The sequence below is a fragment of the Notechis scutatus genome, chromosome 5 (genome assembly GCF_049901735.1).
Source record: "Notechis scutatus isolate UNSWTSFEM ecotype Mainland chromosome 5, rNotScu1.2, whole genome shotgun sequence".
In the NCBI taxonomy this organism is placed as follows: domain Eukaryota; kingdom Metazoa; phylum Chordata; class Lepidosauria; order Squamata; family Elapidae; genus Notechis; species Notechis scutatus.
The window spans coordinates 57,942,159-58,086,337 of NC_142013.1; the positions used below are offsets into that span (position 1 = coordinate 57,942,159).

A 144,179-nucleotide genomic window follows, 5' to 3' on the forward strand; every position below is an offset into this window, starting at 1 on the left:
AGAGCCTTGGGCAGAAGATAAATGCCCAGCTTTGCCTAGCCTTCCCCAACAGGCCACCAGGCTGAACTTACCTCCTCCTTGAGGCTGCTGCTGCTCTTTTGACCCCTCCTCCCTGCTGTTGCCTCTGCGCCTGACAGGCCTCTGTGTGGCTCTCAGTTCAACTCTCCCAGATGGGGGTGTGCCACCTGCCACTCGTGTGCTGCATCCCCCCACAATCCCGGCGATCACCTATCACCCTTTGCACCTGGCAGGCAGAAGCCCCATGGCCTAAAGGTCCATTCTGTTTCCTTCCCATCTTCCTTCCTCTGCACTTAGGAAGGGATGAGGGGAGGGGGAGAGATTGGCAGCATGGCTTTCCCACACAGGGGCATGGCGGTCACAGTGAAAGGCCCACAGGCCTTGAATTTGACACCCCTGCTCTATTGGATGCAACGTAAGGAAGAATCCTGATAATATTCATAGTGCCATGATGCATTCAGTATCTTCATCTGCCATAATACTCACAGACATTAGAAATCCAGCTACAGACAAGATAGAGAAAATGCTTTTATTTTACATAGAAAGAAGCAAGAAAGAAAACATATTTGAGTTATTTACTGCCAAAGAAGGAGGTTATAGAAATGTATGATAATATTTGTCAATGTATTTGGATTGCAGAATTTAACACCACAGCCCACAACTGCCTTTTTCATATTATGTATACAAGGTTTTATACAAGGGTTTGAGGGAATGTAATCCTAGCATGAAGCAAGCAAAGTTCTTTTTGCAGCATTTACTTTTTTAAACAGCATCACATGAAATTTAGCAGGCCCGTCACAGAATATGAAGATAGTTTAATAAGCTACAGAGCACCTACCCATTCCCCACCCTTACCTCTAGTGCCTGAAGGATGTGCTGGCTGCATTTCTCCCTTAAAGTCCAACAGCAAAGAACACAGTTCAACACAACCAGAGGGTATAGACTGGGGGAAGGAAGGAGTTCGAGTAAAGCTCAGCAGTCACTTTGTTCATAAAATTTTGAAAACATAAAGACAAGTGGAAGTTTTCCAATGATTATGACAAGCCTGCTTTCTTCTCATTACAGTATATATTACACAGAAATATATGATGAGGAGTCACCAACTTTTAAGCAGGAAGTCACTGGGGAAAGAAAAGAGGCCTCCCTTTGTATTTTAAAGGAAGATGAATTAAATTGGCTGGGATGTGTTAACCCAATTGTTCCAAACGGCATGAAAGATGGCTTCCTTTTTTCAGCAACAACATTCATAGCATGAAGGAAATACATGGAAAATTTTGGGTCAGATACATTATCGGGAAAGAAGCCCCTTCTTGTAGGCAAAGAATCCAGTTGTAGCCAATGAGGTGATGAAAGTAGACCATCCAAGAAAGAATAGCAGCCCATGAACAGATGGCAAATTTCTCTCCCAAAATGTAGTGGTAATTGGAAGTGCTGGAACCTCCTAGGATGAAACATATCACAGTAATTGTTAGAGCATGGCCATCTGAGTAGCCTGAAGCTTCAGCATAGTGCAGTTTTATCAGGAAGCTACACTACCTCTATTCAGTGGTATTTAATTTATGAAAACGCATACTTAGATATTCTTCTTTTTTCAGAAAGTGCATAAATGCAGTTGAGCATCTATTGTCCATTTTTGAACTGATGCTCCCTAAAATAGTTGGTTCTCAATTCCTATTGCTTTATTAATGCAAAACACTGATAAAATTAAAATGAACATTTCACTGAATCATATTTATAAGTATGGCAAATAGCTTGGATCATCATTAAAAAAAAACCAAAAAACTATTGAGCTTTGGAATCCTACAGATAAATATAAATATGTACATTTTCTATTAATTGGGTTTATTGCCGCCACAGCTCGTCTATTGGCTACCTCATTTAGCAACTGTTTGCAAATATGATAATACATGGCAATAATAAAATCATTTTCCAAACAATGTGTGCACTTACAACCAAATTTTGTGTGCCTCACAACACACACCAAAGTGAGAGTCATACTGGCAGAGTTGAAAGAAAATAAGAGAACTTTATTTAAATTAGATGGTCTTCACAATGTCTCTCTCTTTCTGTGTGTCTCTTTCTTAATCACATATTCACTTAGTTACCATTATTATTACAAGCATCAGGAATATTGACCTAATAATCACCTTGGTATGTACAAATGTCATTCTGTAAAGTAATACTTCATATGGATGATTAAAATGCTTATATTTTTCGTTGAGCTATTGCTTCACAATCTACATGGCTGCCCTTGAAGAGTATATGAAAGCTTCAGCTAGTGCAGAGTTCAATGACACAGCAAGTTATGTTTGTTCCTAGAACAATGTGTGCTACATCTCTGCTCCACACACTGCACTGATTGCCAGTTTGCTTCTGGGTCCAATTCAAGGTACTGGTTTTACACTTTAAAGCTCTTCATGACATGGGGCCATGCTTTCTGAGGGACTATCTTTCCCCAGTTATTTCAACTGCCCAATACAATCAGCCAGGGATCCACAGGAGATGTGCTTTCTCTGCCATGGTACCCACCTTATGAAACACAAGTCCTCCCAAAATTAGAATAGTTCCATCCCTTTTGACATCTCAGAAGGCTCTCAAGATCTGGTTATGTTATGAGGCCTGGAACTCCCAGGGAACCAGAACTATGCTTATATAGCTCCATTGTTGAGGTGGCCGTTTTTATTCTATCTTTACCAAGGGGTTTATACATTTGGTTTTTTAATACTAATTATTTCCTATTGTAGATAATATTTTTTTTGTTTCTGTTGTCTTTATATCTGTGGTTTTTATCTGATTGTTATATGCTACCAACTGTAGCTTTTGATGAGCTGAACAGCTTTATAAATTTGGTTAACACATAAAAGATATCGCATTTATGTGATTTCGGTTTCCATCCCCCCTCCCCTTTTCTTGTTTGAACACTTTTTAGTTTTTATTTTGTTTCTTCAATTTTAAAACAAAGACAATGAAAGAGACAAAAAGGAGCATGACCAGGGAGAACATAAAATAACTTAGAAGCAAGAATATATATAGTGAAATATATATAGTGGGAATACAGGTACAGATGGGCACTATGAAAAGCAGTGCAGAAAAAAGACAAAGTAGTCCTGCCTTGAACTTAGATATCCATGTGTACAAATATAGTCAGAGGAAGGAAGGGGAAAACAGATTTTGTTATTTTAAACAAACTAACTTATAAATTTCTTTAGTAGAACTGTCTCCATCTATTAAAAGCACATGTGAGGAAGCTTCGTATTAGTAGCAGCAATGGATCTAAAATCTAGGATGAAAAACCAATTCAGTTTCTATGGTATATCTACTCTCCATTTTACCATTATAAAGCATGTGCACTAAGTTGCAACACTTAGAGTTACTTCAAGCTATATGAATTATAATTTTCTATGTATGTGTGAGATGGTAGAAGAAGTAAAATGCTACAAGAAATATCAAATATTTTTCAACTGTGCGTATCCCTGCTGATAAGAAATGCATTTGTTAAACATATTCTCAACAAACTGGGCTAATCATTTTGTTCTTAAGTCCATAGTAAATTTTTATTAGTCAATTTCATCTTCCACTAGGCTTAAAACAGGAGAGTGATACAGTCCACTACATAGGCAATATATATAGACAAGTATCCAGAGTTCTTAGGAGATCAAATATGAGGACACTTGCCTTTGATTCTGGTTCTGTTACCCAAATTTCATTCTTTGAAATTTTTCCCATGCTGTACAATATCTGGAAGAAAAAAATTATATTCCAGTAATCCTTTTTATATCATACACATCATGCAGTTGGAATGGAAAAGATTAAAATAACCTACCGAGAGACCATTTGTCTATGGAATGTACAATTTGATACTGTTTTGTTAATACTGAGGGCTACTCCTTTTCTTTTATGCAAGAAGGTTATGCATAAAAGATCTGATACCCCTTTGATGAGAAGTGACTGATTCCAGACCATTTCAGTTTCAGTTTTCAGAATGTCAGCACTCAGTCTTGGCAGTTTTGCTGTGATAACTTCAAGTTTGCCTTATTCATGAAATACATGAATTTATCCATTTATTAATGCTATACATATTTTTGTAGAAAATTAGTGATATAGAACATTGCAAAGCTTTAAATTAAATACCCACTTCATATTATTCTGTTTATTCAGGCTTACTAATGAAAAATTCAGGCTTACTGACTGAAAAATTAAGGTAGACCTGAAAAATGCTTTGTCCTAGGAATTTTAGTCATGTATCCAAAAAAAAAAAAAAAAAAAAGTATCACAGTATCATGGTATATGTTTCATTGTTCTTTGGTCATTCTAATTTGAAGTGTCTTTTTCTTTGGTGCAGCAATATTGAAAATGCCAAGTTCCCAGATCACCATTCAAAACCTAGTTTATTTGGGTCTTTAATTAAGGTGGCTAATAGTAGTTCTGTTTACCTCTCTAGCAGCTCTCTCTCCAGCCTGCACAGCTCCTTCCATATAGCCACACCATTGGGTTGCTGTCTCAGTACCAGCAAAGTAGATTCTACCAGCTGGTTCACGTATTACTCTTTAAAGAAAACAACAAATAGAGAGATAATTCTGCTTGTAGCTAATGCAAATAAAATAGAGAGATAGTAATTCTGCTTGTAGCTAATATATTTATATGAACAAAAAGAGGTATGAGTGCTATCTTACATTTTCCATGAATTTTGTAAAATTTTGTTTTTGCAAACATTTTGCAACATCCTTTTTTGTGTGCTTCATTTTTTGAGGTGCTTTTCACTCGCTAAACTAAACTGTACATCCAATATGGTAGTGTTTCAAGGGAAATCTTTGCTACCTATCATTGCTACTTACACAACTTATTCCACAACTTGAATCTGTTATGAATAATCTTTTAATCCCAGCTACATCTGGGATGGTGGCAGGCCTGAATTAAGAAGACAGGTATATTTCCTCAAACTTCAAGATCTATTTCATTCAAAGGCTGTCTTTTTCACAATTTAGTGAAAATAAAATGAATGCATGGAGTAAAGCATCTGTTTATTTTGCATTCCTTCCCACTTTATTTTCCCAGAACAGCAAATATAATACACTATGGTAAGACATTACCATCTGAACAACTTCCACATAATTCCAAGACCATATCTGAAAATAATAATCTATAGTTAAGTCCTAATTTTGCATTTCATTCTTCTATTCAACGGCACTAGCTGCAACTTTATTATTGCTAAATATATAGTATTTTTAGAAACCTTTCTTTCAAATATGAGATTATCTCATTGTTCTGGTACTTTGTCAAATATCTAAACACTGTGGGGAACAATGCCAGGAAAAGAGAACTTTATTATTTTGTTTTACCTTCCATATTGGGACATAATGCCTGGTGGAAAATATGCTGCATAACAGCCTCCAGAATATTGTTCTGTACACCAGTTCTTTTCTTCATAATGCACTGGCTGTAAGAATAAAGAAAGATGAGAAATAAAACAAACTTTCAAAACAATGTTGGCAGGATTAAAATTGGGATTACTAAATATTGATTACATAGAAGCAGATTCATATCAAAGTACTAGGTTAAACTTCATAGGCTGCTTGCTGATAGAATCTATCTGAACAATTTGGCTCAGTTAGCTGTCATGTTTCCTGGCTACTGAATAAACAAAGGGTTTATTTGGCCTTCTCCCCTCAAGAATTGGAACATAATGTTTATTGTTTTGACTTTTTAAGAAAAGAATCTGTAATTTTCAGAACTCACACTCTTTTCACGTATTATAGTCCCATGATGAGTAATCAGAAGTTATATTCAATAAATTCCAGCAAGAGTTATTTTACTCATTAAGGTATTTTGATTTTGAAAACAGATCATCAACCTACAATTTCATCTGTTGTAATCTGAAACCCTATTTATTTTAAAAGTAAGCTAGTCTTGTTCACTGAGTTCAAAAAGAGTAGATAATTCTAGTGAGTTCTCATAAATGTGAGGAATTGTGGAGGGGGGAGGGGTAAGTTACAAAAGAGAAAGCAGACATGAACAAGAAGACACATTTATTGACAGCTGATCTTGTAAATACCAATATAACCATATTGGGAAAGAACTATTTCAAATAACTCAAAAAGATTCCATCATAATGAAATCACTGTAAATGATTGTAAACTGTACATTCTTGCAATTTGCAAGATTTGATATTTGTCCTAAGACTGCCAATATAATTTCACCAAAGACTGTTTAATTCTAATATCCTTGTACTTGCTCAGCTCTGAGCTGCTTTACGCCAACAAATGGCTTTAGTATTTTAGAAAAAATGTTATTTTTCTACTGCAAAATACAGAATCTCAAAGAAAGCGGACAGAGATTTATGGAGCAGTGAGGACCCTGCTATGGACAGAATATAATTTTGGTACAATTCATAGCTTTGAAAATGGCATGAATATTACATTTATTCAACAATATAATGTTGTCTCATATTCTTAAAAAAATTAAGTATTTTAAAATCCAGGAATGCTGCTGTAGGATTTAGTTTTCTTTGGATAAGTAGGCAAACTATATTTGATTTGTTCATCATAGAATATGATGATTCACCCAGATTAACAATCATTTTTTGCATAGAACTATGAATCCAGACAATATCAGGGACAATCAAGAAGCAGTTTTAACCCAAACTGTATCAGAGCATTTTTGACTCAGACTACTAGTCTCTAGGCAGTACCTCATGTGAGATGCAGTCAACTAATGAAGTTGACAACTTAGCAAATCAAACTTCCAGGAAATGAGATGGAGGTGTATAATGGTGGAAAACATAAGGCATTACATTACAAAATGTATTGCTGAAGCCCAGTAACAAAGATAATACCTCCTAAACACCTCAGCCAAATTTTTTAACAACCAGTTTTGTGGGCGTGGCTAGGTAGGCGTGGCCATGTGACTGAGTGGGCATGGCTTTTTTTTTGCAGCAAACCCTCCCCCCCATTTTTTGCAGCACCTCCGGGAAGCCTTTTTTTGGGGGGGGGCATGTTTGCTCCCAGAAGGCTTCCCTAGGGCCCAGGAAGGCAAAAAACAAATCCTGGAGGGTGCAGAACCCCTCCACGCTTCGTTTTTGGGCCTCCTGGGCCTCAGGGAAGCCTCCTGGGGGATGTTTTTGCTCCCAGGAAGCTTCCCTGGGGCCCAGGAAGGCAAAAAATGGAGCCTTGGGGCGGCATACAGCTGATCACTGGGAGGGGAAAAAAAGAAATACCTTAAGGAGTGACTGGGTGGAGGAAAATGCAATCAGCGATGTCGGGCATGCACAATAAGGACAGACTGGGCAGGGAGGGGAGGGTGGAGGGGCGAGGCCGGCCAGGGGCACGATTTGCTGGTTCTCTGAACTGCGCAGAATCATAACAACCAGTTCTATATAATCGGTCTGAACTGGTAGAATCCCACCCCTGACCTTGGGACTATGTTGTGCAATGGGGAAGGAGCAATTTATATAACCAAGTTTGGCACAAGACTTCATAACACATTGGGTAGGATTGGAGGAAGTGAACAGAGCTATTTTCCAAAATTACAGCCCTTGACATAGTTTGCATGATTATATACTGTTAGGTCTAGGGACAGAGCTATGAAAAAACTAGTGACTGACTTATGTAAAAAGACAATAGCAAAATAATCAGATAGCTCTCTGAGCCCAAATGCTATCTCCAAAGGCTACATCTCATTTTCAGCAGCCTAGCCAAAGCTCACAATTTTTTTGTCAAACTCCTGACATTCTAGGCACCATACTACTTTGGTTAAGCCCTGACTTTTTGTTCTAAATAGGCTTATTCAATTATCAAAATGGTTAACCTCATAATAAAAAGCTATTCTTTCTGGCTGTCCCCAAAAAACAGTACTTCAATTTTTTTTGTCTGCATCATGAACTTCAAATCCTTCCCCCACTTCTCTATCAGCCCACATCTTCTATTGTGTATCTGCTGCTTGAGAAAAACATTGCTGCATTACTAGTTCAGGATTTTATTCAAAAGGCTGTATTAAATATATTATGTGCATGCATCCTACAAATTCATATGGCCTGACCATAATATTGTAACAATCAATACTCCACCAATTTGAGATGTTTTTCTTCCTTACATGTAAAGCTTCTTCTGATCCTAGCACTTTAGCGTACAATTCACAGATTTTTCTCTTTCTGCATGAAGAATTAAAATGTTTAAAACAAATTTAAATTCAAAATTATCTTTTAAACTAACATCACAAGGCATTCAATTTGGTAGAATAGAAATGAGTTGAATAACAAATAATATAGTTAAGCCACAATAGAATACAGTATATAATTCCAGAAATATTTATTCTAAACTACAGCAAAATTCACACATAAAAGTAGCAGGCTTTCTATCATCTTGAATTGGAGTACTTTTGGGGAGGAATATATTAGAAACAATTTCATTTTGTCCTCTATCTCTTTACTATAACCCTATGGTTATGAAGTAAAATGCAGGATTAGGGTTAGGATTAGGGTTAGAATTAAGGTTCTCCAAAATTTTACAAAATTTCCCACCATTTTACCTCTCTTGATCTATTTTGATCCTTAGGAATTAGGTTTTGGGTTTTGGAAACCTGGATTAATAGTTTATTATGAAAAGTTATTCTCTTGCAACAAACGTAGAAAACAATACTTTAATGGTAGATTAACACAAAATTAATTACTCTCAGAGAATGAAAAACAAATATTTAAATTAGAAAAATGTTGAGGTATAAGATTTAATAACTGCCAGCTGCTGTAAGTCTGATGCAATGTAGGACTGATGCAATACAAGGCTGATGCAATAAGGATGAATCAGCATAGCATGAGTATTGCCCTTTTAAGACGAAGAATGGGTTCACAGAAGTCTTTACCCTCTTAAGAGGTGCTTATATAAGGCTGACATTATAGAGGGCATATTCTCTCTCCTTGTGTCCTGCCTTCATTGCAGAATTCTCCGTGTAGAGTTAAGAAGATCGATTGCTTGTAAGGTATTTGCCTACCATCTATATTTCTGTATATGTCTTGTATATAAACCACTGTTAAATGTCTAACAGTGTGCTGTGTTTTGCTCCTGGGTTGTCTCATAATAGTAGTCACACTGCAAACGCTCTGACAAAAAACTTCCAAAATCTGTGGTTCTTACCTCTCTTCTTTGCCAATGTTTGCTAGTCTAAAGGCTTTTCTTGCAAGAATAAATCTAAATATAAAAAGAATTTTCCATTAGTGATACATAAATGAATATATATACCCATGCAACACACATGAACAATATTACTGCTTGAAGAAAAAATACTGTATCTTGAAAATATCATCAGTCTAGTTTTTGCCTGGCACTTATTCAACTATCTATATAGCAGAAAGTTATATGCTAACCATTATAGCTGGAGTTCTCAAACTGCATAGTGAGACTCTCCGTTTTTCCAGGATAATAGGTAAAATGATTTATTTGTGTTTGAACACATCAGGTCAAAATAGGTAAGAAGAGAAGAATCAATTCAATCCACAGTAGAAGGCATCCTTCAGTTGCACCATCCCACTTATGCCAAGCAGCTGCAGAAAGATAATGGGCTGTGCACATCCCATGCCTTCACCACCATCTGCAGGTAGAACCTCTTGCCTCACAATGGAGCAGTCTGGTGCAATGCTTCTTAATTGAACTTCTACCTCATGTTCCCATTCTGGGATCAAGACCAGTGGAGAACCTCCAGCAGCTTGACTGTGCTGAATCACTGGAGGCAAGTCAGCAAGACTCTGCAAATCACTCCCCACTCCCACCACAATCACCTCTGAGTCATGCAATCACAATCAGCAAAGGAGTGGCAATTTAGCCAGCAATGGAGGAAAAGACTTGATGCTTGGCCAGACTCAGCTGACTTTCTTCTTGAATAGAATAGAGTAGAATAGAATTCTTTATTGGTCAAGTGTGATTGGACACACAAGGAATTTGTCTTGGTGCAAATGCTCTCAGTGTACATAAAAGAAAAGATAAGGTGCAACACTAAATAATAGTCATAGGGTACAATAAGCAATCAAATCATACTAGGAAACAGTCAATATAAATCATAAGGATACAAGCGACAAAGTTACAATCATACAGTCACAAGTGGGAGGGAATGGGTGATAAGGAGTGATGAGAAGATTAATAGTAATAGTAGTGCAGACTTTGTAAATAGTTGGACAGTGTTGAGGGAATTATTTGTTTAGCAGAGTGATGGTGTTTGGGAAAAAAACTGTTCTTGTGTCTAGTTGTTCTGGTGTGTAGTGCTCTATAGCATCATTTTGAGGATAGGAGTTGAAACAGTTTATGTCTGGGATGTGAGGGGTCTGTAAATATTTTCACAGCCCTCTTTATGACTTGTGCAGTATACAAGTCCTCGATTGAAGGCAGGTTGGTAGTAATTGTTTTTTCTGCAGTCCTAATTATCCTCTGAAGTCTGTGTCTGTCCTGTTGGGTTGCAGAACCAAACCAGACAGTTATAGAGGTGCAGATTACAGACTCAATAATTCCTCTGTAGAACTGCTCCTTGGGCAGTTTGAGCTTTCTGAGTTGGTGCAGAAAGAACATTCCTTGTTGTGCTTTTTTGGTGATGTTTTTGATGTTAGGTGTCTATTTTAGGTCTTGTGATATGATAGAACGTAGACATTTGAAGGTCTCTACTGTTGATACTGTGTTGTCTAGTATTGTAAGAGATGGTAGTATGGGAGGGTTTCTTCTAAAGTCTACCACCATTTCTATGGTTTTGAGTGTGTTCAGTTTCAGATTGTTCCAGTTACACCATGAGGTAAGTTGTACAACCTCCTGTCTGTATGCAGATTCATCATTGTCTTGAATGAGATCAATCACTGTTGTACCATCTGCAAACTTCAGTATTTTAACAGATGGATCGTTTGAGATGCAGTCATTGGTATATAGGGAGAAGAGAAGTGGAGAAAGTACACAGCCTTGGGGGAGGGCTGTGCTTAGTGTACAGGTATCAGATGTGATTCTGCCTAGCTTCACCTGCTGCTTCCTGTCTGTTAGAAAGCTTATGATCCACTTACAAGTGTGTTCAGGTACCGCTAGTTGGTTTAGTTTAGTTAGAGAATGTCCGGAATGATGGTATTGAATGTTGAACTGAAGTCTATAAAGAGGACCTTTGCGTAGGTATTTGGAGATTCAAGGTGTTGTAGGATGTAGTGCAGAGCCATATTAACAGCATCATCTGTCGATCTATTTGCTCGGTATGCAAACTATGCATGGGATCTAACAGCAGATCCGTGATGGTTTTCAGGTGGGACAGCTCTAGCCTTTCAAAGGTTTTCATAACTACAGATGTTCGAGCAACTGGTCTGTAGTCGTTCAGTTCCCTGGTTGAGGGCTTCTTTGGCACTGGGGTGAAAGTAGAGCGTTTGAAGCAAGAAGGAACATAGCACATCTTTAGTGATTTATTAAAGATTCAGATGAAGATGGGGGCCAATTGGTCAGCACAGACTTTTAAGCAAGAAGGAGTTATTTCGTGGCCCTGGTGCTTTTCCTGGCTTTTATCTGTGAAATAGATCTTGCACTTCTTTTTCTGTGATTACCAGAGGTTGTGAATCCAATGGGTTGGAGTCAGTTGTAGGAGGCTTGGCTGTTGTTGGTGTGTTTGAGATGGGGGTTGTGGAGATAGGTGGCTGTAGTTTCCTTTCAAACATGTAGTAAAATACATTCAGGTCATCTGCTAGTTGTTGATTTCCTTCTGCCTGGGAAGGAGGTTTGCTGTAGCTAGTGATGTTTTTAAGAGCTTTCCCAATGTTTGCTAGTTCATTTGTTGAAAACTGATTCCTTAACTTTTCAGGAAGCTCCTTTTTGCTGCTCTGATCTCTTGTTAATACGTTTCTGTCCTGGTTGTATAGCATTCTGTCACCTTTTCTGTAGGCTTCCTCTTTCAAACAATGTAGCTGCTTAAGTTTAGCTGTGAACCAAGGTTCATTGTTACTATATATTAGCAGTTTCCTTGTTGATATCTGGTCTATGGGAGGCCTGTTCTGCATAGCAGTTTTCATGGAGTACTGACCTTGTGTTGCAAAGCAGGGTCATCTCTTTGTGCATGTGTGGGTATGGGATGCATATGAAAGAGAAAGGAAAGAAAGTGGGAGAATCTACAGGGAATCTACAGTACATACAAGAAGCAGCTCAGTATCTGGAGACAATGGTGTGTTTGATTTATAAAAAGACTTCAGAAGAAGACCTTCTTGAGGGACCATGATCTTAGCAGCAGAGAGCTGTAAGGTGCTACTATTTGGCATGGGGTTTAAAATGACAGTGTTCATTCTGAAAGGACTGTAACATTAGCATATGTATTTTTCTTCACTTCATTGATACAAAGACAGGCATTTGGAAGCTACAATATCTATTTCAGTTAAATATACCCTATCGGCCTCAAAATCCAATGTACAGTAGCTTAATTACAGTTTGGAACAAGGAAATTTAAACCACCCAGTCACATGACCACCTAGCTATGCCTACCCAGCTGGTCATTAGGGCAGAGAACTGGTTGTTAAATTATTTGAATCCCACCACTGAGATTAACCACATCTTTAAAATTCCTAATCAAGGATAGAAGGAAAGCAAATTATTAATTTTTCCATAGGGAAAAACTAGTAGATACCACAATAATGACACAAGATCATTTTGTAGCATGTTAGGAATGGAACTAGAAAACTTTCTTGGAGGCAGCAAAATAGCTGTTACATGTTTTATTCAAAAAGTCCAGCAAGTTCAATAAGTCCAGCAAGAAGTGGTAAAAGCTAATATTACTGAAGAAAAAAGGCAGAACTGAGAACATGCATGTGGGAACTGATATGACAGTGGTGGCTAACCTTTTTGAGCTCCTTTGACAAAAATATGTAGCACCCAGAAGGCAATGCGTGTGTCCCCCCATGCCCCTGTGCATGTGTGCTAGACCCCCACTGCGCCGCACATCTCTGTGCATGCATGTGAGTCTCCCGTGCCCCCCGCCCCCACGCATGCTCACCAAATACCCAACAATCAGCTGTCAGGCAGGCTGTGCATGCGCAGTGGGGCTCTTCCGGGCAATCTCTCGTGTGCCGGCAGAAGTGGCTCTGTGTGCCATAGATTCACCATCAAGGTGATACGACATGTCTGGTTTCTTTTTTTTTTTAATCAAGATTCTTTCAAGTTTTTTAGGACTCACACATATAAGCAAATATTCGATACAACTTTATTCATATTTGGTAGCCAAACACATAAATGCTGGATTACCCCATAAGAGCAGGTATGGATCCATCTGGTTTAGTATCATCTAATGTTACTGAAATGGGAGCATCATCATCCAGAATAATTGTGCAGCCACAGAAACCTTCACAGAAAAATAAAAGGAGGATGACCAACCCAAAAATTCAATGCAGAATGTAATTTCCTGGCAAGCATTTTCAATGGTCCTTTGCAAAGTTTTACTTTCCTTCTTAGCAAATAAACATTTAAAGCCATACTACCAAATAACCTTCCAAGGGATTTGTGAAAGCAAATGAGGGACATTAATCTGATGAAATATAACTAAATCTTACACTGAAATTCACTACATCTTATGTAGGGAAAGTGTATATTTGTAACTCATCGATAAACCAGGTCAGCCCTATATAAAATAATCTCAGTTTATTAGGCATTACATCTTGTCAGATGTTTGCTGATTAATCCCTTCTACCTTTTTTGTAACAAAATCCTTTTTTTATTCATATTATGTGGAGTTTGATCGGAAGGTATTAGAACATTCTTAACTGTCATAAAACAGATTCCATACATACCCAATTTCCTCCAGAAGGCTTCTTTGTAGTACATCATGCATTTAATGACAGAACCCATTGGGAGGCGCTGGATTAATTGGTTTCTTATTGTTGGCAGTTCCGGAGTAAAATGAATCTTTTCAGTCAATATTGGTGGAATGGCACTAATTACATACTTGCCCTGTTAAATACAACATAGACAAACCTTTGACAAATGTTGAAAATCATTTCTATATTTCAATTTATTTTGAGCCTTTTTAAAGTCTATGGTATTTGTAAAAGACTTTAAAACATCAAAAATAAAATAAATTCAAAGTAAATGAGCTCCTCCTTCTTTTTCTCCTCCTCCTCTCCCTCCACAGCCCACACTCATTCTGGATTTAAAAAAAAGATAATCCTAACCACTTTCCTGTTAAAATAAAAAAATCCTGTATCAGGCAATGATCTCATATACCCTTGCCTTTCTCAGTCTAGCTTTCCTAAAACAAAGCTTCAAGTTCCAACCAAATTTATTTATCCCATGAAGTAAATTTATAAAGCTGCAACTCACTTTCAGTGGCTTCAGGAGGCTTATAAGGATAAAAACCCAATATAAAAAACAACAGCAGCAACAACCCACTACCTCCCTAGTAACAACAGTTAATCAAATAAACCATTTGATGGATTCCATCCCATTTTCGGTTCCCCAGGCTTATTAGCAAAACCAGATCTCACTTGTTAATATGAGGAGCAATCTTATCTCCACAGGGATATAACAGAATAACAGAGTTGGAAGGGACCTTGTAGGTCATCTAGTCCAACACCCCAAGCAGGAGACCTTACACCATTTATTTATTTATTTATTTGAATTTGTCAAACAAAAAAGGAGAACAAGAATAAGATAATAAAAATACAATGACAGGCACATTAGTGCACTTATGCATGCCCCCTCTATGACCAGTTAAGTATGAAAAACGGTCCACGGAAGCCCATTTGTGACTGGAACTGTGAAAATATGTAGCTGAGACAACTGAATCAAGTAAGGCATTCCAGACTTTGACAAGTCTATTACAGAAATCAAATTTTTACAGGCAAGTTTAAAGCAATTTACACTGAATTTCAAGCAGTTGTTTGCACGTGTAATATTGCGATTAAAACAGAAAAAGTCATTTACAGATAAAACATTACTATGTATAATTTTGTATGCAATACCTAGGTCTGACCACAAGCGACCCAGTTCTAAGTTATCAAAAACCAAGAATTTTGAGCCTAGTAGCATAAGGAATTTTATTGTGTACAGAAGAATCCAAGACTTTTCTTGTGAAGTACTTCTCAACCAGCTCGATTGTACTGATGTCAGATATAGGGTGGGGATTCCAAACAATTGAACAATATTCTAAAATTGGTCTAGCATAAGTTTTATAAGCCCTAATTAGCAATACAATGTTTCCAGAAAAATAGCTGTGCAAAATTAAGTTTACAACTCTTAATGCTTTTTTAGCAATACTGTTACAGTGAGCTTTGGAGCATAAATTGTCAGAGATAAGTAGACCTAGATCCTTAACAAAGTGACGGCCATCTGCTAGATCAATGCCACCTAGCTTATACTTGATATTCTGATTACATTTACCAATATGTAAGACAGAGCATTTATTAATCAAAATTTGAAGTTGCCAAATAGATGACCATTCAGACACATAGTCGAGATCACTTTGCAAAACAACAGAATTATCTGTAGTATTGAATAATTTTTCGTCATTGACAAAAAGGACACAATTGCTTTTAAGTTGATCACATAAATCATTGATATAGAGCAAAAAAGTGTGGGACCTAAAACGCTGCCTTGCGGAACACCGCTGTTAACTGATGCAGGATTGGACAGCGAGTTCCCTATTTTGACTTTCTGTAATCTATTAGACAGGAAAGCAGCAATCCACTTGTGCAAAGGTCCAGAAATGCCGTAAGAGTTTAATTTCAACAGCAGTTTATCATGTACTACTGTATCAAAAGCCTTACAAAAATCTATGCAAATTGCATCTACTGCTTTACCTTGATCAAGACATGTAGTCCAGATGTTTTACAGTGCAAAAGTTGCAAATTACAAGATGAGTTTTTCCTAAAGCCAAACTGTTTGTCGGATAGCAAATTATTTGTCTCTAAATAGTGAACAATGGATTGGTTTATAATAGATTCCATAACTTTGCATGTAATACAACACAAAGAAATTGGTCTATAATTTTTGACTGAACTAAGGTCACCCTTTTTAACAATTGGTATAACTATAGCTAATGACCAAAGATCAGGCAGGAAACTAGTTCTAAACGATACTTCAAAAATTGTACACAAAGGTTCAGTTAGGATGATAGCAAGCTTTTTCAGGAAAAAAGCACATAATCCATCTGGTCCTGTGGATAGCAATGGTTTAAAGATTACATAATGCTAATTCAACATTATCTACTGTAAATTTAATATTCAACAATTTGCTACAACTATTTGTGGTTTGACTTGCGAATGAGGGACTGCAATCATTGCTATCCACAAAAACTGAAGTAAAAAAATGTATTGAAAGGATTGGCCTGACCAACATTGTCATTACAATCAACCCCATTTTGCCCTTTTAAGGATGGAATCACTTCAGCCCCTCAAGTATTGGAACACTGCTATCATGTCTCCCCTGGTCCTTCTCTTCACCAGACTAGCCATGCCCAGTTCCTGTAGCTATTCTTCATGTTTTAGCCTCCAGTCCCCTAATCATCTTTGTTGCTCTTGTTCCATAGGGACAGAGCCATCACAGAGAAGGCCTTTCTTCTTGGTCCCCTAGCTGTACTTCCTTAGTATAGGGGACCCAGAGAATTTTCTATTTCCCCTCTCTAAAGGGTTGGATAGATGTGACTGGGAAAAGACAATCCTTCAAATAACCTGGTTCTAAACCATGTAGGGCTTTAAAGGTGACAAGCAGAATCTTGAATTGGACCCAGAAGCAAATTGGTAGGCAATGCAACTCCTGCAGGAGAGATGACATATGTGCAAAACCACACAGATTGCTGCATTTTGAACCAATTAAAGCTTCTGGATACTTTTCAAGAGCAGCCCCATGTAAAGCATGTTTCAATAGTCCAGGTGACTACACCATGAATGACTGTGAGTAGGGATTGTAACTCAATGAATACCCTAGTATTGATCCTCAACCACATTACTAGCACTATCATATTGGCTCCTTCCACTAACAATAATCGCCAGCCAACACATAATATCCTCAGAATCTCCACAACTCATATGTCTCTCTCAGGATATATTTTACAAAAGATTACCAGAAGTCAAAGACTAGCATTTCTTGCTGTATGTTAACTATTATGACATAAGTACTTCATTCAAATTAGATATGTTGATGTCTATATAGCATATTTGTAGCTCAGGGTTGAAATGAAATGTTCTTGGTGCTCTCTGAGCTTGTTTTTTCTTGCAGATGTTTCATTACCCAAACTAGGCAACATCATCAGTGCTAGTAAGAAGTGGGATTTGCTCTCAGTTTATAACCTAGTGGCTTGCCCTGTCAGTGTTGGTGGGAGTGGTCTTAGAGATTTTCTTTGGTTGGGCTGTTTATTGTTAACTTGTTTGGCAGTTTCTTGATTGGGGTATTATTTATTTGATTGTTGGTCTGATGTTAATCTTGGAGTTAACCTATGCTCACCTGGGTGCTAATTGATGGTAGAGAGGTTCTTGGGACTTTTTGTTCCCTTCTTGGCTAGCTGATTGTCTTTTCTGCATAGGTTTTTTTTTTTTTTTGCATAAAATGGCTAATTTGTCAGAGTGCCAGGCTTCTAGAAACACTCTGACAAATTAGCCATCAATAGATACATAGACATAAACAATATCTATAGATGATGCAAAAGTGACAATCAACTAGCCAAAAAGGGAATAACCAAGCTCAGAGAGTACCAAGCATCCCCCATATTACAGCTTTCTGGATATATTTATTAAAGCTTTCATTAATGCAATATTTATACTGGTATAGAATGAAAGCTACAATACTGTACTGATAGTCCAGTGATGTAATCAAGACAAAAAAACAAGACTCGTGGAAGATGGTAAAATGTCAGAAGCCAATTACAATATCACAAAATATCTCTCTCTCTCTCTTTCTCTCTCTCTCTCTCTCTCTCTCTCACACACACACACACACACACAAATATATCAATAAAAGCAACTTTAAAAGTATCTTGAATAATGTGAAATGCAGAGCAACATACAATAATGGGGCCAATTACATTGGGCTAAAAGCTGCATCAAGAATGTTCTTGTTTAACTGCATATGATGCATTTATGCTATTCAATTACCTTATATATCTCGTGGTTCAGTGTTTCCACAATGATGTCATCACCTGACTGGTCAATATGGACTACAGGACTCTTGAGTTTAACTTTATCTCTGAGTAGTTCCATTATCTTTTCTGTAATTTGTCCAGAACCTCCAATAAATTTTCTCTCCTACGGACAACAAAGATTACAGCAAAATAAGAAGACAGTGTTGAGGCATATATCTGGTACAATGTAGCTGAGTGTAGGATATCCATTAAATAAGATTTTCAAATAATCATAGCAAATCAATATGCCAAAATATTTTAAGGGACTGGACTGCAAAATATAATTCTCTAGCCTATACCAGAGGAATTACAATAAAGAAATCCCAGCTGGCTGTTGGCACTTATCTTGTATTTTATCTTTGCTTTTATTTGGATATGATTGTTTTTGATATTTTTGATGCCATTTAGAGTCCTTTGGTAGAGTAGAGAGAAGTATGGTTGTCAAATAAATAAATAAATATGGAATGGGATATGGGATGAAAAGATATCTGTTTAAACCTATAAGGATGAAGAGCTATTAACTTTCTTTATACTTGTGATGAAGATTGGAGGTCACTTCGTATATATTATTTCTCCCCTCCCTCGCATTTTCTATTCTTTCTTTCCATTCTATTTTCTACCACCACATTTAGTTTGCATTAGTTTTTACTGCTATAATTAAAATTGCTAACAAAAATATTTTATATGGGATTTTTGAATGTATGGACACTGGTAGTAACCATGGAAACTAAACAATATAATTACTATACTGCCACAGCCATATTGTACTGAATAGACTAAGGGTGAATTGAATAAGATTTATAATATTAATCTAATTTCAGTGGAAATCTAAGAATGCTGCCAATAATTAAAAAATAATTAATTATTCCAGATTGAGATAGCTACCTAAGACTGTGCAGGAGCGAAGAAACAGTGAATGGTATGGGAACTGGGTAAGAATACCTTTAAATTGCTAAACATAACACAACATATCAGAAAAGAGGATCCATAAGGATTTTTGGAACTGGCAGTGACCTAATACTGGAAAATAATTTGTAAAATACTAAAAAACTTAATTTTAAAAACTGAGATGTCTGCAGGAGGAAGCCAATGAAACTCAAGATAGCAGTCACCACTGACTTTTTTCACCTTCCATAATGGGCACCCATTTCCACAACTGGAAAACTACTTTAACTTTTGGGAAAGCATTCTTTGTTATGCTTTAAAACTCTCCCTATTACACATGTGCAGGATCACATTCATTCATTTTTGAACTCTCAAAAGGAAGGACAAATGAATCACTTGCTTTACCTGCCCTCCGTTGGTTATAGTAAAAATCCTGGTGGTTCCCCCACATAGTTTCACATACCACAGGAACCAGAGAGCAGAGACTTCGTGTGTCTCCGAAGTGACATTAATGTTGACAAAGCTTGTAACGAAGTCCCTGGCAGCTCTGTATACAATCCAAAGTCAGGCACAACATATTAATTTTATCTTGTTAAGAAATGAAATAAAATGGAAAATCATAAAGAGCACATTTCCTTAGTTTGACAAGGCGAGTTTCCCTTACACATAACTTGTGCACTGTGTAACTATGTAATGGGTGTTTCACAGTATATTGCTGTTACTATATCCCAAGATGCTCCCATTTTGCTAAATGTAGAAGGATTTATGATTCAATGCTTGGGGATACTTAAATTGCAGCAGCACAAGACATCATGCAGGAGTAGGTAGCATCCCAAACTCATTCTCCTCTGAACATTCTCCTCTGCTTTTTGTAGTAGCAAAAACCCAGAAACAATGGATTCTACATATACTGTATATTCAATAGCTGTAATATGCAATGCTATTTGCTTTGGGGAACATGGTTTTATATCATTACCAAATAATCATTCTTCTTTTTTCAAATGGAGCCTTATTAAGTTTATCATGAATATCATTAATAGGCAGGTGTGGGCTTCAAAAATTTCAGCAACTGGTTCTCTGCCCAGTTGCTGGGTGGCCATTGTGGGCATGGTTAGTCAGCCTCTTGCACCACGGGGGGGGGGGTTTGCCCTCCCCGAGTTCCAGAAGCTTTCTTCGAGCCTCTGGGAGGGTGAAAACTGGGAGGGGAGGGATGGAGTGGGTGGGGCCAGCCAGGGGTGGGATTTACTGGTTTGCCAAACCGGTAATTAAAAATGATAAAATTAGCTACCATTTCACCCGAACCGTGACGAACCAGTAGCAGCCCACCCGTTAATAGGTGAAAAAAATAATTGGCTTCTTCTTTAATGGGTAAAAGAACACCACTAAGATATCTACTATCGTCCTTGCTGAGAGTACCTCTATTAGAATGGTATGATATTTATTCTAGAACCACCCCCTTCTTGGCCTTAATGACTTTTTGAACATGGCATGCTACAGTGGCTCAAGTACAGTTTACACCTCCACTGAAAGTTTCATAACTTGATTTAGAACAATCCTCCAAATTTGATTATGATTATAATTTTCCATTTCCATTCTATTTTGCTCCATGTTTAATCAGGTTGCAAACTGAAAAAGTGATAGCAGCTAATGGTTCTTGACTTTCTAATAAAATGTGTGAATACATTCAGATATTATGGGAAATGAAGCTTTTTATTTCTATTTTGAGTCAGTTTCAAAGTCCTCAAGACAATAAATCTGGAGATGCCTTCAATTTTTGCAATTGTTCTTTCTTCACATCAATCACAAGTTGAAAACTTTTGGCAAAACAAAATACAAAAATCATGGAAGGAAATGAAAAACCGTATGTGACTATCAGGGGAAAGCACCCTTAAACAGAGCATGCCTTCTCTACGTTTTAAACATGAAGTATTTCAGAATAAACCATTTAATCCTATTATTATTACAAAGGACACAAAGTGGCTATGTTCAGAATGTGCAGAATACCAGCAAACCTTAAGGATCTATTATTTATTTACTTATTGAATTTATATTGCTGCCTATTCACCCATGGCAATAGTAATGACAATATTAAGTAATATTGTTATTTCTGATCAAAGTTTGGCATTAATGACAACAGTCTGAAACTCAGTAGTTAGATAGATATATAGAAAATCCAAACTATTTTATTGAATAAAGCTATATTATACATTATTAAGGGCTGTTTCATTAATCAGGAGTTTTCTTTCTTCAGTGAAAAACCATACAGTTCCATTGTTATCATCAGTGCTTTTTCATTTTTTAGTATTTCTATAACCACACAAGTCCCATTTATATATTCAACTCAAGATGCACGGGCTTCATTTAACCTAGAAGTAGAACTGACAAGTGTGAGAACTCATCTGATATTCCCCAGCTTCCTTTTAAATCTGTTCTAACATTCTAACATATGATTGGAGATACAATTGTAATACAATTGGTTATCTTCCACTTGAGAAAAAAGAGAATATAGATTAACCAATGAAGCATGTAGTATACATAGTAAAATCATTAAAAATAAGGATGGATCACTTACTTTGTCCAGCAATGTTTGTCAATGAACTGTTTCATTGAAATTTTGTCCAACTCTTTCGCATGAGGTGCATCCCATGGTGTTTCAGCAGGAATCTAAAAACAAACCAAGTGTTTCAAATCTGCACAGTTTATTTGCTGATTGGGATGGGAATTGATTTACTTTTCATGTATCAATAGCCTCAATCTATTGTCCTTGTAATATGGTCATAAAAGAAAACAAGCACAATCATGTTGTAAAATTAAATTAGCTTTCTTTAAAAAATGGAAAGAGAGTGAGTCAAAAAAATTCATATGAAATGAAGTAAATTTTAGCACAACTGTTTTAAAAAAAAGGCACAATCATATTTTCTAGTGTAATCCACCCTTGTAAGCAACTTGTTCATGAAATGCAAGTGACATCAGGACCTATTAATTGGGTTCACATATAATATTGAATAAAAAGTTTTTAGCAAACGGAAAGCATGGGAAATCCATTGTCATTGTCCAGTCATCAATATCCATATAATAGATACATAGTGCAATAAGATTCAGACATTCAAAAATATGAAAACTTATCTCAAAGGCATATATGCAATTACTTCTTCTAGATCAGGGGTGTCAAACTTGATTTCATTGAGGGCCACATCAGGGTTGTGTTTGACCTCGGGGACTGTGGTGGGTGTGGCCAGGGTGGGCATGGCCAACTCAATGTTACTCATGTCTGGGGTGCCTGTGGTGGGCTGAGTGCTCTGCCAGCGAAAATGGGCTCCCGAGTCAGTTTTCGGCTGTGACGGCCTCCTGCAGCCCTCTGCCAGCGAAAATGGAGCTCGTGAGGGCTGCGTGTTCATGAATTGCAATAAAAAGGTTTTAGCAAAAAGAAAGCATGGACAATCTATTTTTATTGTCCATCAATATCCCTATAATAGATATGTACTGCAATAAGATTTGTAGATTCAAAAATATTAAAACTTGTATCTGAAAAAATATTAAAACATTGTATCTGAAATATAATGCTTTATTGATTAAGCTGTAATCTAAGATGTACTGAAGATACAGTGATGCTAAAACAGTTTCCATAGTTTAGATAAAACAGTGACATCTAATTTTTTTTATTCCACTCAGTTTTTAAAGTGTGTAGATCAGACTGAATTAACAATAACAGTTATTTAGAAAGACACTTTTTTTTGTCTTGGAATATTTAGTGATCATGCTCTCTGAAGCTAAAAATCCACTTAATTGGTAAATTTATACCCAGCCAAGGATCTTGCTGTGATCAATACAAATAATTGATAAGTTCAATGAAGATAAATGTTATGGGACATATTACAAGGCTACACATTCAGGAGAACAGCATCTATATTTAATACAAAATATATTTTAGTGTCGATTACAAAAATCAATTATAGCTGATGGTCCTTGCTTACTTGGTCAGCCTTAGTCAGTGACCATTAGAAGTTGAATGGTATTGAAAAAATAACTTCACATGCCCATATCTATGAAGCAGCATCTCTCAGCCATGTGATTACCATCATAGTCAGTTTTTCTGTGCCTTGCCTGTTTTTCTCCTCCCTCCCTCTCTTGCAGGGTGCAGGAGGGGATTACAAGAGAGTCAGCAGACACACAATGGGAAACATACATTGAAAGCAATTACTCCAGGCTGTTTACATCCTGTGCTTATGGCTGTTGGCCCCAGAACATTGCTTTCAATGCCTGCTTATTCTCTTGAAATCCCTCCCTTTACAAAATAATAGAGTTGGAAGGGACCTTGTAAGTCATCTTCTAGTTCAATCCCCTGCTCAACAGGAGACCCTATACTAGTGTTGGCAAACCTTTTTGGCACCAAGTGCTGAAACGGGAGCGTGGGTGCGAGGGAGCGCCAGAAACTGGAAGAGCATTCCCTAGCACACGTGCGTGGGAGTGCCAGAAACTGGAAGAGCAAGTCCCTGGCATGCACCTGGTTTTCTAGTTTCTGGTGCGCATGCATGCACGAAGACCAGCTGGCCAGTGTGCAAACGCATGCCGGAAACTGGAGGTTTAACTTCATGGTGTGCACATGTGTGCCGGGGAGCTGCTCTTCCAGTTTCTGGTGCTCCTGCGTGTGCGAAGATCAGCTGGCCGGCATGTATACATGCGCCGGAACCGAAAAGAGCAATGGGCAATGGCTGGCATGCCCGGAGAGATGGCTCTGCGTGCCACTTCCAGCATGCATGCCATTGGTTCGGCATCACAGCCCTATATCATTTCTGACAAGTGGCAGTCCAGTCTCTTCTTGAAAGCTTCCAGTAATGAAGTACCCACAATTTCTGAAAGGAATTTGTTCCGTTGGTTGATTGTTGTCACTGTCAGTAAATTTCTCCTTATTTCTAGGTTGAATCTGTTCTTGATCAGTTTCCATCCATTGTTCCTTGTCTGGCCTTTGGGTGCTTTGGAAAATAGGTTGACACCCCGCCTCCTCTCTGTAACAGTCCCTCAAATAATGGAACATTGCTATCATATCACCCCTGGTCCTTCACTAAACTACCCATGCCCAGTTCTTGCAACCATTCTTCATATGTTTTAGCCTTCAATCCCCTAATCATCTTTGTTGCTCTTCTCTGCACTCTTTCTAGAGTCTCAATATCTCTTTTATAGTGTGGTGTCCAAAACTGTAACTGGATGCAGTATTCTAGGTGTGGTCTTACTAAGGCTTTATACGGTGGTGGGATTCAAATAATTTAACAACCAATTCTCTGCTCTAATGACCAGCTGTAGCAAGTAGTTTTCAAATAAAAAGAATGCTCGCCTTATGCAAATAAATAACAAATATCTTGCAAAATATTATTGCTCATTCTAGTCTCCTTTCCTACTAACAGGTCCATCTCAGATTGTAATTTTCTACAACCTCTCTTGTCTTTTGCATCATTTTATGGGAGATTATTCTGAAATGTTATCTGTGATGTTTGCAACTTTACAAGTTTGTTTCATCCAATCCTGTTTTTGCATGCAATTCCTACAAGTTATTTTGATATTCCTTCCCCCTTTTTAAACAAAGTAGTGATTAAGGTGCTGGCCTAGAAACCAAGAGACTCTGAGTTCTAGTACCATTTTAGGCTTGAAAAAATGGCTGAGTAACCAAGTCACTCTTTCCCAGCCCAAACCATTTCTTAGATTGTGGATGTGGAGGAAAGAATATTAGATAGGTTCTCCAGCTTTATAAAGTAATAAAGACAGAATAAACATCTAACAAAATAACTAATCATTTGTGAAATTGTCCTTCTAAAGGAAAAGGGGTGCTGACTGCCTTACATTTATTTCATTTGTATCCACTTTATTTTTCTCTACTTTTTGGTTTATTCTTCAATGATGGAATAGCCTGTTAAATTCTTACCTGTCTCACATGCCAGGGTTATGTGGGAAAACATCAGGTAAACACATCCATGTGACTGACAGGCAAAGGAAGCAGAAATCACTAAGCAGCTACATTAAGACAGAAAGGTGGAGGCACCAGGGTGCAAAAAGCAGAGGATCTCAGGGGGAAGAGAGCTGAGACATCCACCTTTCATCAAACTGGTACAACCTAGTCAACTACAAAAAGATAGCAATGTCATCCATGACTCTTTTATGTGCTCTTTCCATTGGAAATTTAGAGATTGTTTCAAACTGACAGTGCAAAAATTGCCCCAGCTCTACAATACTGGTAGATACTTTTTAATGATCTTTCACTCTTTATCCAGAGAAGTGCTAACAGGATTTAAAAAGCAAATTCAAGCATGTCCTTTTTTCCATTTAATCAATTTTGCCAAACATCTCCCCGACTCACAATAAAATAACACAATAAAATAGCACTGTTCTAATATTTGAGGGGCTCCTACAAAAATGAGGAGGTCCATCTATTTTCCAAAACACTATAAGGCATGACAAGAAACAATGGATGGAAACTAATCACAGAGAGAAGCAATCTAGGACTAAGGTGAAATTTCTTAAGGGTGGGACCAATCAACCAATGGAATAGCTTGCCTTCTGAAGTTGTGGGTGTTTCATCACTAGAGGCTTTCAAAAAAGTGAGGGAAGTACACCCCAAAAGGACAGTGCCAGGAAACACTAAAACAATGCAGAAAACTTAAAACAGCCACCACCCCCTTTTTTTTAAAAAAAGTCAAAACACCCAAAGCAAAAGCACTAGCTGACAGGAAAACTAAGAGCAACAGTTCAGGCTAATTGAAAGCTTGGGTGTGCTGCCAAAAGCCATTAACCCTTCCAACTCTATTATTCTATGTTCTCTATGTTCTAAATTGGGTGCTTCACAGCAGAACCAATACAGCTGGCTGGACAACACATGCATTGAATTCAGAGCCTGTATGATCAAGCTGCATCATTGTCCCCTCCTGTATCTTTTCCCCCCAGAAAGAAACAAGAAGTAGCCAACACTGCAGCATCAATAAAAGGTTTTTGGGGAAGTCCAGAGAGTATCAGCTGATCACAGAAGTGTTATTTAATACCCTTTATAATGAAAACGTTTGTAATATTGTCCTTCTTCTTGAAGGGAATAGGTTAATACTGTTAGGGATAACATTGTTTACCCTAACTGGTTTGGGTAAAAATAATAAATATGGTATCATGGTTTGTTAGTTAAAGTGTGTGTAACTTTAACTGCAAGAATGTAATTAAGGGTGTGGTTGTAAAAGCACTATATAAGAAGCGAGGCCATTTCAGCTCTCTCTCTCTGACCTACTGATCCCTAATTACTTGATGGATTGATGACTGCGTTCTTGCCGAAGAAGGAGTGTTTATTTTCTCAACGGAGAGAAGATAAAGATTGGATTTATTGTAAGTGAACTGACATTGGCTATTCGACACGGACTTTGCAAATAGAGTATCCCCGACAAGACTTGACTGAAATTGATATATGACTAATGGACCGTTTATTTGACTATGCTATAATTCTTAAATGGAATAAACTATATTTTTGATAGCACAAGCGTATCTGTATTTTTTACTGCGTGTTAACTAGAAAACTTATCTCACACATTTACCTGTCTTCCTATCTGACTTCGCTGCACGTTCTGTTTAGTTTGTTTTCCTTAACACCCGTTGGGGAATCCAGGCTTAACACTGGTTATGGGCCCAGAGAGACTGCAAAGTCAGTTTAACTAGGATAAAAACAGGTTTATGTAAAAAGTGAGATTTTGTGTTGTTACACGTTACAGTAAACAGACAGCTGTGTTTTATCAATTATAGTTTTATATCCATATAGTGAAATATGGCACAAGACAGTCTACAAAGTTTGTCCCTTATATCCAAACTGGATGGAACAAACTATGTTTCATGGTCTATGAAATGTAGTCTACTTCTACGAAGAGAAGGTCTATGGAACATAATTGAAAACCCACCAAACGTAGAAGAATGGGATTCTGAAGATGAGGAAGATAGTAAAAAGATAGAAGAATTTAAACAGAAAAATGAACAAGCACTTTGCATCATAGGACTGTCATTAACTGATCAGCAACTTGTTCATATACGTGGAGAGCAAACAGCAGTTGGGTGTTGGCAAAAACTGAGGAGGATTTATGTTCGAGATAACGTTGGTGCTCACATAAATCTAACACGGAAGCTTTTCCGCATGTATCTCCAAAAGAATGGTGATATGCTGAGTCATTTGAATACTCTGAAAAGCATTTTTCAAGAACTTCATGAGAAGGAGTTAATTTTCTCTGAGCTACACCAGGTCTACATAATTCTATCTTCATTAGACGAAAGTTTTGATGACTACTTAACTTCCCTTGAAATACTGCCTAAAGAAAGCCTAAATTTAACTGATATCACTGGCAGATTGATTGAAGAGGCCAGAAGAAGGCTTGAAAGAGATCAGTTAAGGAGGGAGCAACCTCAAAAGGAAAATAATGAATCTCCTACTGCATTCGCAATTAAAAAGTGTTTTAATTGTGGAGGGAGAGGACATTTTGCAAGATTTTGTAAGAAACCAAAGCACCAGAAAGCAAGCCAGAATGCTGTAAGCCAACAAAGAAGAAATAAGAATTATGAGTTAGCAATGTATAGTAATGAAGTTGTAAAAAATAATTTATGGGTGGTTGACAGTGGTGCATCCCACTGTATTACAAATGATAACAAAAAATTTGTAAAAATGTCCATGAGTTCACAGCATATCTCATTGGCAAACGGCTGGAAAATTAAAGCAAAAGGTGAAGGTATTGCTCATTGTTCTTGTATAAATGAGAACATAAAAATGTTATATGTACCTCAACTTAAATTTAATTTGCTTTCAGTTAGAATGTTGGTTAGATTAGGATACATAATTACCTTTAAGGGAGATACTTGTTTAATTGAAAAAGAAAGTAAGAAAATTACTGCATCTTTAAGAGGTGACTTATATGTGTTAAATGATAATGGTTTAGAGGTGGCTAACAGTTTATGAAAATAAGAAACCTCATAATGAATGTATTCACTTGTTACACCGAAGGTTAGGTCATTTAAATTTTAAAATGATTAAGAGAACTGTTCAACTATCTAAAGGAATAAGTTTGAAACCTTGTAATAAGTATTTGCAATGTTCTGCTTGTAATCAAAACAAAAGCAAAGTTATACCGGCAAATAGAGTTGATGGATTTACTACCAAAGAGCCTTTAGAGGTAGTATTTGCCGATATAATAGGTCCTAAAAAGCCAAGTGTTGGTGGTGCTAGATACATTTTAAGCATAATGGACCACTATTCTAGGTATGGTTTCTGTTTTCTAATGAAGAGAAAAACTGAAACGTATACAAATTTCTTTAATTGGTTAAAATTTGCAGAGAGGAAAACTAAAAAGAAATTAGTAACTCTTATAACAGATAATGGTGCGGAATTTACAAATAATAAATTCCAGAGTAGACTTAGAATGGCAGGTATTCAACATAAAAAGTCTGCACCATATAGGCCTCAACATAATGCATTTATAGAGAGAAGAGGCCAAACACTGCAATCAATGGGAAGAACAATGTTATCTGATTCTGGATTACCTGACAATTTGTGGGGAGAAGCTATAATGTGTGGTAATCACATATTAAACAATGTTGTTAATTCAACAGGTGAATTACCATTCACTCTGTGGCATGGTAGGAAACCTGATTTGAGTTATATTCACACATTTGGTGCACCAGCATGGGTGCATATCCCTACACAACTCAGGCACAAAGGCCAACATAGAGCTAAAAGATTAATTTTTGTTGGATATCAAGCAAACCATAGATCTTATAGATTCTGGGAACCAGGTACATCTAGAGTATACTGCAGTGCTAGTGCACAATTCCTAGAACATATAGGATGGAATAGATTAGAGAAAGATTCAGATAATGATGTTATTATAGAACCCTATAAGAGGCAGAAAGAAAAGACTAGTTATAAGAAAAGTCCAATTAAAGAAGAAGTCCATGAAGAGCAAATAGAATCAGATCAAGAGGAAATAATTGATCAAGAAGAGATAGATAGTCAAGAACAGGAAATAAAGGAAAGTCCACCCGTAAGTCCTGTTATACCTAGACGCACAACGCGTATAACCAGACCTCCTGATAGATATCAGGCGAGTATTGTTTGCCAAGTAAATAAAGTTCCTACTAGCATAGATGAACTTAAGATGTATCCTGCTAAGGATCAGGAGAATTGGCTAAAAGCAATGGAAAAAGAGTTAAATTCATTAAAGGAAATGAAGGTTTATGAAGAAACCAAATTACCTCCAGGAGAAAAATCCATTGGGTGCAAATGGATATTTAAAGTAAAGACTGGAAATAATGGGAAAGTAACTTATAAGGCTAGATGAGTAGCACAAGGATTTAACCAAAATGTATATGATTATGATGAGGTATTTGCACCAAATCTTAAGGCTACAACTTTAAGAGCAGCTTTAGTGTGGGCAGCTAAGAAGAATTATATAGTTAACCATTTAGACGTAGAAACTGCATATCTACATGCACCATTGCAGCATACAATATATTTGAAAAAACCGGTTGGTATAAATGATAATAAAGTAAATAGCAATGATTGTTGGAAACTCAAGAAGAGTTTATATGGATTGAAACAATCTGGCTATGAATGGAACCAATATATTGTGAAAGAATTAAACAATATAGGGTTTAAATCTGGTTTAGCAGATCCATGTATGTTTAAAAGAGAAAATAATGAAACGGTGTCATTATTGTTATTATTTACAGATGATATTGCTTTGATTACTAAGACCAATAATGAAGCTACTGAGATTATTTCATTATTAGCCAAAAGGATAAAATTAAAGCATTTAGGTGAAATTAAAAAGTATCTAGGATTGACAATTAATAAAACCACAAAAGGATTTAAGATATCTCAAGAGGATAAAATTTGCCAATTAATTAAATTGTATAAAATGGAACTTTGTAAGCCTGCAAAGACTCCAATGAGTCAGGAAATTTGCAAAATGGATGCTCAAAGTCCCAAATTTGATAAGACCATATATCAATCTTTGATTGGTAGCTTATCATATATAAGCAATTGGTCAAGGCCAGATATAGCTTATAGTATTAATCAGCTGGCACGATATAATAATGATCCACATCAATGTCATTGGCAAGCATTAAAGAGAATTTTAAGATATCTTAAAGGAACAATGCACCATGCATTGTATCTAGAGCCAAAAGGTGATTTGAATCTTAGTGCCTATGCAGATGCAAGTTTTGCAACTGACATAAACACTAGAAAATCAACATCTGGGATGGCTATATTATTTGGTAAGACACTAATAGGGTGGAGGTCAATCAGACAACAGCATATTAGCTTGTCAACGATGGAAGCAGAATTTTCGTGTCTGTCATTACTATGCACTGACTTAATTCTGTACAAACAGTTATTATTAGACATGGGTATAACTGTTAAAGATTCCATTATTGTGTACGAGGACAACCAGGCAGCTATACAGTTAACTACTAATATTGCTGTAAAGACTAGATCAAAGCATACTGATTTAAGATACTTAAATGTTAGAGAATCTGTTAAAAATGGTCTAATTAAACTAGAGTACTGCATGACGGAAGAAAACATTGCAGACCAGTTTACAAAAGCACAAGGTGTTGTAAAATTTAAAGAGAGTTGTGACAATTATGATTTAAAGGTGTAAATGGTTATATTATTGTAATATTATTATTATTACCCAAAAGGGGAGAATGTTAGGGATAACATTGTTTACCCTAACTGGTTTGGGTAAAAATAATAAATATGGTATCATGGTTTGTTAGTTAAAGTGTGTGTAACTTTAACTGCAAGAATGTAATTAAGGGTGTGGTTGTAAAAGCACTATATAAGAAGCGAGGCCATTTCAGCTCTCTCTCTCTGACCTACTGATCCCTAATTACTTGATGGATTGATGACTGTGTTCTTGCCAAAGAAGGAGTGTTTATTTTCTCAACGGAGAGAAGATAAAGATTGGATTTATTGTAAGTGAACTGACATTGGCTATTCAACACGGACTTTGCAAATAGAGTATCCCTGACAAGACTTGACTGAAATTGATATATGACTAATGGACCGTTTATTTGACTATGCTATAATTCTTAAATGGAATAAACTATATTTTTGATAGCACAAGCGTATCTGTATTTTTACTGCGTGTTAACTAGAAAACTTATCTCACACATTTACCTGTCTTCCTATCTGACTTCGCTGCACGTTCTGTTTAGTTTGTTTTCCTTAACACCCGTTGGGGAATCCAGGCTTAACAAATACCATCCCTAGATCGGCGATTGATGAGTTTCCTGAGTGTTTCCCTGCCCTAATCCTGTCAGTTTCTGTTGTTTATTGACTTTATTCAAGGTATGTGTTGGCTGCATGCCAGCTGCAGCTAAATAGCTTGTTAAGTGGTTCTTGGCTAACCTACCTGGAGCTATTAACTGAAGGGAGAGATAAGAAAAAAAAAACCACTCTGACTTTATTTTCAGCCAGTTTTCTGAACTGCACAAGCAGTTAACTAATGGTTCAGGTGAACTGGCTGAATCCCACCACTGGCTTTATAATACCTCACATGATCTTAATCAATGCCCCTGTTAATGCAATTTGAGATTGCATTGGCTTTTTTGGCTGTTGCCGCACACTGCTAGCTCATATTTCATTGATTGTCCACTAAAGTTCTAAGATCCCTCTCACAGTTACTGATATTAAGCCTGGTTTCACCTAATCTGCATGTGTACTTTTTGGTTTTTCTTGCCTAAGTATAAGACTTTATCTTCTCTATGAGGAATTTCATTTTGTTAGATAGCATCCAGTGTTCAAGTCACCAAGATCCATGTGGATCTTGAGCCTATCATCTAGGGTAGGGGTCTGCAACCTTAAAAACTCAAAGAGCCATTTGGACCTGTTTCCCATAGAAAAGAAAACACCAGGAGCCACAAAACCTGGGTAGGCATGGCTAACTCAATGTAACTCATTCCCACCCAGTCACATGACCTCCCCCAGACACACCTACCCAGGTTTTGGGGCTCCCTGTATTTTCTTTTCTCTGGGAAACAGGTCTCTCTCTCTCTCTCTCTCATCTCTCTATCTCTTTCTCTCCTCTCTCTCTCTCTCCTCTCTCTCCCTCTCCTCTCTCTCTTTCTCCCTCTCTTTCTCTCTCATCTCTCATCTCTTTCTCTCTCTCTTTCTCCCTCTCTGTCTCTCTCCTCTCTGTCTCTCTCTTTCTTTTTTCTTTCTTCGTCTCTCTCATATCTGTCTCTCTCTCTGTCTTTCTCTCTCTCTTTCTCTCGTGTGTGTGTGTGTGTGTGTGTGTGTGTGTGTGTGTGTGTATTCCCTCTTGAACCATTTCCAAAGACAGGCGAGGGTTGTTGTTTTTTTTAACTGATATTCTTTCTTCTTCTTTGATTGATTTTTACCATATGATTTAAATCAAGAGTCATTTCAGGTTCCCAGATAAATGAAGCTCTTTCATCCCCCTGCTGTGGCTCCCTGTTGGCTGAACCCACCACTGGCTGGTCCCACCTCTTGCCCTCCCTTCCCAGTCACTCCTCGCCTGGCCTGAGAAGGTAATGGCAATGGCGGTGGATGGAGACTCACTCTATATTCCAGAATGGGAGCGAAGCACCCCTGTACTTGCCTCTTCTTCTGACCCTTGTTGGTGCTGCACATACCTCGGTCACTCTGAGAGATGCACAACTTTCTTTCCGCCCAGAGACACTTGCCCGGCCCAGCTGCAGCTGATGCTCCACATTGTAATGGGCTCCAGGAGGAGGAGAGGACACCGTCTCCCCCATTGTGAAGTGCGCTAAATTTAAGCGTGCTGCACAAGCTGCTGCAAAAGCAGCGAGCAGGCCATGGAGGCGGTGGTGGGCCACTATCTCAGGGCAGAGTGCCAGTTGCTTGTCTCCCCAAGTGACTGAAGTACACGCAGTACTAACAAGGGCCAGAAGAGGAGGCAAATACAGGGGCACTGCACTCCTGCTCAGAGGGCAAATACAGGGGCAATTCGCTCCTGCTCAGAGCTATATGGAGCAAGTCTCCACTCTGGAGCCACAGGTTGCCAACACCCAATCTAGAGTGTTGGCTGTTCCTGCCAGCTCAGTACCATCTGCAAATTTGATGAGTTCTACTCCCTCATTTAAGCCATTTATGCAGATATTGAAGAGTACTGGGCCTAAGATGGAGCTTTGTGGTACCCCACTGTTTACTTCCCTCCATGTAGACATATACCATTAAGGACTACTCGTTGAGTATGGTTTGTCAGCCAGTTGCTAATCCATCTGGTGATGATGCTATCTATTCCACATTTTTCTAGCTTATCAAGAAGTAAGTTGTGGTCCACTTTGTTGAAAGCATATTATATCTACAGCATTTCGTTGGTCTATTAATTTAGTCACTTTGTCAAAGAATGAAATAAGATTAGTTTGGTATGATCTGTTTTTAACAAACTTGTGCTGACTTCTAGTTAATACTTTACCTCCAATCCAATGATTGTAAATACAAACATTAACTCCATTCTTGTTAATTATCCCAGTTCCAGGATGAGCATTCCAAAGGGTGGGGGAATGGTGAGGAGCCAAACTGGAAGGTATGAAACTGATTAGTCTTGTCAGTTTTGAGCTAGCTACCCCAGTTCCAGAGTTGAGCATTTCAAAGGGACAGGGGATGGGGTAAAGGGAAGCATAATCAGGATCATGTAATTTCCCACTTAGTAACCAATTTGCTTAGTGATGGAGTTGCTGGTCCCAATTGTGGTTACTGAATGATGACCACCTGTATAATAATCTAATAATCTTCCTATTTAAAAAATACAGGGAAGGAAGGACTAATGTGAGTCTCCAATATGTTTTCCTCGATAAAACTGCATGGGACATTGTAATGTTAAACAAAACCCTTTCACTATAAAATTGGAGATTTCAATATTTGCATTAAAGGCAGGTAAAAATATTTCTGCTTCTTGAATACTTTTTGTCAGTGATATAAAAAATTTCCTTGTGTGGGAGGGCGGAGCTGGCATCACGATGATATGGCGTGCGCTGCCGATATTTTTGCTTATGGACGATCCAAACAGATCTAAAACGTCCCGAAGAGACTATGAATGTAAAGAGCGCATTCTGTCAATCCCAGGGATACTGCAAAGTCCTTGGTAGATCCAGGAGAAGCTCTTTTTTGCCAGCAGCAAAGAGGCAGCCATTAAAGCTGCTGAAGTTGGGACAGCTCCGAAACAGAAGAGAATGTAAAGAGCAAGTGTGCTGGTTTGGTGAGAGTTTTCCTTTATTTTAAGATTTGAAAAAACACCCTAAGGAAAAGAAAGAATTTGTAAAATCTAAGACAGGAGTGATTAAGCAGTGATTTTAAACAGGAAGTCAAAATTAATATTTCTTTTTTTATTGCTAGACTCTTAATGTATGATTTTTTACTTGGAAACTGGACTGGTTTTCTTTTTTACCTTACTTTTTCTTTTTTGTATTTTTTCTTTTTTTGTCTTTATAATATTCTAAGCTAGAGATTCCCTTTTAGCCTTTTTTTCTTCTAAGTCTTTTCTTCATTTTTAATTAATTTTTTATTACATTTTGTTTGGAAAAGGTGGGGGAAAGTGAAAGTAGAGGAAAATTTGTAACACTGACATCTAGAGGCTTAGAAATATTGTTTCCTTTTTCTTCCTTTTCGACCAGACAAGGCTGAGAAAGAACTGAGGCTTTTTTTTCAAGGACTTTGAGCCTGTTTGATAAGATAGAGGGAAGAGCACGGGAGAGTGTTATTGCAGGTGCTTCTCTGGGTTTCTATCAGTGGCTGGAGTCTGGTGTTGAAACTTACTGAAAGAAGATGATAAGACTCTAGAGAAGAGAGCTATAAAATTGTTTGGAACTTAACAAAAAGCCTTGGATAATTAAATAGGTGCAGTTTGTTTCTTCTCCCTTTTTTTAAGTTGGGCTATTCTCTACTTTAACAAACCCCCTTCCTTATTAGTCTACTATTTTTGATACATATTTGGACCTTTGGCCTTTTGGAATTTGTTTTTGTTTTTTGCTTTTGGAGTCTATTTTTTATCTTTGCATCTTATTTTAAAGGCAAAATCTTAGTATTAATCTTTTCTTTTTCTTTTTAAGGGAGTAGTTTCTTTTCTTTTCTTTTTTTTCTCCCTTCCCATTTCTTTATTCACCTCCTATATTGGTTTTTTCTGTGGCTCCTTTTTTTTCCCTTTTTGTACCTGAGACTTTTTAATTGGATTAAGGTGTTGAAGAACCTGAAGAACTTTATTTTTATTTTTGCCACCCACAATACTTAACAATTTTTCCTTTTTCTGTTTATGTTTTTCTTCTTCTTTTGGGGTTCCCCCCCCCCGCTATTTAACCAATTGATTGGATTAAGGTGTACAAGAACCTGAAGAAAGTTTTCTTTGCTTCCTTTTTTACTTCACTATTTTTACTTGGAATTACAACTGGTTATTACACGAGCGGATTAAGGTCTAGAAGAACCTGAAGATATTGAATTGTTTGAAATGAGCAGGAAACTAGCAGCGTGTCAGCCTTCAAGATTTTTCTCCCTTTGCTTTGCATCTTTCGGCTGTCATAAGTAACGGGGGGGGGGAGGAGGGGGAATAGTTATGGGATGTGAGCTGGAGGTGTTACAAACCAGAACTGTATAAGCTGGGGGGGTACATTCTTGCTTAGGTTTCTATCCTATGCTATGCGCAGCTGCAACCCTTTATCAAACTATGTCAAGGTCAACGGACAGAAGCCTAATCACCACCTGGAGATGCCCACATGATGATATACACAACTTTTAATTGGATGAGCCAATTGAACTATTGGGGGTGGGAACGTTGCCATTACTTTGTATATGTGATTTACGCGCCCATTTTCTCAGATTCAGAATTCTTTTGTTGCTACCACTTGATTTCCAGTAAAAGATATCTTTTCTCTGATTAAAAGAGTCTAAGTATTTCTTTCTTGGATTTTGAATGGAGCACCAGCTGACATTATTCTGAATCTCCACATTACCAGCCCACCCGAAGAAATAATAAATTTTCTTCCAAGGGGATCTGAACACAATGTCAAATCCAGCCAGCGACCAAGAAGACCTGGGAGCAACTGGAGGACAAGATTCTCTGCTGCTGGAGGAAGCAGGGGAACCGACTTGTTAGCAGAACTAAATCTTGGGGAAAAACCAGCTGTAAAACCCAAATGGTCCCTGAGACTCGGTTGGAAGGATCCTGAGGAAAAGCCTCCTCCAGGAGTGACCACTACCCGTCGGCATGGAAGAGAAGGAAAGAAAGAATTTTTTACTAACTCAAGCCATGCATCTTCTAAATGAAGCTATCAGAGAACCTAAAACTGATCAAAGGTATGAGGAAGAGGAGGGGGAGGCAGCCCCAGCCAGAAGAATCAGAGCAGCCACCCCCATAAATCAACCTGGGCTAGCGCAACAGGCAGCAGCAGCCCAGGGGCCCCCAGCGGGAGGAGTAATTGCCAGAAGACGTAAAACTCCAAAGGTGGCTCCGTTGGAAGTAAAATATGGGGGGGATCCCAAGGAGTTAGGATTCTTCCTGGCACAAGTCTGGAGCCATATGGAGGAATACGGAGGGGATTTTTCCTCAGAAGCAGCCAAAGTTAGATGTGTTACTAGGGCTCTGGAGGGAACAGCTGCAAAGTGGATGGTGACTTTGCATAATGATAATGCCCCTGAGCTGATGAATTATGACCTGTTCATGACTGTGCTGTGGGCCAGGTTTGAAGACCCACTTGCTGGACGTAAGGTCAGAATTAGGATGAAGACCATAAATCAGGGGCGGAGATCAGTGGCTGACTACACCCAGGAATTTAGAAAGCTGGCGTGTCATATTCGAGGCTGGTCCCAGGGAGCCCTGATAGAAGCTTTTAAAGATGGGTTGAATGAAGATGTACATCAAAGCTGTATCGCCAGAAGAGACCCCAGCGAGCTGCAGCTGTGGTACGTGCTGGCAGCAGAGGTGGAAATTGATCTGACCCAAAACAGACGTGGGGGGGGCGTTGGTTGGAGCAAGTCCTCCCCCACCCAGCCCTTGAGAAACCTTAAAAACTCAAAAGGGAGGAATGGCGGCAAAACCCAAGACCACTGCTTGCTTCCAATGTGGAAAGGAAGGTCACCAGGCTGCAGATTGCCATGCCAAGCTAGAACCAAAGGGGGTGCCAGGAGGAGGAAGAAAACCTGAAAAAAACCCAGCAAAGCCTCGCGAAGCGGCGTTTAAAGCAGAGGAGGTTGTAGAGATCGCCCCTCCGAAAGGAGAGGAGCTGGGAACTTCAACCTCTTCTGAAGAGAATTAATCCGAATCGGAAGATGACTCACTGGTAAGTCCAAACAAGGGCCCTATGACCATTCCAGTAAGATTAAGGGTACCCACGTCAGGAGCCAAAGAGGAAATGCTGGCCTTGTTAGACTCAGTGCACAAGGTGTGTAATCAGCTCGAAGGTAGTGGAGAAAATGTGCTAAAACATGGTAATGAAATATGTAGATTTTTAGAATATAAAGAATATATAAAGATGTATTATTTTTATCATAATCACAATATAATTATACAATAGATTTGGGATGATAATATGAATTGTCATAAAATAAACCAATTAAAATATGGATTATCTTGCAAAATATGAATGAATAATGGTATAGTCAAATGTTTGATTAATAATGATATCAATGTATTTAGGAATATTTGATAGATAATATGAGAACATATACAAGTAATTGTAAGTGATGACTATGAAGTGGATGCACAAAACAATTTGTAAACCAACCGACACACTGTATGTACATATGTGGAAGATGGCTTGATGTTTTTATGTTGTGTTTGTTTATGTTTGTCTAAAAAATAAAAAATAAAACTTTTTCAAAAAAAATTCCTTGTAAGCTTTGATGAAACAATGCAAATTTTTATTTATTGCATACATATTCATTATTCCCAGCATACCTCTTTTCCAAGTTTATCTATTGTTCTCCAGATATTGATGTAATCCAAATATATGAAAGGGTTCCACGTGGAAGGAAATATATCATACATAGAATAGGAATATCCCTAAAACAGAAAAAATTAACAAGATATAACCAAATTGTTGATTCTTTCTTCTCATATTAGTCTTAAGTTTCCATATGTAATAATTTTGTAATTATAGTGATTGCAGTCAAATGTCTATTAGAAATATATTCAGTAGCATTGTACATGCAAATCTAGAAATGAATCTAACATATAGATACTAAAAAATGAAATGCAGATCTTGACTTCTTCATTACCTTTCTTTTCCAGATTGAGAAATACAAATATAAGCTAAAGCGCAAAGTAAAATTTCAACATTAGCTTCACATTTTTCTTTTACTGCTGTTCTTGTAATTCATTTAATTATAATTTACTTTTATCTGTATTGGAGAGAAATACATACATTGAAAAAGGAGCATTGAACCCTCATGCAGTTGTTATAGGAATTAAAATAAGTGTGTGGCTCTTTGAATGTTACTATTACTTCAGAAAAATCAGGGCATTAATTTTGTTGGATGTATATGATCAGACATATATTTACATTATAGATGGTGCAGTTCATCACCTCTACCATACAATTACTAGGGAATTGGAGGGCAAAGCCTTCCTACACTTGCTGTTGAATAGAAAAGAGCAAAGGAGTAAACAAATATACAAATGGCTTGAGACAGAATTGCTGAAAAGCAAAACAGAGTTCTTGTTGAGGGTTAGCCAGTTGGATAAGACAAGGTGCTTTTCTGATGTAGATTTTGTAAATTTTGTAAAACCTAAGCAGTATTTTTCTTTCTATTTTTTCTTTCTATACGTTCCAGTTAATTCTCTTTATCTCCATCTATTTTTCCTCTATTCTTCCTCTTTTCTCTTCTATTTCCTTTTTGGATCCTTCCTTCCTTCCTTCCTTCCTTCCTTCCTTCCTTCCTTCCTTCCTTCCTTCCTTCCTTCCTTCCTTCCTTCCTTCCTTCCTTCCTTCCTTCCTTCTTCTTTGAAACAAAGGCAGTGTTGGGAGCTGCTTCTCTCATGTGTTTAAAACCCTTTAAAGAGTGGTCTGTACCACACTGGAAAACATTATGACAGCCATTCCAGCATCCTTTTGACATAAAAGTTCACCCAGCAGAGAAACGTATATGCTAACCAGGGAAGTCAACAAATATTACATAAACAAGCAACAAAAATCCATTTCCCTTTGCTATATGTCTTCAGATTTTTTATAGTGTTAAAAAACTGAATATCTAACATTTTATAGATTCTCATTCAATTCATGTTGTTCATATATGAACACTTTCCTTCTGAGTCAACTGCATGCAGGAACCTTTTTATTGGTAGAACCTTTCATTTAAAGAAGCTTGGTCACTTTAAGATGTTCATCCACTAAAATAAGCAGAAACCAATACTATTATGATAAACAAGTCTGCTGATTATATTTTTTAGATCATAATCAATTTAAACAATTGTGTTATCTATCATGTTGCAGTAAGTAGGTCTACTGTATCTGGCCTGCAAACACCTGGAAGAATTTTCTGTATCTCTCCAATGCCATCAAATGGTCTTCTGGATTTTTACAACCTGGATACAAGAGCTGCAATTTAGTCCTTCTTTCTTTTTTTTTATTTCACAAATAAATCTATGAGTCCCAATCCATAGTGGGATGATGTACACAGGATGTCTTAAACTCTGATTATGGTTGCTGTGGAGGGACATTAACCATTCAACAGAAATCCAAAACCACAACTATTAAAATATAAAGTTTTATAAGAAATGTATATATTTTAACATAGTTTCTTTTGTTAAAACATCAGTGCAACCCTTCCACATGGTTTATTATCATTCTGCATCACACAAAGCTAAATATAGTGTGCAATTGGAATAAATAAAGTCTAGCCTAGGATCTAAATCCCCCACAACATAATCTAATCAATTATATATTGTATGTTTCCAGAAGTAATCAGAGCAAATGGGATTCTCACCTTTGTATGTAGGAGGGTAGCCTCACGTACATTCACTTTATAAGTTTCTATGCCAAGTTCTTTAGCCAGTCGCAGAATCCGATTCTGTGTAGGTCCCACATAGGATCCACCAACATCGACATACTTCACTTGCTGGTTCTGTCAAAACAAGAAAAATCATCAGCAATAATAATAGAGGTTCCAATCACAGGAACAAAAATATTCACATTCATTATAAAAAGATAGCTGAAATCTTAAAGACATTGGAGTCTTTAAGATGTGGCCTATGTTCTATATCAGAGGTGTCAAACTCAAGGCCCGCAGGCTGGATTCGGCCCACAGGGTGTTTAGATCTGGCCTGTGAGGCTGTCCTGGAAATAACAAAGGACCAGCCCACAATACCTCTGCTAGCCAAAACAGGGCACAGGGGGCCTTGTGCAGCCTTCCGTGCCATGTTTTGGCTGGCAGTGGTGCAGGAGGCCGTCCAGGCCGGAAAAAGGGTGCGGGAGGATTGCACCAGCCCCCATCCCACACAGTTTTGCCTGGCAGAGTGCTACAGGAGATTGTCCAGGCCAAAAATGGGGCATGGGGGGGGGCATGTGAGCCCCCTCATGCTGTGTTTTGGCTGGCAGAGTGATTTCTTCTTCACTTTATCAGCATCTGCCAACTAGAACTAGGTACCCTCCAAGATCTGGATGGCCTTTCACCCAGGTCTTTAATGAGAGTAAGCGAGTCCCCTCCTATCACTGAGGTTGTCATCTTTTATCTTAATCTTTTACCTGTGATTGATTTAATTGTATTTTTTATTGTTTTGAGCCACCCAAGATCATTGGGAATTGGGTGGTATATAAATATTGTAAATTATTACTCATATTAAATCCTCCTCTGGGGCTGTGTCAGAGGTAGCAACAAAGATTGATAGACTGTTGGAGAAACAGTTTTTAGAGACATCTGGAGAAATTGTCAGTTCATTTATGTTCTGCTCCTATAGAAAAGAGTCAAGCCTCATAGCAGCTGGGGATTCTACATGTCTTTAATCTCTATATTATGGAATTGAGACTATTTGTCTGGAATAGCTGTTTTGAATGCAAAGGGAAAAAGTGCATCTTGAGCCTGTGTCAAATACCTACCATAGCCAAGGCCCCCTACCACACATCTCCACACACACACACAGCCCTCTGATGTGGCCCTCAATGAAATCAAATTTGACACCCCTGTTCTATATTATTAAAGTAACTTAAACATACGGTTAAATGCCCCTCAGTTCTGCTGTACCACTTCACTGTGATGGGCATGCTCCTTGGAAGGAGTAGTGAAGACAATTGACAATATATTCCAAGTAGGGTCACCCAAGGCATGAAGGACACTCCGCCTGCCTACCGAAAGTAAGTAGGGACCTATATAAGGCAGCAGCAATATAGGAAGATGCTGGAGGCAGTCAATTATGTTAGTGACAGTGGCACCAAATCATACTGTATGGAATAAGATAATGGTAAAACACTCCCATATTTTTCCTGAGGAAAACTGTCAGAGTATATTCATGAACTGGAATAGAGCATGGTAACAAGGTCAACCAATGAATAGGCATAGCAACTAAGTCAGCCAATGTCTTGCTTGCCTGCTGAACTAAAATGAAACTGATGTCTGTTTCTCTGCTGAAGTTGAGTTGCTGTTCTGCTCTGAACCTGTAACATGTCTGCTTCTGTTTGAATTTGCTCCATGTTGGAGAAATCTACAACTGGTATTGTAAAATTTTCTTTATATGTTTATAAAGAAGTTAAATGAAGCTTCAGTCATCTCTGTTTATTTTTCTGGTGCCGAATTTACGCTGCAATACTCTGAACAGGCCCAGCCAGCACAGAAGCACAGAAAAAGACTGAATTGTAATTAAAGCTGAGAGACTACCTGTTTTAAAAATAAGAAACAAGGCAAGAGGCTTTGCAGGATGGCTGAAAAAATTAAAGAGAGCTCTCTACCCCTTTTGGGTCAGAAGAACTATATTGTTTGGGCTGCAAAAATGGAATGTTTCCTAAAAGCTAAAGAGCTTTGGAATATTGTTGAAAATCCACCCCAGGCACCATTGAATGCTGTAGATCAGAAGCTGCATGATAGAGCATCATCATGCATCATGCATCATCTTAAATTTAGAAGACAATCAGTTTATCAATGTAGCTGATTTAAAGACTGCAAAGAAAGTCTGGGATAAATTGAGGACTGTTCATGTGAGTATATCTGCATGCAACATCATACAATTATCAAGAAAGTTATACAGAGCTCGTTTGCAGCCAGGAGATTCAGTGGAACAGCATTTTGTTCATATGCAAACTTAGTTTGTGGCGTTAGAATAGCGTGGGTCGAGGATTCCTGAATCTCAGAAAATGCTGCTAGTTTTGAACAGCCTAGATGAAACTTGGGACATTGTTTCTGCAGTGTTTAAATGCAAACCGGAGCAGGAGCTGCATTTAGAAGCCCTTAAAGATCGTTTAATTAGCCATGAGGAGAAATCCCTGAGGAGGAGGCCCAAGGAGCAGAATGGAAAATTCCATAGATTGGCTGTCTCCAGAGAAGAGAGGAGCAGCAGGGGATATCAGGTTACAACCCAGCAACAGAAGAGGTGCTTCATTTGTGGACAAATGACTCATTTAAAGAAAGATTGATTGCAAAGGGGGTGTTTGCAAGGAAGAAACATTTTGCAAGACAGAATAAGTTTGCAAGAAAGACAATTAGCTGATGGACAGGCTGCTGTTGCAAAAGTCAACTATTGCAGGAGAGATCAATGGCTAATTGATAGTGGGGCTAGCCAAACGATTGTTAATAATTCTTTTTTAAAAAATAAAGTTTATTTAAGTTTCATATATTTAAAACATTTAAAATGAAACAAACAAACATATAAACAAATATACATACGTAAGTAATTATATGTAAGATACTACACAGGCATCACATCAAGACTGCCTTCAAAACAGACAGAAAAATTGCAGCCATCCTAAGAAACCCCAAAGATAAAATTGACCTGGAAAACCAAGGCATATATGAAGTCCCCTGTGCATCATGCCCTGCCACATACATTGGACAGAACAATAGAAGAATAAGTACCCACCTAGATGAACACAAAAATGCAGTAAAAAAGCTGGAACACACTTCCTCACTAGTCCAACTCATGAAAGCCACAGGTCATAGCATCGACTTCAATGGCACCAAAACCCTAGCCACTATAGAAAACCCCAGCCACAGAATTATCAGAGAAGCCATAGAGATTGAAAAAAGACCTGAAAGCATGAATAGAAGAGATGACTCCACCAGACTGTCAATTCTCTGGAAGCCTGCACTCTCAAACAAAAAAAACTCCACACCACAAGCCAACCAAACACCTGGACACAAACAGACTCCCCCGATACTTCCAGCTCAAACAAACCCCAACCAGGCACCCAGATGAAACCTAGCTTCCTAATAAATGATAGCCATCTGTTTACTCGGAGCCAAGCCGCACTAAAAGCCTCCAATACAGAAACACAATGTTGCCAGCCAATCAAGATACAAAAAGCTACAAAACAGACAGAAGATATTAGAAACACCAATCAAGCAGAACACAGCAAACTCCAAGACCAATAAACACAGACCAAGACTCCCAACCAATCAGGATGAAGAAAAAACCATTCTGGCACAGTGTAGGCTAGCACCAAATTTAAAACTGAAAGTCTGACTCACAGACGAACACTATAAAGAAGCCTGATGATGGCAGATGAGATTCTACCGAAACGTTGCTACAACTTTAAAAGCACAACTATAATGACGTGGGAAAATACCTGAACAAAGCTGAATACCATATATATATACAAATATACATTTTGCAGCAGGTATTGAGCATTGGTTACATTTTTTTCTTTTTTTCTTTTACCCCATACCATTGATGTGATCTACCTTTTTACAATACCTTCCTCATTCTTTTAATGTTTTAATTTCACAGAATACTTTATAATTAAACGCAAGTCCTTCAAATTTCATAACTTATTCAGTTATCAAATGTTGCTTTTTCTTTAACCATTTGTACCAACAGTTCCAAACTTTGTAGTATTCACTATCTTTGTTGTTTTTTAGTAATTTGGTTAGGCCGTCCATCTCTGCACACTCGTGAATTTTTTTAATGACCATCTCCTCTGAAGGGACAGTAGAGAGTTTCCAATTTTGAGCATAACTTATCCTGGCTGCTGTTATAATGTGCAAGATTAAATATTGATTTTTTCCCTATTTTTGAGTCCATCATACCCAGCAAAAAGGTTTTGGGTTCAAGTTTTACTTCTTGTTTAGTTATATTTAGAATCCAATTTTTGATATTTTTTCCAAAACTTCTGGGCATATGGACATGTCCACCATATATGAAAGTATGTTCCCTGGATGCAGTTACACTTCCAACAATTTGGGGGGAGGTTTGGGAACATCTTAGCCAGTCTCACGGGTGGCAAGTGCCAACGATACACCATTTTATAGAGATTCTCTTTGTACGAGGCTGACATAGTTAGTTTGTAATTTATTTCCCAAATATGTTCCCACTTGTCTAATTCAATACCGTGGCCCAATTTTTTTGCCCAAATTATCATACACTCCTTACTGTTTCTTCTTTTAATTTATAATCCAATAGATATTTATATATTTTACTAATCAGTTTCCTTTCCTCTCCATGCCAAATTTTATCTAATTCTTGGTAGGTCATGTTAAAACCAAATTGTTCTTTATCTTTTTTGTAATGTGTTTGTATCTGCGCATAGGGCCACCATGGTATCTCTTTTCCTTGAATTTGTATTTGATTCCTACCCTTTAACTCTCCGGTTTGATGTAATAGATCTTTATATCTTACAATATTGTCAAAATCTAAAACGTTTGGATGTGTAACTGCCTCCATTGTAGATAACCACAGTGGGACCTTACAGTAATGTACTTTTTTTTTATCTTTTCCCAAATATTTAGTAACACATTCCTTATATAATGCCTTTGAAAGTACAAGTGGTGTTTACTCTTTCCATCCCACATAAATGCGTGCTATCCAAGTTGGAGATCAAAGCCCTCTTATGTTAAGATCCTTTTATTTATCAAATTAACCCAGTCTTTAAGCCAGGTTGCTAATGCAGCATAGTAGTATGTTTCAAAATCTGGAAGACCAAAGCCTCCTTTCTTTCTATCATCCTGTAATAATTTATATTTTATTCTGGGTTTTTTCCCTTGCCATATAAATTTGGATATATGTTTATTTAGTTCTTCAAAAAAGCTTTTTTTCCAACTTGATTGGCACCATCTGAAATAGGAACAAAAATTTTGGCAAAATATTCATTTTTACTATTGCAATACGGCCTTATAGAGATATTTGTTATTTAACCCAAATATCTAAATCTTTAAATATTTGGATTGTTAGTTTATCATAATTATCTTTTTTAATTGATGAGCACCTAGCTGTCAGCCATATCCCCAGATATTTTACTTTATTTACCACCTATATCCCTAATCTCTTTGTTAGTTCTTCCTTTTGTTCATTTGTACAGTTTTTTGTTATCACTTTTGTTTTTTCTTTATTAATTTTTAACCCTGCCACCTTTCCATATTGTTCTATTTCTTTCATCAAGATAGGTGTCGTTTCCAGGGGATCTTCCACTATAAAGGCCATATTGTCAGCAAATGCTTGAAGTTTGTACTCCTCTTTTTTAACTTTTAACCCCCTGATCTCTTGATTTTGTCGGATTTGTACCAGTAGTGTCTCTTCTGCTAATATATAAAGTAGGGGAGCCAAGGGGCATCCTTGTCTTACACCCTTATTTATCCTTATATAATATTTTTTTATAATATTTTAGTGTTTTCCCCATTTATTAATATTTTTGCACTTTGGGTATTATATATTATTTTAATGAATCCTAAAAAAATTTCACCAAATTTCATGCCTGTCAGTTGTTTCATAAGAAAATTCCAATTCAAATTGTCAAATGCCTTCTGAGCGTCTAAAAACATCAGTGCCATTGTTTTAGTTGTGTATACTTCATAGAATTCTAAAACATCCATAATTATTCTTGTATTTGTCTTCATTTGTCTATATGGCAGAAACCCATTCTGGTCAGTATGAATAATCCTACGTAATATTTTCTTTAATCTTTCCGCCAATTTTGTGGCCAAAACCTTGTAATCTATGTTTAAAAGTGATATTGGCCTATAATTTTGAAATTTTTGTGGGTCTGATTGCTCTTTGTGAATAAGGGTTATATATGCTTTGGTCCACGACTTTGGTATATTAGCACTATCCAAGGCTTCATTATATAGGTCTATCATTAATTCCTCCAATAACTCTTGAAACTCCTAATAGAATTCAGACGGAATTCCATCCGGGCCCAGGGTTTTATTTAGTTTTTGGGCTCCAATTACCTTTCTAATTTCTTCCGTGGATATTTTATTATTTAAAATACATTTCTCTTCATCCATAATTTCCGGTAAATTTTTTTCCTTCAAATATTGATTAATAAGTTCTTCTGGTACTTCTTCTTGATTGTATAGATTTGTAAAAAAGTCCTTGGTAATATCTTTCTTTTCCTTAGCCTGAGTACATACTATCCCTTAGCCTGAGTACATACTATCCCTTCTTGGAGAGCAACAATCGTTCTTTTTCCTTGTTTTTATTTTATTTTATGGGCTAACCATCTCCCTAGCTTATTTGCATTTTCAAAATAATTTTGTTTTACTGATTTAACTTTTCGGGCCAGGTCTTCCTGCGTACTTAAATTTATCTTATGTTTTACCAAATCTATTTCTTTACTAGTGTTTTGATTATTTGGATCAGTTTGTCTACTTACTTCTAAATCTTTAAGTTTCTCTCTCCACATATTTTGTTGTTGCATTTTTTCTTTATTATTTTTAATACTATAGCCAATAGTTAAACCTCTCACGTAAGCTTTTGTTGTATCCCAGAGATTTTGAAGGGACATATGCTCTCTCTTGTTTATTTCAAGAAATATTTTCAATTCTTTTTTCACCATTTCAATATATTCGTTATCTTTTAATATACTATTATTAGTCCATCTTCCAATCATTCTTTCCTATCCACTTAATTTGAATAGGGTTATGATCAGCCCATACATTTGGCAAAATCTCTATATTTTCAATGTTTTCCATTAAGTCTGGGTCCATCCAAATCTGATCTATTCTAGATCAAGAGTGATGGGGATTGGAAAAGAAAGTATATTGCTTTTTAGTTGGATATAGTTCTCTCCACACATCCTCCAAATTTAATTCCCTCACCATGTTATTAAAAGAAGATGGGAATAGTCTATTATTATTATTATTATTATTATTATTATTATTATTATTATTATTATTATTATTGTTGTTGTTGTTGTTGTTGTTGTTATTGTTGTTGTTATTGTTGTTGTTGAACTTTTATAGCCTTTGTCCTTGTCTGAAACAGCATTTAAATCTCCTACAATACATACATTTGTATATTCAGTTTCTGCTATCTTATGATGGAGTTTATTATAAAATTCTTTTTGATTTACATTTGGGGCATATACTGTAACTAACAAAGTCTTTTTCTGGTTTAATATTATTTCTATAAATAACATTCTTCCATCATCATCCTTATATACTTGTTTGTGTTGCAGCCAATCTTTTATATATACTACGATACCCCTTTTTCTTTGATTTGAAAGAGCCCAATACATTTTTCCCAAATTAGTATCCTTTAGGAGGTCTGCCTGTTTGTCTATGATGTGTACTTCTTGTATACAAGTTATGTCTGCATTTTGTTTTTTAAGTTTTTCAAATGACTGTTTTCTTTTTAATGTTGGGTTTAAACCATTGATATTAACTGAGAATAAGGTGATTTCTCTGTTCGTGTTACTGTCTGTGTAGAGCGTTTTTTGTTTCTTTCCTTGTTCTGGGTTCTCTTGTACTTGGTCTGTTGTCCTCATCTTCTCTAAGTTTCTGAGATTCTGACTGTGGTGCAAGTTCTTTCTCTTCAGAGAGTTGTTCTTCCTGACTTCTTGAATTTAAATCTTCTCCCCTTTCACGTTCTTCCTCAGGTCCCAGATATTGTTCGCGAAATTGATGTGCTTTCTCTATTGTATCAATTTTATATTTTTTATCCTGCCATGCTACTAGGAGCCCTTCTGGAGTGAGCCATCTGAACGATATACCATTCTTAATTAACTGAGATGACAAAAACTGCTAGCCCCTTCTTTGATCCCTAACTCTCCTAGGTATTTGCTTCAATGTTGCCACTTCATGATCTTTATATATCAGTGTCTCGCCTCTGGTCTTGCCGTATAACATATTTCGTATCGTCTTTCTCGCGAATCTGATGTGGATTTCTCGTCCGTGTCTCCGGGTGTAATGGGTATATACTCTGTAGACCTCATCGATGTAATTCTCAATTTCTTGTTTGTCTTTCTGTAGAGCTGTTGCTATCATATTTGCCATTATTTCATGTAAATCTTCCTTTTTATCTTCAACAACATTCTGAAATCTCAAATAAAATGATGCTTTTTCTAATTCTATATGCACCATGGAATCCCAAAGTTCACAATATAAGACTTTCCAATTTTGTTCCAATTCCTCTAATCTCTTTTCCACCACCTCAGTTCTTGCCTCTACTGTGCTTAATTTTTGTTCATTTTTTGTCATTGTCTCCTGCATGTTTCCGATTTTGCTATCCAAATTTTGTATCTCATTCTTCATTCCTCCTATTTCCGTTCTCATTTCTAATTTCATGTCTTCGTGATTCCTTGCTATCAGTTCAAGAGTTTTTACCATCATTTCCTGCATCATGGCAAGTGTTGACTGTACTGCCTGCAAACTTTGGCCGGAACTTGTCTTTTCCGCCAATAACATTACGTCAATCGATCTCTGTCCCAGAGGTGAAGATGTCACTGTTGTAGGTTTCTTCCCTGATTTTACATTTGTAGTTATTGTTGCCATTTTAACTATTTGTAAAAGCTCTCTCCAATCCACCATCAACTATTCTAGTAGAGTTATATTGTCTTCTCCTTTAAATACAGTATACGTATTTATACATATATTGTTAAATAAGAGTTTTCTATTATAGATAGTCCCAGACAGATCTTATTTCTATTTCTTAACTGGTCAAATATTCTAAGATTTAGAGAGTTAAATATTAATCCAATATATATTTAGTTAATCCACTATAAATACAAGTAAATAGATACCAGTATGCTTAACCAGAAAACACCAAACCTATATAATCACGTAATGTAAATAGTTAAAGCACCCAGCTCATTAATATTTTTAAATATATGAATTTATCTATTTCCTTAAGGATATATATTTAATCGAAGTAAGTAAGTCTAATTTCTTTTTTTTCCCCTTAGATTTCTTATATAGTACTTTTAAACAAAAATTGATTAGTACAATTTATCAGTAGAACAATAAGATGAAAATAATAATACTATATAATTATTCTTTGACCTTCTAATTCATATGCTTATAGAATCACTTTCTAACAATTATTCAATTAATCCAAAAAGTTCAATCAGTATTAAGCAATATTCTGTATACAAATTTCTAGCATATTTACCTCTATCAAATTAGTTTTCTACCAACGTCACTTAAATAGGTTTGTATCTTACCAATATCTATTAAATCAGATCCAGAGATTTTTTTTTTGTTAATTGTCTTACAACAGCTCTTAATTCAAAATGTCCTCATTCCAAGTTGCACAGTCACTTTGTCCGTTTGTGTATTTTCTTGTTGCTCTTTTGTTCTTTTATTCCCACACAGTCACAGTTTCAGTTATGAACCTTAAATAAATCTTTCTTATTTTGTTGTCAGGATTGTCTATTAATATTTATCAAATTAAAGTTTCTTTTCCCCAGTCCTTTCTTCCAATCTTTCAATGCGCCAAAAGTTCATTCCCAAGTTTTACACTAATTGTCCTTTCGTTTTCCTATACCACTTAATCACTTTCACTTCTTTTTCTTTCTTTCCCCACTTCTCAAATAAACGGACAAATAGTTCACTTCTCCGCTCGCAAAGCAAATGTTATTATCTCACCCTTCGTCTCCTCAGGTTTCACGGTTCCATTAGTCAGCATAAATCTCTGCCGTTGTTTCAGTCAGCGCTCCTGTCAAAAACTCAGCCGCTTCACCATACCACTCAATTCGGAGCTTCCTTTACAGTACACACCAATATTCTGAAAATCTTCTTTAAATACGCCTTTCCAGTGCTCAGCCTGCTGTTTCCTTCTTTTCGCTTCTTTTAATCGGCTGGGCTGCTGCGTCTCTGGTTCCGATCGTCACAGTTGTCATGATCTCCCTCTTCTGCTGTTGGTTTTCAGGGGGTTCTTCTTCCAGTCTCTGGGATCATGGCACCTCCCCAAGACCTCCGTGTCTTCCCCTTTCTTTTGCCTAACCCTCTGGGGTCCGGCACGCTCCAAAAAGCCACTAACTAGTGAAAATCGGAATCTTTCAGAGCGGCGATCCGCTCCTCAGCTCCGCACCGACACAGCGCCCAACTGGAAGTCCTCCAATTGTTAACAATTCTAAATTGTTTTACAGGATGGATGCAGCTGCTGGAGACACAGTAGCCTTGGCAAATGGCAAGAAGTCTAAAGTCATTGGAAGAGGCAGTGTGCAAATTCCATATTTGGAAACAAAGTTTAATGATTTTTATGCATGCCAGAAATGGAGCATAATTTGCTGAGTGTCCCTAGTTTAGACAAGCAAGATTTGAGTCCACATTTATAAATGGGCAGTGTCTTATAAAGAAAAATGGAATTGTATGTGCAAAGGGCATAAATATGTTACAGGGACAAAAAGTTCAATGTGCACAAACATTTGGCAACGTGGCAAAACATGGTTCATGTGTTCAACTTTTACACAGAAAGCTTGGGCATACCAGCTTCCGAATTTTGCAGAAGATGGGCCAATTTACAGAAAGTTTAAATTTAAAGGGATGTAAGGCGTATTTGGATTGTGCAGTATGCAAAACATTAAAGTCCAAGGCATTCCCAGTAAGCAAGAGTAGCACAAGGCAAAGAGCTCTAGAGCTGGTACATGCAGATTTGGTGGGCCCAATGCAAGCCAGTTTGGGAGGAGCTAAGTATGCACTTGTCATTGTGGATGACTGTAACAGGTTTGGGTTCTGCTATTTACTAAAGAGTAAAACAGGTGCTACAGAAATTTAAGCAATGGGTAAGCTTTGTAGAAAGAAGGTATAAACAACAGTTATGTCAGCTGCAAACTGACAGAGGTTCAGAATTCATGTCAATGAATTTTCAGCAGTGGTTGGCACAGTTAGGAATAAAACACAGATGCATAAATCTTTACACAGCAACTGAGAATGGTGTTGCTGAGAGATGGAGTCTTGCAAACCATGAAGGACTCACTGCTAGTGAATTCTGCTCTAAGCAGGTCATATTGGGGTGAAGTCATATTGACTGCTAATTATTTAGTTAATAGGTTGTGGAGTTCCTCCATTAATGATACTCCATATGCAGTGCTATATGGGAGAAAACCATCTCAAGCACATTTAAGGGTGTTTGGAAGCAATGCTTTGGTGCATATTCCAAAAGCAATCAGAAGAAAGGGGCAACCAAAGGCTAGAAAGCTCAGTTTGTGGGCTATGAGCCAGGTACAAAGACTTACTGTTTTAGCAATGGGAGCAAAATAGTAGTGTTTAAAAGGTCTGCAAGCTTTGCAGAGCAAAATTGGAACAGAATTGATGCAAATTTGTGAAATGAATCACTTAATGACGGTGATCCACTTAGTGACAGTGTCAGTGTTCAGGGAGGAGAAGCTGAACAAGATATGAAGCAGGAGAGGATTGATACACAGGAGCAGTCAATGCCATGCAGGTCAGAGTGATGGAACAAGGGGATTCCACCTGACAGGTATTCTGCTAGTGAAATTAAAGTGTATAATGTATGATATGAGCCAAGGAACTACAAAGAAGTATTGACATTACCTAAAATTGAACAAGTAATGTGGAAAGAAGCCATGGACAAGGAAATTAAATCCATAGGAGAACATGAAGTATTCACATCTATTACTTTGTCACAGGGTAGCAAAACTGTAGGATGCAAGTGAGTATACAAGAAAAAGGTACAGCTCAATAATGAGGTACAATATAAAGCAAGGTTAGTGGTAAAGGGGGTTTCACAGATGAAAAATATGCACTATGATGAGGTATTCACACCAATTGTAAAGAGTGAGAGCATCAGGCTGGCACTAGCATTGGCAGCGGCACATGGCCATAAAGTTTGGCATTTTGACATAACCACTGCATTTCTCAATGCAGAATTAGAGGGAAAAAATACACGGTTCAAGCACCAAGGTATGAAAGTAAAAAGCCTAGCACAGTATATAAATTGGACAAGCCATTTATGGGCTGAAGCAGTCAGCCAGGAATTGGAATATCTGTTTAGATACTGCATTGATGGGTCTTGGGTTCAAGAGTTGCAAGGCTGATGGTTGCATATACACTGGAAAGTTAAAAGGTGGGGATCAACGCAATTGCATTGGATAGGTATAAAAAGGAATTCTCCAATATTTGGAGGGAACTGTGAATGTGGGTCTTCAAATACAGGTATCTGAAGAATAGTCAAGGTAATTGAATTTATGTCTATTCCAGTTATGAAGGGAGGAGTGTCAGAGTATATTCATGAACTGGAATAGAGCATGGTAACAAGGTCAGCTGATGAATAGGCATCACAACTAAGTCAGCCAATGAGGACTGTTTGGAAACTGAAACTAGAAGTAACCTAGGCATGGCTCTATATTAAGCTCTGCAGCTCTGCAGCTCTGTTAAGCTCTGAGTCTGTCTATTGAAAATGTAACTGCTTCTCTCCTCTGCTGTGTGTCTTGCTTGTTTGCTGAACTAAAATGAAACTGATGTCTGTTTCTCTACTGAAGTTGAGTTGCTGTTCTGTTCTGAATCTATAACATGTCTGCTTCTGTTTGAGTTTGCTCCATGTTGGAGAAATCTACAACTGGTATTGTAAAAAAATTTTATGTTTATAAAGAAGTTAAATGAAGCTTCAGTCATCTGTGTTTATTTTTCTGGTGCTGAATTTATGCTGCAATACTCTGAACAAAATCACAAAGATGGAAAATATAAAATGCTTAACAATATAGTGCCAGGTAATGGGCCCCTCAGCTGAGATGGTATTCAGTACGCTACTGTGAAATTGCTGAGGATCTTTCAGAGTACTAATGGTGTTTATGGCATGGATAGATTAAAGCCCTTGGGACACTGAGTTGCTCAGGTTGCAATACAGAATTACAGTTCAAGGGAGTCTTTGCTTGCCAATGGTAACTTAAGTCACCAAGTGCTGGCTGTGCGAATTTACAACTGCAGTTCCAACAGTCCTAGTTAGCATGGTTAGGAGATTAGCATCTCTTTTCAAAATGTTGCAGATTAAAAATTACAAAACTTAATGATTGGTATTTTTACATTTTTTAAACGATTACTTACTCTAATGGTGAAAGTCCTTCCCCCAACTCTGTCACGAGCTTCTAAAACCACCACATTAAGTCCAGATTCAAACAACAATTTAGCTGCTGACATGCCTAAAACAAAGATGAATTCATTTTAATTATTATTTGTTTTACTGTCAAGAATATCACCTGAAATATTTCTTAGCAGATAAGCAGTACTTTCAAATGTAATATATCACTAATGTCCAATCTGTGGTAAGCTGAATACATAACAGTGTTTTCCTTATACATTTCATTTTTTTAACCTTTTCAACAGAAATATTTTTACTCTGTTTTTAAAGACAGGTAGTCCTTGTATAGTGACTACTGGAACTGGCAAATTAATTGTTAAGCAAAACAATTGCTAAGTGAAAGATTACAATTTTACAATTTTACTTCAATTTTCCTACGCTTTACAGATTTGCAAAGATCATAAATGCAAGGACTGTTCACAAACTTGTATTTTCATCTTGGTTGTAACTGAATGGTCACTAAATGTATCAGTCGATGCCTGTGCAGTGCATTAAATCTGCATACATGTGAAAATTTTATTAAAGTATGCATTTATTTAATCAATTTATCTATTCTCGGCAATTTTCAGGCATTAAAATAGCAATAAATATATTTTAGTTTAACAACAAAATGTTGATAACCAATATCATACATACACACACACACACACACACACACACAGAGAGAGAGAGAGAGAGAGAGAGAGAGAGAGAGAAATATACACACATACACAGAGAAAGATACACACAAGTCGCTCTAAATCTACAGTTAGTCCCCAAGGTAAAAGCCTAATTCTAAATAAGTATTAGGAAAAAAATCAATTGTTGAATGAATTCTGACAATTAATTCAAAACAATTATTAAATAGTCCTTGATCAACATTAAAGCCATGTTATCTGTGATCAAGTCCTCAAGGTTATTCTAACTTTTGGATGGCTTGAGCAAAGTATTATCTGTGTAAGAGGTAAGATCCATGCTGAATGAATTAGTTTCTACTGTAGAATACAGACATTTAAAAACTTAGTAGGTAATTTGTACTCAGAGTTACATTCCTGAATATTCATCTTGTGTTTCTACTACAACTGGAAGTTCCTTTTCACACGTACCATTTCTAAGTCAAATATCCTCATCCTATACCTTTCCATATGATTATATTTAGGTATTTTATTATATTCTTCCATTTCTAGTGCATCTGTTCATTCTGAATGAGTTGTATCCTTTAATTGTTTTCCAATTACGTTATCACTAGGTCTCAGTTATATTTAATATATCATATTTTTCTTCAACACTTCAACATTTTAATTTCAATATTATAAGCATTAGCATATAGACAACAACGTTGATGAACCTTATGAATCAAGTTCTTCCTAATTTTCATTGAGTGATATAATATCAGACTAAAGTTTCCAAACTGTTCCTAGCAGCTGTTCAACAATTGTGTGCAGTAGTTGCTGAAAGTCAATCTGTTTGAAACTAAAGTCAGAATCTGTGAAAAATGGTGTCATGTACAAAATCAAAGTAAAAAAAATATTCGTTTATATTGCATTTTGTAGCATACCCAGAGTGAATAATTTCTCTTACATAAATACATTTGGGGATTTGTCATTGCTTTATTTTAAATATTGGATGTAAATTATAAATGTAATGTGCTTCACGAGCAAGGCAACCTGCTATATAAAATTAGAGGTCCTATTGCAACCCGTCAGGGTTCCGGTGATTGCCCTAATTAATGGCAACTCAAAAGCAGGCATAGGAATGTTTTATGAGTTAACAACCCTTTTCCTCAAATTTATTCATATTAATTAAAGAATAGATTTATATATTTGGTCTATATGTAGAATTTATATAGAATTCTATATGTACAATTTATTCTACATATATATGATATATGCAGAATAAATTGGAACATCCCAATATTATCCAAAGTAGCCAAGGCTTAATTAAGAACATCCTATCTCCTTGATATATGAAATTTCAAATACTCAGTCAGTATGGCAGGCATGAGATTGCAAGAAAAAATAAATAAAGGAAATTCCCACTAGATTTCAACCAATTTTAAGCATTAATAACAATAAACTTAACTATCATTTCTAAAAAAAAAAAAAAGGAAGTACCTTGATTTGCCAAGGGAAGAATGTTATGCTTCATTTATTCAGACAATCATTTATTAATTAGCAAGATAAACAAGAGCTGAAAAAACCTCATGAATAGGAATCACACTTTACTACTATGATAGATGATTGTCAGGCATTCAAACATTAGACGATTAAAGCGGTTGCCTGGCTGAGTAATAAGTACTCGAAAAATCTCTTGTAGCATTTTCTTTTTAGTGTACTTCTAGGCCACAACTGTTGCTTAATATTTTACTTTTGTACTTCTTGATTATCTCAAAGCACAGTAAATTGCAGTACAAACTGGCCATCAATATATCTGTTACATTGAAGGTTTACCATAGCAATATACAAATTTGCTGTGATTTGCTTACACTGCTTCACTAACGGGAAATCTAATTACTTCTGTGCTCCACTGAGAAATGACATTTGGCAATAGCTTTCAGCTCTCATTAGTCAAATATAAATATCTGTGCAGACAAGTTAATGCAGAGCTGCCAAAATAAACCAGATAACATTTCTTCTATACCCTCAGGGATAAATATTCCAGCTCATGATTTCCTTTCCCAATATACAGTTGACTTTTAATGCTATTTAGCTAACAAGAAATAGCAACTGAAGTGTACTTTTAGGTTTTCCCCCCCAATATTTCTTCAAACATAAGCCCAATTCTCAAAATCTTTCTGTTCTCAGAATTATAATTCCCAAGATCATATTTCCATGAGGACATAAGGAAGGTAAAAAGAACATAATGATTGTCTGCAGAACCGTTGTGTAATACAGATAGACCATGTTTACTGACTGCCTCATGCAATAATCATTTGAAGTTATGATGGTGCCCAAAAATAACTTCACAACCAAGGCATGCATTTGCAAGCTCCACAGAGACTCTTTCTCAATCATGTGTTCACCATTACAATCAATACATGTTGTCCTGGGCTTCGTCCATTTTTTTCCTTCTCCCAGTACAAAGAGATTGCTTAAACAAATAATCTCTTCCCGAACTCCTTTTCTACAGTATGCTTCCCTGAAAAGTGTCGGCCACAAGTTTACAAGCTCAATTCCATTTCCCAGCTGCTGCCTTTAACTGACAAAACTTTAATCACTTTCATACCTTCCACTTTTGTTTGCCTCCTAAGCTGCTCAGGGCTCCAAATGCATTAAACAAACTGCAGATGCTAGTGCATCCAGGGGTGGGATTTAAATTTCTTAACAACTGGTTCTGTGGGCGTGGCCTAATTCGTGCGTGTGGCTTGCTGGTCATGTGACTGGGTGGGTGTGGCTTGCTGACTGGGCAGGGTTTGGTGTTGATGTGACTGGCTGGCTGTGGCTCGATGGTCATGTGACTGGATGGATGTGGCTAGTGGGTCATGTGATTGGGGTAGGCGTGGCTAGGTGGCCATGTGACTGGCAAACCAAATATAAGTGGTCCTCACTTAATGGCCAGTTGCTTAGCAAGTGTTTTGATTTACAACTGACCTCCCCAGAGCTATTTGACCTGTTTTTGGAGTTTTGACAGCCATGCACGCACACACACACACACACACGTATGACCAGTTACAATATCCTACACAGTCTTGTGACTAAGATTTTCTATGTTTTTTGCCAGTTTCCAACAATTCCTTCTGGTTTCCGATTAAAAATGCCCATTGGGGAAAATGGACTTGTTTAACAACCACAGTGTTTGCTTAATGACCACAAGGTTCACTTAATGACCATGGTATTTGCTTAACCCGGGGTCTGCAACCTTAAACAATCAAAGAGCCATTTTTCTATTTTCTTTTAAACAGGTATCTCTCTCTCTCTCTCTTTCTTTCTTTCTCCCTCTCTCCTTCTCATCTCTCTCTCTGTGTCTCTTGCCTCTCTCTCTTTTCCCTCCCTCCCTGTCTCTCTCTCTGTGTGTCTGTGTGTGTGTTGTCTCTCTCTGTGTTGTGCTTTTTTTTTAGATGCACAGAAGCATTTGACAATGCGAATTGGCAATTTATGTTGGCACAAATGGAAGAGATGGGCTTTGGGGAAAGGTTTGTCAAAATGATTGAGGCAATATATTATAAACAATCAGCAAAAATAATGATAAATGGGGACTTGACTGGGAATATTAATATTAAGAAAGGAACTAGACAAGGATGCCCCCTGTTGCCACTGTTATTTTCACTGACTTTGGAAGTATTAAATAGAAAAAACAAGGAAATCAAGGGTATGAAGATAAAAAATAGGAGTACAAATTACAGCCTTTTGCAGGAGGATAACTATTATAGACTAAAACAGCAGATTGCGACAGACCTAGAAAAATGGAAAAATTTACAACTATCTTTGATAGGGAGAATATCAACAATTAAAATGAATATTCTACCAAGAGTACTATCCTTATTCCAGACAATTCCAATAAAGTTGGGGAAACAATATTTTAAGGATTTAAATAAAATGATATTGAACTATAGATAGCAATGAAAAAAACAAGGATTAAATTAAAATTGTTACAAGATGCAAGAATGAGAGGAGGTTTCGGACTACCCAGCTGGGAACTATACTATCAGGCCATGGTATTGATGTGAATGAAATAATGGATTGTTTTAAGGAATACTAGGCTGTTAACAATGGAGGAGAACGATCTACAATTGGGTTGGTATGCATTTTTATGGTATAAGAAAAACCAGGCACATGGTTACTTTCAAAGACATTATGTGCGAGATGCCTTACTGTCAATATCGGAGAAAATAAGGGAACAACACTATTTGAAAAGACCAGTCTGGTTATCAACAATGGAGGCATTTATATATCCAAATGTTTTTAATGTGGGACATATTGTTATATACAATGATGTTTTAAATGAAAAGGGTGAACTCAAAATAAAACAAGAACTAGATGAGCAAGGGATTGAAATGAATTGGTATTCATATATGCAAATACATTCTAGATATGAGAAAGATGTTAAAATAGATGGGTTTTATAATGAATCGACTGAATTCGATAAAATTTTAACAGAAAATGAAGAGAAGATGATTAAAAAAATTGTATGATTATTTACTAGGAGTGAAGCTAGAAGAAGAACAAGTTAAGGAAATGATGATAGCCTGGGAAATTTTTTTGGACATGGGATAGATTTGGATAAATGGCAGAAATTATGGAATAGAAATTATAAATTAACGATGTCAGCAGCCTGTAAAGAGAACTTGTATAAGATGTTTTATAGGTGGCACCTTCCCCCCGGCAAGATTGGCAAAGATGTTTAAAGACAAATCAGCGAAATGTTGGAAATGTCATCAAATACCCGGATCATATGTGGTGAACATGCACAGAAGCTAAAAGATATTGGACTAAAATACACACATGGTTGGAAAAGATGGTAAAACAACATATAGATTTAAAGCCTGAGATATTTATTGGGGATTTTTCCTGTAGCAAAGAAATAACATATTTGATTATACATGTATTAACAGCAGTTAGAATTGTATTCGCCCAAAATTGGAAAAATGAGAAAGTTCCGATGAAGGAGGAGGTGATTACGAAAATATTGGAATGTGCAGAAATGAGTAAGTTAACACTAGCAATTAGAGAGCAAGAAGAAAGAGAATATTATAAGATTTGGGATCTATTCTATGGATGGTTTTCAATGAGGAAATACATTGCAGGTAGTCCTTGCTGAACAGCCACTATTAGAACCAATAAAGTGGTCACTAAGCAACATAGTTGTTAAGGGAAAATTACATCACCATGATTTTAAGTCCACCTTCCATTGTGCTTGTCACAAGTGAAAATGCATGCTATTTGAAGTACACAAATAGCAATCACATGACTGAGGAACTCTGTGACAGTCATAAATGGGAAGATTGGTTGTAATGTTACTTTTTAGCACCATTGTAATTTCAAATGACAAGACGGTTATTAAACAAGTACTATCTATCTCAGTGCTGGCTAATCTTTTTGGGCTCCTGTGCCAAAAATTGTGCATGCACTTGCATGCTTGCGCTCGCATGCCAGCACCCAGAAGGCAATGCACACACACTCCACGCCCCCTATGCATGCATGCGCAATCCCCACCTCCCCCAGCCATCCCCTGCCGCCCCCTTTCCTGCACTGCGCCTCACAGCTGATTTTTGGCTGGTTTGAGGCCTTTTTCGGCCTCCCAGAGGCTTCGGTAAGGTTTCTGCAGGCTTTGCAGGCCAAAAACTAGTCCCCTTTCATCACTTCCAGTATTTTAGGAAAAACGGGAAGTGACAAAACTTCCTCAAGCCTTTGGGAGATTGAAAAAGGCCTCAAACCCCCCGAAAATCAGCTATGAGGTGTGCGCATGCGCAATGAGGTAAGTTTGCCTGCAGCTCGCATGCAGGCAGAAATGCCTCTGCATGCCACCTGTGGCATGCATGCCATAGGTTCACCATCACGGATCTATATTGAAATATATTGTTAAAGCTAAACTAAACTATAATCATATGCTTTCTGCAAATATCAGTTTCCTTCCAGAGAGTATTTTCTTAGTTTACCTAAGGTCAAACGGGTTTGGTATGAGATGAACATACATAAGATTCCAGTTATAAACACTTAACTGTCCACTTTAAGCCTATTTATTTAAGTCTTGGGTGCAGATTTTGCTGGAGTACATCCAATATTTGACACATTGGCTCTTGAAATCATGCCAAAAATCTCCCAAGCAAAAACATTTATTTTCCTATGCTATGGACAGAAGCAAAATCTTTTCCTAAAACTATCCTGAGAACCATTGATCAGTATTGCTCATACTAATGGGCAACTATCAGACAAATGCAAATGTGTTCCTTATCATCATTACCAGGCATATCGATACTTCCTGGAATAAAAATAATTATGTTGCTCCTTAAGCATTTTGCCTTTAATAAAGAAAAAGGCAGGAAGCACTTTTATTTCTCACTGTCACTAGCAAATCTGAGTACCGTATTTGCCGGCGTATAAGACGACTTTTTTGCCCTGAAAAACATGCCTCCAATTGGGGGGGTCGTCTTATATGCCGGGTGCTTATACGCCGGCAAATAGTAATTGGGAAGCACTGCGGCTGCCCATGGCTGAGGCACTTTGCACCGTGGAAGCGAATCCCGTGAAGCCAAAGGAGCAGCCAGCCTTCTCCCAGCTCCCAAGGAAACAAGGCTCGCACCGCCCGAGCTCCGCTGAGGTATCCGGCTGGGGCTGTCAGGAGTTGTTACCGCTGGCGCGCTCCGCACGGCTCCAGTCCCGCATTGCCTCGGGAAGGAAAGGCAAAACCAGGAGCCGCTGCTGCCATTGCAAAGCGCCGCCGCGGCTCTTTTGCCTTTCCTTCCCGAGGCAACGCTGGGACTGGAGCGCGCGAGCCGCGCCAGCGGTAACAACAACTGACAGCCCCAGCCGGATACCTCAGCGGAGCCCGGGCGGTGCGAGCCTCGTTTCCTTGGGAGCTGGGAGAAGGCTGGCTGCTCCTTTCGGCTTCACGGGATTCGTTTCCACGGTGCACAAAAGTGCCTCAAAAAAAAAAAAGTGCAAAAGTGGAAGGCGTGCGGAAGAGGGGGCGAGTATATAACAAACTATATTTTGAGTGGAAATGTTGGGGGTCGTCTTATACGCCGGGTCGCCTTATACGCCGGCATATACAGTAGTTACTTGCCTTGACAGCAGGGTGCCTTATAGCAATAGGGTTCATTTGGAATATCAAAGTCATTTTCATCAAATGAGAATGACTATCAATTATAATTATGAGCACAGATGAAAGTTCATGTATCTGAGATTGATTGAGAAAGATATGAATTCAATGTTCTTTTTGATGTTTCCAACCTCTAGTGCACAGAAATGATCACAGCATCTTCACTATTATTAAAATTGTCTATGATTGAACTCAGATCCCTCTTCACTAGCATTAATCAAAAACTAATTTCATTAAAACCTTCTCTTTCTGAGACAAGGACTTGTTCTTTGGCTATTAAGTGCAGAGAGAGAACTAAGGGAATGTGATTAGGATATATATAAGGAGTTCTTCAACAGTAATAAAAATGAAATTTGCTTTTTTTATCTTTCCTCTCCTTAACATTGTAACATTGACTTGTGCTAACCGTGCTCCTAAGAACAATGGAGACTCAAAACTATTGTCCAACTTGATTCGTCCTATGAGTGTATCCTATGGAATACACTTATGAAATGACAGATTTAATTTAATATCCAATTAGAAAACACACAATCATTTCAATTAATTAATTTTATTAAGAATACTGGTATGTCAAAGGAACAATGTGGAGAAACTGAGGTTCCATTGTCATTTCAGCTACAAACTATATTTTCTCTTCATCTGCAATAGCCTTATTAGGCTGTTATAGAGACTATGAAGTAAATGCATGAGAACTGGGAAGTATTTGAGCCATGAAAAGGCACCACATACTAAATGCAATCCCACTTGTTATTAATAGAGATGATCCTTTTTTCTAATACAACTTTCTTAGCTTTTAAAATATGCAATACTGGGATATAGGGATGATTTTTGTATTAATATAGCACCTAAGCCAACTGCAGTTTCCTTCAATGAACTGATACACATGAGGAAAAGTAAGTGAAACTTCTCCCTATCTTGGGGATATCTGAAATAGTATTAATTTTCCTGATTTTAATCTGCAGATGTTTGAGTTGACTTTAGAAAAGGCCAAGAAAGAAAGAAAAAATGCTGATGCATGCTGGATCTTTGAGAAAGTCAAAAATTTACAAAAAGAACTCAATACATGTTTCACTGATTCTAGAAGTGTAGGGCAGTTGATGGGGTCAACAGTATCAAACTGTGGGATGTGCTTAACAAACTCTCACTGTATTCATGCAAAATTTATACTCAGGTCAGGAAGCTACCCTTAGGACAGAGAATGGTGAAATAGACTGCAGGTTGACAAAGGAGTGAGACAAAGCTATATATTTTCCTTGCTTAGTCAACATATACTATATGATGAATGTGTATTAAGGGAAACTGGATTGGAACAAGATGAGTAGGATTTTAAAACTGAAGGAAAAAACATTAATAACTTAAAGAGTATTGACATTTTTCAAGTTTGGTGTTTGAGAAGACTTCTGGAAATATCGTGGATAGCTAAGAAAACAAATGGATTAATGACCAACTTAGTCCAGAGTTTCACTAGATACACAAATGACCAGGGTCAAATTACCATACTCTGGAAATAGTGTGCAAAAATCTAGCTCTTAGAAAAGGCAGAAGAAGAAAAAAGAGGACACACAACAGCAAGGTGGATAGACTTAGATACAGTGGTGCTGGGTGCTGGAAGACCTCAAGCACAAGGTTATGACAGAACATTATGGGGGGAGGGAATCTATTGATGTGGTCATTAAGACTGATTTGATGGCACATAATAATTTAGGCAAATGCCATTTTTTAATATAAATTAATCTGTGATTGATTTTCAGTATTATTAAAGATATTACAGCTTTACTCTTTGTTCTTACACAATACATTGTTCTAGCTACACCAGTGTTGGGGAAAGTTTAATTTTTTAAAAAGATAACATTTACATTTTAATAGTCATTTAGAAATAAAATTTCTGAGTATACCTTTCTAAACAACTGTCAGTTATTTATTTAGTATTAAGAGCATATTTTTTTAAAAGAATACTTTTCCTTAAACATGTACAATGGCAAAATAAAAATTATTGAACTTTTTGGGTGGGAGGGACAAAACTCTAAATATGAAGTGGGTGGGTTGATACAAGTAATCCTTTTTGATGGATGGATGGATGGAAGGAAGGAAGGAAGGAAGTCTATATCATGAGTATATCTCACTGGTTTTTAATAAATAACTAAGGTAAAAAACAAATAAAATAGAAATTCATTTCACTTGTTTGAACAGTTCTTTGATAAAAACTTTCAAAGCACTGCAAGAGAAAACAAATATTTAAATAACTCACAAAGTCTGAATGGCATATGGATTTTTCTTTGTTGCAACTATGGTTTTTGAATATTTTTTAATTCAAGGCCTGAGATTACTCAGGTCTGACAGTACATTTCTAAATGACATTTGTAATTCTCCTGAATGTTTCATGCATATAGTCAAAGGAACAACTCCAGAAGAGCATAGGATGTATTACATGAATTTGTAGAAAGAGATCTGGTAATGAAATACATGTTAGCAAACATATTTTGTAATATATTCTACATCAAATTGCAGGAATGAGTTTTATATATGCTATTTCTTAGATAAAGAGAAAACAAGCTTCATAGCTTTCCTGGAAAAAATGTACCAAGACAATATATTTAAGATATGTAAGAGTCCAAGAGTCCAAGGTAAAAGATAAATGAAATCAAACGGCCCAGTAGGCAATTCACACTTCGTATTATCTCAATCTGAAAGAACTTTGGCAGTCTCCCCCCTCCCCCTCCTTTTCTGGCAACTTTCTGTTTTCTTTCCCCCTTTCTGTTTTCTGGCAAGGTTTCAGAAACCGTTTGCCCTTGCTTCCACTCTAGGGTTGAAAGAGGGTGCCTAGCCTAGGTCACCCCGGCTGGCTTTGTGCTCAAAGTGGGAGTGAAGCTCGCGGTCTCCCAATTAACCACCACACCAAACCGTCTCTGAACCTCGCCAATCCAGCAGAAGAAAATCCTGTCCCTGCGATCTCCTCCTGAAATCTATCCTCCGTTGTCATCCTGACCAGAATTTAAAGCAAAAAAAACAAAAAACACGTAACGAAAGACAAGCGAGCGCCTGTGGTCGCCTGAGCCCCTCGTCCAAATTGACTGAGAAGTTTGCCGCCTGTTGAGACAGGGAGCGAGAGGGCGCCGGGGTCAGCAGAGAAGGTGCCGCGGAAGCTCACTGACCTGAGATGCCTCCCCCAACCACGACCACGTCGTAGCTCATAGTTGCGCTCTCGGCGGGGACGACTGCCGTGTCTTCCATGCCGTTGGGCTAACTTTGCCGTTAGTTTTGGGCGTCCGACGACGAAGGTGCCACTTTCTCACTGGCCAGTTGAGCGCTGCAGCAGCACATTTCCCAGCTGAGTCTCCTACTGAGACGGCCCACCTTGCCCCGCCAATCACCTCAGTTAGAGATTAGGAAGCTGGCTGCGGAGACAAACCAGCCGAAGCAAGGGGTGGAACGGGAGGAGAAGTGCGCAGGTCGGAAAGGGCGGGTTGCGTACAGTCGAGAGCCGGGAGCAGAAGAAAGTGATGATGCCCAGATTCATCGTGTCGAAGGCGGCCTTGCTTCTTCCTGTTCGCATTGGGCAGGTGATGGCAGTGGGCAGGTCGCCTGGGTAAAACGGACTGCGTGGGAATTCATTGTTCCGTCTTGAATCTTCGAGATCACCTCTGCCGAATGGCTTGATGAAATGGGTCAAGGCATTGGGAATCCCTGGGTGGCTGTAAAAACCAGACAAATCCCAGGATAGTTCAGCAATGAGCTATTAATATATGTGGAAGCTTAATTTTGGTGCCAGACTTCTTATGTTTATGATTTTAATAGGTATATGTATTACGTGTTATTATTGATGATGTTTTAATTATTGATCAGGTTCAGCATAAGACAGGCAGCTGTATGAAGGTTTTTAATAAAATAAAAATAAATAAAATAATAAAATAAAATGAACTGGATATTATTATCATAATGACCACTTCATGAGGCAGCTTCTTCTGGGCACATTTTGGTATGGCAGCTCCTACTGAGAAATGCATGAAATTGAATTGAAATTGGACTCAAAGAATCAAGGGGAAATTCATATTTGAAGTAAGAAATTTTTCATTTGCTTAAACTAAAACTAAAAATATTAATAAATTTTAACCAGCTAATCAGAGGGGTTTTAAAAAATATTTTTAGTAGAGAAAAGGAAGGTAATTAAAGAGAGTTGTTTTAATTTCGTTAAGAATTGACTTCAGTCAAAATGCATGGTATTTGAAAGCAGCTAGGGCATCACTTGCTGACTTGAATATAATGGTTCTTGGCATGTGGCATTTAAAAAGATGAACTGTATTTGATGATCACTAAATTATAGTAGCAGCTCTATTGTTCTGGTTTATTGAAGTTCCTGACAATTATTCCTTCTGGCTGTCCTTTGAAAAGGCCAGCATGAACTGTTTGCAAAACTGCTACCCTTCCATTTGGTTAAGCTTGGTGACTGCTGGCTTTTTGCTTCAGCAACAAGGCAGAATAGAATTCAAATGAAATTTAAAAAAAAAAAAAAAAACCACCACCCAAAGAGCAGTTCACATTTTCCCTCAAAGGGAATGACCTTTGGCCATTTGATTCAGAAACTTTCCAGATTAAGAAGATTGCTATGTAATGAACTATCAGTAAGACTGGACTGCATGTTACTGTTTGTCCTGATAAGTTTTGAAAGCTGCACATCATCCTTGCTTGGTATTCAGTGTTTTGTCATCATGCACCAGTTCCTGGAGTAAAGAGACAGAGATAATCATGGTGACTGGCTCATAGATCTGGATATTTTAAATAATAGCTGTCCCATAGTTCAAGTATTCATCTGGGGCTCTGATGGAGGCTAACTACCTAACAGCAGTTTTCAAGATCATGATCTGATTGGAAAAATGCAGTCAACAGATCTTTCATCCTAAGAAATGCCAGTTTTATATATGGAGTCTTCTTAGATATACTATAATTCTGGATTATACTGACTAGTGCCAAGCAAAATTAAATTACTTAAGCATTTTTGTTTTTGAGTTACTGGCTTGATTGTATTATGTTGGTTCCATCAACGTACTTGATTTGATCTTAATGTTATGTATACTTAATAACTTTTGTAACCAAGAAGGGGAAGCCAGATGCAAATTGTACCATTGTAGGATATTCTTTGATTAATGAAAGCACAGTGGCTATAGGGCTCATCATAGTTCTATAAAGGACATTAACTCATCAAACACAAAGATTTTCTTTAAGATATTCTTTTCTTTAAGGCAATTGATGTGATGTTTGTGTGCACATAATTGTTCATTTCACCCCTTGTTCTTATAAAGTTTTCACTGTTAATATTATCCTTCATTGCTCCTCCTTTTATACCAAAGAAATCAAGGTTTTACTATAGCCTGCTAAACAGGAAAACAACACTTATGCATTTGTTTTTTTTTTCTTTATTTATACCCAGAGCAGGATGGTTTTAGGAGCTAATATGACCAAAAAGTTTTTAAAATAACATAAAGCAGATCCATTTAGATGAATTTAAAATGTATTACACAGTAACAATCATTCACAGTTTGAAACTTAAAAGAGGTAAGTTTATTCCTTTCCTAAAGAGAATATTTCATGTCCATGTTTCAGTTAGACATCTGTAGTGTTTTATGTGTGCTTGAGTGAAATACACATTCACAGAGTCATCTATAACATGTAGCGTAATAACTGTAACAGATTATTTGTAAGACAAACAGCCAGAAGTCTAATCGAGCACACCAACCAGCAGTCAGAAGACATAATAAAAACTCTTTAATTTCATAGCACACATCAGAATTAACTACAGTTTCAACTGAGAAACCATGAGCATTCTAGACCAAGCTATGTAAATCCAAAAAATGCTAGGGACTTTTTGGTATCTTGGAATTCAGACTCATCAGCCAATAACAATACATAGAAATAAACAGCATATACACACTATGCAGAAGAGACAATAAAAAAGCAATAAAGGAAACAAAAAGACCAGAATTCATCCTTTCCAGTAGCCTACACCCAGATAAGCAGGGCTTAACACTGGAAAAACAAGCAGAAAACAATACTCTAATAGAAGAACTACCATGGAATCCCCCACAACACCAGCACTGGCAGGGCAAGCCAGTATATAAATAAAGGGCAGATGCCACATGTTGTCCTACTGATGTTCAGAGAGCATAAAGCCCCCACAATGTGTACTGTTGAATTACACAAGACCTATATCCATTTAGTGACTTTTTTCTTTGAAATGATTATAGCTATAGATGTGTTGATTAGTCATTGTCTGTGTTATTTAGCAAGTCATTTCTGGGCTCTGTATTTTTTACTTTGTAACACTTAGCAATATCAGTCAAGTAGGTTACATCTTTTCTGGCACAAACTATATTAAGAAGATATACCTTAAATATGTTCAAAGTTCTTTCAGATAGTGACAAGTAATCCCAGGCTGAAAGTATATATGCTACAAATAAAATGATAAGCTATCTCTAAATAATTTTATTATATCTATGTTAATGGATTCAAGGTTCATTTTTAATTAACATGTTAGCATAAATGCCATTTGTGCAACCTGAATAGGGATGCAAAATCAAAAGCAAAGAACAGTGTTTCTTTCCCCCTAGATTGGATTAGGTAGACATTCCAAACTAGTTACATACAGTAGAAGCTAGATGCCAGCCTAGTGGGAGGCTTTGGTGAGCCATATTTATTTTTCCTACTTTGGTTACAAGCCATTTCTATTGAGACCTTTGAATTGTGATAAAGAGACACTTAAAAGAGCCATAGTTATTTTTGCCACTCTTTGGATTTCATTAAACACTACTGGAATTGGTTTAGTTGCCAATGCATGTTTCACATTTGAAATCTTAAGAGTACAGGACAAAGAGATCCAGTCATGTTTTTCTCCTACAAAATACAAAGCTACAAAGCGTCACACATGCAGTAAAAGATTATCTGTTCTAAAAGAAGTACGTCATGTGACAGTGGAGGAAGGAAGGTGATTGTTTGAAAAAGTCTAGTTCAAAAGTCTTTTGAATGCACAAACTGATTGTGTACTTCTTTGGATCCTAGCCAATAAAACTGCTGGTCATGCTAATGACTCAAACTGCTACAACAGGCAATACACTGCCAACTTGAAGGGCAAATCCTATCTTGCCTTAATTCAAAACTGGCACATTGAACGTCCAGAGAAGGAAAACAGACAAAGATCAAACAAACTGTTCTAAGAAAGAAATGCAAAGTTAGGCAAATTGATATTGCAAATTGGCATGCTTTTTAAAAATAATTATTTGTGTTTGCATGCACACAATTATGCAGAAAAAGGAAAAATTCTTAAAACAACGTCCTTTTTTTGTTTCTTTTTTGTTTCTTTTCTTTCTCTCCCCTTTGGATGAAGCCAGCATAATAACCCCTCGCTCTTCCCTTCCATTACTTACATACCCCCTCCCCTTCCTTCTCCTAAAAAGCATTTGACTTGCAGCCCCTCCCCCAAACCCCACCACCAGGTTTATGGCTTATGGCTGCTGCAATTGGTTGGTGGCTAACTGTTTAACTTTTTATGGTCTTCTCATCTCCTGGCTGTGCCTCTCAGAGGTGATAGGTTCTAGCCATCTGGGTTTCCTCCCTCCATTGTATCATGTGTAGATTATACAAATTTGATATAAGATTAAATATATTCAGGTTACACCTAGAAAGGATTTCTTTATCAGTCTCCCCCCCCCCCTTTTCTTCTTCCTCTGAAGAAATGACAGCTACACGGATCTGACATCCTGCCCTCCTTAAAAAACAGATAGGTCTACCTGGAAAAAACAAAAATCATGCATTACATTTGCAATTCAGGATGGTTTATCAGGGTATTTTAAGTAGAACTTTCGTAGTAATGTGGGTGCTTTTACGTGTCATTTGGCTACCCACTCATTTTCTGAGGAAGGAAGGTGTTTCCAAGCTACTAAATATTGTGTAGATCCATGGTGAGTGAGTGAATCAAGGATATCTTTAATTTAAAAATGTTGTTCCCCATGTACCATGATGGGGGTTGGAGGTGTGGAAAAGAGGGAGTGGGGTTGAGGTTTGAAGTGATCTCTGGTTTGAGCAAGCTACAGTGAAATACTGGATGAATCTGCTAAGCGTTTTTAGAAGTTGAAGCTCTACCATCATGGGGTTAATAATTCCAGAGATGGGGAATGGGCCAATGAATTTTGGTCCTAATTTCTTAGAGGGTTGTAATGATTTTAATAATTTTGTGGACAAATATACACGGTCCCCAATCTTGAAAGGTTTAGGGTCGCTTGTCTGCGTGAGCTTTGAAAACTGCTCTAGCTTCCTGTAAAGATAATCTTACCACTGGCCACATGGCTTGTAAGTTATCCATCCATTCCTTAAGGGAGGGGATTTCAGGTTCTTTGGTGGGTAGTTCCGGCATGGGGTTGAATTCTTGGCCCGTGGCTACCTGGAATGGGGTGAACCCCGGGCTACTATGGACTGAGTTATTGTATGCTACCTCTGCAAAAGGAAGAAGGCCAGTCCAATTGTCCTGTTGGTAATTAATAAAGCATCTTAAATATTGTTCTAATACGCTGTTAACTCTCTCCGTCGAGCCATCTGTTTCTGGGTGACTTGATGACGACAACCCTTGGGTGGAGCCTAATAGGTTTAAAAATGCCTGCCAAAATTTGGATGTGAACTGAACACCCCTATCTGAGATAATCCATTGGAGAGCTCCATGAAGGCAATAAATGTGTATTAGGAATATCTTTGCCAATGCCTTGGCAGTTGGGATCTTTTGGCATGGAATAAAGTGAACCTGTTTGGAAAAAAGATCAGTTATAACCCAAATGACAGTATTTCCAGCACTTTCAGGAAGCTCCACTATAAAGTCCATAGAGATCTCTTTCCAGGGTGCAGAAGGGTCTGCTACTGTTTGTAAAAGTCCAGGATATTGTCCTTGTCTTCTCTTTGTAGCAGCACAGGTGGGGCAGCTCGCAACATAGCTTTCAATGTCCTTTTTGAGGGACGGCCACCAAAATTGTTTTTTGATGAGGTGCAGGGTTTTTACAAACCCAAAGTGTCCCACTATTTTGGAGTTGTGGCAGTGTTTCATGCAGTCCATTCTCTGGCTTGCAGGGACAAAAAGTTTGTTTTCTACCCAAGCCAGTCCATCTTTGAGTAAACAAGAGTTTTTGTTAGTCTGGAGCCAGTCGTCCTTAAATAGTGCCTCCTTAAATATTGACATCGTGTCTTCAGTCAGGGATGATTTTTTTTCCTCCTGTGCCCAGGTGATTACTTTGGCTGCTAGTTGGGTCGGTTGGATCATCGGTTTTATAACCTCAATCTTTTTGCTGTTGTATTGGGGTTTTCTGCACAGTGCATCTGCTAAGAAGTTCTTTCTCCCAGGAAAATGTTTGAGATCAAAGGGAACAGCCAAAAAGAAAATAGTCTGAAAAAGAAGTATAACAGTAAGGAGAAGCAGAAAAGAAAACTACAGAAGGGAAAATTAGAGAGAGAAGGGTATAAAAAAGGGGATGAGAAAAAGGGGGGAAGATAGAAAGGAAAAGAACTTATGAGGGACAAAAACAGGAAATAAAGAAAAAGGGGAAACGTACCAGGATTAAAGGTATTTGCTCAGCTAGAAAACACAAAGACAATGGTTAAATTTAGTTAAAAGTGAGGATTCTGCAAAGGTACAAAAGATAGTGTTGTGACAGTAGAATACTGTAATGAGTTAGAAATGAAATAAGTAAATAATCTATGAGATAAAACTAATGTTATGGTATGTTTATTTATAATTAATGCAATAATAAAGAAGAGAGGGAAACATTGCAATTGTTTCTAAAGATTGATAAAATATTGAAAAGAAATGTAAAAGATTTATAAGGAAATTTATACCAGTTATTAGAATGAATTTGAATAATTATTTTGCTTATTAATAGTAAATAATTTATAAGATAAAACTGTATGACTATCCAATGGTATGCTTATTAACAGTTAAGTAATCATGAAGAAGGGAGGGAAACTTTTCAATTGTTCTCAAAGATTGATAGATATTGAAAAGAAACGTGAAAGATTTACAAGGTTCATTCCAGTACTAGAATGATTTTGAATAACTATTTTGTTTACTATTATATATATATATATATATATATATATATATGGATCTTGTTATTCGGTTCTCTCCGAGATTCAGTATCTAGATGTTGATCACCCGCCATCTTCAGGCTGTGCTGTGCCAGTGCAAGCAGTGGTTGCTTGCACTGGCACTAAAGCACCAGCCTGAGGCGGTCAAATCTAGTGACTGGAGACCCAATAACAAGATCCACATAAACCTGAGAACCTCAGAAACATATATATATATATATGTTTTCTTAAGTTGGGTTATGTGTGTTCGGCTTGGTTGGTATTCTCCACGCATTGTAGTTCTTTTAAAGTTGTATATATCTGCCATCATCAGGCTTCTGTATTATGTGTATGTATGTATGTATATGTATGTATTATATATATATATATATATATATATATATATATATATATATATATATATATATATATATTGTTAGGGATATACACCCTAGCAGAACCTGCATGGCAGGCAGGCAGGCAGGCAAATATGTGAGACAAATGTTTTTGTAGCTTACACTCAGTAAAACAGATACAATATGCTAGTTAAATAGTTTATTCCAGTAAGATTTATAGCATAGTCAAAAAGTCCATATATCATACACTAGTTCAGTCCATCCGGGGATTATTCAGTTGCAAAGTCCAGTGTCGAAAAAGAGGTCAGTAAACTTACAAATATCAGTCCAGTAATATATCTCTTCGCAGTAGAGATATGAAGAAGTCAAACCTCCTTTCTTCCTTCAGCAACAGCAGAGAACACGCAGTTAACACACCATCATTGTCAGCAAGCAATCCAGTAAGCCAGCAATCAATCCAGTTCTCTTGCTCCCTCTTATGGCGATTTACAGCCGCACCCAAAATTACATGCTTTGCAGTTAAAGTGACACACACTTAAACTCACTATTATAGTCTATATATATTATTTTACCCAAACTACGTTAGGTAACCTATGTTATTCCTAACACACACACACACACACACACACACACACACACACACACACATATATATATATATATATATATATATATATATATATATATATATATATATATATATATATATTCTTAAGTTTTCAGCGGTACTTACATGTATGGCATTCAGCTTTGTTCAGGTATTTTCCCACGTCATTGTAGTTGTGCTTTTAAAGTTGTAGCAACGTTTGGCAGAATCTCATCTGCCATCATCAGGCTTCTGTATAGTGTTCATCTGTGAGTCAGACTTTTACAGTGGTTTCAGATTTAAATTTGGGGCAGCCTATTGCTGTGCCAGAATGGTTTTTTCTTCATCCTGATTGGTTGGGAGTCTTGGTCTGTGTTTATTGGTCTTGGAGTTTGCTGTGTTCTGCTTGATTGGTGTTTCTAATATCTTCTGTCTGTTTTTTGGCTCTTTTTGTATCTTGATTGGCTGGCAACATTGTGTTACTTTATTGGAGGCCTTTAGTGCAGCTTGGCTCCGGGTAAATGGACGGCTATCATTATCCAGAAAGCATGAATAGAAGAGATGATTCCACCAAACTGTCAATCATTTGGAAGCCTGCACTCACAAACAAAAAAAATCTCCACACCACAAGCCAGGCAAACACCTGGACACAAACAGATCCCCCCTGATACCTCCAGCTCAAACACACCCCAAAACCAGGCACCCAGATGAAACCTAGCTTCCTAACTAATGATAGTCGTCCATTTACCCGGAGCCAAGCTGCACTAAAGGCCTCCAATAAAGTAAAAGTCTGTAAAAGTCTGACTCACAGATGAACACTATACAGAAGCCTGATGATGGCAGATGAGATTCTGCCGAAACGTTGCTACAACTTTAAAAGCACAACTACAATGACGTGGGAAAATACCCGAACAAAGCTGAATGCTATATATATATATATATATATATATATATATATATATATATATATATATATATATATATATATATATATATATATTTTTCTTAAGTTTTCGTGGGTACTTACATGTATGGCATTCAGCTTTGTTCGGGTAACAATATATATATTGTTTTTGCTATGTTTTTAGAATTTTTCTTTTTATATTTTCAAGGGGAAGTACCAAGCAGAGTCTGAATGATGAGATCTACATGATATAAAATAGATATTAGAAATTTGAATGTTATAATTTTAGAATGCACAAATTCAATGTTTAAAGAGATTTCATATGATAATAACAATAAAATTTAAAGGTGTTGCACTTCGATTGGCAATCATAGGGGGAATTTTGCTTCTTAAGAATGTTGGAAGAGTACATATGAAATTGTAAACAAGACAGACAAAAGTATAAGTACAATGAATAAAAAGATATAGAAATTTAGGTAAAAGAAATACAATTGAATAAGAAGAAAATGAGATAACCATAAAAGAAAATTAAGAGAAGTAAAGGGAGAAATAGTGAGAAGTTGGAAAAAGAGTAATAAGATATGAAGTTGAATACATAAGATGAATATGCATATGAAATTGTGTCTGTATGGAAATGTGATAACCTGGAATGATGCTGTACTCAAATAAGATGTTTTATTTGTTTTGTTAAAACTCAATAAAACTTTATTTTAAAAAAAAATTCTCTCTGGGCTGACCTCTATTGCAGATGCTGCTTTATGTCAGGCTACAGAACTTTTTCCCATTCAATTAACAAGAATGAACTTCTGAAAACCAAACGTATCAAAAGGAATCCTTTATTGAGATGAGACAATTCATGTAGGAGTTCAAAGCAGCATCGAAGGTCTCTCGGGCATACAAGGATAGATAAGGGAGTTTAGAACCCCTCCCCTTATCTTGATGTGTATTTAGTGAAACAAAAGCCAGTATGTTAATTCCTCCCCACCCCTTTTGTAGAAACAATCTTTTTCACAGTTTCCCAGGGCATACCTAATTTCCCCCAACCTCCTTTTCAGAACGAACTTTTCCAGAGGTTCCCAGGACACATCTCACTGTGGAATTTTTATGGTCTTCTCATCTCCTGGCTGTGCCTCTCAAAGGTGATAGGTTCCGGCCATCTGGGTTTCCTCCCTCCATTGTATCATGTGTAGGTTATACAAATTCGATATAAGATTAAATATATTCAGGTTACATCAAGAAAATATTTCTTTATCAGTCTCCCCCCTTTTCTTCTTCCACTGAAGAAATGACAGACACATGGATCTGGAACCCAGGTGGCGAAAAACCCAGGACAAACCATGCTTCAGTGAATCGGCTGCGCCGAAGCATGTGGGACAGGGGGGTCATGGCCCATTGCCCAGGGCAAATGGGCAGGGTGTGTGTGAGCTGAAGAGAAAAGTCAGAGGAGAATTGCCCAAGAAGGAACACTGGCAGAGAAGGAGGCACGGCCAAGGGTAGGAGATGAAAAGTCCTAAACTCCTCAGTCCATGGTAATGGATGATATCACTCCAATGGATATATAAATGTTGAACAGGAGTGGAGAGAGTACCAAGTCCTGTAGAACCCTGCAAAGCAGTGGGTGAGGGTTGGATCTCTCCCATCATATCTTATATCAAATCTGATGTCAAATCAAATTGCTTACTCTCATTTAAGATTTCATCTATAAGAACTGATGTCTCCAAAGCACCTTTTCTTTTGGTCTTCCTTGAAAAATCAGTTATGAAAATGAATTTGTGTTTTCTTATAGAGTAATTCTCCCCTACCTTCATATCTTTCCATTATTTGTTGGCTGATCAGATGGTTAGGCTGTGATAGGAGAAGTAGCAAGGGCATTGTCCTAATTGTACTAAAAAAGATTGGGTTCATTCATGAATTGGTCATGGATGAAGAGACAAACATGGCAGATATTTCAAAGACCTAGTTAGGAGAGTATGATGTCACCTTCTTAGAAATTTGTCCCCCGGTTTGGATCTTGTAGCATCTACAATTATGAAGGAGAGGAGAAAGTGTGGAACAGTGCATTGTATCTTTGAGGATAAAGAAATAACTGAATCACGAATATTTTCCAATCAAAAATAGACAATTTCCAATTAAAAAATCAAGCACTTTCCAAGTTGCAATCAGTACATGTTTATTTGGAACGTAGTCTCCCTGAGCTCACAGAATCATACTAAAGAGTAAACTTATACTGGATCAGGTGGTATATTTAATTGATTTTAATGGAGGACATCCATTTGAAGCAAGCCTTCATTTTCTCTTACAGTCCAATGGGATTTAATGACATGGAACAAAACTTCATTATAACCCCAGTTTGACATACTATCAGTCCTGCCAGGTAAACCAAACAGGAAACACAACTAGATGACCTAATTCTATGTATGTCAAGATTCCGACTGACAAACCCAACCAAAACAAACACAATCAAGATGCTCCAATCTTACGCAAAACTTTATTGAATACATTATTTTGGCATGTTTGAAGGCAAAACCAGATCTAGAGCTTTCATGCACTAACCCTTGTAGTTAAAGTTCAAATTCTAATACAACCCCCTCCCCCAAATTAGCTCAGGTCACATTCTCCAATATGGTCTCCTGGTATTGTTGTGGGAAAGTCTTTTTTTTTTTTTTTTTTGGCTTCTGTAAACACATGCTGAAATGTCCTTGGTTCTCATGCTGATACCTTGATGTCTGGGCTATTTTCTATCTCACTCTCCCTCCCCCCACCCCACTAGTTCACTGGCAAGCTGAGATGTGCTAATAGTTGCAACAGCAAAAGTCATTTGAAGCTTGATGGGCTCCACCCCCTTAACTCAAAGGAGGTACCTGGAAAACAACAAGCACATTGTTAATTTTTTGCTACAGTTAGCCTACCCTCTGTAGGAGCCATGATTTCTGAAGGTACTTAGAATGAAAGATGCCTGCCATAGGTTCGCCATCATGGGTATATGGTTTCTACAAATACCCTGTTTATTCCTGTAAAATCCACACATAATATCAGCGACCCATCTTTCTTTTCTTTAAACAGCACAGGCACTGCTATCCAGCATTTCATTGGCTGGCTGAAGCCACGGGCCAGGTTTTTATCAATGTAGTCTCTCTCCCATTTCCTTTGGGGTCAAGTACATCTTAGGTTTCAGGAGTTCTGCCCCTGGTAGGAACTCAGTGTCATAGGCCCTGGGGTGATGAGGGGGCAGGACACACATTCCCTCTCACCGAACACTTCTACTAAGTCTTGGTATTCTTGGGGAACTCTCTGTCCTTCCCACTTGGATGTTGCTTGTATTCATTTGATTCTCCCTGTTTCTCCCTTCTGCTGCTTGCAGTTGCCCTGTTTCTTTGAGAAGGAGTTTGGCTTTGGCAGCACCTTCTTCTTCTCTAGGCTCCTGCCTCTGCCCATTTACCTCCAACTTTTCTCCTCTGCTGGCTCTCCCCCAGCCATTCTCCTTGGCTAATGGGCCTCCACCCCTCCACCCCGCATCCTTTGGCATGGCCCATTTGCCAAAACACTGTTTATCCCAGCCCTCTGGCTGCACAAGATAGTTAGCAGCCAGCCAATCAGGTGTCAGGCAGAAGTCATGATGTTGCAGGGGCAGTATGTGATTGCTGATGGGGCTAGGGTGGAGGGCATAGGAGAACAGTGGTGGCCCAGCTTCTGGAGTGGGGGGAGAGCAGCAGCCCAACTATCTGTTTAATGTCAGGCATGCAGGATCAGGTGTGTGTGTGTTGGGGGAACAGCAGCCCAATTGCAGGATCAGGTGGGGGATGAGGGGAGAACAGCCCAACTGCAGGATCAGGTGTGTCTGTGGGGGAGGAAACAGCCGTATCAGGTATGGGGGGGACAGCAGCTCAACTGCAGGATCAGGTGTGTATGTGGGGTGGAACAGCAGCCCAACTGCAGGATAAGGTGTGGGGTGGGGGAACAGCCCAACTGCAGGAGCAGGTGGGGGAAAACAGAATATTAGTTTATTTGGACTTCCGGCTGAGGTACCATATCGTAGTGCATAGAGGAATGGCTCTCCGTCCTGCCTGTCCAAAAGTCCATGTCTGGTAGCTCGTAGAGGCAAAGTCAGATCCTGGAGGGGATGACAATAGAAAGGAGAAAACCCTAGGGCATCGAGGGAGATCCGTGACTCCCAGATCCTGCAGGGGAAATTCTCAAAAACTGGCACGGAAGAGATTGGTCTTTGTGACTCGATCCGAAGAAACGGCAGCCCAGCAGACTTGAGACAGAAGTGAAGAGTGTAAGCAGTGTGGCATAGTGGTGAAAAGTGGATTGAAAAGGGAGTCTGATGAAAGAAACAAGACTCTGAAAATTAAATGAGAAGGAGACTCCGAACTGAGGTTTGAGACACCGGCAGATTTGGCAGTAGGAATGGGCATATTGGGCGGATTAAATGGCAATGGCATGGTGAATTTGACAGGCAGTAGACCAGGACGGAGAGAGAAGAAAAAACATCTTTTGTATGATTTCCTTACTTTTTCTTGGGGAGATCTAGAGAGAAGGGCTTTGAGAAATTCTGACCGAGATATTTTGATTGTCTTTTGCTGTTTTGGACAGAGACTGGGACAGAGTGAGCTTAATAAAAAGGGAAAAAAGACTCCCTTGAAAAAAAAAAAAAAAAATTAAAAAAAAAAAAAAAAAAAAAAAAAAAAAAAAAAAAAAAACCCACCCAAAAAACTAATTTAAATAAAAAAAAAAAAAAAAAAAAAAAAAAAAAAAAAAAAAAAAAAAAATTTTTAAGGCACACAAGGGCGGCCGGGGCCAAAAAAAAAAAAAAAAAAAAAAAAAAAAAAACCCCCCCCCCCCCCCCCCCAAACCCAAAAAAAAGCAACTGAAAGTGGTGACTAACTAATTAAGGAATTTTTTATTTTTACTTATGACTTGTTGATTGTTAGAATGGTTTTGAACATAGATCTCACATTATAGAATAGAAAAATAATTGTAAAAGTATATCAGAAAATATCTATTTGCTACTAGTATTCTAATTTATTTAAGGAAATAGTGAATATTGCTTATTAGTAATTGTTTGTTAGAACAAACTTGAAGATTGGTCATAGATTGTAGAACTGAAAGGTAGTTGTAAAATTACATTAGCTAGTATTTATTGTTAGCTATTGCAAATTTATGCAGCTCTCTCTAAGCTATATATAGGAAAAAGAGTGAATCAAGAAGATAGAACCTAGAAGAAAGTAGAAATGAAGAAGCAGTTGTTAAATATATCTGTGAATGGTAGATTGGAAAGACCTTCTTAGTGTCCTGAGAATGACAACAACAACAACAACAAATACTGCAAAGAAGATGACAACGAGTATACCTTCGCCTGCGGGACAAAAATCCTTAGATACAATGTTGGGAGCAGAAAAATCAACACCTACTCCAACATTGCAAGCAGAACAGTCATCCCTCGCAATGATGCAAGAAATGATGGTAAGAACACAAGAACTTATAGCCAGAAACCATGAAGAACTGAAAAGTGAGATGAAAAATGATATTGCAGAAGTTGCAAATAAACTTAAGCCTCCAAGTAGAAATGGCTAGAAAATTAAAATTAGCTAAACAATATTACTTTGAGAACGCAAACAAATCTGGGAGACGGCTCTCCCACAAATTAAAAAAAGAGCAGGAGAAAAGAACTATAATAGCCTTACAGGATGAGAATGGAACACTGTGTTCACAATTAGAGCAAAAGAAAACAATAGCCCAAAACTTATTTGCTAATTTATACAAAAAAGAAGAAATTCTAGAGGAAAACATCACACAATATTTCGAGGACAAAGAATTATCTATCATATCAGAAACTGATCGAGAGATACTAAATGATAAAATAACCTTAAAAGAGGTAAAAGAGGCAATTGGAAGACAGAAAACCAATAAAACCGCAGAACCAGATGGAATACCCACGGAATTCTATAAAGAATTCCAAGATATACTAGGTGACCTGCTGGTGGAAATATACAATGAGGCCCTGAATTGTGCCAAAATACCTCAAACCTGGACGGAAGCTCTGATATCCCCAATTCCCAAAGAGCAAACAGATCCTCACCAAATTAGAAATTACAGACCTATTTCACTCCTGAATGTAAATTATAAAATTTTAGCGGTAATAATTGCAGATAGATTAAAAAAATTACTGAATGATATTATTTATCCAGACCAGAATGGTTTTCTCCCAAATAGATGTATTAAAAAAATATAAGAATAATAATGGATGTCCTAGAGTATTATGAAACTAAATCTAACAACCAGGTAGCATTAATGTTTTTGGATGCCCAAAAGGCATTTGACAATTTAAATTGGCAATTTTTGATTGAGCAAATATCTAGGATGAAATTTGGTGAAAAATTTATAGAACTGATTAAAACAATATATTCTATTCAAAATGCAAAATTAGTAATTAATGGAGAAACCACAAACAATATAAAAATAAGCAAAGGAGTGAGACAGGGATATCCGCTTGCTCCATTATTATATATCTTATCAGCAGAAGTGTTGTTAACCCAGCTAAGAAAAAATTGAAAGATCCAAGGGTTGACTATTAAACAGGAAACATACAAACTGCAAGCATTCGCTGATGACATGGTTTTCATAATGAAGGATCCAAAAGAGTCAAGCAAAAAGTTAATGCAAGAGATAGAGGCATTTGGTAAAGTAGCAGGACTCAAAATCAACAGAGAAAAAACTAAGATAATCACCAAAAACTGTACTAAAAAGCAAAATGAGGAACTGACAAAAGAATTAGGGATTCAGACAACAAAAAAAAGTAAAATGTTTAGGAATTTGGCTTACAGCGAAATGCTCTACAATAAAGGCTGATAATTACGACAAGTTGATAGACCAGATACAAAAAGATTTAGATAGATGGATAAATTTATAACTCTCTTGGATGGGAAGGATAGCCACCATTAAAACAAATGTACTTCCAAAATTGTTGTATCTCTTTCAAACTGTGCCAGTCAAACTAGGGAAAAAATTCTTTGAAGATCTGAACAAAAGAATTAGTAAATTTACTTGGCAAAAGAAAAAAGCTAGAGTAAAATACAAATTAATGGAAGATAGTAGAAGTAAGGGAGGATTGATGCTCCCAGACTTTGAGTTATACTATCAAGCCACAGCGAGTATCTGGATCAAAGATTGGATTAACCTGGAGGACAAAAGAATACTGACAATAGAAGGCTTCAATTTACAGATTGGCTGGCACACATTTCTCTGGGATGGAAAAAATATAACCCATTGCTACTTTCAAAGACACTGGATAAGGGACACTTTGTTTTATATATATAGGAAAGAATTAAAAGAAACCATTATGTGAAAATACCTCTCTGGCTATCTCCAATGGAGACACTAGTATATCCCAATGTTATGGATCTGAACAAAACAATAAAATAGAAAGAATTAATAACAGATGAAAGCGACTTGAAAACACAAATACAATTAAAAATACAGGGAATTGAAACTGGGTGGTGGCCAAATGCTCAAATTCAAACAAAACACAAAAAAGACAAGGAACAATTTGGATTTTATAATACAGACCAGGAATTAGACAAAATTTTACAAGGAAGTGAAAAAAAGATGATTACCAAAATGTACAATTATTTTTTGAAATTCAAAATGGAAGAGGAAACGGTTAAGGAGAGCATGATAACATGGGCTAAAAATTGTGGCCACAATATTGAATTAGAACAATGGGAACAAATTTGGCGAACTAACTATAAATTAATGTTATCAGTCTAGTATAAAGAAAATATTTATAAAATGTTCTATCACTGGCACCTCCCACCAGCAAGACTTGCTAGGATGTTCCCTAATATGTCACCCAAATTTTGGAAGTGTAACTTTAGCCAGGGAACACATGTGGTGGACATGTCCTAAAGCCCAAAAATACTGGTCTAAGATACAGACATGGTTAGAAGAGATGACAAAACTAAAGATTAAATTCAACCCAGAGACCTTTCTACTTGGAATGACAGAACAGACATGGAGCAAAAAACACCAGCATCTGATATCACATATCATTACAGTGGCAAGGATAATCTTTGCCCAAAACTGGAAATCAACAATGATACCCACGGACCTGGCAATGACTAATAAAACCCACCAATGTGCAGAAATGGTTAGACTAACTATGTTACTAAAAAATAAGGAAGAGGGGGAGTTTTTTACAATTTGGAATATATGGTATAAATGGTTGTATAAAAAGGAAGTAAAGATCTCTAGTGATACTGATTAAACAAACAACAAAGGAAAATGGAAATAAGGGTAAATGTATATATAGCTATGTATATATGTAAAGTAATATAATTAAATTGTATTATAATTGTAATGATAACATAACAAAAAGTAAGGATTTAAGAAATAAGTTATAGATTTACTTGTAACAAATGACTTTAATTGACACTAATATAAATGTACACTTCTATGAAAACATTGCAAAAATGTGAGAACATGTTTCTCTTTTTTAAAAATATATTCTTTTTTTGAAACTTTCAATAAACATTATTTTAAAAAAGAATATTAGTTTATTTGATTATTTTATTTCATCTGCAAAGGGGGACAGTTTTATCTCCCCACCCTCAAAGTTCCCCATTTTGTCTGTATATCTTGATGTCAAGATATGCAAATGGAGGTTCCAATGGAAGAATTTGAGTTACATGGAATAATAGAGACTGTTTGAAGATTGAAAGGAAAATCCTTTGTAGCACCTTTTTTTGCCTGGGGTGTTTACATTGCTCTGGCTTTGATTTGCCTCCCTTTTACATTTAACAGCCCATGTTTCCTGAATAAACAAATGTTTATGAGCAAAGCACATTGGAAGAGTGGGTGCCAGGTGAAAGTAAAGGAAAAGAGGAGATAAAATATCAATAATGCACTCTCACTGACTGTGCATTTGCATTCACCTATCAAGACTAGTGAAAGAAATGTTACATGCACTCCAGCAGATGTTTATAAAACTCTTGGTATGTTTAATAAATTTTGAATATTAAAAATGCTTTCTGGGAAGAGTGCTAAGTGGAATTCTTTACAAGGGTGCTTTGTCTGCCAACAGTCAAGACATACACATGATAGCTTGTATTTTTATCTGTGTGAACCTAATCAATGTACGGAAAATCAGTCAGTTTAGAACTTGTGAACAGTTTAAGCTTTAAAACTATTTTATATTTAATTAGAAACATAAGTTTCCACTGAATTTCCACTCTTTGTAGAGCAGTGATGTCAGAACTATGTTTTCTAAATGCTTGAAGAAGGCAAAATACTGGAATATTTCATTTACTATAATATGCTAAACTATTGAAGAAAGAAAAAGAGAATATTATAGCATAAGACTTCAGGATCTCTGGTTTATGTGTGTTAGTTGATATATTTTACATTTTAAGCATATTAAAAACTCAGTGGTATTCAAGAATTAAACTGAATGAAATGTTTTACTTCTTTGTACATTTGACTCTGCAGTGAAGTTGCACAGATTTGTAACTTTCGGTAAACTTAACAATTATGAATCTTAGACCTTGGAAATAACACTTCTAGTATCCAAGGAACCATAAACAAAACAAAATCAACTTTCAATTATTGTAAACTGTTGTTCATTGCTTAAATAAACAGTTTATATCAGCAGTCATTTGTGATTGATACTTTTATATGCTAGTCTAAGAGCCAGATGGATAACTTAAAAGTAAATGTCAACTTGTCTCTTTATTTAATCAACTAAGCAAAATAGGACAATGTTATAACTACAATTACATTACTGAGAACAAAAAATATATAATGGTGTTGTTACTTACTAATAGCGTTTAACACAGGAACAACCTGGTTGGTTAGACAGTCATTTACATTTGGTTGCTTATATTTTCCATAATATTAACAATTAGTAGTGCAATAATCAGATATAGTGGTGGATAAGAAACCTTCTGTAAAAGTAATCACTACAAATGTTCTGCTTTAGTTCAGTTTATGGATTGTTTGTTTGCTTATTTCCAGAAGCAACATTTTCTTTTACATATAACTTTCCTGTTAAAGAAGTACCAATGTATTCATATTATTTGTTGCAATTATTCTACTATTATTATGACATTGCAGTTAGTACCACCTTTTAATCAGTCAAGGTGACTTTCCATTCTTCTTTTAAGATCAGTTTTCTATTACTGAGTCAGAGCCAGAGGTGGTATTCAGCAGGTTCTGACCAGTTCTGAAAAACTGGTAGCAGAAATTTTGAGTAGCTCAAAAAACTGGCAAATACCACCTCTGACTGGAGATTTTACAGTATCCTTCCCCTGCCATGCCCACCAAGCCACGCCCTCAGAACCAGTAGTAAAATTTTTTGAATCCCACCACTGGTCAGAGCTTATTGATTAAGGTCTTGAACAAGTCTTAATCAAGACTTGATTAATCATGTTCAATGTCTTCAACAAGTCTTAATCAGGACTTAATTAGCCACCGCAAAAACTCCAAGTAGGAACTAGAACTTTAACTCTATTAGAAATTTGTTTAATAAAATATCCCTTTTTTCTGAAGTCAGAAATTGTTCTGCTCATTATCAAAGCTGAAAGAGGAATTTGAAACAGAAAGATGTAATGATCTGGAAGGTTAAAACATATTGTGCAATTGTATAGGAAGACACAGTATAACACTAACTGAAATCTAAAGGAGCACTCCAATAGTTTTTCAAGACTGCAAAGCTAAATTTTACTTCTATATAGATAGGTCTGCAATTTAATGATTCAGATAAATTTATAGATTATCAGGATTTTTCATGGACTTTTAAATAAATGGGTCAATTGTTCATAACCTACATTAGCAGCTCTCCTTGGCTGAGTCCAGTTGCCAAGATGCTCTCTCCACATGCTTCCTCCCCTCGGGCACCTTAGAGCTGCCTTGGGGTTTTGTCTGCATGGATGCCACTTGCTTGGAGGGGGGTGGGGTGGGTGTTAGAGGAGTACTGAGATGCTGAAATGGCCTCAGTCTGGCCAGATGGGAAAGTGCATGAAGGTGGTGAGTCTCTTTGGCACAGCATAAGGATGGAAGAAGAAGCAGGTGTCAATATCCAAGAGTCGAAGTTGCCCCAAACCATGGTGGGGGGAGAGGGAGCACAGTTGGGTGTCGGGTACTGGGTGCTGTAATGAATTCATACTGGTGGAGGGTCAGGAAGGGAGAGACATGAGAGGCCATGAATCCAGGCTTGCTGGAGCCTGCAGAGAGCCAGCAAAGAGTGCTTACTGGAGCAGGCCAACAGCAGGCATGGGCGGGCCATGCAGTGCCCTCATCGCCAGCTGGCCAGCAGAAGCTGGCTAGAAACATTCTTTTGTTTTTGTATTCATTGCATGCTGAGCCAAGTCTAGTAAAGATTTCTGTTGAACTGTGGTCTCTTCTTTTGTTGGCCATACTGGGAATGTTGACAGCAGGCTGTACTCTCACCCAAAATATGAGTTGAGCAGCCTAGCGAGGAGAAGCTGGGCAAGGGGAGTAGTGGCTGGGAGGGGAGTGGCGAGGCTTCATCTGGTTCGCTAAACTGAACAAACAGTTAACTACCAGTTCTAGCAAACTGGTGCGAACTGGTAATGGATAATGCAATTTTAGCAAATGAAGGGAATGAATTTTCTATACAAGTTTGCAAAAGCCAGGAATTTTTGCAATTGCTTTCTGGTGCGAGGGGGCGCCCATTCCAAGACTGCTTGCACTTTCTCAGGGTCCATTTCTATCCCATCATGTGATATATGATAACCTAAATAATCAATTTTATCCTGGTGAAATTCACACTTTACAAAGTGAGCTGGGCCTCCCCTAGCTACTGACCCATCCAGCTGCAAAATGCTTTTGTGTTTTCAGTCTCAGTCCCAGCTTCTTTACCATGCCTAATCATGCATCTGGTGCACCCTGAGTCCAAAAAGGCTAGAATCTTCATCAGGGCACCTGATGAAGGCACCCATAGCTCTACTGGGATGGTCATGGGGGCCACATGTTGACTTACCAGGGGGTAATAATCAGAGTTGGTCTCATTCTCCTCTGGTGGGGTCAGAGTTCCCAGTTCCTCCTGGACAGGAGGGGTGAATTCAATGACCTCCACCCTCTTCAGTGGGTTTTTTTTTTTTTTGGTGGTTCTTTACTGGCTGCTTCTCAGGTTTCCTGACCTCAACAGTTACTGGCTTGGAGCTTGGTTTGGCAAGGCAATCAACTGCTTGGTGCCCCTCCTTTCCATACTTGAAGCATGCTGTGGATCTCAGCTTGGGTGCTAGCCCACCTTTGGCAGCTTTCAGGGCTTCTTTAGGAGCAGTGGGGAGGCTTGCTCCAGCTGCGGTTTCTATGGTGCCAGTCTAGCCAGGTCAATTTCCACCTCGTCTGCCAACACATACTAATGTGGAATTCTCGAGCCCCCCTGGGAGACACAGCATTGATAGATTTTATTGTTAAGCCTATCTTTGTAGCATTCCATTCAGGACTTCCGTAGGCCAGCCAGTTATATGGCAGGCCAGCTCACAAAACTCCTGGGTGTATTCTGCCACAGATCTCCACCACTAGGTGATGGTCTTCATCCTAGTCCTAGCCTCATACATTGGTCATAATCTGTTAGCTGTGGGGCATTAACATTGTAAAGAGTGACCATCCAATCTGCTGCAGACTTTTTGAGGGCCATGGTGACACATCTCAATTTGGCTGCCTCCATTCCAAAGTCCTCTCCATATTCCTGCATGTGATTCCAGACTTGAGCTAGGAAGAATCCCAGGGTTTTGGATCATCTTCATATTTTACTCCCAGTGGAGAGAGGCACCTCCGGAGGATGCCCCCCTGGTGGTTGGGCTGTAGCAGGCCAAAGCTGCCAGCACTAGGATTGCGGAGATGATGGCTGCCCCTGCTGCCTCACTATTCTCTTCATACACTGCAGTGGTGGTACTCAAAATTTTTTTACTACCTGTTCTGTGGGCATGGCTTGGTATGCGTGGCATGGCTTGATGGGTGTGGCTTGATGGGTGTGACAGGAGAAGGATACTTCAAAATCTTCATTCCTACCCCACTCCAGGGGGAAGTTTGCTGCAAAATCCCATTCCCTCCCCATCCCACAAACTTGCTTTCCAGCTCTGTTCTCCTGTGCAGGGCAACAAAAGAAAATCCAGCCAATCAGCTGGGATTTGGGAGGCAGAGAATAGATGGGGGCAGGGCCAGTCAGAGATGGTATTTGCTGGTTCTCCAAACTATTCAAAATTTCCACTACTGGTTCTCCAGAACTGGTCAGAACCTGCTGAATACCACCTCTGGTGCACTGGCAGGGTATGCTCCTATGCGAGGATCTCCCAAGCTCTCTGACTCTCAACTGGAGACTTCATGCAGTAGTTACAAGGCATGGGTCAGCAGGAGGTCCTCTTTGTCAGATTCTGGCAGGGCATAATCTTCACACCAGTCTCTAGTGAGAGTTACTCCTGGGGGTGCTCCATGCATCCAGGGCCTTCCATGCATCCTATGCCCAGCGACCATCTGGCTTGGATTGGAATCTCCTCAAGTTGCAGCTCCTCCAGCCACTCTGTCTCCTCACTGTACTGGTGTGGGTGTGGGAGGTCAACCCTCGGGCTCCGGGCTCTTCCTGGTTCCTTCCATGGGTCAACATTGTGTGCTCAGCCCCTTCGATACACTGAGGTCTCCGGGTTGGCCAATAAAGCAGATCTTGCCTAATGTCAGTCTGCCTCCATTCAAAACCCAATAAAGAAAACCCACAACTCCATTGAGATAGAGAATATGTACTTTTACTGAGTTTGAAATGATAGCAGCAAAAGCAAGGCAAGATGTGACTCAGAACACGTGAAAGTTACAGATTGAAAGTTTCCCCAAATCCCTCCCCCCAGGGTCTAGTGCTGAGGGTCCAATCAACGTCCAGTATGATGTTGTATGAAGCTCATCTTCAGGTATTTCACCCATGGAGTCCTAGGACAATTGGCCTTGACAGGGTGTAAACAACTCCACTCAGCATTGCAATAATTCTTGAGAGCAAACCTCCTTTTCAGTTCAGATGGGACTTCACCTCACCAGCTCACTTCCTCAACCCAAATGCCATGCCCCCCTCTTTGTAACTATGGCACCTGATAGCAAGCATGCAGAAAAGTTGAACCCAGGGGTGGGATTCTACCAGTTCACACCTATTTGCTAGAACTGGTTGTTAACATTCTAAGCAGTTCGAAGAACCGGTTGTTAGAAGAAATTACTGGCCTAATCCTGTAAGGAAGGCAGGAAGGAAACATTCTGGTGTTGCTTACAGAAACTGCCTCTCCATTAACTCTTATTACATTCTTGGCAGGACTAGACTTCCTGTCTCAGGAACATCTCTGGAGTTTTTTCCCCCTCCTTTGCTGGTACTTTGATTGTGTGGAGTGACCATTCAAAGTTACAATGGCACTGAAAAAAGTGATTTATGACCACTTTTCACACTTACGACTGTTGCAGCATCCCCACACTCATGAGAGGCCAGGCAAGGAGATGCGTGCCTAGATGTGAGTGATATTGAGTTGGCCACATCCAGCCAAGCCATGTCCACCCAGTCACATGACCACCAAGCCACGCCCATCACCTAAGCCATGCCCACAGAACCGGTTGTTAAAAATTTTGAATCCCACCCCTGGTTGAACCCCATAGTGGAGATCTGGCTAACAGGATGTTTAATTATGCTGTTTGCAAGGGAACTCTTTTAGAATTAGCTTTCCTTCTTCTGTATCCATACCAGCTCAGTAAATTGTATTCTTGGAAAATGAAACTGCCCTTGAAAGGCAGAGCTGAAGCTGCAGTGACACAACAAAATCCCTAGGGGCTCCTGGGGTGACCCATTGAAATTCTGACAGCCAGTGGTCCATCTGGGCCTAAATCATCCTGGAGGAACTATCATCAAGGAGGGGACACTCTTTTTTTTTTTAAACGAAGTTTTTATTTTTTACAACAAACATACGAACAAAACATAAAAACATAAAACTATCTTTCAATTATATACATACAGTGTGTTAGTTGGTTACAATCTTTTGTGCTATCCTTTTTTTACCATTACTCACAAGTTATATAAATTCTCACCTTATTGATCTAGTTTGTACTTATATAATATCAATTATTAAACATTCATTTGACTATTTTTCCATCATTTTATATGAGATATTCTAATTTTCATTATGATTTAATCTTATACATTCATCCAATGGTTATATATTTTATATTGTATTCTATATCAATCAATTAACTTTTATTGTAAGGCTTACTAGTCTATTTCTTTACCATGTCTTTTTATCTAACTATTGATAAAATAAATCCCATATCATATAAAATTGTTTATCCTCTTGTTCTCTAATTTCAAACGTCAATTTACTCATTTCGGCACAGTCCATGATTTTCTAAATAATTTCCTCCTGCATAGGTATTTTTTCATTTTTCCAGTTTTTAGCAAATACAATTATAGCCGCTGTTAAAACATTTACAATCAAATATTTCAATTCTTTACAATATATTTCCGGTATAATTCCCAATAAAAAATATCTCAGATTTAAAGTCTATGTGTTGTTTTGTCATTTTTTCCAGCCATGTGTGGATTATAGTCCAATATCTTTTTGCATCCGAGCATGTCCACCACATGTGACATTTCCAACATTTATCCGATTTATCCTTGAACATCCTGGCAATTCTCGTCGGGGGTAAGTGCCACCTGTAAAACATCTTATACAAATTTTCTTTATACGCAGTTGACATTGTCATTTTATAATTTTGAGACCACAGTTTTTGCCATTTATCTAAGTCAATCCCATATCTGAAATTTCTCCCCCACGCAATCATTGTTTCTTTTACTTGCTCTTCCTCTAATTTAAAGTGTAGCAAATGTCCATAAAGTTTTTTGATTACTTTTTCATCAGTACCTGTCAAAATTTTATCTAAATCAGTCAACTTGTCATAGATAACTTCTGTTTTAACATCTTTATCATATCTAGATTGTATTTGCAAATATGAAAACCAATTCATTTTTACACCTTGTTCTTCCAACGCTTGCATAGATTTAAGTTCACCCTTTTCATTCAATATCTCACCATATCTAACTGTTTGTTCCTTTTTATATATTATTGGATAAGAAAAAGCTTCAATAGTAGATAACCATAGTGGAATTTTTAAATAATATTGCTTTTTTATCTTCTCCCAGATTAAAAACAATGCCTCTCGAATATAATGTCTTCTAAAATACCCCTGCATTTTAGTTCCCTTATACCAGAGGAAGGCATGCCACCCTAACAGCAAGTCATGTCCTTCTAAATTCAAAAGTCTAGTATTCCTTAATGTTATCCACTCCTTTACCCACATCAGACTTGTTGCTTGGTAGTATAATTCCCAATTGGGCAAAGCAAATCCTCCTCTTATTCTTGTCTTGTAACAATTTATGTTTTATTCTCTGCCAAATGTATTTTAGGACTATTTTGTTTAAATCTTCAAAAAATTCTTTCCCTAATCTGATTGGAATTGTCTGGAATAAGTATAAGATTCTGGGCAATACATTCATCTTAATTCTAGATATTCTTCCAATCAGTGATAATTGCAAATTTTCCCATTTTATCAAATCTGTTGCAATCTGCTGTTTAAGTTTGAGATAATTGTCCTCCTTAAGTGTGCTACATCTTGGTGTTATATGTATCCCTAAATACTTAACCTTGTTTGTGACCTAGATCCCCAAAACTTCCTCCAATTCTTTCTTTTGTTTTACTAACATGTTCTTTGCTAAAATCTTTGTTTTATCTTTATTTATTTTCAAACCTGCTACTTTCCCATACTCTTCTATCTTTTCTATCAGTTTAGGTACAGACTGCAATGGATCTTCTGATATAAATACCAGGTCATCTGCAAAAGCTTGTAATTTATACTCTTTTTAAATTTTCATTCCTTTTATTTCTTTTTATTCTCTGATGTTCCTATTCAGCACTTCCAGTGTTAACACAAACAACAGAGGTGACAGTGGATAGCCTTGTCTGGTCCCTTTTCTTATATCTATAAAGTCTGTTAACTCTCCATTTATATAAAGAACATTTGTACAAGATGTTTTATAGATGGCACTTTGCACCAGCAAAATTAACTAAGATGTTGAAAGATAAATCAGCCAAATGCTGGAAGTGCCACCAGACACCTGGAACATATTATCATATGTGGTAGACTTGAACAGAATCTAAAAGATATTGGCCGGTTTGCAAGGCTTCAGCAGCGGCAGGGATTCGTGACACCGCGCGATCCCTGCTGCGCTCGCTGCCGAGGTGCCTCCGATCCATTTGGATTTGGAGGATATAGCTGCCCCGTAGAGGCAGCTGAAGATAGGGGGGACCCGGACAGGGGTTTGGGGGTGTCACAGACCCCCTCCCCAGCCGGAAAAACCCCCTTTTCCCAAGGCGGAGGAGCGGCGGTCAGTAATGGCCGCCACAAAGAAGCCTGCAGCTGGACAAGATTGTGCAGGAGGAAGAAAGTGGGAAGAGTCGTGAAGAAGTGAAAGTGGATTTTGCTGACCGGGATAAAGTAAGAGAAAGTACCCTGGAACTTGAAATTTGCCAAAGATAAATTGTTTCCAGAGAGATTTACAAGCAGCGAATGGAATTTTAAAAGGAAAAGTTTTTTTTTTCTTTCTTTTCACTCTCTTTCCTAACGTGACAGCGGATGGAACCATAAGAGAAATCGGAAAACCTGCATTGGGTGTAATTAAATGCTGAAGGGACAAGGATTTCTGAACATTTAAAAAAAAAAAACCTTTTTTGCTGTGAGTGGGAAGGGAGAGGAAAAAAAATTGGAGCAGAATTTGAAAATAAGGAGAAGATTGCCTAGAATTTTAAAGAGTTATTAAACATTAATAAGACTTCTAAAAGATATATTTTAAACGGAACTTTGTGACTAAACTCTAACCCCAGAAAGAGAAAGTGAAGAAAGGAGAGAGTATTAAAAGAAACAGCTTATTTGGATTGTTTGGTGATCTTGGAATTTCTGAGAACTATCTTTGATTAAAAGCACTTGGGTGGTTGTTTGGAAAAACTTTTTCTTTCTACAATGGCATCACTTGTGGATGAATTGAAATTTGAATACCAAAAATACAAAAAAGAAGAACAAGAAGGGAAGGATTCTCTTGGCACTCTTTTTCAATTTTTAGAAATGGTGGTTTGTACTTATGAAAAGCTGACTGCGCAACAGGATGACTGGGATAAAGAAGAAGCCATTTTTGATGAACAAGTGACTTTATTTGGGGAAGGAAAGGAGAAAGAGGAAAAGGAAAAGGGGACTTTAAGACTTGGAAAAACAACCAAAAAAGAGAAAAATAAGGTGAAAAGTGGATACTATGTTAGAAAATAACAGAAAGGAGGAAAGCAGAAGAAGAAAAGGGAGGTGGAGAGACAAGGGGGTAAAAAGGGCAAGGAGAAGAATAAGCAAGGGAGAAAGGAAGGGATGAGAAGCCTCAATGGTGGGGAGCAAGATGCAAATAAACAAAATTCTTTTAGAGATAATGGGTAAACTTTATTGAAAAAGGGATTCTGGAAAGGTACATAAGATTGTATTTTTATATTTGTATTTAGAAATAACCTTAGAAAATTAGAAACAATATGTAATTTAAAATGTGATAAAACATTTAGTGTAATTTAGTGAAATTTTTGTGAAGAAAAAGAAAGCAATGAAATAAATGAGAGAATTGGAGTAGGAGAAGGGGGGACATTTTAACGAAATAATGATTTAAAATATGTGATGTGGGGGGGAAATAACTATGGAAAGCATAAGTGTTCCCATAAAGGTATAATATTTAATTGAAAAATAATGTGTAAAGTGTTTAAGATATAAATGAATATCAATATTAATGATTAGATTGTGTAACTTTAGTGAATTTTTTTGTGAAGAAAAAGAAGGCAATGAAATAAATGAGAGATTTGAAGTAGGAGAAGGGGGAACATTTTAATGAAATAATGATTTAAAATATGTGATGTGGGGGGGAAATAACTATGGAAAACAGAAGTGTTCCCATAAAAGTATGATACTCAACCGAAAAGCAACGTGTAAAGTGTTTATGATATAAATGAATACTAATATTAATGATTAGATTTGTATTGGCATTGATAATTAAAAAATTGTATAATTTTAGAATGTACCAAACAGAATCCCAATGTAAGCTATGTATTATACTAAGTATTATAAATGTAGGGGAAAGAGATAAAGGTGTCATACTCCAATTAGTGTACAGGAGAAGTTTTGTTTAAAGAAGAAAGATAAATGGATAGCTGGAAACAGAACAGACAAAGAATAATAAATATTATGATTTGAATTGAGATGAGATAAATAAAATAAAGCTAAGAAAGTTTAAAAGAGATGAGAAGCTATACAGAAAATTGAAAATGGTAATAAGATATGGAATGGTATATAAAATGAATATGAATTTGAATTTGTGTCTGTACGAAGAGTTGTAACCCGGGACTAAGCAACTTTCAGAAAAGATGTTTTTTATGTTTCTATGTTTTGTGTTTTTGTTTGTTTATGCTTGATTGAGTTAATAAAACCTTGGAGGAATGTTAGGATAATTGAGAATAAAAGATAGAAGAGAATAAAACAAGTCAGAGGAAAATATAAGTATAATGAATAAAAACTTATAAAATAGATAAATATAGAAAAGAAATATAATTGAATAAAAGTAAAGGGAGAAATAATGAGAAATTTGAAAGGATATGTATGTGTTTATAAGGAAATGTGTCAATGGTGTATAAAATAATGTTTTATTTGTTTTGTTAAAATTTACAAATAATTTTCAGAAAAGAGGTTTTATGTTCTTATGTTTTATGTTTTGTTTGTCTTTAAAAACTAATAAAATTTGTTTAAAAAAAAAGAAGCTAAAAGATATTGGACAAAATAAACACATGGTTGGAAAAAATGAAAAAGCAACATATAGATTTGAAACCTGAAATATTTTTATTAGGATTGGTACCTGAAGGTTACAGTAAAGAAAACACAGATTTAATTATACATGTATTAACAGCATTGTATTTGCTCAAAATTGGAAAAGCAATAAGATACTGATGGAAGGAAAAGTAATTGAGAAAATATTTGAATGTGCAGAGATGAGTAGGTTAACATTGGTAATCAAAGAAAAAGAAGAAATGGAATATTATATGGTATGGGATTTATTTTATCAATGATTGGAAAATAAAACAAATAAAAATAGATTAGATGAATATATAGAGAAACAAGTTAAGATTATTAAATAATAATAGATATATTAAATAATAGCTATAAGAAAATGTGATTATTATTATATTGGTAAGAAAAGTATTAATTACAATTGTAAGCACAAGATATATGTACCCAGTCGACACATGGTTTGAAATGAAAGATGGAATTGTTGTAAATACAACATAATTTTTTTTTTTTTTTTTAAAAAAGGAAAATGAAACTGCCCCAGGAGACTTTATTGGCTGAATGAACTGCATGGGATGGTTGACAATAATTAAACATCTCCTCTTTCCCCAGCCATCCCATAGTTACTTTATTTCATCCAATCCACTATGTTCATTTTGTTTGGGTAACAGATTCTACTTTCCCAGATGGTTGACCTTACAATGTTAGCTGTAAGCTTCAAGTTGTCATTCTTGCATTCCTTTGGCCTCCCTCTCAATATGTCCCTTACATTCCAATCATTCCCTTCCTCCATTGCTTCTTGTCACCCTATGAGTGAAGTTTGCGCTGCAAGCCATGCTTCAGCCATGACAGGTGTTGTCTACATACTGGATCCACACTTTTGGTTCTATGCATGGGAATGCTATAGTTTCTCGACACTGCATTGCAATCTCTGCTATGTGTCCCGAGAATAGTGATCCCACAGGAATTCTGCATGGCTGTTATTCTGATTTGTTGGCATATTTTTCCATTAAACTGAAAGTAGGCAGTGGGGCAGAAGTTGTTAATGTCCATGGTTCTGAGTATTTCAATATTAGTGTATTTGGTTAGGTTGTGTTTTGTTGTGTAATACTACAGCTGTGGCAGGGGTGGGATTCAAAATTTTTAACAACCAGTTCTGTGGGTGTGGCTAGGTGGGTGTGGCTAAGTGGGCGTGGCCATGTGACTAGGTAGCCATGGCTTCTCTTTTTATTTAGTACTCCCCAAGCGCTCTTTTTTTTTTTTTTTTTTGGCCTTCTGGGCCTCAGGGAAGCCTTCTGGGGGGGGCGTTTTTGCTTCCAGGAAGCTTCCTGGGGCCCAGGAAGGCAAAAAACAGAGAACGGGGGGGACTGTGCAGCACCCCCCGCTCCATTTTTTGGGGCTCCTGGGCCTTAGGGAAGCCTCCTGGGTGAAGCAGTAAGACAGCGAGGGGGATCCCAGCACAGCTGATCATCAGAACAGCTGATTGTTGGGAGGGAAAAAAACCTTAAGGAATGACCGGGCAGGGGAGAATGCAGTCAGCAATGTCAGGCATGCATATGATGTCGCACATGTGTGACAAGGACTGACTGGGAGGGAGGAGCAGATGGAAAAGGGAGGGGACAGCCAGGGGCATGATTTGCTCGTTCTCCAAACTGCGCAGAATTGTAACAACCACTTCTATAGAACCAATTTGAACCGGTAGAATCCCACGCCTGGGCTGTGGGTTCTTTAGTTAGTTCTGGGTCTATGAATGTATTCTTTGACATCAAATGAAACCATAATCTCATCTTTTTCTATTATTAGGTTTCTGATTTTTCTGGAGGAACAGTAACGGTGAGTTGATAGAGTACACATTCTCCTATGTCAGATGTCCAACCTTTTTTTTAAAGTACTTTAGCTATGTTGGACTCCCTGGTAATAATACAATAGGGCAAAGAGATATGTTGGGCTTCTGTATTTTAGGGCATCAATAAGATCAGGAGGATGGATCCCCTGCTTTTCATCCACCACTGTTCTTTTGTGATTTGATCTTTTCTTAATGTATAACTGCTTTGTCTATTTCATCCATTTTAATTATCTCTGCCTTCTCCTTGTCTTTTTGATTCATTTGTTGTTTTATCAGCTCCTCTGTTTTTTCTGTTTTCTCTTCTATTTCCAGGGTTGCCTGTTCATTTTCCATTGTTATTTGCTGAGCTTTTCTGATCTCACAACTATATCATGTATCAAATCCTTTATCTCCCTGTGGTTCTTTGTTATGATTTCATGGATACTTTGCAACATCAATAATAATTTTTTGAAATACATTTGTATTTCCCCGTTGAGGCATTTTGTCTTATTTTAATTAGTCACAAAGTTACTGAATAATCTACCAGAGTCCCCAACTCCCTGTTGTCTGTAACACCAAAAAACCAGTATTAAAACAATTGTTTATTTTATTTTTATTTATTTATTTTATTTGTCAATTGTTTACAAGATAATAAGTATAAGTGTATACATAGTTATGAATACATGAAATGGGTACATATAAGAAAAATAAAAGAAACAATAGGACAGGGACGGTAGGCACGTTGGTGCGCTTATGCACGCCCCCTAGAGACCTCTTAGGAAAGGGGTGAGGTCAATAGTAGACAGTCTAAGGTTAAAGTTTTTGGGGTTTGGGGAAGAAACTACAGAGTCGGGTAGAGTATTCCACACATTGACCACTCTGTTGCTGAAGTCGTATTTCCTGCAATCAAGTATGGTGAGGTTAACCTTGAGTTTGTATCTATTGTGTGCTCTTGTGTTGTTATGGTTGAAGCTGAAGTATTCATTGACAGGTAGGACATTGCAATGTATGATTTTATATACCATTACTTAAATCAGACCGAAGACGGTGTAATTCAAGGTTTTCTAGTTCTAGAATTTCAAGTCTGGTGGCATAAGGTATTCTACAACGAGTAGAGGAGTGGAGAACTCTTCTTGTGAAATATTTCTGGACTTTCTCAATTGTGCTAATATCAGATATGTAATGTGGGTTCCAGACTGATGAGCTGTATTCAAGTATTGGTCTAGCAAATGTTTTGTATGCTCTAGTTAGTAGTGTGATATTACCAGAGAAAAAGCTACGTAGGATTAGGTTAACAACTCTTAATGCCTTTTTGGCTATGTAGTTGCAGTGGGCTCTAGCACTTAGATCATTAGAGGTGAGTATTCCAAGGTCCTTTACAGAGCTTGGATCGTCAACAAGATCTTGACTATTCAGCTTGTATTTTATTTTCTGATATTTTTTTTTGCCAATATGTAAGACAGAGCATTTATTTGTTGAGATTTGAAGTTGCCATTTGTTTGACCATTCTGATACATAGTCAAGATCTTTTTGAAGGGTAGCAGTATTGTCTGTGGTATTGAACAGCTTTACATCATCAGCGAAAAGAACACAGTTGCTCTTAATATGATCACAGAGGTCATTTATGTAGAGTATGAAGAGAGTTGGTCCTAGAACACTGCCTTGGGGGACACCACTGTTGACAGGTACAGAATTTGATAGGACACTCCCAATTTTGACCATTTGTTGTCTGTTTGCCAGGAATGCTTCTATCCAGTTATGGAGTTGTCCAGAGATACCATAGGATTTTATTTTTAGGAGTAGTTTGTCGTGTACCACTGAATCAAAGGCTTTACAGAAGTCTATGTAGATTGCGTCTATTGCTTTGCCCTGATCGAGTTGTGTCGTCCATATGTTTTTGCAGTGTAAGAGTTGCAGATTACAGGATAGTTTTTTTCTGAAACCAAATTGTTTATTGGAAAGTAGGTTGTTTGTCTCTAAGTGGAGGATGATGGATTGGTTAATAATTGATTCCATGACTTTACAGGTGACGCAGCATAAGGAGATTGGTCTGTAATTTTCAACTAGGCTGGGGTCTCCCTTTTTGAAGATGGGGATGACCGTGGCTTGTGACCATAGGTTAGGCAAGGAGCTGGTCCTGAAAGATTTTTCAAAGTTTATGCTTAGAGGTTCGGCTATGGCAGTGGATAGCTTTTTTAAGAAGTAGGCACATATTCCATCCGGTCCAATAGATAGAGATGGTTTTAGATTGCGTAGTGCTTTTTCAACATTGTCTTCTGTAAAATCGATATGTATTAGATCATTGTAGTTATCTGTGGTTCGACTAGGAAATACTGGGCATGATCCATTGCTATTTACAAATACTGAGCCGAAGAATGTGTTAAAGATGTTGGCTTTAATGGTGTCATCATTGCAGTCTTTACCATTAGGTCCTTTCAGGGGTGGGATGGACCTTGAGTCTTTTAGTTTGTTGTTTACAAAATTGTAAAAAGCACGGGTGGAATTGGTGCTTAGAAGGTTTTCCTCTTGTTTAATGTGATAATTGGTGCATTCAGTCTTTTTCTGGTGGCATAAATTTTTGTATTGGCTTTTGAAATTGGCAACATGACCAGATTTGTTTTTCCGCCAGAGTGATCTCTTTTTGGATTGAAGTTTCCTTATTGTTATGGGTAATCTGTTTTTTTGTTTTGTTTTGGGAATTGTTGTTGGTACATATAGTTTGATGACTCTTTTGACTTCAAGTCAAAAACCAATTTCAAATTGGTTTTCTCCTTATGCTGCGTCACCTGTAAAGTCATGGAATCAATTATTAACCAATCCATCATCCTCCACTTACAGACGAACAACCTACTCTCCAATAAACAATTTGGTTTCAGAAAAACTATCCTGTAATCTGCAACTCTTACACTGCAAAAACATATGGACGACACAACTCGATCAGGGCAAAGCAATAGACGCAATCTACATAGACTTCAAAGCCTTTGATTCAGTGGTACACGACAAACTACTCCTAAAAATAAAATCCTATGGTATATCTGGACAACTGAATAACTGGATAGAAGCATTCCTATCAAACAGACAACAAATGGTCAAAATCGGGAGAGTCCTATCAAATCCAGTACCTGTCAATAGTGGTGTCCCTCAGGCAGTGTTCTAGGACCAACTCTCTTCATACTCTACATAAACGACCTCTGTGATCATATTAAGAGCAATTATGCTTCTCTTCGCTGATGATGTAAAGCTGTTCAATACCACAGACAATACTGCTACCCTACAAAAAGATCTTGACTATGTATCCGAATGGTCAAACAAATGGCAACTTCAAATCTCAACAAATAAATGCTCTGTCTTACATATTGGCAAAAAAATCAGAAAATAAAATACAAGCTGAATAGTCAAGACCTTGTTGATGACCCAAGCTCTGTAAAGGACCTTGGAATACTCACCTCTAATGATCTGAGTGCTAGAGCCCACTGCAACTACATAGCCAAAAGGCATTAAGAGTTGTTAACCTAATCCTACGTAGCTTTTTCTCTGGCAATATCACACTACTAACCAGAGCATACAAAACATTTGCTAGACCAATACTCGAATACAGTTCATCAGTCTGGAACCCTCATTACGTATCTGATATTAGCACAATTGAGAAAGTCCAGAAATATTTCACAAGAAGAGTTCTCCACTCTTCTACTCGTTGTAGAATACCTTATGCCACCAGACTTGAAATTCTAGAACTAGAAAACCTTGAATTACGCCGTCTTCGGTCTGACTTAAGCATGGTATATAAAATCATACATTGCAATGTCCTACCTGTCAATGAATACTTCAGCTTCAACCATAACAACACAAGAGCACACAATAGATACAAACTCAAAGTAAACCGCACCAAACTTGATTGCAGGAAATACGACTTCAGCAATAGAGTGGTCAATGTCTGGAATACTCTACCCGACTCTATAGTCTCTTCCCAAACCCCAAAAACTTTAACCTTAGACTGTCTACCATTGACCTCACCCCTTTCCTAAGAGGTCTGTAGGGGGCGTGCATAAGCGCACCAACGTGCCTACCGTCCCTGTCCTATTGTTTCTCTATTCTTTTATTTTTCTTATATGTACCCATCTCATGTATTCACAACTATGTATACACTTATACTTATTATCTTGTAAACAATTGACAAATCAAATAAATAAATAAATAAATAAATAAATAAAAATATGTTGTAATGGTCTTCAACAGTATTGCATCCAATGAGTAGAGATTGCCAATCAAGGGATGAGAGATCATTGTGTATAAGATCATAGTTGCCTTTTTTGAAGTTATAATTGGGGATTACATCATTGTGGTGATTTTTGTGTGGGCGTATGTTGAGACAAAAGTCAATCATATTGTGGTCACTGCTGGAAAAGGGTTCTTTAGTTTGTATTCCGTAAATTAAATTCAAACTATTGCAGAAGATGAGATCGAGGCAGTTGTTTAGTCTAGTGTTGTTGGTTACTAGTTGTTCCAGTCCCAGATTTGTAACAGCATTGTAGAAGGTTTCGTGTATGGTTTCAGTTGTACAATCATTTAGGGTCCAGTCAATATGAGGTAGATTGAAATCACCAAGAAAGATAAAAGGGTATGGGCAGGATGCTGCCCATGTTAGTGTATTTAGTTTGTTTACATGTTCGATGTCATAATCAGGTGCTCTGTAACATAGTAAGAATCGAATTGTGATATTTAAGGATAGTTCACAGATGATCGTCTCAAGAAGAGCAAGCTCCTGGGTAACTTGGATATTTTTTAGATGTAAGGACTTTTTATAGAAGATAGCAACACCACCTCCTCTACGAATTTCACGATCTGATCGGTAAACATGATAGTCTTTTACTGTGGTAATGGAGTCAGGGAGAGATGCATTGAGCCATGTTTCACAGACAAATATAATGTCGAATTTAGCCATATTTAGCAGGAGGAAAAATTCAGGTATTTTATTTGCGAGGCTTCTTGCATTGAGTAGCTTGCATTTAAGGCCAGCAGTAGTTGGAATTGAGGTAGTTAGGGGCGTGCGTGCCTAGTCTTGGGTGATGGTGGATTGGTTGAGGTAGGGTTGTGGTTGAAGGTTAAAGCTGAGTTGCGGGTTGTGTGACTTACTTTTGATACAGTCAGCATGGTAGTCAATGTACAGGTCCTTCTCTCCATTGTCTAGACGTTTTTGAGTTCAGTGCGGAGTACACGGGAGCGGGCACGTTGCTGTATGGTTAGGTCAGGGCGACAATGGAGGTTCTTATGGTTGGTGTTGGTTTTGGCGAGTGAATTTATAGTGTAAATGAATTTACGTTTGCTTGATTCATTTTTGCAAATGACTCTGCAGAAGCGTGGGGCCACAGAGCCGTCTCTGTTTTTGAGCTCTTGGCCAATGCAGGAAATGTCAAGTATTTCATCAGCGGAGATGGTTGATGCTTGATAATCACTGATGATGTTTCGGACAGTTGTGATGTCATCATTATCATTGATGTCCTCTAGACCAAATAAGATGGCATTTGGACGTTTCCGTTCATGCTCAACAGCTTCTCTGATAAGGATTGCGATATCAATATTTGTCTGGGTTATGTTTTTTTGTGGATTGGGTTGTGGATTGGGTTGTGGTTGTTGGGTAGAGATGTGGTTTGTAGCTATTGGATGTTCAGGTTTTTGCGTTGTGTCTTTTTTTTCAAGGTTGGATAATCTTTCTTTTAAGGCGTCCAGGGATGCTACTATGGTGTCAAGGGATGTTAATCGTGTTTCAATGGTATCAACTCTTTCCAACAGATTCAGTTTGGGTCTGCATGATTTGCAGAGATACGGAAACTCATTGGATGATTCTAGGTATTGAATCAATTGCTTGGGTAATCCCAAGCAGTCATGATGAGCATATTTGTTACACAGAGGATTGTCTCAGTCCCAAGATTGTCTCAGTCCCAAGATCATTCCTCAGGATGGACAGTATTTATTGTTCCTTATAATTTTCCAAAAGTCACTTTACTTCTTCCAAGTTTCCCAGTAAGTCTTTTTTTCCTTTTAAATTTCTTTCTTCCGTCTCTTTATGCAGTTATCAGACAACATTTATAATCCGACAGGTTTCACCATATCTTCATAAGTCAAGTAGTCAACTCTTTAGTTTCAATAATAGTTCCAGGCAATTTGTAAGCCAGTCTACTTGGTAATCTTCAAAGTCTCATTTTTTCCCCTTCTTAGCCATAAAGCAAATAGATATCAGACATTTTCCAAAGAAAAGAAAGAAAAAAGAAAGCAAAACAGTCCCCCAGATGTTACTTCAAGGACATTTCCAGACTTGTAAAAATATAGTGTAGTTCCTTTCTTTCACCAGAAGATGGCACTATCACCTATGAATCCAACGTTATATCTGATTTAAAATCTAAGAATCAATTTCCAATATTATTCAAGCAAATTTTCCCCAAAATCAACCAAACATTTCCAGCATTTTAAAATGCTTTTTCAAGATATTGCCCATAAAATATTCAAGTCCAGTCTTTCTGTATTTTAAATAATTTTATATTATCTCTTGGGTTCACTTTCTTTCGGATCTGCAGTCTAGGTATTTATTTGCCACTTTTTTACCACTTTAAATAGTCTATTTTTTTGGAGTTCTTTTCTTTGGTATTAATCTCTAATGTAGAAGTTGAAAATCTTCTCACTCAGATCCAATCCACTGTTCACACACCACTCCAGCACATTTCTTTTTTTGGTTGTCCCAACTTCACGGTGGGTATAATGGCCGCCTCACTTCTTCATTGTAGGAGGGTAAGCCTCGGATCAGCAGGAGAGTTGCCACTCTCTGTGACCTGCAAAGCGCCCCTCCTTGCTTGGTTACCCCTTCAGAATGACTTTAGCCCTTTAAGCCCCCCTCCAATGATGGGGCTTCAGTCTAGGTTCATGGTGCCCCATTCCCTATGACTGTCCTGCAGTGATGCCAAACCGGAAGTCCCATGGAGAACACTTGCATGCAAATGGAGTGAGAGACCAAGAGATGCAACCTCTATTTGTGTGTGTGTGTGTGTGTGTGTGTGTGTGTGTGTGTGTGAGAGAGAGAGAGAGAGAGAGAGAGAGAGAGAGAGAGAGAGAGAGAGAGAGATCTTCAGCCAAGCTTCTGGCAGAGGCCCAGGCGGCAGGAACCACCTGAGCAGCAAGGTGGTGGTGTAGTGGAATACAAAGCAAGGCAGGGGTGTATGGAGCTGCCCCCATCATGTCCCACACTGGCTTACCTGAGCACCCTGCAAGACAGGCACTGAAGCGCTGCAACTGCCATTGCAGGGAGAGAGAGAAAGAGAGAGGAGGGGGGTCTCTCTGTTTGTGTGTATGAGAGAGAGAGAGAGAGAGATCTTCAGCCAAGCTGCTGGCATCAGCATGGGTGGCAGGAGTCACCTGAGTAGTTTAGGTGGTGGTGGGGTGGAGTACAAAGCAAGGCAGGGGGCAGTGAGGAGCTGCCCCCCCCCCCTATGCCCCACACCAGTTTACCTGAGTGCCCTGCCAGACAGGCACTGAAGTGCTGCAGAGAGAGGGGGGGTCTCCAAACTGAGTGTGTGTGTTTGTATGAGAGAGAGATTATGCAATCCCTGCTTTAGTTGGAGATTTAAGCAGCAGCAATGGGGGAAGGGGGCAGGAGCTGTTTTTCTCCTCATCCTCCCCACTGAAGCAGTGGCAGCCACCTAATGTTTGGCCCCCTCCCCAACCAGTCAGCCAGCACTGCCTGACCTGCTCCCTGCTCAGCCAGCCAGCACAAAGTCTTGCTGTTCTTCTCCTCCTCCTCCCCGCCCAAGTGGTAGCATGCTCCTCAGGACAGGGTCTCATTCCTGCCCCAATGCAGCGAACTCTGGTGGGATGGATGTGAAGGACCTGGCCTTGCAATGCTTCCTTGTTCAGCTGAAGGCTTCATTCAGCCTTCAAACAGTAAAGCCAGCCGTGGAATCAGAATCGGCTGGGTGCAGGAACCAACATCGTCTGTGGCCCTGGTGCTCACTTACTGCAGGCCAGCCCTACTGTTTGAAGGGGGAAGGCCCTTCACATCCATATCCAGCCCACCAGAGTTTGCTGCACTAGACAGGAATGAGACCCTGTCCCACAGATCCTGCTGCTGCTTGGGCGGGGAGTACAAGGAGGAGGAGAAAAAGAACAGCAAGGCTTTGCACCAGCTGGCCAGGCAGGGAGCAGGTCAGGCAGTGTCAACTAAAAAGATACTCCTTTGGTCTTTTCAGCTACCAGAAAAAGGGAGTGGGGGAAAACAGTGCATTCCCTAGATAATCACCTTGGCAGCCCAAAGTTGTTGGAGCACAAGGATATTACTGGAAAGCATGATTGATGATTCTTGGGGATGGATGTGTCCCATTGGAGAATACACATCCAGGGGGTGGGGGAAGACCAGGGTAAAGGAGGAAATGAATGATGTATTTTAGTATTGGCTGCATCTAGCTAACACCAAGATGGCCACTTATAATAAATCAATTTTCTTTTCTCTGAGATGCGGCTAGAGACTTATGATTTGAATGGGGGTGGATTTGTTGGAATCCTCACAGTTGGCTGGCTGGTTGGGGAGGGGCCAAACATTAGGTGGCTGCCACTGCTTCAGTGAGGAGGACGAGGAGAAAAATGGCTCCTGCCCCCTTCCCCCACTGCTGCTGCTTAAATCTCCAACAAAAGCAGGGATTGCATTCTCTCTCTCATACAAACACACACACATATGCAGTTTGGAGATACCCCCTCCTCCCTCCCTCCATCTCTCCCTCCCCCCATCAGCTGTTAGACTTCATTAATTAGATAAAATATATCTTTTACTGGAAATCAAGTGGTAGCATCAAAGGAATTGTGAATCTGAGGAATTGAGTGTGAAAATCACATATACAAACTGATGGCAACGTTCCCACCCACAATAGTTCAAACTGTCCATCCAATTAAAATTTGCATGTAATGTCATGTGGGCATCTTCAGGTGGTGATGAGGCATCTGTCCATTGACCTTGGCCTATTTTGATAAAGAGGTGCACTTGCGCAAAGCATACGAAAGAAGCATAAACAAGAAACTCCCCCCAACTTATACAGTTCTTTTTCTCAAACCTCCAGCTCACTTCCCATAACTACTTCACCCCTCCTCCCCCTGTTACTTATGACAGCCAAAAGATGCAATGCAAAGGAAAGAAATCTTGAAGGCTGACATTTGGCCTTCCTGCAAAAGAGGCGTTAGCTCTACAAAAGAAAGAGAATACAAGATAAAAGAATAATATACAAGTTACACAATATTACAAAATTGTAAGGTTTGTCAGGATATTTAGCAAGAAACGCCTGTACAAGCCTAGGGGCTCGAACATCCCTCTCATTCACCCATTCTGACTGGGAAGGAGGAAAGTGTTTCCAGATGATTAAATATTGGAGTCAACCTCTTTGTCTCCTAGAATCAAAAATTTCTTTAATTTCAAAATGTAGTTCACCCTCAATCAGAAGAGGAATGGGGGGGATCGACCTGAGCTGGTCTCAGGTCGGAGGTATGTTCAGATTTCAATAAACTAACATGAAAGACAGGATGAATTCATCTAAGGGTTTTTGGTAATTGCAGTTGGCAGAGCCCAACAACTTCAGGAATTCCTTCCAAAAGTTCAAAGTGAATTGGACACCCCAATCTGAGATTATCCATTCAGGAACACCATGTAACATATAGACATGTAAAATAAACAGTTTAGCCAAAGTTTTTGCAGATAGGATTTTTGTACAAGGTATGAAATGTATTTATTTGGAAAACAAATCCGTTACCACCTAAATAACTGTATTCCCCCCACTTTCAGGCAATTCCACTATAAAATCCATAGAAATTTCTTTCCATGGAGCAGTCGGACTGGCTACATTTTGTAGTAGGCCAGCTGGCTTACCAGGTGGTCTTTTGGCTGAGGCACAGATAGGACAACTAAACACATAAGTTTCAATGTCCTTTTTAAAGTTTCAATGTCCTTGCCTTTTAACCAAGTGTAGGGTTTTTACAAACCCAAAATGTCCAGCAGCTTTGGAATCGTGAGCTTGTTGTAATACTGGGTTTCTTAACTTTACTGGCACATATAATTTAGCTCCCACCCATGCCAATCCATCTCTAACCGTACAGTTATTTGAGTGAGCTAGGAAGCAATCATCATGTTTCAGAGTTTCTTTTAACTGTGCAGATAAATCATTAGATAAATCAACTTCCCCTTTTTCTGGGCTCTAGTAACCATTGGAGCTGCTAACTGTCTAGTTGGGACAATAGAGTGGATCATCTCCGGATGAGCGCTATTATATTGCGGCAGTCTAGACAGTGCATCTGCCATGAAGTTCTTCCCCCCTGGAATGTATTTCAATGAAAAATTAAACCCCTTGAAGTATTGTGCCCAGCGAACTTGCTTAGGCGATAGCTTTCGAGGCATTTTTAGAGCCTCCAAATTCTTATGATCCATCCACACCTCAAAGCGGTGTTTTGCCCCCTCTAGAAAATGCCTCCAGGTTAATAGAGCCCAACAAACTGCAAAAGCTTGTTTTTCTCAAATGGCCCATCTTCTTTCTGTCTCAGTTAGTTTATGGGAGGTGTATGCACACGGTTGCAGAGTCTGAGTCTCATTTACTTGTAGTAACACTGCCCCCACTGCTACATCAGTAGCATCGGCTTGGATTACAAAAGGGGCGTCCATGTCCGGGTGCTTTAGCACCGGCTCAGCTGCAAAAAGTCGGTTCAGCTTCTCAAAAGCAGCTTGACACTCCATGGACCACTCCAGCGGTCGACTGGGCTTCGGTTTCACCTTCCCCTTGGTTTTTAGGAGATTTGTAATAGGCAGTGCAATCTTCCCAAAAGCTGGGATAAACTGATGGTAAAAATTAGCAAATCCCAGTAAACTTTGCAATTCCTTCCTGGTGCAGGGAGGGGCCCATTCCAAGGCAGCACAAATTTTCCCCAGATCCATTTCTGTGCCATCATGTGATATGCGATAGCCCAAATAGTCAATTTTCTCTTAGTGGAACTTACACTTGGATAACTTCACATACAGCTCAGCAGCTTGAAGTTTTTTCAAAACTGATCGCACTAGTTTCAAATGTTCATCAAGAGTCTCAGTGTAGATAAGAATATCATCAAGACAAACCAGTATCCCTTTGTATAAATGTTCATGCAAAACCTCATTTATATTTGCATGAATACCGCAGGGGCTCCCTGTAGACCAAATGGGAGAACGTTGATCTGGAATTGGGCAATTAAAAGCAGTTTCCATTCATCTCCCTCCTTGATTCGAATTTGGTAGTAAGCTTCTCTCAAATCGAGTTTTGTAAAAAAAATTCCTTTGGCTAGGTGGGCCAACATGTCCTTCATTAAGGGGAGGGGGTACACATTCTCCACTGAAATTGCATTTAAATTTCTATAATCAACACATAAATGAAGCAAGCCATCTTTCTTCTCGCGGAACAATACTGGGGCCGCTACCAGAGGCCTAGCAGGTTGGATGAAACCTTGTTCAAGATTTTTATCAATAAACGGCCACAGCTCCTCTAGCTCCCGTGGTGTCATCGAGTACAGTTTAGGTTTTGGGAATTTCACTCCTGGCAAAATGTCAATACTGCAATCTGTTGAGCAATGGGGGGGAAGCTCGTCCGATGCCTTTTCACTGAACACCTCCTTTAAATCCCAATATTCTTCAGGAATATTCTCCTCCCCCCTCAGGTTCTCACTGCTCATGGATGCCAGCTCTGGAATTTTGGGAATTCGGTTGAGATTGCCCCTTCCCTTCTGGGGATTGGTCAGTGCGTATGCGTAATGATCCCCTCCTCCAATCCACTTGGGGGTTCCACTTCCGGAGCCAGGCCAAGCCTAGTAGTAGGGGGCGCTCCATCCCAGTGGTGACAATAAAAAAAAAAACTCTCTCTATGTCTCCCCATCGTCATTTCCACTGGTTCCATTATGAAATGTGCTGATGGATCAGCTACTGATCCATCCAGTTGGCAAAATGCTATGGGAGTTTTTAAAGTTCTTAGCCTTAAACCCAATTTCTCCACGACTTCTGAGATGATTACGCACCTTGTGCACCCAGAGTCTAGCAAGGCCAACATTTTCCCTTGGGCTCCCAATGTGGGTACCCTTAATCTCACTGGGATGGTCATTGGGCCCTTGTTTGGACTTACCAGCAGGTCGTGTTCCAATTTGGATTCACTTTCACCAGAAGAGGTCGGAGTTCCCAGCTCCTCTCCTTTCAGAGGGGTGATCTCTACAACCTCCTCTGCTTTAAGAGCCATTTTGTGAGGCTTGACTGGAGTTTTTTCAGGCTTTCTTCCTCCCTCTGGCACTCCCTTTGGCTCTAGCTTGGCATGGCAGTCTGCAGCCTGGTGACCCTCCTTCCTAGATCAGAAGCATGCAGTGGTCTTGGTTTTTGCTGCCAACCTTCCCTTTTGAGGTTTTGGGGCTTCTCGGGGGCTGGTGAGGGATGGCTTGCTCCAACCAAGGCCACCCCTGCATCTGTTTTGGGTCAGATCAATTTCCACTTCTGCTGCCAACACGTACCAGAGCTGCAAATCACTGGGGTCTCTTCTGGCAATGCAGCTCTGATAAACATCTTCATTCAGCCCATCTTTAAAAGCGTCTATCAGGGCTCCCTGGGACCAGCCTCGAATATAGCATGCCAGCTCTCCAAATTCCTGGATGTATTCGGCCACTGATCTCCACCCCTGATTTATGGTCTTCATCCTAATCCTAGCCTTACGTTCAGCTAGTGGGTCTTCAAATCTGGTGCGCAACGCTGTCATGAACAGGTCATAATTCATCAACTGGGGGGCATTATCATTATGCAAAGTCACCATCCATTTTGCAGCCCTGGTAACACATCTGACTTTAGCTGCTTCTGAGGAAAAACCCTCACCATATTCTTCCATGTGGCTCCACACTTGGGCTAGGAAGAAACCTAACTCCTTGGGATCCCCTCCATATTTTACTTCCAACAGAGGCACCTTTGGAGCTTGATGCCTTCTGGCAATTGCTCCCCTTGCTGGGGGGGGGGAGCTGGGCTGTTGCTGCCTGTTGCACAGGCCCAGATTGATTTATGGGGACAGCTGCTTGAGCTCTCATAGCTGAGGCTGCCTCCCCCCTTTCCCCCTCATACCTTTGATCAGCATGGGTTCCTCCGACAACTTCATTCAGAAGATTTAGGGCTTGAGCTAATAAAATATTCTTTCTTTCATCCTCTTGCCTCCTGCCCTGTCGAGTAGTGGTCATCCTTGGAAGGGGATGACCTCGGTTCCTTCCAGCTGACTCTCAGGGACCATTTAGGTTTTACAGCTGGCTTCTCATCAAGATGTAACTCGGCTAACAGCTCGGCTTCCCCTGCAGTGTCTAAAAGCAGGGAAATTGGTCTCCCAGTCGCTCCCAGGTCTTCTTGGTCACTGGCTGGATTAGACATTGTTTTCAGAACCCCTCAGAAGAAAAAGTATTAATTCGCCAGGTGGGCTGGTAAACTGAGATTCAGAATAATGTCAGCTGGTGCTCCATTCAAAATGCAAGAAAGAAACACTTAGACTCCATTAATTAGAGAAAAGGTATCTTTTACTGAAAATCAAGTGGTAGCATCAAAGGAATTCTGAATCTGAGGAATTGAGTGCGAAAATAAACAAGAAACTTTTCCTCTCCCAACTTATACAGTTTTTTCTCTCAAACCTCCAGCTCACTTCCCATAACTATTTCACCCCTCCTCCTCCCATTACTTATGACAGCCGAAAGATGCAAAGCAAAGGAAAGAAATCTTGAAGGCTGACAACTCTCTCTTTCTCTCTCTCTTTCTGCAGCAGCAGTTGCAGCGCTTCAGTGCCTGTCTGGCAGGGCATTCAGGTATGCTGCTGTGGGGCATAGGAGGTGGCTCTGCACCTCCCCTGCCTTCCTTCATACTCCACCTCTCAACACCTTGATTTGTGGCCATTGCACCAGTGCATTGCTCAGCCTCCTACTAGATTATGGAGGTGAGCAAGGAGAAGTAGTGGTGAAGAACAAAGCAATGCAAAGTGGGGTGGATAATGAAACAAGGCAGGGAGATTGGAAGGTCTGAACTTTTTTTTAAACTGTAGTCCCACAAACTACTTTAGCTTCTCTGCACGTGGCAATGGAGAACTGGGCTTGTCCAAGATGGCATGAGCCAGACTGAAGTGATGTAGGCCAGACCCTTACAGTTTCCGGGATGGCCATGCGGGCCGGATTTGGTCTCATTGCCAGTTGGATCTGGCCCACGGGCCTTGAGTTTGACATCCCTGCTCTAGGGTCTCCTGCTTAAGCAGGGAATTAGACTAGATGACCTCCAAGGTCCCTTCAAATTCTGTTATTCTATTATACATTTGAGGGCTTCTGTGTCCTCTGCTTTGAATTGGTTCTACTTCTCTGTTTTAGTCTAGGGTGCAATTTTCTACTTTATGTTTTCTTGGGTTTCTGTGGCAAGTCCTGTGGTTTTAAATGCTGCTTCTAAGGCTGCAAAGAATTTTAATTGATTAGCAATCTCCTAGTCTGAGGAAAAGGGTAATTTGTAAATATACTAGATTATATTTATAATGCTGAAAAAAGTGAGATACTTTACATAACAAGGAACTCCAGGTAAAGCTATAGCAATTGCCAAAAGCCCTTTTAAGGGCATAAATCATCCAGCAAGGCTAGACCAAGCCTGGAACTCAGGACAGCCTACAGAGTTGCCCCTGGGAGTCTGACAACCAATGGGATACATTTCTTACACAGGAACAGGAAACACTAAGGTGGGGTCCAACAAAGATTATAAAACCCAGGCACTCTCAGCAACTCAGCCCTTCTGGACCTTCTCTTCTCACCCTTTTTATTGACCTCTTCCCTTTCATTCTGGAGCTCCAGGCCATGTGCTCCTGTCCACCATTAAACCTTCCAAGCAGCCTCCATGTTTCCAGTGTCTTTTTCCCCACTTGGAACTGAACCCAGAAGGATATTTCTTTCAACAACTCCTAAGAATTTTAAAGGGCATATTGTTAAAAAATAAATAAAGTGCCTGCTTTTGGTCAGCAAATATTTACCTGTTATTGTAAACACTGGTGGCACAGAGTTAAAGTGCAGTATTGCAGGTAAACTCTGCCAACAGCCTGGAGTTTAATCATGATGGGGCTCAAGGTGGACTCAGCCTTCCATCCTTCTGAGGCTGGTAAAATGAGGACCCAAATTGTTGGGGGCAATATGCAAATAATGCTCTATATTAGGGGTGGGATTCAATTTTTTTAACAACCAGTTCTGTGGGCATGGCTTAGTTGGTGGGCGTGGCTTGGTGGTAATGTGACTGGCTGGGCATGGCCAACTCAACATCACTCACATCGAGGCATGCATCTCCTCGCCTGGCCTCTCGTGACTGTGGGGATGCTGCAATAGTCGTAAGTATGAAAAATGGTTATAAGTCATTTTTTTCAGTGCCATTGTAACTTTAAATGGTCACTCCACACAAGCAAAGGACCAGCAAAGGAGGGGAAAAAAACTCCAGAGAAGTTCCAGAGACAGGAAGTCTAGTCCTGCCAAGAATGTAATAAGGGTTAATGGAGAGGCAGTTTCTGTAAGCAACACCAGAATGTTTCCTTCCTGCCTTCCTTACAGGATTAGGCTAGTAATTTCTTCTAACAACCGGTTCTCCGAACTGCTTAGAATGTTAACGACCGGTTCTAGCAAATAGGTGCGAACCTGTAGAATCCCACCCCTGCTCTACATTGTAAACTGTCCATAGAGTGCTGTAAAGCTCTATGGACTGATATATAATTCAAAATGTTATTGCTATTGCTATTATTATTAAAGAAACAGGTTTGATATATTTATATTTATTTATGTAGTTGGTGCTATAAATGAAAGGGGGGCAAAAGAATGTAGATTATTTCCCAGAACACTTTCCTGGAGGAATGTTTTAAGTCTCCCCCCCACCCCACCCAACACTATATTTTCTTTGTTAGTTTTCAATGTAGCTGGATCTGTCAGTTATTGTCCAGGAAACACTTGAATAAATTCCACCAGAGGGCAACAAAAGCTTAGAAAAGAATGACTTTGCACCCTGCAAGTTCAAGAAGGAAATCAAATAACATTTTTATACAGAGTAGCCTAGGTTGGCGGACTAAATATTAGGGCTCTTTGGAGGCTGCAGTGACAGCAAGATGGATGCTTTAAATTTCTCCATTTCAAGAACTGAGCAGATCTTGGCATAATACTGCATTCCCCCTTCCACCACCCCCTTCGTACATTCAGGTATTGTTATTTAGATTTGTCAGGGAACAAGCCACTCTTTCTCTCTGAATGTTAACTTTCTCTCTGAATGTTAACTACCAGAACATGGTGTATGTTTCTGAATGCCCTGTCTCAAATCATGAGGAAGTATGGTTGTTCCTTCTACAAGTACAATAACTTTCTGCACTCAACAGATGGCAAACCCTCATTTAAGATTTGTTATCATGCAGAAACACAGAATTGCAGGTGAATATGTTGCATATTATTACCACCAATCTAAAGAAGTTTCTGCATCCTTTATGTAAAAAAGATACTTTTCTGAAGTAACAAATCATAAAGTAACAAACCCATTAGGAGAATTTACACTGAGCCACATTATAAATAGGAAGTGTTAGGGGGAAAAATCAGTCCCCATTTGATCCTATGAACAAAATGCATTTTTAAAGGTATTTGTTTGAATGCCAAAATTGCATTCAAAGTTAATGATTTGTACACCAGAACACAGATCTGTAGCTTAACGTCATCTCAAATTTGAACACTCTACCTTTGTGCTTCCTAGTTCAATTTGGATTCCATATCACATATTTTCTTCCCATGATGCATCATGTTCCACAATGAATTAGGCAGAGGTAATTCATCCAGTTTGAGAGAATCCAGATGATCACAAGATGGCAGGAGGGAGGGAGGGAGAGATGGGGTCTTTTTGTGTGTGTGTGTGTGTGTTTTGTTTTGTTTGTTTGTTGGTATCTGCTCCCATTTATTAGTTGTCTGGAGTTTAGCAACCCAGATCTTCTGGCCCTAAATCAGGACAAGGGTTTAGAACTGGGAATTGTCTCACCTCTGAAACAGAGAACATTAGCATCCATTTGTATAATTGCATTTGTTGTACCCACAGGAAGAAAAAAAATAGAAATTGAAGTTATATTGTACAGTTGAGTTACTTTTCTTGTGTCTTGTGTTAATTTAACTAACATGCTATCTTCTTTTCACAAAATTTTGCCATTTTCTGGAGGCGTGGAAGGAATCTGGGCTACAAAACATTACAGTTAAAATCATTATGTAAAATAATTGATTGGGGTATCAGAATTAGACGTTCAAATTCAAGTGAATATTTGTTTTCATTCTCTAAATTTAGATGGATGGATGGCATGAATTTGCTACAATTATATTTGATGTGAATAATATCAGGCACTGGGTGTTCTGAAAGGAATTTGATAGACCTTGCTGATTCCACATCTTCTGAAAATCTTGTATTTATTCTAGTGTAGCTAATTGAAAAGCAATATTTTTTAAAATGAAACAGGCAGAAGTCTAGGAGCTATTCTTTAATCTATTTACAAAACCTTTGTGCTTTGTGTTATCAGAAATCAGGCTTGGCTCTCCTAATATCTGAGTCTGGCAAGCAATAGAGCATATTTCAAGCCTCACAATATTTGACATTAGCTACCTCAGATTATAGCACGCCAACATCAATGTCATAATCAATGATTATGGGAATCCTGCTATAATATCTGCCAAAGAAAGAAAGTCTTACGGCCTTGGGTATATTCATAAAATGCAAACCACTGGAAATAAAGCACTACTTGCATTTTCATTTTTGGTTTGCCTTGACTCCTGCAAATAAACTGACAAATCCATGCAATTTTCTTGGCAATGTTTTCTGAAGAAGTTTGCCTTTGCCGTCTTTCCAAGGCTTAGGGAGTCACTAGTTTAGTCATCAAGCTGCTTCTATGTTTAAGGTTTCTCCCTTCTAATCTAACACCTTAATAACTGGATCAATCTTGTTCTCTTTATAATCATTTAATTAATAATTTATTAACTTTATATGCCACCCAACACCCAGTGACTCTTGCTTTTGATACAGCTTTTCATTTTGGTTATCTCTTTCAGTTGATAACCTTAATTCCATTCATTCATGCTGAGAGATGAAATGAGGAAATATATTCATCTTATAATGTAAATCTTTCCAAAAACTGGGTGCTGGGGAGTCAATTTATAAGATTTCTATGTTTCATGAATCACAAGGATCCTTTCAGGATGGTGTAAGTTTAAGGAGAAGTGGAATGAATTGTTTGAACAGCAGAGATTGTGTTGTAAAGATAGAGAGCATAACTAGATACTGCACTATATACAATTGCTGGTAAGTAAGAGTGAGGTTTCAAAGATGGTAACTGAATATCTATAGGTTGTTAGATTTAAAATATTAAATAAAACATACATAATTATATGTTGTAGCCCCGATTCCCGAGCCTATGCTGTCAGAGGAAGAAGACCTGGAAGATAAGGAGGAGGAACTGGGAATGCCTTCCTCCCCAGGAACCTTCCTCTCTGGCAATGCCTTCCTCCCTGATAATGCCTCAGGTTTCATCAGACAACCGAGAGGAACAGCCTGAGATTAATCAGGAGGAAGGCATATCGGAGCAGCCCCTGACAGGGAGTAAAAAGGAAGAGTGTTGGCTTGATCCTAAGCAGCGTCATAGGGAGAAACATGAGCAGCAATGTAGGAGGCGTGGAAGAGTCAGAGAGTGAGCTGAGTCATTGAGCCACACCTCACAGGGGATAAAAGTGGGTGTGTTTTCGGCTGGAACTTTGTACGGGACAAAGTTTAATCTTACTTCAGATTTTCTTCGTGAATGATTTTTGTGGACTGCCTTGTAATTTTCTGTGAGTAGATTTTTATTTGTTATCAGTTCGGACTTGGCAGGCAGAGCGTGTTGGAATGCCAAGGATATTATCAGTTCCAAAGAATTAACTCTGTGAAGTCTGAGCCAGCTTGCCTGCCTGTGTTTGTGTGAGTTTGTATTCTTTCATCTTTTGGGAAATAAGAAAAGTGAGACAGAACATTTTTGTCCCGTACCTGACTTAAACCATCTTTTACCTAAGATGGACCAGCAGCAGCAGCTTCAACAACAGCTGCAAGATGAAAATCAAACTCTACAACAGCAAGTGGCTCAATTAACAGCCCAGATTGCTTTGCTGCAGGCTCATGCAGCTCCTCCTCCCCCTCCCTGCTGGAAATGCCCGGTGGCTGTGCCAGATAAGTTTTCTGGGCAGCCTGAGATATTCCCGGCTTTCATGGGACAGTGCCAGTTATTTATGGCTATGAGGCCAGAGGATTTCCCAGATAACCGGTGGGGTTTGTGATAAGCCTCCTTTCTGGCTCGGCCGCCAGATGGGCCACACCTTTGTTACTCAAGAACAGCCCATTATTAACTAATTACCAGGGTTTTTGGAAACACATGCACCACATGTATGAAGACCCCATATGAGTGCAAATGGCAGCCAGGCGTCTTAAGGACCTTTGCCAAGGGAGGCGCCCCCTGCAAGAGTTTATTTCTGAATTTCGGCTTTTGTGCCTGGACTCCAACTGGAATGATGCAGTGTTAATGGACGCCTTCCAGGATGGCCTGTCAGATGAACTGCAGGACGAGTTAGTTCAAGTGGAACCGGCCCCGACCCTCGATGCTCTGGTGGTGCAATGCTTGCGCATTGATGCACATCTCCAACGAAAGAACCATCGCACCGTCCAGGAGCAGCCATCTGCATTTGTACCGCAGCGCCCTATGCTAACAGCACCCTGGGTCACCCAACGTGTCATGGCAATGGCCGAGGAGCCAATAGAGTTAGGAGTGGTCAGACCTCGCCTGACGGCCAGGAGTGAATGCGGAGATGCCAAGGGGGTTTGTGCTTGTATTGTGGGGGACAGGACATTTCACTATTTCTTGTTCTCTAAAGCGAAGTGGGGCACTCAAGCCTGTGCCTGAATCTCGGCATGATCAGTCAGAAAATGGGGCAGGCCCGACCTGGGGGGAAACCCTAAGCCGGGCACATATCAAACACCTGCCTGAATTAGCAGACGTTGACTCTGGGCCCCCTCGGCATCTGATTTTGGACACTCAGGTTTTCTTGGCTAACCAGTCAGAAGGGATTCCAGTGAATGCGCTGGTGGACTCAGGGGCCATGACTAACTTTATGGACCAGGCCTTTGTGGCCCATTTTGATGTCCCCTTGGTTCTGGTGGAACCTCCGATGAGAGTCGAGACTATTGATGGGCAGGAACTTATTGCAGGACCCATTAAATTCTCCACCCAGCCTTTGCGCCTAGTCATTGGAGAACATGAGGAGGCGATCCGCTTTTATGTCACCGCGGACCTCCATTTCCCATTAGTCCTTGGCATGGCTTGGCTTAGGATTCATGATCCTCAGGTGGCATGGTCGCGGAACGCCATTTCTTTTCCGAGTCTGCAGTGTGTGGACCACTTCCGCCACACCTGTGCTGGCCAGGACATCACCATCTCTGCCGTCTCCATACCTCCTGAACTGACGGACTTCACGGATGTGTTCAGTGAGAAGGAGGCGGACCGGTTATCCCCGCATCGGCCCTATGATTGCCCAGTGGACCTTCTGCCCAATGTACCACTGCCAAAGGGATGTTTATACTCCATGTCCGAGCCTGAGCTGGCCACACTATGGGACTTTTTGGACAAAAACTTGGCCCGAGGGTTCATCCGGCCTTCGTCGTCCCCTCTCTCAGCCTCAGTCCTCTTTGTCAAGAAGAAGACAGGAGACTTACGCTTGTGCTGTGATTACCGCCGCCTAAACGCCATCACGGTGCAGAATAGCTACCCCTTGCTGCTCATTTCGGAGTTGTTAGAGAGGTTGAGGGAGGCCACTATCTTCACCAAGCTCGATGTTCGAGGGGCCTACAACCTGGTGTGGATGCGGGAGGGGGACGAATGGAAGATGGCATTGGGCACCTGATACAGCCCTTTTGAGTACACTGTGATGCCGTTTGGGTTGACCAACGCCCCCACAGTCTTCCAGCACCTGATGAATGACGTGTTTCGGGATATGTTACATCGGTTCGTGGTGGTGTACCTGATCGATATTCTGATCTATTCCAGGTCCAGGGACAGCCACCTTCAACATGTTCGCCTGGTCTTGCATCACCTTTGGGAGCACCAACTTTATGCGAAGCTGGAGAAATGTTTCTTCTTCCAGACTTTCATTGAGTTCCTTGGGCACATCATCTCTCCCAAAGGCATCGCCATGGACCCATGTAAGGTGGAGGCCTTATGTAGGTGGGAACCCCCTCGTGGCGTGAAGGACGTTCAATGCCTATTGGGGTTCGCTAACTATTACCGGACCTTCATCCCGGGTTTTGCCAAGCTGACGGGTCCAATAACCCAGCTCCTTTGAAAGAAGGTCCCATTTCACTGGGGCTCCCCACAGCAACAGGCTTTTGAGGCCCTCAAGAATGCTTTCATCGCAGAACCCGTCCTGAGGCACCCTGATCAGCATCGTCCTTTTGTGGTGGAGATGGATGCATCCAAAGTGGCTATTGGGGCAGTGTTGTTGCAAGCCCCGGTGGATGGCGCCACTCTTTTTCCCTGCACTTATTATTCCCAGAAACTCACTCCTTCCGAACGCAATTACACCATCTGGGGAAAAAAGTTGCTGGCTATCAAGGGTGCGTTTGAGGCTTGGCAACATCATCTCGAGGGGGCCCGACACAAGGTGGAGGTCTGGACGGACCATCGGAATTTAGAACATTTGTCAATGGCAAGAAAGTTGAACCAGCGGCAGATCCGGTGGTCATTGTTTTTTGCCTGGTTCAACTTTTCTGTGACCTATATCCCCAGTGGTCACAATCGGAGGGTGGATGCCCTGTTCTGCAAACCCGAGTACCTTTGCTCCGAGGATCCCCTTCCTCCACAGACGGTGCTGCCAGCAGAATCCTTGGCCGCAGTCCAAGAACCGGTGGACTTGTGGATTCAGGTGCAAGAGGCGCAGCGCCTAGATGCTTGGTCGCAGCAGAGGATGGGGGAGATTGGACCCGAATCCCCATGGACTTCAGAGGAGGGTTTACTCAAGCATCGGGGCCAGTTGTACATACCCACGGGGTCACTTCGAGCCCTTATTATGACTCAGTGTCACGACAACCCTGCAGCCGGCCATTTTGGGTTTTTTAAGACCCTCCATCTTGTAACACGGACTTTTTGGTGGCCTCGAGTACGGCATGATGTCCACGCCTATGTCACATCCTGTGTACCGTGCAGGCAAGCGAAAACCACAATGGATGCGCCTCCTGGTCTCCTCCAACCTCTGCTGACTCCAGAAAGACCATGGGGAGCGATTTCCATGGACTTCTTGACTCATTTACTGCTGTCCTCTGGATTTACAACTGTGCTGATGGTGGTTGACATGTTGACAAAAATGGCCCACTTCATTCCATGTCATAAATTGCCAACGGCCTGTACAACTGCCCATTTGTTCTTGCAGCATGTTTTTCGTCTCCATGGTCTGCCAGACAGGGTAGTTTCTGACCGTGGTGTACAATTTACAGCCCAATTTTGGAAAAGCCTGATGACTGCATTACAGGTGCAGGTGTGCTTGTCGTCGGTGCACCATCCAGAGACTGATGGGGGGACAGAGAAGGTCATTGGCATTCTCGAGCAATACTTGCATTGTTTTGTAAACCAACGGCAGAACAACTGGGCTGATTATCTCCCTCTGGAGGAGTTTGCATTCAACAACTCCCAGCACACCTCCACCCAAATGACACCATTTTATGCTAATGTGGGGTACCATCCGCAGTTCTTCACTTTGACACTATCAGATTCCCCTGTTACCGAGACCCGGGAATTCCTTTCGGAACTTCACTCAGTTCAGCAGTTAGTTCGGCAGCAATTGATACAGGCCAAGGAAGATTACAACCGGTTCGCAGATCACTCTCGATGGCCAATGCCTCCACTGGCTGTAGGAGACCGTGTGTGGTTATCCACAAAACATCTTCAGGTCGACCGCCCGATAAAGAAGCTGGACCATTGGTTCATCGGCCCATTTCCCATCGAGGCAGTCATCAACCCTGTAGCCTATCGACTGACTACCATGCTCCATGCGAATTCATCCAGTCTTCCACCGTTCCCTTTTGGTCCCTGACGCCCCTTTGTGTTATCTCCGACATCCCACAGCTGTTGATCCACCACCTGTGCCTGGGGAAGATGGCACAGTAGAAGGCAAGGTGGCCAGCATTAGGGATTCCTGCTGGCTGAAAGGGCGGTTCCAGTATTTGATCGAGAGACAGGGGGATGGGCCGGAGGCCCTCTCCTGGGTGGATGCTTCCACGATCCACGCCCCGGACCTTATACGGATGTTCCATGACCATTTCCCCTTGCAACCACATCCTGACCGTCAGACTCGGGGGAAGGGCCCTGCGGTGGGGGATAGTGTTGTGGCCCCAATTCCCGAGCCTATGCTGTCAGAGGAAGAAGACCTGGAAGATAAGGAGGAGGAACTGGGAATGCCTTCCTCCCCAGGATCTTCCTCTCTGGCAATGCCTTCCTCCCTGATAATGCCTCAGGTTTCATCAGACAACCGAGAGGAACAGCCTGAGATTAATCAGGAGGAAGGCATATTGGAGCAGCCCCTGACAGGGAGTAAAAAGGAAGAGTGTTGGCTTGATCCTAAGCAGCGTCGTAGGGAGAAACGTGAGCAGCAATGTAGGAGGCGTGGGAGGGTCAGAGAGTGAGCTGAGTCATTGAGCCACACCCCACAGGGGATAAAAGTGGGTGTGTTTTCGGCTGGAACTTTTTACGGGACAAAGTTTAATCTTACTTCAGATTTTCTTCGTGAATGATTTTTGTGGACTGCCTTGTAATTTTCTGTGAGTAGATTTTTATTTGTTATCAATTCGGACTTGGCAGGCAGAGCATGTTGGAGTGCCAAGGATATTATCAGTTCCAAAGAATTAACTCTGTGAAGTCCGAGCCAGCTTGCCTGCCTGTGTTTGTGTGAGTTTGTATTCTTTCATCTTTTGGGAAAGAAGAAAAGTGAGACAGAACAATTATATATACTATACATACTGATATGTCCCAGAAGCCCTTCAGGCTCCAGCCAGCTGAAGGGGGGAACCAGTGATGGGATTCAAAAATTGTCGCTACAGGTTCTGTGGGCATGGCTTGGTGGGCATGGCTCGTTGGTCATGTAACTGGGTGGGTGTGGCCAAGTTGATGTCTCACAGCAGCACGGCACTCAGCCACAAATTTCAACCCTAACCCTAATCCTAACCCTAGCCCTGTAAGAATGAAATGTAAAGAATGGCTGATATCTATAATTAATAATTGAAAAATAAACACATAAAATGGAACAATTAGCAAACCAAGGGAATTTGTTACTTTGTGCCACTATTGCCACAAAAATCTTTCCTAGCCAACACTATCTTACATTAGCCCAGGGCTTACTTGGACCAACAGTCCCTAATGGAATGAGAGCTATAGCAGAGAGAGAGAGAGAAGCCAGGGGATTGAGGGGAAGCCATGTTTACTCACCGAAGCTTTTTAGACTTTTCATCTTAAAAATGTACTGAAGTTTTTTTCAGCATTTCAGCCAGGCGGCACTGTTCTGTGGGAACTTGGAAGGACAGCGCCAGAAACCTCACAGCACTAGAAACCCCAGAAAACAGTGCCAAAAAACTCAAGCCAACCCTTCCCCCTTTAGGAAAACCAAGAATCACCAGCTGAAAGAGAAAACTCAGAGCAGACACCAAACTGGTAGTAACACCAGTTGAATCCCACCCCTGCCTTCATTAAAGAATCCCACTGGTGTGGCAAATTTTTAAGAAAGCAGGGGATGGGATCCACTGTCCAACAAAATGGAGATTGGGGACAAAGACACACACAAAATCTCATGTATTCCAAAATATAAAAGCAACATTATAAAATTTGCTTGCAAGCAAAGCAAACTCACAAAATTACACAACACCATCAAGGTATGAAAACAATCACAGAATGTACATCTGCCACAAATTTCAAAATGTAAAAGCATAATGTCACATAAAATTTGCTTGCAAGCAGACTCATAACATAAAATTTGCTAGCAAGCAAACTCACAAAATTAACTCACAACACACCATGTATGTAAATATTGATTTTTTTTATAAAAAAGAGCAACTTTTACCCAAAATCAGGTGAAGCAGGCAGGCAGATTGAATTGCTCACAGAATCACAGAATGAGTCACAGATCTACCTTTCTGCAACCTGTTACCTGAGTCTGCACTGAAAAATAGAAGTGTCAGTCCTCTGACTTTGGGACAGAAGGCAACATTCCAGCCATTCAGCTCTGCTCTTAGGCCACTTCTTCTCCTTGTAGCACTGAGGTGAGCTCCTCGGCTTTTGAAATCCAGCACTGAGCACTCAGAGATGCCCTCTGTGCTGTTTTTTTTAACTCAGCTGAGGCCGGGTTCAGAGAACCAGTAGGGACTGAGGTAAGAGGTAAGAGCAGGGAGGGTTAGTCAAAATTTTCCCTACCGCTTCTCTGAACCAGTCAAAAATTTTCCCTAGAGGTTCTCCCAAACCCTCCCCCCAACCCCCTGAGTACCACTTCTGACTGGGGTTCAGGGAAGCCTCCTGGGCAAAGCTGTACAACATTGAGGGGGGGGATCAGCTGTGCCATGTGATTTAGATTAGGTAGAAAGCAAGAAATCTGATGATTTCTTTTATCTAATCATTGTCTTAGTGGTAGCTCTTCCTCCTGTTCCTCAAGGTTATTCTCAAATCCCATCATAATATATGTCAGGTTCCATGGGACATAAAGAAATAGGAATCAGCAATTACAACAAAATTTTAAAAGAATATCTATTTCAGCAATAATATAGTCTAACCCTAAAATGTGACTAAGTAAAAGAAGCAATAAGAGCCTCATTCATATATCAGAGGAACATGAATGGAGCTTCTTGAAGGCACATTTGGATAATTTGGATAATGAACGCGTTAAATATATGGTAGGATTGAATCTTTTCAGCTATGTATGTGACGGCCACTAAATAACGATACTTAACTCTAAAATGAAAACAAAGTTAATCCATTGCATAATAAATAAAAATGCCAACATATAGCCAACATCCTATTATTTACCTGGACTTTTCTTGCACCCCCTGGAATATCGTCTCGCACCCCCAGGGGGTGCTAGCACCCCAGGTTGGGAACCCCTGCTCTAAAACCACTGCAAACAGTGAAGCAAGTTTTATGAGTTTGCTTGCAGGCAAATTTTATGTGACAGACTGAGCTAGCCGATGGCAGATAGATAGATCTCTGAATGAATCTGTGATTCTGTGAGCAACTCAATCTGCCTGCCTGTTTTGCCTGATTTTGGGTAAAAGTTGCTCTTTTTTAATAAAAAAAATCAATATTTATATAAATATTATAAATATTTATATACAAGCCATGCCCAGCCAGTCACATGACCACCAAGCCACACCCACAAATTAGGCCATGCCCATAGAACCAGTTAGTGGTCCCTGGGATTTAAAATTATGAGTTTGGTGGTCCCTGAGGTCCAAAAGGTTGGCGACCCCTGAATTAGAACACTTGCTAAGCAACAGACCATTAAGCAAGGACCACTTGTATTTTGTTTGCCTTAAGGGTACAGACTGTATGGAATCTGTATGGAAGAAAGAAAAGAAAGAAAGAAAAGAAAAGAAAAGAAAAGGAAGGAAGAAAAAGAAAAGAAGGAAGAAAAGAAGAAGAAAGAAAGAAAGAAAGAAAGAAAGAAAGAAAGAAAGAAAGAAAGAAAGAAAGAAAGAAAGAAAGAAAGAAAGAAAGAAAGAGAAAGAGGGAGAAAGAGGGAGGGAGGGAGGGAGGGAGGGAGGGAAGGAGGGAAAGTAAATGACATATAGTTGCATGGATGGATGGATGGATGGATGGATGGATGGATGGATGGATGGATGAAGGGAAGGAGGAAGGAAGGAAGGGAGAGAGAGAGAAAAAAGGAGAGGAAGGAAGGACCAGAAACCCTGGCACTAGACATGGCTTCAAAAGACACTATGAAACATCACAGCAATCTAGGACTGGATGGGACCTTGGAGACCATCTAGTCCAACCCCCTGCTCCAGCAGGAAACTTTATATTGTCTGGATTATTTTGGTGCCTCTAAGAGGAAAATTGCCAGAAAGGAAAAGGAGTTTACTAGGCCAAGGCTGCCATGGAGAGGAAGGCAGAGATAATCCTTGACTTATGACCATGATTGAGCCCAAAATTTTGGTTGCTAAGCAAGAGTGTTGTTAAGTGAATTTCACCACATTTTACTCAAGCCATGACATCTCCTGGCTCTAACAGTCAGTCATGTGCAGACTAGGGAAGAACATCTGAAGGTGTGTGTAATGTTCTAATATACAGAAGTTATAGTTAAATGTGACAAAAAGTAGACTCTGGGTGTGTTTTTCCAAACACAGTAAGTGAGGTTGAATGTATATAGTTTTAGAAGAGTTCTCTCTCTCTCTCTCTCTCTCTCTCTCTCGCTCGCTCGCTCGCTCTCGCTCTGTGTGTGTGTGTGCGTGTGCGTACAGTATATATACTTTATAATATATATTGTAGATAATGTATCTTTTTGTGTGCCTACATACACTCTATACTATGTAACAAGTATGTACACATATGGCATATATACATAGGATTACATAGTGTATTTTGGATGTTCAGTAGTAGTAAATAAATAGACAAGGAAATTATATCTCTTTGAGGCCAGGCAAGACACCCCTTGATGTGAGTGACATCAAGTTGGCCATGCCCACCCAGTCACATGCCCACCCAGCCACACCCACAGAACCAATAGTAAAAAAATTTGAATACCACCACTGTCTAGATCCCTTCTCCTAGCCTTGCCTGCCCCCCCACAGGAGGTGGAGGATGCTGCTGCTGCATATGGAAGTGTGGAGGAGAAAGTTTGTAGGAAACAATTTCCTTCATGGTCCAGTTTGTGAATTGACAGATCTCTGGAGAGGGGGAGGGGGTGGGGGCATCTGCATGAGGGAAGGCTGCCCCATAAGCCAGCATCCTTACCACATACGATTGGAAATGGGGATTCCCTTTCGAGAAGTGCCAGCCTCCCTCATGCAGGACCGTGCTTCCTCCCTTGCTCTCCAGAGATCTGTCAAGGAAGAGTTGGACTGGGAGGAAACTGCTTCCTGCAAACTTTCTCCTCCATGCTTCCACAGGCAGCAGCATTGTCCTCTGCCTCTTGCTTTGCTGGGAGGGGGCACTGAACAGGGAAACACCAATGATGTCTGGGATTGTGAGAACAACATCTCCTTTGGCACACGCACATACACACACATTCACACTGTTCCAAGCTTGGAGACTTTTATCCACATCTGAGCTTGCAAACTGCCAATCATGCCTGGGCTTGGGGAGAAGGACCTCTCTGTGCATAAATGTTCCCAAACTTAGAATGTGGCATCTGTGTGTGTCTGTGTGTGCACATGTGCACGCGCTTGGCTGCCAGCAGTTTGGGGAGGCAAGATGCTTTTGGGGCACTGAATTGTCCCTATATCGAATTAGCCAGTGCAACTTGTTCCATCATGACCCAGCTGTCCCAAGTCAGCAGTGTTGAGCCAGCTATGCCTACCTGGCCATGCTCACCCAGCCATGCCCACCTAGTCGCTATGACCTGGCTGTGACCACCCAGCTGTGCCCATCTGGCTGTTGTGAGTCATCATAGTCTTACATGCAACTGGCCTTTTGAGGGCAACCATAATGTTGATGCAGCCCTCAATGAAATAATTGAGTTTGACACCCCTGCTTTAACCAATTTTGAGAGTATAATACATATCTAAAGACCAAATAGTGATAACTCAAAATGGTTATCAGATCAGGTTTAAATCTGGAGGTAATCAGTCATGTATTGAATATCCAAATATGCAGAAAACTAAATGTTGTCCTGTAACTTAACATTTGGGTGGACTAGGAAAGCCATTATATTTCAGGAATTCTTGAGCAAATGATAATAAAATAGGTACATTTGAAAATAATTACCATGAGCCAAGTCATTATAATTTATAACTAACAAATAAATCTGCAAGGAAGATTTTCTGGGAAACAGTGATTTGCCCAATGAATTTTACAGTTGAGCCTAAAACTACATATTATAGTAGTAGAGTTATTTTTATATATTTATTTTATTTATTTATTTTGTCAAGCATGCATTTGATAATATATATATAAGTATAAACATGATTATTAATACATGAAATAGAAACAAATAAAAGGGAACATTAAGACAGGGATGGTAGGCACATTGGTGCGCTTATGCATGCCCCTTACAGACATCTTAGGAATGGGGTGAAGTCCCCCCCCCCCGTATGCAGATGATGCAATCCACATTGTTGACAATACAGGAAACGATGGTTAAACTCCAAAAAACATGTCAAAAAACCATGGAGAAATAAAATCACAAATGGGGGAGATGAAAAGAGAGATACATAAACTTCATGATAGGATGGGCTTAATCCAGGAAGTGATCCAGAAAAATGAGGAAAGAATAAAAACAATTGAAAATAGAATGGAACAAACTGAGAAAAAACTAGAAATGGTAGACCGGAAAATGACAGGGCTGAATAAAGATCTAGAAGAATCCCTGATACATTTAGAGATGGATCGGGCCTCATTTTTCTTGAGGTTCCAGAATGTAACAGAGTCAAAGGAAGAGTAGCTATGGATGTTGATGGCGGACTTGATTGCAGAAGCCCTTCAGAGGGATAAGCAGGAAATCCTAAATAAATTAAATGAAGTCTACAGAGTGTACACAAGCTATGCCAGACCCCATAGACTCCCCAGGGAAGTACACATAAGATTCACCCATAAAAAGGTCAGAGACATTATGTATAAGGGAGGCCAATGATGTACAAAGGGAAAGAAATAATTACATTGAAGCAAATCCCTAGAAGAGTCCGCGAACAATGGAAGGACTACTGTTTTCTAGCGACCCAACTAAACAAGAGAAATACACTGTTTTGATGGATTACTCCATAGGGAATGCTAGTCTCCTGGAATGATAAAAAGATTAAAATTGACAGTTTGGAAAAGGCCCAAGAACTCCACGACCAGTTAGTCAGACCAGAGGAAGAATACAGCAGCAGAGAGGAGTTGGAATTGGCTAGTCAAGATGAACAATGGCAGGAGACCAGAGAAAAAGAGCAAGAAGAGAGGAATAATGAGGAGAAAGAACGTCAAGAAGGAGTAAGAACGAGGACTCAAAGAGAAACTAGGACTAATAGAAGGCAGCGATTAGTACAAAAATAAAAAATGGAAGAAGAATTGAAACTAATATCTATTAATGTTAACGGCTTAAACTCACTATCTAAAAGAAGTGAAACAAAAAAATGGATATTGTGTGCCTCCAGGAGGTGCACATTAAAAAACAAGATGAGGAATATTTACAATGTAATAAATTGGGGAAACTTTATTCAGCGTTAGCAGAAGAGAAAAAAGGAGAGGTGGTGGTATACATTAAAGAAGGGATAATAGCTAAACAAGTAAATATGGATACAAAAGGAAGAATATTGATAGTTGAATTAACAAAAATATATTATTAGTTGTTATATATGCGCCTAATAAAAATCAAAGTGAGTTTTACAAAAATGTGCATGATAAGATCATAGTAATAGGGAATGATAATGTAAGTTTAATTGGTGACTATAACACAATAGTGGACATTAAAAAAGATTATGCTAGTGACCAAAAAAAGAAAACAAAAATAAAAGGAATATATTACCCAAAACTTTCTTTGAAATGATAGAACTAAATTTGTTAGATCTATGGAGAACCTTAAAGGCAGGAGAAATTAAATTCACCTTTCTATTCTAACCCTCACAATTTCTGGTCAATGATTGATATGGCCTGGATAAATGGAGATCTAGTTAAAAATATTGAATCAGTAGAGATTATGTCAAATATTTGGGCCAACCATAACCTTCTTAAAATAACATGGAAAGGACAAAAAAGGAACTAGATTTCCTTCTAACTTTCTCCTACTTTTGATTTCTGGGTAGGAGGGTTAAAGTCCAGCTTTTCATAAATTAAACACACATGGCCAACACAGTTGAAGTTAAAACATGTAGTGGTTGTTGGAGGATCTGAAGCAGCCTGCATTTGAGGGTGTGAAATATGCTCACAATTGTCTAGGTTGCATAATCTACCAATGATATTTTGTAATATGTTGTTGCCCTAGTATATCCTTCAAATTTAATATTCTTCAGCGCTTTTCCTATAGTCATATAAAAGGACTTGTTTCTTCTGTTTTATTGTGATATTGTGTGCTTTTCTCCTTTAGCAACATCAGCAGGTTTATTCTTCACCCAAAGAAATGAAAATTAATAACTGCCCACTTCTTCAACAGCACTTAAAACACATAAATATAAACATCGAGCCTTTCTTTGAACCATAAAGGAATTTGTAATACATATTTTTAAACTTCATCAAGGTTATCATCTCTTCTGAACAACTAATTAAGCTTTAATTTCATGACATGACATCGTAAAATACCCAGAAATCACCTGTGGTTCTGATAAAGATTCTGGTGAGAAAGGTATGTGTTAAGTATGGAGAGTAACGGAGACCAGACATCTGACCAGTGACTTCAACTCTTTAATAAAGTAATAGAACATAACAGAGCAATGCTATGGGCAACAGTAACCCTTTTATAGGGTTAGCTGCTGCCTTATTAACCAATGAAAATGTGCAATAAGTTCAAACTACTAACCAATAAGAACAGTCCCAAAAGTGGCCAATCAGGGACTAGTTCTGGCCCAATCCCAAGTTGTTGTATAAGGACCAATCAAGTGTGCAGGTTTTCAACCCTAATTTGCATTTAGGTTATTCACTTTTATTGATTCACAACACCCCTCCCCTTGGGTTCCGTTTGAGGGGAGCTGTAATAAAATCTCAAGATAGGCAGGCCGTTTGGTCTGCCTGGATGATTTCGAGGCTCCACCGGGTTTTGTCTAATGTCCGGTTCCGGTGGAGCGTTTGGATGACTTTTGTTAAATTCTATTTCGCTGCACGGCGATTCCGTGCTGCATTCACTGTGGTTGTCTCTGCTACTCCGTGTTTCTTCGGGTTTTGCAGTTCGTTTTCCCCGTATTAAAGTTCCCTGAAAACGTCAACTCCCTCCCCGCCTCACATTCCGGTGCTTCGCTGGGCTGTAGGGCTCCCATTGACCTGCTATTAGTTGTATCAAAGTCAATTCCCTCAATACTTCCTCCCCCTTGAGTTGGTGAACCGGGGAAGTCATGGCCGCTGGGTGGTAATCTCGATCGGAGCTGGTCTATGTGGCGTTTCCACACCCTCCCATTGTCTGTTAGCAGGCGGTAAGATCTAGGTCCGGTGAGGTGGGTAACGGTTGCGGTATCCATAACGGGTCGCCGGAAAAGTTTTGGGCAAAGATTAAATCGCCTACCTTAAATTCCCGGCATTTGCTGCTGGAGCCGAAAGGTTTTTCCGGTGCGAAGCGGGTGGAGCCGGTCAAGGTGCGATCGTATTTTCCGCCCCATAAGAAGTTCAGCGGGTGTTTTGTTGGTCACGCTGTGGGGCGTGATGTGCTGTAGCAATAAAATTATTGATTTTCTCGCCGATGTTGCCAAATTCCATTTTGTGAAGGGTCTTTTTACAAATTGTACCATGCGTTCTGCACGTCCATTCGCCGCAGGGTGCGCGGGCGAGGTTAGCGCATGGCGGATGCCCCGATCAGCAAGATATTGTTCAAAGGGCAATGCAGTGAACTGTGGGCGTTGTCCGAGACCAACACGTCCGGAAACCCGTGTGTGGCAAATAGTCTGTTTAATTTATTAATAACTGAGTCTGTTGTAGTTGTGTGCATTCGATGAATCTCGAGCCAGTTAGAATAGGCGTCGACAGTAATCAGGAAAGTGTGACCTTTGGTAGGCCCCGCAAAGTCAATATGAATACGGGACCACGGTCCCCTCGGCGTTTCCCATTCGGTTGGGCTTGCTTTAGGTGGGGCGTTGCTGACGTCCTGGCAACGTTGGCACGTAGCAACCCAGGCCTCGATTCTTTTGTCGATTCCCGGCCACCAAGCATAGCTGCGTGCGAGTGATTTCATCCACACAATACCCGGATGTCCCTCATGCAATACCGCCAAAACAGTCTGTTGCAATTTGCCAGGGATTACGACTCGATCGCCCCACAAGATACAGCCTTTTTGGGAAAACAGCTCGGTTTGGCGGGCTTTGAAGGGCGCCCATTCAGGTGCTATTTGGTCCGTCGGCCACCCCCGTTCAACCCGGCGTAGTATGTGTTGCAGAACTGGGTCACGTTTCGTTTCAAAAGCAATGTCTCTAGCCGTCAAGGGTGGTGCATGTAGAGCTTCGATCTGTAGTGTTGAGAGGGTTGGGGCTGGATCCACAACAGCGTCTGGGAGCGGTGTTCTGCTCAATGCATCGGCATGGAGAATCGATTTCCCCGGGCGGTGTTGCAAGGTGTAGTTGTAGGCCGCCAGGAATTCAGACCAACGGGTCATTCTGGGGGACAATATATACGGGGTTGGTTTATTACCCGCAATGATCCCCAGTAGCGGTTTATGATCAGTGATTATTGTAAACGCATGGCCATAAACATATTCATGAAATCTTTTAACTGCAGCAACAATAGCTAAAGCTTCTTTGTCCAGCTGACTATAATTTCGTTCCGCTTTAGCTAAGGTTCGCGAAAAAAAACGCGATGGGGGCCTCCGCTCCATTTGGTAACACGTGGGCCAGAATTGCCCCAACCCCAAAAGGTGATGCATCACACGTGATAGTGAGCGGCAGAGTCTCATTGTACTGCATAAGTACTGAATCAGAAGTTAGCAATTTCTTTACTTGTTGGAAAGCATGTTGTTCCCGTTGTCCCCAAACCCACGTTGCTTTTTTGTCTAATAGTCTATGCAATGGTTCAGCTACTGTTGCTTTGTGGGGTAAAAACACATTATAGAAATTGATAAGTCCAAGGAACGCCTGTAGGTCTGCCTTGTTCCTTGGAGTGGGTGCCTTTTAATTGCTCGTAATTTGTCTTCGGTGGGATGAATTCCTTGGCTGTCCAGGAGATATCCCAAAAATTCTACTTTTTCGGTACATAACTGGCATTTATCTTTTTTACTCTGAGGCCTGCATTTTGGAATCTTCGTAAAACCTCTCTGAGTCGTTTTTCTAGGATGTCTTTGTTAGGTGCGGCGATGAGTACATCATCGAAATATGGGACAAAGCCTTTTATCCCTTGTAACAACCTTTCCATTAAACTCTGGAAGATTCCAGGGGCGACGCTTAACCCGAATTGGAGCCGGTTGCATTTAAATGTGCCCCTATGTGTTACGATCGTTTGCGCCTCGGCTGTGGTTGGGTCTACAGGCAATTGTTGATACGCCTGGGCTAGATCTAGTTTGGCGAAAACTTTCCCGCCGCCCAGGAATGGAGTAAATGTTGCACTACCGGTACTGGATAAGCACTTTGCTGCAGTGCGTGGTTTAATGTGGCCCGGTAGTCTCCGCAAATTCTTAGGGACCCATCAGGCTTGATAGGCGTCACTATCGGGGTTTCCCAACGGGCGTGGTCGGTGGGTTCCAGTACGCCCTGCGCTATCAGCTTATCGAGTTGTTCATCGATTTTAGGCTTTAAGGCGAACGGCACCCACGCGGCTTAAGGCGGATGGGTGCTATTTCAGGGTTCAAGTTAAACGAGATTGGGGTCCCCTTATACTTGCCTAGTCCGTTCGCGAAACGTCTTGGAATTCTTGCACGAGTGCTTCCTCCCAATCGACGCTTTCGGCCTTGTGGACTCCGGCTACAGTGATTCCGAGCGGCCTGAACCATTGAAGGCCTAGAAGACTAGGCCTGTCTCGATCCACGACAGTCAGTGGTAGTGCGACGGTGCGGTCCTTGAATGAGACCTGGAATCTGCGGGACCCGACGACGGGAATTCAGTTGCCCTGATAGTCTTTGAGTATAACCTTTGAGGGTTAAGGTCTTGGCGGCGAATCGTTGGAATGAGCTGTTAGAGCGTTTTCCACGATACCATCGAGAGGGAAGATCCCGAGTCTACCTCCATCACGCAAGGTTTGTTTTCGATGGCGACCTTTACTCGGATTTTCCCAGCATCAATGGATGTAGCGTGGCCTATGGTGATTGTTTGGTGGGTCTCTTCCCGCCGGGTTTCTTCACGCCTGGTGGAAGTGGTGGACGGTTTGTTTCTGTAGGAGTGGTTTAATTTTTCTCGGTGTGTGCCGAAGAATCCTGAAGATTGGCATTCGGCCTGTCGGGGTTTGGAGTTTTGTTTGCTTCTGCAGACCTTTGCATGTGACCTCGTCTCCCGCAATTTCGGCAGAGCGCGTCGAGGAATTTGCAGCCGGATCGTGGGTGATTAGATCCACAACCGGCACACGGTCGAAAGGAGTGTTGTGTGGACTGGTCTCGCTCCGTTCGCAGTCAGGTTGACCTCTTCCCCATCACTGTCGGAAGGGGACTCTAGGTCTTCGTGGTGAGTTGATACCGGGGATCTCTCTGTGCGAGGCGAGGTATCAGTGGCGAGTTTACGTAGCGGTGTGTTGGTGCGGCGCATTCGGGCTGCCGACTTCTTGGTCGCCTCTGCTGCCGAGGCTTCTTTAAGGGCATCGGTGAGACTGATGTCCCCCTTAGCCATAATTTTACTCTGGATCGTGCCGTCTTCTAGGCCCAGAACCAAACGGTCCCGGAGAGCTTCTTCTAAGTCTGCGAATCCGCAGAGGCCTCCAAGGTTTCGGAGGTCCGCGATATAATCAGCAAGGCTTTCACCTTTCTGTTGGTCCCTCCGGTAATATTCGTGTCTTCGGACTAAGGTTGGCATGGTGGGCGCGTAGTGAGCCCGTAGTAAAGGCTCGAGGACGTCCCAGTCCATCTCTTTTACCTCTGCTGGCTTGGCAAGTGACTTTGCCATTTTAAACATGGTAGTGCCGCAGTGGGTTAGAAATATAGCTCTTTTTTTTTCCGGCTGTTGCATTTTTCAAATTGTTGGTCTCCAGAAACATCTGGAACCTATCCATGTACGACTCCCAGTCTTCGGTTTCTGGGTCGAATGGAGCGGGTGGTACGACACCGCTGGCCATGTTGCCGTTGATGGTGCGTGTTCAACCACGTGCTCTGTTAGTTGCTCTGTAGGTTAGTCAGCTCTTTGGTCTCCGTATCCCACCTTCGTCGCCAGTGTTAAGTATGGAGAGTAACGGAGACCAGACATCTGACCAGTGACTTCAACTCTTTAATAAAGTAATAGAACATAACAGAGCAATGCTATGGGCAACAGTAACCCTTTTATAGGGTTAGCTGCTGCCTTATTAACCAATGAAAATGTGCAACAAGTTCAAACTACTAACCAATAAGAACAGTCCCAAAAGTGGCCAATCAGGGACTAGTTCTGGCCCAATCCCAAGTTGTTGTATAAGGACCAATCAAGTGTGCAGGTTTTCAACCCCTAATTTGCATTTAGGTTATTCACTTTTATTGATTCACAACAGTATGTACTTGAAATTTAACTAAGAGAAACAGATGAAGTATTTTTTTTCCTTTGCTGAAAACAGTACAATTATCAACTTGCACCTGTTGTTTCCTGCTGTAAGACAACTATTGATGAAGGCAAGAATAACAAAAAATATTTAACTTCCACTTATTTTCATAATTCCAGGAAAGTGTGTGTGTGTGTGTGTGTGTGTGTGTAAATATTAACCTTTTGGATCAATGAGGTGAGAGGTAATACTAGCAGTCATGTAAATGCCATCTTCTAGGACTGCTGTGTTGATTTTATTTGTACTGGATTTGGAACATGTTCCTTCCATTTAATCTACATGTTAGCTCCTCACTGAGCCTTACCCTCAGGGGTGGGATTCTAGTGGTTCGGTCCGGTTGTATAGAACCAGTTGTTACCATTCCTGGTAGTTCAGAGAATTGGTAAATCGGGCCTCTGGCTGGCCCCGCCCCTCTCCCCCCGCTTCTCTGCTGCCTGCCTGTCACTCCTTATGCATTTGTGACATTTTATGTTTGCGCAACACTGCTGCCTGCAGCCTGTTCTTGCACACCCGCCAGGCCAGCCATTGCTGCCTGCTTTCTGCTGCGGCCCTGCCTTTACTGATCTCCCTGGGTGAGTGGGGCTTTGTTAGCCCCAATTGCCTTCCCCCTCCACTTGCCTTTTGCTGCCACCACCAGTCACCTACCCCGCCTTGCCTTTTGCTGCTGCCGCCAGTTGCCTTTCCCCCACCAGTTGCCTTCCACCAAGGAACACATGGAGAGGCTTGTATAGGATCCGGCCAGGTCAGCGGCTGCTTCTCTCACCTGCTGCTGCACAGCAGAAAGCTTCCAAGTCCCCCCTCCCATTAGAGATGGCTCCCGGGCAAGCAGAGAAGCAAGCCAAGTTGAATCCTGCTTCTCTCTGCTTGCCCAGGAGCTGTTTCTGATGGGGGGGATTTGGAAGCTTTCCGGTGTGCTGGGAAACTTTTGCTTTCCCAAAAACAGCAGCAGGAAAGAACACGTGAAGAGGCTCGTGTCAGCAAGGCGCCCCTTGATTGAGTCCAGGACAGCTGACAGCGGCTGCGGGGAGCAGAGCCTGGAAGCCCCGATGCACCACGTGTGTGGCCGTATGGATGGTGGGGGGATGACAGACACGGACTGGTCCCAGAAGCCCTGATGCCACTGGAATCACCATTGCCGCCTCACTACTGCTGCATCCCCCACCTCCTGCAGGTATGGTGAGCGTGAACCCTGGGATAGGTGACTGACCACCTCAACTGCTGCTTCCACTGACTGTTTTCCATGCCAAGAGTGGAGGTGAAAGAGAGAGAGCAGCCCTCTTGGTACGGAGAAAAGTCGCATGTCTCCCCATATTCCTCTCACCGCGAGCAGCACCTTTAAACTTAGCATGCTTCAGAAATGAGGAGGAGGGGACAAGGCTGCTCGAGGAGAAAGCAATATGGAGAGACACACAATTTATCTCAGCGCTGAGCTGCTCTTGCCAGTGACTCCAGACTGTTTTGCCCAGCTAAGATTAGATCAGGGGTCCCCAAACTTGCTGCCTGGATAATTCTGGGAGTTGAAGTCCACAAGTCTTAAAGTTGCCAAGTTTGGGGACCTCTGGACTAGATTATCAAGGAAGAGAGTAACATGTAGCAGATGCCTAGCAAAATTTAGTAATACTGCAGATTGCTATTTACATTGAAATCAGGTGCAAGGTAGTGATAATAGGTAAATTATTGGGCAGTTTAGTTTGATATTTATTTCAGTAGGCTGATTTTAGAATGCTAAACAGGATCAGACCTGGTAAGTACTTGGCTGGGAAGCCAACAAAAAATAGGGTGGGGGGAGGAATGGCGTTGGGAAGGAAAGAAGGAAGATAGGATAAGATAACTTTTATTGTCATTTTTTTACTGTAAGTACACTGGCACACATTAAAAGTGAAATATATATCCATATCCATACACATACATAACACACATATACACATGCTACACACACACACACACAATCATTGCCCATTTTAAATACATGGCAGAAAGGAAGGAAGAATATTGGATACATATACACAAATGTGTGTGTAAAAAACTGCAAAGAAATAGGATTATAAAAAAACAGCTTCCAATCTTAGCAGTTGTAGATGAGAGAGAGAAAGAGAAATGAGAAACAGAGAGAGATGAGGAAGAAAGAAAAAGAGATGAGAGAGAGAGAGAGAGATGAGAAAGAGGGAGAAAGAAAGAAAGACAGAGACAGAGATACCTGCTTAAAAGAAAATAGAAAAATGGCTCTTTGAGTGTTAAGGTTGCAGACCCCTGGGTTAGACAAACACCATGGTCAATAAATGAACCTTGTAGTCATTAAGCAAACACTGGTTGTTAAACAAGTCCATTTTCCCCAATGGGCATTTTTAACCGGAAACCAGAAGGAATTGTTGGAAACTGGCAAAAAACATAGAAAACCTCAGTCACAAGACTGTGTGGAATGTTGTAACTGGTCATAAGTGTGTGTGTGTATGTATGGCTGTCAAAACACCAAAAACAGATCAAGTAGCTCTGGGGTGGTCAGTCATAAATTAGAACACTTGCTAAGCAACTGGCCATTAAGCGAGGACCACTTATATTTGGTTTGCCAGCCACCTAGCTATGCCCACCCTAGACACATGACCACCTAGCTATGCCCACTCCAGTCACATTACCACCTAGCCACACCCAGTCAGCAAGCCATGCCCACCCAGTCACATGACCACCAAGCCACACCCACAAATTAGGCCATGCCCACATAACCGGTTAAGAAATTTGAATCCCACCCTTGCTTACCCTCTACTATCAGGCTTTCAACACATGAGTTTCAAGCTATCTGGTGGTCTCTTCTATTAGAGATTGATTACAGCAGGAGGATAAATTGTCAATTACTTACTTCATTTTGTAGATAATAGAGAAATTTAAGAGGCTAAGAAGGAAGACCATGTCTTTAAGATGTAATTCTACCCAGATTGCAAATAAATGAATGTCATAATTCACAGGCCTTGCCTAGGCCTTGCACGCAGTAATATCATTTTGAAAATAATTTCTCCCATGCTTAAAGAATAATGGGCCTTCGCAAAAACAAAAAAAGTGCTCTGATTTAAAAAGATTTCTGTTCTTGAAGAATCCTCTCCATAAGATGATGCATTTATTATTTCCTGGATTTCAAGCTTGAGTGACAGCTCTGTGCTTGTGGAGATAGGGAACTAGTGGGGGTAATAGGCATGAGTAATGAATATAAGCAGACTTGTATTTGGTAATGTTGGGGGGGAAATGCCCTCTCGTGAGGATTCTCTAGCCGGGACATAAGGGTCAGCACATAGGAGAATAAATTGAATCAAGAAGTCAGCTGCTGGAAAGAAGTTTAATGACAAGAAATCAGGATGAGTGACATTCAACATGATTCCCTGGCTAGCTAGGATGATTGATATACAACCGTGGGTTTTTATACTTTTCTGAGTTTTCTGTTTGGTAACAGTTTTTGTGACTTTTAATTTTGTGTCTGTTGATTAATTAATTTCTATTCAGTTTTGCTGAACAGGAAAAAAAAGTTTGGGGAAGCTGGGTTCAAATTCTGGCTATCTCTTGTGTGCCTTTGTTTTGGTGACTGGCTTAACCAATCTTAAGCTGATATGGTTCCATATTTGCAACATAGCTGCATTAGCTGCATTCCTCTTGTAGAAAGTTAGCAGCTATCCCTCTCCTAGAAGAATGAAATATTCAGATATTTTAATAATTTTATACATGCTGATCAAATGGATTTCTGCCAAAGAGGCAAATTAAGGACAATTTGAGAATAATTCTGAACACTTTAGAATATTATGAAACACATTCTGAGAAACGAATGGCCTTAGTGTTTTTTAGATGCACAAAAAGCTTTTGATAATATAAATTGGCAGTTTATGATATCACAAATGGAACAAATGGGATTTGGCGGAAAGTTTGCTGAAGCAATAAAGGCAATATACCATAAGCAATCTGCCAAATGATAAATTGAGATTTAATAGACAATATTAGTATCAGAAAAGGAAGTAGGCAAGGATGCCCACCATCGCCTTTGCTGTTTGTTCTGACACTTGAAGTATTAAATAGAAACATCAGAGATGATAGTGAAATAAAAGGGATGAAAATAAAAAAAGAATATAAGCTACAAGCATTCACAGACAATCTGGTTTTTATTTTAAAGGAAACACTAAAATCAGCACCTAGATTAATAGAGAAGATTGAAGAATATGGACAAGTAGCAGGATTGAAAATAAACAAAGATAAAACTAAGATTTTAGTTAAAAATATGGTGGAAAAACAAAAGAAAGAACTGATGCAGAGACTGAACATCCAGATTGCAAAAAAGTCAAATATCTAGGAATACAACTGACTGCAAGATGTGGGACACTCAAAGAAGATAATTATTATAAACTTAAACAACAGATAGCAACAAAATTGAAAGAATGGGAAAACTTACAGATATCTCTAATAGGGAGAATATCCAAACTAAGATGAATATACTACCAAGGATTTTATATTTGTTTCAGACAATTTCAATTAAACTAGGAAAAGAATATTTTGAAGATTTAAATAAAATAATTTTGAAATATATATGGCAGGGAAAAAGGCAAGAATTAAATTAAAGTTACTACAAGTTGTTAGATCAACTTGGATACAAGGATACAGTAAAGATTAATTGGGTTTACCCAATTAAGAACTATACTACCAGGTGGTGGGTTAACCCACATTGATGTGGGTTAAAGAATGGATTCTTTTAAGAAATAATAGACTATTAACATTAGAAGGTCATGATTTGTTATTGGGATGGCACACCTTTCTATGGTATAAGGAAAGTAAAACACGTGGGTATTTTAGGAGATATTATATGCGTGATGCTTTATTATCAATATGGGAGAAAGTAAGGAAACAACATTATATGGAAATACCAGTCTGGTTGTCAACTAAAGAGGCATTTGCATATCCAATTCTTTATAGAATAGAACAAACAGTAAGATACAATGAAATATTAAATGAAGAGGGTGAGCTCAAATCTAAACAAGAACTAAAGGAACAAGGAATAAAGATGAATTGGTATTCATATGTGCAAATACATTCTAGATACAATAAAGATTGTAGGTTAGAAGGATTAACTGAATTAGATGGGATTTTGACAGGTACTGATGAGAAGGTAATTAAAAAATTATATGGATATTTACTTGGAGTTAAACTAGAAGAACAACAAGTTAAAGAAACAATGATTGCCTGGGGGAAAAATTTTGGATATGGGATAGATTTAGAAAGATGGCAGAAACTATGGACTCAAAACTATAAAATAACAACGTCAATAGCAAATAAAGATAATTTGTATAAGATGTTTTACAGGTGGCACCTACCCCGGCAAGGATAGCAAAGATGTTCAAGGATAAATTGGAGAAATGTTGGAAGTGTCATCAGTCACCTGGATCGTATTATCACATGCGGTGGATGATGTGTCAAGAGATACTAAAATTCATACATGGCTGGAAAAAAATGACAAAACAGCATGTAGACTTGAAACCAGGAATATTTTTATTGGGTATCTTACCTCAAGGATACAGTAAAGAATTGACATATTTGATTATAAATGTTTTGACAGCAGCTAGAATTGTATTTGCTAAAAACTGGAAAAGTGGGAAAATACCAATAGAAGAGGAGGTGATTATGAAAATAATGGAATGTACAGAAATGAGTAAATAAATTGTCATTAACAATTAGAGAGCAAGAAGATAAAGAATATTATAAAATTTGGGATTTATTTTATCAATGGTTAGAAAAGAAAATAGGTAAATAAGATATAATACAATATAAATATAACGAGAGTAAAAATAACTGAAATTTGCTCAAAAAGGATGATATAGTTTATAAGTAAAGTCCAATAAGTAGTTAATAATAATATAATATAATACACATATTAATGTAAAATAAACTTTAAAAATGTAGTTAAAAGGAAAGGACTGTTGATATTGTGCACAAGAAGATTTCTACCGACCGATACACTGTACAATGGAAAGAAGGTTTTATGTTTTGTGTTTATGTATATGTTTGTTTATGTTTGTTATTAAAAAATAAAAAAATCTTTTAAAAAAGAATGAAGGATTCTAGGAAATATTAAAAAGGCAGAATATGAGAAAGGAGAAATATGTCTTTAAAGGAGCTTCCTGCAGCTCCCTGCCCCCCACTTCAGCTCCAGGGTGATGAGATTAAGACATGGCACCTGGGAAGATTACATCACCCAGCAGGATTCAACCAAACTTAGCACACATACAACCTACAAAGCTATCTATGACCCCTGACATCATCCAATCAGGAAACTCGTCCTGTGCCCCAGGAAGTTCAAAGCTTAGAGAGGGCATAAAACCAAGGAACTCTCAGCATCTCTTCCCTTTTCACTCGGGAGCTCCAAAGCATGTAGTCCTGTCCACCATTAAACCTTCTTTCCAAGCAACTTCCATCAATCCAGTGTCTTTTTCCTCACTTGGAACTGAACCCAGAAGGATATTTCTTCCAACACTCTGGTTTAGCTAATCTTAAGTGTTTTCTGGCTGGCTTGCCTGAAGCTACGAGGCTGTTAACGAGCCAGGCAGGGTTTTTCTTTGTGTTTTAGTTTAAACTGTTTCTGATTTAATTTTTCTGTGTTATGTTTGAATGTTTGCTGGCTTATATTTTATTCTATCAGGGGAGGGGGGGTCTTCCTTCAGTAAGATTTCTGTTTGTGTTCCTCTTGCTTATATATTTGATATTAAATATGTAAACTCATGGCTAATTTGTTATATTAAAGTATAGAAACATATTTTTGAAATATCTGTATATCATTGCAGATGCTGGGCAGATAGCTTTGAAATAAATCTGGCCCAGTTTATCTTTTCATCTCAGTTCTGGTGTCTGATTGGAATTCAAAGAACTATATTAGGAATTCCTAATGTTTTTTTACTTTGGTGTAATAATGTTTAAAAATAAGCAAAACAGAACTTGCTTTTGCATGGCCAAGCATTATGTTGTAAATTTTGATTTTGAAAATGGTGGAGGACATGGAAGAAGAAACAAACTTTGTACTTAAAATTCAGTGGGGCAAGGGGAGACAGGAGTATAAAAAGTTTCCTAATTGTTCTTGTAGCATTTTGGTTTCATTTAGTAAATCTTGTCACTCTTTTTTAAAATGAATCATTATGAAATGGATCTTTCATAAGTTCACTTTAAATGCAGGTTTTCCTGGCATTTTGCTATTGCACAATGATACATTATCTCCCCACAATTATTCTCTTTCAAGTTCATGCTCAATAGATAAAAAAATTAAATTAAAAAAATTAAATTTAATTAAAAAATTAAATACTTAGCAGGCAAATGCTCAGGAAAAAAACTGAAGTATTCTATTACAGAATGAGAAATGTTAAATTTCTCATTCTGTAATAGAATACTTCAGGTTTTTTCCTGAGCATTTGCCTGCTAAGTATTATTTCAGCTTCATAGTTGACATATTTTGGATAAATATGCAGGCAGCAATGATCCCACTTTTGACAAACTGAATGTTTCTAATAATTTAGGCAGTTAGCTTTTTCTAGCAATTATCACTTTCTCTTTATGTGTGAAAAGCTCAAGGAGTGGTAGTTTTGAGTTAGCACATCCCACAGTGATACATGCTTATCTCAGTCTCATGAATAGGATTTCATACTTTGCACTGCACAAGCATGTCACCATATTCTGGATAACTGTTACGTAGTTCAAAACATTGCCTGTTCTTGTGTTATTCTGATCTGGGCTGGCTGTAATAATTTCACATGGACTACCCTTTGCAGTTGTCTAGATCAGGAAACAGATTTCATAGAAAACTAAATCTAAGCTTTCTTGAGATTGTTACCATATATATTCCTAAGTAAACCCCACTGTGGATAAACCAACCCTCAAATGTTTAAACACAAATATTATAAAAATACACCACCCATGGATAAGTTGACTCTTGATATTTTCATATATTCATTTTCACAATTGGCCCATATGTGGGTGCACATTTTTCATAGTATTTGATTATTCAAGGTCTGCTTGTCCACAAATGGCTTATCAATGAATATAGGATACAGAGAAACTTTTGTTAAAGTTTAGAGAAAAAAATGTATATATTATGGATAAGCCCATCTGCAGATGAGCTGAATCCAATTTGGGGGGTGTATTTTGGTACTTAAAATCCTCACCTTATCCAGGAGTATAATGATGTGGTATATTAAAATCATATTGCAAATCTAAGTGCATTTTACTTCCTATCACTTTCACACCCAGTGAATCAGAGAGAAGCCAGCCTGCCCAAAGAATGCTTCTGCCCTTTTTATTTAATGGTTTCTGAACATTTCCCTCAAGGCCAAGGCCATCTCCATGGTTCTCTAAAAATATGTAGGAACAGTGAAATGGTCCTTCTTACATAACACTTTTTAATCCATCTTCTGTTAGTTAAGGATTTTTTTCCCTGAAGCTTGAAATAAGATATGATATTAATGATCCTCTTTTCTCATGTGTTAAAGATGAACAGTGATGACTTGTTATTGCTCATGGGGAAACAGTAGAAGCAATTGGAGTCTAAGAAGAGAAAAACAAAGAAATATACTTCTATATCTCTTTGGATGCACTTTCTTTTTAGTATATTGAAACCTGACTCACATTAATTGATCAATTGCACATTAATTAGTGATTTTAAAATGCAAAATCCTTTTAATGTATTTATGTAAAAATGTGTAATTTCCAAAATGCATATTTTAGCCTTTCTTTGAACTGAGAACAGTATCACAATATTCAGATGTGTAAAATATATAATAGATAACTATTGTGGTTAATTTACTCCATAATGGAATTTTGAAATATCACATTTTAAAGCACTGTTTGCAACTTCCCCTGCTAGCTTATAATGCATGATTATTATAGGTCTGTTTCTTGGCAGATATTACACATCCATTGCCAGAGGTATATCAAAGTGTTCCATTTCAAATTCATTTTATTTATAACAACAATTTATAAGTTTTAAGGATTGCCTTTTTAAACATTTTGATATTGTGTGCAGCTATTTCTTCCCCCCGCCCCCCCATAAGCGTTCATTTATTTAGTAAATGTTGCTGAATGTATTTTGAGTTGCAATTATTCTAAAATTCATAACCATTGAAAGAATAAAATCCTATTAGAGATTTTTAAATGTAAAGATTTAAATTCTTATATTTCTTTAACTAGACATTGAGCTTCAGAAACCAAAATAAGATAAGCAATTCTACAACAATATTGTGTTGTACAATAAAATTCACTATGCACAGCAACAATTCTGCTATATAGAATAGAATAGAATAGAATAACAGAGTTGGAAGGGATCTTGGAGGTCTTCTAGTCCAACCCTCTGCCTAGGCAGGAAACCCTACACCGGGGTCGCCAACCTTTTAAACCTCAGGGACCACCAAACTCATAATTTTAAATCACAGGGACCACTGTGGGCATGGCCTAATTTGTGAGTGTGGCTTGGTGGTCATGTGACTGGCTGGGCACGGCTTGTATATATATAAATATTTATATAAATATTGAATTTTTTATAAAAAAGAGAGCAACTTTTACCCAAAATCAGGCAAAGCAGGCAGGCAGGTTGAGTTGCTCACAGAATCATTCAGTGATCTATCTATATGCCATCAGCTAGCTGAGTCTGTCACATAAAATTTGCTTGCCGTGAGTCTGCACTGAATAATAGAACTTTCAGTCCTAAGGGAGGTTCGGCTGTGCTTAAAAGCAGAGCTGAAGATCTAAAGACTAGCCAGAAAGCAAGAAATCCAACCATTTCCTGCTTCCTAGCTAATCTAAATTTCCCGGTACAGCAGAACAGATGATGGTCGGAAAAAGGAAAAATAGCGACTTAGCAGGCAAGTTTGCCAGGTAAGGAATGAGCGGGCGGGGAGGGTTCCCGTGGGCCATGTGGGTGGAGCAGCCTTGTGTTCCTGCACAGCCTGGATTAATTGCTTTGGGGGGGTGCTCTGGGGTTGACATTTCTCTGCGGCCCACCAAAATTTTCTTGCGGCCCACCAGTTGGCAACCATGGCTCTACACTACTTCAGACAAATGGTTTTCCAACATCTTTTAAAAACCTTCTAGTGTTGGAGCATTCACAATTTCTGGAGGCAAGTTGTTCCACTGATTAATTTTTTCTAACTGTCAGGAAATTTTTCCTTAGTTGTAAGTTGCTTCTCTCCTTGATTAGTTTCCACCCATTGCTTCTTGTCCTGCCCTCAGGTGCTTTGGAGAATAGCTTGACTCCCTCTTTTTTGTGGCAGCCCCTGAGATATTGGAACATTGCTATCATGTCTCCCCTAGTCCTTCTTTTCATTAGACTAGACATACCCAGTTGCTGCAACATATCCAGTTCCTGCACTCTTTCTAGAGCCTCAACTTGTTTTTTCCATCATGGCGTCTAAAACTGAATTGCAGTATTCCAAGTATGGTCCAGGGGTGGGGTTCACATTTCTTAACAACCGATTCTGTGGGTGTGGCCTCATTTGTGGGTGTGTCTTGGTGCTCATGTGACTGGGTGGGCATGGCTTGGTCATGTGACTGGGTGGGCATGGCTTGTATGTAAATATTATAACTCACAACACACCATGTAAGGCATCCAGAAAGTATCCATGATATCAATCACTCCAAGACATTTTCTCTCCAATTGATTTAATTAGAAACAGATCTGGCATGTCAAAGGTAATTTCCCAAAGTGAAATTATTTTTGTGTGTTACACAGAATCCACCTTCTTTCCTCCCTTCTCTCCCACTTCTACACTTCATAAATCACGAGAACCAATTACCTGCAACTGGAATTTCTTAATACGACATACAGAATAACCTTGAACTTTTCAACTCCTCCACCCCCATTTCCATGAAATGTGACAGCTGAATTTTAAAGCTGACAGGCATCCCCCTTGAAAACTCCTCCTCCTAAAAGGGAAAAAACAGATACAGGGGTTAACACATTGTCCTTAACCCCCTCTCCCCTCTCCATGAGGACCCTTCAGTTTGTGGGGAAAATCCTCATGGAATTGGTTAACCAATTGATCAGCATGAATATCCCAACTCTTTACCCAACTAGCATCTGAGAGAGGATATCCTTTCCATAAGACCAAATATTGCAATTGGCCACAGGGTAATCTAGAATCGAGAATTTTTTGAATTTCATAATGTGTTTCCCCCTGTACCATTAATGGCTTAGGGGGAATGATTGGCGGTGGTCTTATCATTGATGTAGTAGCTGGTTTTAGTAAACTACAATGGAATACTGGATGAATTTTCCCCAATATTCGAGGAAGACTTAATTGGACAGTGATTGGATTGATTATCTTTGAAATTGGGAATGGACCCAAGAATTTTGGACCCAGCTTCTTACTGGGCAGTTTCAACCTAAGATACTTGGTCGACAAATATACTTTGTCCCCTACTTTAAAAGGTGGTTGAAGGGATCTATGTTTATCCGCCTGATTTTTATAATTTTTTGCAGCTTCGGTCAAAGCTTTTTTTGTATCTTCCCATCCTTTCTTTAATGAGTTCATCCATTCTGTTAGAGACATGGATGAGGGAGGTTGTCTAGGTAACTCTGGCATTGGGACAAAATCCATTCCAGTGTTGATTTGGAATGGAGTCAATCCCATGCTGCTATGTACTGCATTATTGTAAGCAACCTCTGCAAAAGGTAATAACTCATCCCAATTTTCTTGTTGATAATTTACTTAGCATATCATGGTGTTAGCCCTCTCCGCTGCTCCATTACAAGCAGGATGGAAAGCTGAGGATAACTCTTGAGCGGAACCAATGGATTTCAGAAATTCCCTCCAAAATTTTGCGGTAAATTGTACCCCTCTGTCTGATATTATTCTATATTATAATATATTATTCTCCGTGTAGTCTATAGATATGTTTCACGAACAGCTTTGCAAGTTTTTTCGCAGATGGAAGTCCTTTGCAGGCTATAAAATGGGCCTGTTTAGAGAATAAGTCAATTATAGTCCAAATGATCGTATTCCCTTCACTCTTAGGTAATTCCACAATAAAGTCCATTGCAATTTCTTCCCACGGTTGGGTTGGTTCAGCAACTTGTTGAAGGAGGCCAGGGGTTTTTCCAGTTCTGTGTTTCATTGTGGCACAAATTGAGCAACTTTTTACATAGTCCTCGACATCAGGTTTCATTTTTGGCCACCAGAACTGTCTTCTCAGTAAATGTAGGGTTTTTAGGAATCCAAAGTGGCCTCCCAGCCGGGAGTCGTGGCTACGCTTTAGTACCAGTAGTCTTAGGGTTGTGGGTACATAAAGCTTAGTCCCTTTCCAAGCTAGTCCATCATTCATTGTCAACTTGGTTTGATGGCCCAGGAACCAAGGATTGGTCAATAGGGCCATTTTCAATTCTGCACAGCTTATCTTCCAGGTGTTTGGGGTTGCAGTTAGCTTGGGCTCGAGTGGTCACTTGGCCTGCTGATGGAGCTACTATTTCCTCTTTGTGGCTGTCAAACTGAGGTTTTCTGGACAGAGCATCTGCCAGTACATTTTTCCCTCCAGGGATATATTTAATGTTAAAGTTGAATCGCTTGAAATATTGGGCCCAGCGGACCTGTTTGGGCGATAATCTCCTAGGGGTCTTTAGAGCCTCGAGGTTCTTATGACCAGTCCATACCTCAAAGGCCTCTGGCGCCCCTTCTAGAAAATGCCTCCAAGTCAACAAAGCCCATCATATGGTGAATGCTTCTTTCACCCAGACTGCCCAACTTCACTCTGTGTCTGTCAGCTTTTTGGACACA

At 39.1% G+C, this 144,179-nt stretch overlaps 1 protein-coding gene across 1 annotated transcript; it reads right to left on the reverse strand.

The window, feature by feature from the left end:
• Positions 1-535: 535 nt before the first annotated feature.
• On the reverse strand, positions 536-64,609 carry LOC113416271 (amine oxidase [flavin-containing] A-like). The gene is made up of 15 exons (XM_026674044.2): positions 64,322-64,609; positions 53,399-53,493; positions 39,962-40,099; positions 37,935-38,039; positions 21,566-21,657; positions 19,399-19,540; positions 18,083-18,232; positions 13,787-13,946; positions 13,245-13,341; positions 9,144-9,197; positions 8,107-8,164; positions 5,358-5,455; positions 4,452-4,563; positions 3,694-3,756; positions 536-1,459 (listed from the first exon to the last, which is right to left on the reverse strand). The coding sequence occupies exons 1-15, from the start codon at positions 64,398-64,400 to the stop codon at positions 1,307-1,309; spliced, it is 1,596 nt and encodes a 531-aa protein (XP_026529829.2). The 5' UTR covers positions 64,401-64,609; the 3' UTR covers positions 536-1,306.
• Positions 64,610-144,179: the final 79,570 nt, after the last annotated feature.

Excerpts from the sequence above, each read along its gene's own strand:
- LOC113416271 (XM_026674044.2), bottom strand. The coding sequence starts at position 64,400 with ATGGAAGACACGGCAGTCGTCCCCGCCGAGAGCGCAACTATGAGCTAC. Across the intron at positions 13,947-18,082 it reads TGAACCACGAGATATATAAG|GGCAAGTATGTAATTAGTGC; the intron begins GTAATTGAATAG and ends TGTATTTAACAG. Across the intron at positions 1,460-3,693 it reads TAACAGAACCAGAATCAAAG|GAGGTTCCAGCACTTCCAAT; the intron begins GCAAGTGTCCTC and ends GTTTCATCCTAG.